At 41.6% G+C, this 120226-nt stretch overlaps 1 protein-coding gene across 1 annotated transcript; it reads left to right on the top strand.

The window, feature by feature from the left end:
* The first annotated feature begins 711 nt into the window (after positions 1 to 711).
* On the top strand, positions 712 to 119912 carry GREM2 (gremlin 2, DAN family BMP antagonist). The gene is made up of 2 exons (XM_045818315.1): positions 712 to 1160; positions 117060 to 119912. The coding sequence occupies exon 2, from the start codon at positions 117061 to 117063 to the stop codon at positions 117565 to 117567; it is 507 nt and encodes a 168-aa protein (XP_045674271.1). The 5' UTR covers positions 712 to 1160; position 117060; the 3' UTR covers positions 117568 to 119912.
* Positions 119913 to 120226: the final 314 nt, after the last annotated feature.

The following is a 120226-nucleotide window of genomic DNA, read 5'->3' as shown; positions in this document are numbered from 1 at the left end:
GGGAAACGTTATTTTATTCCCAATTTTCCCAGCCAAGTTTGTAGGATGAAAGATTTTTCTCGGGCTCTTTCTTTGAGGGGCCAATATGTCTCTATTGACATATACAGACTCAAATTTTTAACCCAGGAAACTTTATCAGTCTTTTTTGGCTAGTGAATCACACTAAGAGAGTCTCAGTGCTCAGACTACGAATGGGGAGAAGACCCCAAAAAATGATGAAAAGAGGAAGCTCGCAGGCACCGCGGGAGCCTTCTGATATTAACACCCTGAGCCCACACAGCCCAAGGATTGGTCTGACGTCATTGTTCCCCGGTTCTCTGGATGCTGGAGTCTGAATTGCATTAGAGACCTCTGCATTCAATAAACAAAAATAGGAATATGACGACCAAAGCGCTGTTTGGAACAGAAAACAAACTCAGGCAATGAGTGTTTTCCACTGAATTCATTCAAGCTTTTATTAGTTGAGCTCTAACTTAGGTTATAAGGCTCAGCTTGCTTTTAATTTCACTGGCCTCAGTTATTCAAAACAATAGGAGCAGAGGGAGGGGGATAGACGGAGACAGAGAGAGAGTGCAGACTATCACACACATGCTTGGTGCATTCTTCACATTGCAAACCCATCAACAAAAGAAGGAAGAAGATCTGAGGCAAATGAGTGGTTTTTGCGGATTGAGGGGATGGAGAATTTCTCTACATAAACAAGAAGCTTTGGATTGGAAGTCTGCTTAAAAAAAAAAAAGGTTACAGCTGACCACAAGGTTGTAAATCCACAGACTGGAAGGAGGAAAAGAGAAACATTGCAAGCGACTGAAGTGTGTGTGGCTGCAATGTTTGTGGGTTAGATGAGAAACAAGCGCTGAGTGAAACGGAGAAGGGGGGTGGCTGGTGTGATTTGTTTGGTGTTCAGAGCCAATAGAAATCCCAGACTGTGATAATATCCCCGTGCAGCGCCGAGAGAGGAGTCACAGCTGAGTCTGCGGCTGGGTTCCTTGTGCAAGCGCTGCCGCCGCCGACCGCCCGGGGCTGCACACGCCAGCGCGCGGCGCTTCTGCGCTTCTGCTGGGGTCCGGCTGTCGCGGACTGTAGCACCCAGAGAAGGAGGGACAGGGAGAGACAGAGAGAAGGGACCCGAGGAGGCGGCTTCCATCACGTCATTGCAGGTACGAGCTTGCCGCGGCTAATCTGACACGGGCACGGCTGCTGATTTCTACCTTCACGAGACACTTACAAGTAATTGACATTGTTCCCTTGCCGGTCCGAATGGGAAGTGCTCAGTGAATGTGTCGCCAGAGTGCGAAAATTCAGGCTGTTTGCCTTGCGTTTTGAGACTACAAGGTTTATTCACCTTTTGAATTATCCGTGGGTGAAAAGCAAGGACCTTCAAACTTGACCGTGCCCTCTTTGGTTTTCCTTTTTCTTTTTTAAATAACCTCAGTACCTGCATGCTGTCATGCTCTCCATTTATACCTCCTGGTGACCTCTTTTATCGTTAGGACCTACAGCAAGGCAAACACCACGAGATTGTTAGAAAGCAGCTTTGAACATTTCCCACCCACCTACCAGGTGAATATCCTCCCCGTAAGCATGGGAACGACGGGGGATTTGGGCATGGCTTTGATCTTTAAAGCTTAAGGCCAGGGTGGAGGAGGCTTATGAGTGACATATCACTGTATTGCTATGCTCTCTATGCTTAAAGCAGAAGAGGAAAAACAGAGAGAGATTTTTTTTAATGTAATTGTCAGGGACCCTGGCTGTGTACCTGGTTTATTTTCACATTGCCCTAGGAGCTGAAAATGCAGTTGTAATTCTGCACCGGCAGGCTGGGTGAGTTTCAGGACCTCATGTGTAACTACACTGGAAAGTCATGAATTGGAATCCTGTCATAAATATACCTGTAAGGAAATGGTAGTTCGGGGGTTGATTTTTGTTTGATCCTAAACTTGGTAGACATCTGGCCATTTCTTTCTTTTCCTTCCTTGATTCCTTTTATTTTTGAGACACTGTTTTTATTATTTTTTTAATCTATCTCCTGAGATTTTACCATGTTTGGTTTTGAATTTTGAAGATGCTTATATAACTTTTTGTTCCCCCCGTTGACTACTTGTGATTAAATTAACATTGCTTAATGAGTTCAGTTTTTCCCTTGGAAAAGCCAGAGGGGACTGAGTGAAGGCTCCGTTCAAAGATTAGTCTTGCTTTGGGCCATCCTCAAGTGCTGGTGTGTAACTGCTCCGAATTTCTATAGGACGATCTTTCCCTGCAGTGAAGAACAGACACAGATCGGGACTCCAGTTAACCACAGCACGACACCGCAGCAGGTGCAGGCACAATAGAATATGTTATTTTAAGTCTAAATAGCATCCTGTCAGTGGATTCGTAGTAGGTGGTATCCAAACCATCCCCGATAACTCACAATTAGTCCCGCAGTCATGCCGGTTTACTGGGCGGTGCTTATCCCAAGGCACGTGCCTCGTCAGGAAAGATAAGGAAGTTCTAAGAAAGGTATTTGTTTTCCATATCACACTGGGGAATATTTACATTGCTCTGGTTTTAATCCGATGAACACATTCTTCTATCACTAAGGGGAATTCATGCTTAGCTATACCGTGGAGGAATAATATACACAGTATAAACTACATTTTTGCCCGTTCCCAGATTTGAATGATTTAACAAGGTGATTTAGGAAGCATCTCAAAGAGTAGATATGGCAACTAAATACTATATTTAGGAGAGAGCATTTTGGTTTTGTAGATGAATATTTTTCTCTTTTTACACCACAATGAACTTTAGGTAAAGAATTTACCTATTCACATAAGTACATATTAATTGAACCAACTAAATCTATTTGTAGTTAATAGGGTAGCTTTGTATCACTGTAATCATTCATCAGTTTTCTATTAATATAATACCTGAAGTAAATGGAGACCCACTTTCCTCTTACCGTTCAAACTCTAAAACGATGTTGGGCGTGTTGGTAGCAACTGAGTGAATGAGAGGCTGAATACACAGACTTTGTCTGGACTGAGAGCCATCAATGGATTCTTAAAGATAAATTCCAACAACGCTTTGATTACTCATTGCTTTGTGCTATCATTCTTCACTGAGAGAGGAAATCAAACATTCTTGCCCCGTGATCCTGGTATAAGCCAACCAGAGCTTTGGACACCCTCAAGCTATAAGTCTGCTAATGTCTGAACAAGGTACATGCTCTTAAGTCTCTTTAAAGCAAGCGCCTCTCCCTTAGCCCTCTTCTTCTAAGGCAAAGGAATGGAATTAGACTTTGAGTTGTCATTGATATGGAGAGGACGGGCCTGCCTGCGTCAAGGACACACAGGGAGAAACTGCAGAGACACAGGCAGGCACAGGAAAAGGTTAGACCAGCCTCCTGTTGGACTTGGGTGTGGCCACAGCTAGCATGCCAGGTGGCAGGCGTTTGCTCAGTGTCAGGGACCTTTAAGTACTTAGGAGAAAAGTATTTAAACTGGGGAAATGTGGCCCTATAGCTCAGGGGTGAGAGCACTGGTCTTGTAACCTGGGGAAACGTGCCGAGTATGGGACTTGGAACAAGTCACACAAGGAACTGATAACAGAGACGTGTTGGTTTGAAGGGGAAAGTGTGCAATTATAAGTTAAGCCTCTGGTGCCGGCCGCTTCTGTAGCTGTGTAGGTATTTCCACCACAGCATTCTGGGGTTTGCTTGCTTGTTTGTTTGTTTGTTTGTTTTTATAAATTGGACATGCTGACCCATGGTGGGTAGAATCAATTATGATCCTGTGTCAGGCTCAAACAGGGTCCTCAAACCATGAACCTAAATGCAGGTATTCCCTATCGATACCACTTCTAGTTGGGAGAACGTCTTTGATTGGCCTGCTCAGCCGCGGGCCCGGCTGGGGTGGAGCACCCTGCGCTGCGGAGCAGAGCCCCAGAGCCACGTGACAGTGAGGAAATCAGCAGTGACAGGATAAAATGACAGGTCTATGAAGTGAGAGGGTACAAAGATCAGCATCCTTTAACATACATCCAGGAGCCAAAGGGATAAAAGTTTATTTCCTCAAATAAAGTCCGAGTATAAACTTACGGTAGGATTTTCTGAGAACTGGCATTTACGGTAAGAGTTGGCATTGGAAACCAAGTCTCATGCGCACACACGTATCTCATGCAGGTGTGGGGTGCAAATGAATTCGCTCGCCGTGCAGGGAACAGTCCTATATATACACAGGCCAGGAGAGGGCAGTATGCAGACTCTGAAAAAACCATGCCTCCTCCTGACCAGCGGGAGACTTCAGTCTCCCAATGGCTACAAAAATACGTCCCTAACTGTATGCGCCTTCCTCCCTCTGGAAGCAGAGTCTGGAGTTATTAAAGAATCCACCACTCAGAAACGTTTGTTTTCATTTTCTACCTCCAGACGTGGTTTCGCCTGGCAAAATAAGGAAATCAGTCTTTTTAACCGAGAACTCAACTTCCCTTTCTTTAATTTAGCTTCACTCTTTGAAGCTACTCAAGCAGTCTTTTTTAAAAATTTTTAAATGTATTTTACAGAGGAGAGGAACGGGGAAGGGAGAGAGAGAGAGACAGAGGGACTGAGAGACAGACGGAAACATCAGTTTGTTGGTTCATTCATTTACGCATTCATTGATTGACTATTGTGAGTGTCCCAACTGGAAATTAAACCCACAGCCTTGGTGTATTGGGATGATGCTCCTAACCACTGAGCTACCCGGGCAGGGCCCCTCAGCCATCTTCATCGTTACTCTGTCAGGAACTGGGTGGGAGAAGGGGAAGCAGGATTCAGAGAAAAGAGGGAAAGAGAGTGGGGTTTCTTGAGTTCGTTCTCCAGGGAAAATGTTTATGAGCTATTTCATGACTAGACCTAGTTTTCATTTTTGGCATGTCTTAAACATAAGTTCTGGGCCACACGGATACATGTGGAGCACTGACAGTCAATAGGACCTCCAGCATCCGAGCAGAAGAGCTGGGATAGCGTCTCTTCGTGGTATCAAGGACCTAACACATGCGCTCACAAATAAGAACTATACGTCTACCTCCCAGAGGCTGAGAGGTGGTCAGAGCTAGTCCATCATAAACGTAGCCCAACCTTTTTTTGAATAAGGTGTCTCCTTGCACTGCTGGTACTGTTACAGATCCATCCTATTCTAAAGTCATACTATAAACGTGACTAGAGGAAAGAAATAATCACTCTTGAAGTGGGCTGTGACTGGCAGTGGTATTTCTGTGTGACTAATCCTGATTTAGCTAGGTTGGCAATTTTACTTTGAGGACACCCTGTCTCTTTGCCACCTTTGATTTGAATGTCACACAAGTCACTACTAGTCAGGAGGGCCCGAGGAGAAAGCTCAGAGAGCGTCTTTGAAAACGCCTGAGTGCTGAAGTTAAAAGCATCCTGGGTGACAAGCTAAGAAGCAGAAGGGATACCGTCTGGGGATAAGCGCCTTGGGGAGGGGGAGGCATGGCAGCTGTGTCAAGAAAGACTGATTGTACCTGGCTGGCGTAGCTCACTGGATTGAGCGCGGGCTGCAAACCAAAGCATCGCAGGTTCGATTCCCAGTCAGGGCACATGCCTGGGTTGCAGGCCACAGCCCCCAGCAACCGCACATTGATGTTTCTCTCTCTATCTATCTCACTCCTTTCAATGTTTCTCTCTCTCTCTCTATCTCCCTCCCTTCCCTCTCTAAAAAGAAATAAATTAAATTAAAAAAAAAAGGAAAGAAAGACTGGGCTCCTGGAGCTGTGGATCCTGGAAGGACCCCGGCCTGCCCACAAGGGGCTCAGGAGTCTGCGCGCATGCGTGAGGCCTAGGATACTGGGATCGCCACTGCTCTGCGGTGCCACTGTACTCTGCTAGGGGATGTGACGTCCTTGAATCTAAGCGAAGAGTTTTCTCAGGGACAAAGTAAATATTTCCTAGTGTTGGGAGAGAAGGGAGGTTATTGTGTTGTCTTCCCCATTCTCGGCCAGATTAGCCTCCGCTGCTCTCTGTTGACTGGCTCTTTGTAGTGCTGGGGGGCTGGGAAGCTTGGGTGCAAGGGGAGGATTCATCCAGGGTCACTAACTGCAGTAGCAAGGTGTCCGCTAATAAGAAAGGGAGAAATAAATCCCGGAGGGTGAGATGGGGGGCTGGTAATAAGATTGATCCCCAAAGTCTAAGACCAAGAATCTCCACCGTTGTGTTTCAGATTTCAGTGTGGCACTTCCCAGATGCGCTCTAGGTCCCATCTCTCTTTTCTAGATTACTTTCCAATAAAGAAATCTCATGGCCGATGGGGAATTCTCTTTGAAGGCCTTAACCTGTTGAGAGGCAAAGCACAATAAGTAAATCACGGTATTCAGCAGATATGATGACCTTCCCAGGAAGACATACTTGAGGAGATGTTACACTAAGAAAACCTTTCTGAGTTATGAACACAAGGGCACTGGAAACAAAGGAAATGTATGATTTATGACTCCAAGAACACAAATATTCCCAAACATGACTTTCATCTGATGGATTAGAAGCAGTTCTGTGCTAAAATTATTTTCTCCTATAACTTATTTAAACAGTGGGAGAGGGTAAAAAAAAAAGAATGCGTTGAGCAGAGGCACGTTTGACTAGCTCATGTGCGATGCCGAGTTGACTTTGTCTAGTACAAACATTGTCTGCATTAAAAATATTATTCAACCTGGCCCTACAGCCGTGGCTCCAAAGGCTGGGGGAGGCTAATCTTATCATCTATGGAAACAGGCCACCTCGCTCTGCTTTTATGCAATAATATCACAAACCCTGGGTAATGCAGTACACTTGCTAATTATAGCAGCGGCATTTGGGGAAAGTTGATAGATAGGCGACATCGTCCCTACAGTTAATAAAAATCAAGCAGCTCTCTAATAAGATTCCCTGCCAAGTGCTTTCGCTGGGAATCGCAATTTCATCGGGTTTTCAAGCAATATTTCATTTTTCCCTTTTTAATTACTTTAAAAATTAAGACTCATTTAACATTTTTTGAATCCTCAACAAGTGCTAGGTTATACTAGACGTGTGCATGCATATTATCTACTTTAAAGTTCACCCCAATCCTGGGAGTTTATCTTCTGCAAGTTTTACTGTTTAAGAGAATTGGTTGTACCCATAACATCTTATATCAATTGATTCATTCGGGCCTGCATTCAGCAGATACCTAGTGGGCTTCTTCCTATAACCACAGCAGCAACAACAACAATAATATATTATGGTTGTTATTACTAGTATGGCTCTTTATATCATATTTTCATGCACATAGTTGCTTTTAACTCCCCTATAAGTTAGTTACACGTGCAAAAATTAAAAAAAGAAAACATCTTTCCATGGCACTGTCTTGTCACTGAATGATTGAGATCACGTGTATGGAAATAATCTTGATTGGTTATCGCTTGACTTAGGTTCAGACGCACAGGAATATCTCACTTGGCAGGGTATACACAGATGGAAAACATTCACCCCCAAGCCCACTGCCTGCGAGGAGAGCAGACCTGTGTCAGTCCAGTGCTGGGCTAAGGCCACGCTCACGTCACGGGGCCGTGTTGTCTAGCCTGCGGGACATCCCTCCCCTCCATCGCCCTTCACGGACTATTTGGAGCAATGCAGCAATGGGGAGCTCCAGACATGCATCTCCAAGACTTCGAACTGACAAGTGACATGGAAAAAATACTTAAGAATCTCACTTCTGTGAACTCAGAGAGTGTAAACTTTGGAGGGAGCAGACTTTTTTTGACCTAGGGTTATCTGGTGTAACGAAAACTTACTAACCTAAGAGGTTAATGGATCTGGGCTTGCACCTGTTCCTGTTTTTCACACTTGAAGCGTGACCTCAGGGACAGGCTACCATCCCTGGGGTTCACTGTCTACCATGAGCAGGCGGAAGTAGCTCATTGTATTTCATTCCAGCCTTAACCATCGGTCCTACATCTTTCCTTCTGTGGCGATAGCTGACGTGGCTTGAAGGATGACTATTTGCTAAATACTTTGTAGGCATCATCTAATTTTATAAAAATCCTAATATTACTATTATCATCCCCATTTGAGGGATACCAAAGGCTTAGAGAGATTAAGAGCTTTCAAAACTTCACCCAGCCAAGCAAGCTGTAGAACGGTGTTTCAAACCCTCCTTCCACGTTTCCCATAGTATGTGGTGCCTTCATCCGCTTATTCAGAAATATGAATTGAGAAGATACTGTGTTCAAGGCGCTGTGCCAGGTTATAGGGTATAATAGTGAAGAGCTCAAAACTAGTGAGAAGGATCAAGAGTACCTTAGTAATAGAAGGGTGTTTGCTGAGTGTTATAACACAGGGTGCCCTGGGAATCTGTGTTGTTTTTGTCTTGTTGACAGAGCCATTTCACAATATAAGTCACGACAACAGCATAGATCCATTCTTTCCATCATTTCAGGTATTTTTCCCCTCTAGTGTAGCATGGTTTTAGTTTTCCTTGTATGATTATTTTTGTAATATATCTTTCACAAAATTTTAGCTCTTTAGGAAAGAGTCCATTTCTTTTTTTTTTAAAGGTTTTATTTATTTATTTTTAGACAGAGGGGAAGGGAGGGAGAAAGAGAGGGAGAGAAACATCAGTGGTGGTTGCCTCTTGTGCGCCCCCTACTGGGAATCTGGCCCACAACCGGGTATGTGCCCTGACTATTGGTTTGCAGGCCAGTACTCAATCCACTGAGCCACACCTGTCAGGGCGAGTCCATTTCTTTTTCACCTAAAAAATACTCCCAGCATAGAATTGGTGCTTAATTAATGGCAGGTCTATTGAGATCCAACTACATCTCATTTAGATACAGCTAATTTAGAGCTAAGATCAGACACCATCCTTACCTGCTGGAAGGCATGTGTCTTGTGTAAATTAGATGAGATGCTCAGTCATTTGTCCTGGAAAATGCTTTTCTCTTAGCCTTGTATTACTGATCCCTTGTGTTACCCATCCCTGTTTAAAACAACAACTTCAGTAAGAAAACGAACTGTCATTTTTAAAAAATCAAATAAATTGTCTCTTTTTTAAAAAATTATTTATTTATAGAGAGAGGAGAATGGAGGAGGGGGGAGAAACATCAATGTGCAAGGGATACATCGACTGGCTCCCCCCCAACTGGGGACCTGCATGTGCCCCGACCAGGAATCAAACTGGTGACCTTCAGTCTGTGGGAGGGTGCCCAACTCACTGAGCCACACCCGTCAGGGCGATAATAATAATCATCATTGACCTCTTTTCCCTTAGATTGTCAAATTAAAAATAAATGACAATAGCCAACACAATAGCCATCCGGTGTGCATGAATCAAAATTATACCTATTTTTCTTGTGAGATTGGCAAAAATATATTTCTTGGTGTGCTGCAGAATTTTAGTAATTAGTTTATGTGTGCCATGCGATGAAAAAAGGTTGAAAATCACAGCTCAATGGGTTGTAGAAAGCAGATTAAAAACAATCTCTATAATGGAAGTTTTTGCTTGTTTGTTTGTTTTTAACCTTGGAAGAGTCTATGAGAATTCATAGGAATCTATCAATGTATATGGGAAAAATAATTGCATCTTTACTTTGATGACTTTGTAATGGAAACATCACATTCCCTTTAGTTGTGAATGTGAGCAACAAACCACGGTAATCTTAGCAGAATTGTGGCTTTGTCACCAATAGAAACCAGAGCTACTTCTCTATCCCATTACAGTAGATACAGATGTCTCACCATATCCCTTACAGGGATCACTACTCCAAACTTATGGTAGTTGTCATACCTGCTTCTAGATCTTACTATTATTATGTTATAGAGAAGACCATGTAATGCCATATTATACTTTTGTTTTCAACTGTATTGATATATTTACCTATTTCTGTGTAATATATATATATATATATATATATATATACACACATAGTGTATGTAGTTTCCTATGTAATGTTATGTATTACTGAATTTAGAAACATTTTTTCTGAGAATAAGATCTTTGGCTTCATTAGACCCAAAGGGGTATATGGGAATGTAAAAAACAAAAAATGTAAAATGTGGAAAAAAAGCACTCTATACAGTTGTAAATTTGGCTTATGAGGTCCGTCTAGAAAAAGTCCAACCATTGTTAATATAACTAGACAGGTTTGTGCAACATTGGTGCAACCTGGCAGCCAAGGATAGTGGACTGGAGTACACATGCGTGAACAATGACGACTTCACTGTACTAGTCAGTGGGGGTGGTAGACATCCCTGAGTGAGCATGTGTACTGTGTGGCTGTCGCATTCAAAATGACTGAGTCGGTAGGACAATGAATCTGTGTCAAATTTTGTGTTAAGCTTGAACGTTGCTCCACGGAAACTATCCAAACAATTCAGAAGGCTGCAGCTGTGGGCCACTGGTGATTGGCAGCTTCATCAGGACAATGCGCCCGCCCAGGCATCGTGTTTTGTGCAGAGTTTTCTGGTAAAACATCACATCACCCAGGTGACCCAGTCCCCCTAGGGCCCAGATTTGGTGCCCTGCGACTTCTGGCTTTTCCCAAAACTAAAATCACCTTTGAAAGGGAAGAGATTTCAGACTGTGGATGAGGCAGCTGATGGCAATTGAGAGACCTGTGTGAGGTCCTAAGGTGCCTACTTGGAAGGGGACTGAGGTGTCATCGTCCTGTGTACCATGTTTCTTGTCTTTTGTATCTTCTTCAACAAATGCCTCTATTTTCTATAGTACACAGCTGGGTACTTTCTGGACAGACCTCGTATCAGATGGTGACCTTTCTATCACCTGAAGTTGCCTCAACTGAAATTGCCCACTGTGTGAGCCAAGAGAACTTGAGCTGGCGGGGGTGGGGGTGTGCGAGCTGGATAGAATTCAATCGAGGGGAGTCGTACATCAGATGTGGAGCCGGGCCTTGATGATACCACGTAATGCCAAGGCTTACCACGGTTGAGACAAAGAGATGAGGAAAAGTCCATCTCTTTCCTCAACTTGAATATGTTAGGGTCTCAGGCACCTGGTTCCCTTCCAAAGGGAAGAGCTCCCAAGGGCGTAATTCGTGCTGCGTATCTTTGTGTTTGTAACCGGGATGGTCTCAGACACCAGTGATTACTTGTTAGATGAACAAATCGGATGGCCAAGGGTCAGAGTTGATGATGAGATGAGTCTGGGACCTTGAAAATTCAGAGCTTCATGGGGTTCCTAATCATAGTTGCATGCTGCACTGGAGTGTTCTTCCCCTGTTCTTTTTTCCTCTGCTGTACTTCACAGAATCGAGGGGCCACGATTATTTCCGTCATGTTTCTTGTATCAGATGCTTCATGTTGGGCAAAGGAATGAACCAATGAACAAATACTGCTGTAGAGTCATTATTGCTGCAGAACTGATGTTGCATTTTTAAAATAAATTAAGGAAGAAAATGAGAACAAATACTTCCGATTGTATTCTGTGTTAGCGCCTTTGCAGGATGGGCTCAGGGAGAACCTTAACCCTATGTCCTACAGTTAAGTCCTTGGCCACAGAGGAAACAAACGAAAACCTCAGAAAGAATCCTGTTAACGGTAAAGCGAGCAACCTCTTCCCCAACTCCATGGAAGTGTTGACAGCCAATAGCTTTCAGGATTTCGGGGACCTTGGCAGGCTCTGGTAGTTTCTAGGGAGGTAACGTGTTTTATTTGGGGCTTAGCGGAGGAGGAGTGAAGGTCTCCTTGTTAGAGGATGCCGAGGGTTCCTGCAAGGGTGTGCTTCACCCCCCTCTGGTTACGAAACTTGTTCTGGGGGGTGTTGCGCATGCTGGGAGGGAGAGTTTGGAGGGGGACCCTGAAGGATTTAGTGTGTGCTTACTGTGCATTTCCGGAGAGCTGAACCTCCAAGGTTTCACTGAGTTCTTACAACAGCTTCTTGAGGTGAGTGCTGTTGTGCACCTTTTACCAACCAAGAACGAAGGCACATTGAACTTCAGTGAATTTCCTAAGTTCACAGAGCCGCAAAATCATTAATTAAGTAAGCCTTAACCCTGGGGTTTAAGAATGCAAAATAAAGTTCCCTACCTTTTCACTACCACAGAGTTCTAAAACACTGCCTTTTCCTTCAATAAGTTTGATTCTATTGCCTCACATGATTTAGGGTTCATATCAGAGACTCATAGAGATAAGAATGCAAGTGGACTGTGTTGGTTGAATAATAAAACAGAGAAGCGGTGTGCACTAGGTTTTGAGCATAAACTCTGGAGTCCATTAAGTCTGGCTCCATTCTGAACTACGTGGGACTATACTTCGCATCAGTCCTAATCTAAATTTGTATGATATTGTGATAAGGATTACATACTATGATGCTTTTTAACCCAGGCACAAAAATATTATTATTACTACTTTTTTGCAGAAGTTTGATAGCAGATTTGGGCAAAAAAACAAAGGTCTTTGGAATGAGTATCTGTGAACGTTTGGTAAAGGAACAGCTCATTATTGTGTATACTTTGGAATTGGGAGTTCACATCCAATTGTGCAAACTGAGATACATCAATGAAGGGGTTTGGATTTTCACTTTATTTTTTTAAAGAAAATAATAATTATTTGGAGGAAGAGCTGAACACTCGACAGAGCCATTGATTCCTTTGACAAATATTTATGGAGCTAGAGCTAGAAATGGCAGACTACCAAAAGATAGGTTGTATTTTCAAGGATCTCGTAGCTCTTGGGGAAGACAAGGCATGCATGTCAACAATAGGGACACAAGGTAGAACCTTGCAGAACTGGTAAAGATCTGGACGAATGGGCTGCCATTGGTGCTGGAGGAGTGAGATGACACTTCTGATGAAGAATTCTCAACATTCCAATGAGGCCTGGGCAAACCACACCATGTCACCTTTCATCATATCCTTTCTGTTTTCTCTACCCCATGACATCTGTCTTATATTTAATGCCTCCTAACTCACAGAGTTTTAGGGACCACAAGCTGGTGGGTTGTGGAAGGGGACCTGGAACCCAGGTTTCCTGGTTTCCTGCCTGTTCCTCTTTCTACTGCAGCGTGTTCTCCAATGACCCTCCAGAATTAGGCTGAGTCAACAGTACACGACGTGTTGTAAGACAGATTTCACAAAAGTCCAAGGTACAGCCTACAGGCTATGAGCAAAGGTTGGGGAGAAGTCATTTCACTTTGGGGACCAACAGTGGAAGGATTTTGTAGAAATGCAGTTGAGTTTGTTATCGTTGTGCAATTTGAATGAATTTTTCTCCTGCTCTCTGCACTACTAAATATTTGACCTCCAGAGTCTCAGCTCCCCAGGGCTGAGACCCATTAAAATAGTCCCAAACATTATAGAAGTTCAGCAATGCCTTCAGCTCAAGTGATGAATGAGTGGAAAATGACATGAAGTCAGAGGAATGGAAAAGTAGCCTTGGATGCTCCTTCCCAGGTACCCGAGTGCTGTTATGCATTTGGTCTTCCTGAAGCAACAGCAGGGACAGTAACTTCCCTCTGTTTGGACTAAGGGTGGATCTTCTTTGTGATATATATATCACTGTATTTTTCTAGGTTTTTCTCCATCCTCAACACTAGTACCTTTACTAGTCCAAATTCCCCCGTTGCACAGGTTTATTTGGTCATGCTTAGAATTACTTTAATGAACAAATGCACCCTCTAGACAAGGCCAGTGAAGGAAGGGGGGTTGTGTTGGAGTCTGTCCAGAATTGTTACCCTTCTACCCATCAGGGGAAAACTCCCCGCCCTTCTGTAGCCAGGCCCCATTAGCTCTGTGCTCCTCTGCCTTCATGCACTTTTATTTCTGGAACCAGACATGCACACACCCAGACATCCACGTGGGGCAGACTCGCCAATAAATAGTAAGCGCCTCTCTCACTCACTCTGAATGGAATGAATGAATGAATGAATGAATGAGTAAGGTGCAGCAGTTCTTCTGCATAGTGTTCCTGTGCAACAATGAGCGTCAGCAACAGATGGACTGTTGTCGCGGTGGAAGGATTGTTCCTTGCAAAGTCAAGCAGACGTTTGTCTCCAGGAGTGACAGCAGCAGGGAGCAGGACAGAGATCAAGCAGAGTGTGACCAAGACAGAAAAGCCACGACCCATGCGTGTCCCACTTACATTTGCCGTCCTACTCCAGTTGAGTTTACGTGCCATTGACCTCGAGTAATTGAACTTCGGAAGATATAACAGCTAACCCCTAATAAAAAAGTTCTTTTCATCCAAATTTGGAGCAAAGCTTGTGAACTCTGTTCTTGGGGTCAAATGAGACGGCATTACCGAGGACTGAAATCTGAATAGGCATCATGTGGATTTGTACAACGGGGAGAAAATAATCCTCAACGGTAAAAAATACCTTTGATCTTCCTACAGGTGTTATGCACACACATGTTCCTGTTGGGTGGTTTTGCGATGATGATTATTCTTAGGCTAATGGAAAAATTTCCTTTTATAGCGATGGTACATTTCCCCAGATTATCAGTGTAGCATGTAAAATGCCACAACTTGGGAAACTCACAAAGATCAAAGGCACAGAGGCCGGTGGAGACTTCAGGCTCCCCACAGCAGAACGATAGCTTGGCTGCCAGGAAGCCCCCTGACTGGCGACAAAACATCGAACGTTCGTGACGACCAAACCGCACTGTGAAAATGGATAGGCGGCCCTGATCCTTGCATTAGATCTTCCTGTTGCTTCTTGATGGCAGTGAAAGTCAAATTGTCTCCATATGATTAAAACATGGGCCAATTGAGGTTTGGAGCTGTTTAGTCCATATGAACTGCTATGGTGTTTAACTGATTGGCTGTTTCAAGTGACAGCCAGAACTATCAAATAAACCCAAAAATATTTATTAGGGAGGCTTCTGAATATATAGGCTGTGGCTCATTACACAGGCTCAATAATCTCACTAAAGGAGGAGAAAAAAAATTTTTTTCCATCAGCGTAAACCCTCCCAGTAGCTGGCATAGAAGAAGTGCCTGTGAAATGTTTTGGGAGTGCATTAATAAAGAAGAACTCAGGGCATGCGGATTTGAAAGTAAGGATCTGTAATTGTTTAAATATAACAAAGTCACAGATCATGCTAGCCAGTTGGCCATCAGCTTGGATGTTTAGCTTTATTTTGTCAGAATTTTTATTTATCTATATTCAACGGATACTTACTCAGCATGGACACTGTGCCCACATCGGAAATATGAATAAAGACTAAGTTATGGTCCCGTCCACCAGCAGCTAGCTCCCAGTCCACTCGAAGGAGCAATAGAATTCAACAGCAAGGGCTACCTCTGAGCAAAGTCAAGTGGGAACAGGGCTACATGAATCACTAGTTTTGCTTAGGAGGGGTTGTTAGGCATGCACTGGACTGGAAGAGATGGGGTGCTTGTTATACTCAGCACAGTGCAGCTTTCGCACATCATCTGCGTAGCGGTTTTGGCTTTGTTTTGTTTTTTGCCCTTGTGACAATACAATAAGTCGTCTGTGCACCTTTTTCCTGGTTCCTTCAAGTATGAATAAATGCATAGGGTCTGTGGCATCCGAACTATCCAGCTGGTTTTCCCGCCTGTGGTTCAGGAGTCTCCTTTGGCACGCTGCCCTCTGAATGCTCTGGCTTCTGGGTTTTGCTGCACACCAGAGGCAGTGGTCTCATTCCTGGCTTTTTCCGAAAGGATCGTAACCATAACCATAAAACAAGGATTACTGGAATCCGAGGAAGCCACCGTCAGGTGTAGCCCTTTGGAAAAACATGGCCCGAAGAAGGCGGTGGGCCCCAGCGGAGTAGTAACCCTCTTTGTTTCTGGTTCCCTATCTGCCGTTGGCTGAGTGTCAGTGCGTGAGCGGGAACAGCAGACAGGCTGGCAGCTTCCAGCCCGTATTTACTTGTGCACTGGCCAGAACACAGGACGGAGAAAGTGCACATCAAAAGGTCAGATATTTTTCTGTTTTCTTTGTTTTTTCTTCTCCCCCAAGTACGCACAAGGAGATAACCAAATGTTTGTTTTTCTATCGGATCCTAAGTTTGGGTACAGCTACGTGACTAGAGGCAGCTAACCTGGAATCCCATTTCATAACAGAGGCTTACCTGGACTGTGTTGTCATCAACTGTTCTCCACAGCTGAGATGACATTAAAAATAGACCCAGTCACCATGTGACATCAGGTGCATGCACACCAATGACCTGTGTTAAGCAGTAATTGGGGAAAGAAAAGGCTAAGTGACTTTTCTACAGCTTTGTATTGCCTTGGCTTTCCCCTGGAAAAAATAGAATGGATCACTCCAATGTGGACTGAGTGTTCCCTGTGAAATAACTATCATTATATAAAATAATAAGGATAATAATAATAATAATAAGGATTCTACCTTATGTTTGAACAGAAAGGCTTTCCCTCTCCCAAATGAAATCAGCATGTCAATGTCACAATCAGAATGACAGCAAGAATAATGTCTGTCACTCACCAAGCCCACACCGTGACAGAACAACCTAATTATATCTGTTATGCATGGGAGGTTGTGTTGCAAGGTCGCCAGTGGATGCCTGAAAGCACAGATAGTACCAGAACCTCTCTGTATACTATTGTTTCCTATACACTTATACCTATGGTAGAGTTGAATTTATAAACTAAGCAAAGTAAGAGATTAGCAACAACTAATAATGAAATACAATAATTAAGATACTGCCCTGCAATAAAAGTTGGGTGAATATGATCTCTCTGTCACTCGACATACCTCACTGGACTGCACTGCGGGGCACGGCTACGCCAGTCACAGGGATGATTCACACCCCAGGCGGGACGGAGGGGGGATGGTTTGAGCTGTCATCTTGCTACTCAGAATGACACATGATTTAAAACTTACGAAATGTTTATTTCTGGAATTTTCCATGAGATATGTTCAGACTGTGGCCGACCACAGATAACTGAAACTGCGTAAAGCAAAGCCGCAGAGGAGGGGGATCTATTGCGTTAGTGGCCACGCCTTATGGAGGACTTCCTGTATTCCAGATCCCGGAGTGCGTCTCTTCTGTGCATTTCAAGCCTCAGTCACAGTCCTGAGAAAGCTCTGCTATGTCTGTTCTGCAGAAGCCTGAGAGTCAAGGTATTGCCCCTTGAGCACAGGTTAGCCCTTCTATCCACTGCCAAAGCCCTAACTCATCATCTTCATGCTCAGCTGTGACCCAGGCGCGTTGTTAGGTGTTTGACAAAAACAATCATGTTTGATTTTTAAAGCAACTTAAGAGTCAGGTCCCATTATCCCTTTCGTACAAACGGACACCCCGAGCCACACTGCCAAAGCGAGAAGTCAGGGTTCCTGCCCGGCTCGGCCTGGCTCCAGAGCCGGTGTTGTCCATCCAGCGCCGTGTTGCCTCTGGACGTGTGTGCTCTAAGACTCTCTCCTCGCCTCCAGGTCGCCTTCCCTCCCAGTGGGCTCTCTGGTGCCTGAAATTCCCTTCGTGGGGAGTAACACCTCCTATTGCACAATTTGGAATATGAGTTGGAAAGAAAAATATTGATGGGATCCTTGAAGACTTCCCCGAAGCGCCCTGGGTCCGTACCGAGGCTGGCGCACAGGTGCACAGGGCGTGGGGCGCCAGAAGAGAGGGCACATGGGGGGGGTGGGGACAGGGGCAGGGTCCCGGAGAGCCAGACAAGCTCAGAAAAGGAGCCTGAGGGTTCATGAAGAAAACACGCACTCTATCATTTTGCTAAGGGCTAGATCAGTGCCCTGCATTGTCTGCTACTGGAAGGAGAGGGGGAAGGGGAGGACCAAGAAAAGGAAGAAAAAGACTCTGAACTAGGGTTTCTCTTTAAATTTCACTAAAAGATTTCCTGAAAATATTACTTGTAAGTAGATACGAGGTCAAAGAGCTTATATACCCTTCACTTGGGTTGTTTTTTTTTTAAGTCTTGTCCTTAAATTTTGTGTTGGGTTTATTAATACATTCTCCAATGTTCTGCCCACATGGGCTTGTCCCACCTGTCATTCCACACAGCAGCAAGTTTCTCGGTTTCATTTTTCTGTCCTCGTAGGCTCACATCTAATATGTACCCCTACTTCATTTCAAGAAAATAAAAGAGCAAAGAAATGACCCAAATTTCACCCATTGAATCCCTTTTGTCAGTGATTAGTTGCACATGTTCTGTGTGTGAACGGCTTCCGACTCCACGCAGCAGCGGACTGACGGCCCCACGTCACGTCGACTGGGGTATTATTGCCTTGCAGGATGAGCAATGTCATTTCTGGGAATACGGCTGATGAGACTCCTCTAAAAGCTAAGATGGCCATAAAATTTATGGTCCCAAACAGGATGTTTTTCAGAGTGAAGGAGGGTGCTGTTAATAAGGATGCTTGGACAACAGGCGGAAGCCGGCCGTTGCTCGACAAACAGGGCCTGAGAAAGAGTGTCCTGGTCTCTACGGGAGTATGCTGAGCTTTTAGGACACCACAGCCCTGTGCGAAGCACGTATGTCATCTGACACTGAGCACAACCACAGCCATTTATTTCCAAGCATTGAGGACCTACTGTGTGCCAGGACTAAGCTGGGCACTACTAAGGATTCACTCTTACAGTCCAGTGGGGGAAAAAAGAACGTAGATGACTTATGTCAGTAGTACTAACTACGCTAACCTACATGTACTGAGAACTTGCCATACGACACACACTGCTGCTTGATTTTTGCTCATCATCTCCTTGAACCGTCTCCAAATCCTATGAACTGGGTCATATAAATACGCTGGGTTTTCAGATCAGGATACGGAGACTCAGCGAGGTGAACGTGTCCAAGAACTCTCAATATATAACGGGTGGAAATAGGGTTCAGGCCTCAGTGTGTTCGAGTTCCAAGCCTGAGCTCCCGGCCACCATACTTGCCTGCTTTCCGGCACGGGACGCTAAGACTTAGGTCATGGTAGAGATCACAGCCAAGTGATGGTGGGCCACAAAGAAGCGGCTTACCTTTTCCGGGGGTGCATGGGGAGCACAAAAGGAGGGGAGACTTCACGAAAGAGGTGACCCTTGAGCTGGGCCTGGAAGAATAACTAGAATTTCATCAAGGAGCGGAGGGGTGGGATGGAAAGTTCTCGGGCAAAGTGCTTGGCTAGGGAGCAAGTTTCTCCGCAAACAACAGTGTGCAAAGGGCAGCCAGCACCTGTGCCGTGAAAGTGCTTGTGTCTGCCATGCAGGGCGGGAGAGGGCCCAAAGCCACAGCCTTTGGGAGGCACCTCAGTCTCTGATTGCACGCAGAGCTGTTTTAGGTTCACGGTCACGGCCAGACCTGGATGCAGAACCTCAGCCTACACCCTGCCCTGGGCTCCTCTGTTCACGTGGTAAATTGACTCTGAAGACAGTGCTGTCCATAAGAAGTAGTTTGTACCACACAGGAGAAGTTTGATAAACTCTGCATGTTCAGCACTAAGTCAAGAACAGAAAGACTTGAGCAGACTCTGTCAGATGACATCCAAGGTCTGAAGTCCTCCCAAAGTGAATTTTGGCAATAATGAAAATGTGCTGTTTTCACTGCTACTTTTTTTAAGTTTCAACTTTGGTTCTTTGGGGAAAAGATAATAAAATTTCCAAAAGCAGTACTTCTTTTCCTGCCCTATGAAACACGGCGGACTGAAGGTACTGAAGCTCTCCTTCGTAAAATCAGTTATCCCAAAGAACATCAATTACCTTCCTCTAAGTTCTCGTGTTTTTATTGAGACACAAACTTATTTACATTTATTTAATAAACGTCCATGAAGTGCTTGCCTTGGGCCAGCTCCTATTACAGATACTTCCCGACGGACTACGTCATCCTCGGGAGGCATCTCTCACCCACGTGCTCTGTGTCCAGTCCCGTGAGGGCACCATGCCCTTCTTCCCTGCCGGGCTGCTGTTTCTCCCTCCTTGCCCTTGCCGTGGGGAACTTGCTTCACGAGCAGTGGCAAACCAAATAACTGAGGGTAAGAAAATTAAGTGCAAAATAAAAACAAGTACACAAGTTTGTGGGGAGGGTGTAGAGGAGGATCTTCTGGAAAAAAAATGCATGGGGTTTTGTGCATGGACTTTGCACCACCTGTTTGGGGTATTCAGAGATCCTCGTGGCTTGGTTTGCAGTTCTTGACTGCGTCCAAACATGTCAGATCAATGATGATTAGGTAAATGAGGAGCTACGTTAATGGTACAAGAAATACAGGCTTTTAACGTCCATTCAGAGCCTGGTATGCCGATAGTCTATAGAGCCCTGGACAATTAATTTAGATATGTTCTCTGGGTTATTCTAACTTTGAAGTGGGGAGGATGAGTTGTAATATGTTATGGAGCTACGATAGCAAATAAGATGCTTGAGGTTGAAGTTCAACATGGTAAAAAAAATAGAACTTCCAAAAGTATATCCAAAAGGCTGCATTGGGTATCTCTTTGTGTCTACTGGCCCCATAAAAATGGTTGTAAGACAAATAATTTCTTTCCAATATGAACTGGGCTTAAGAATCCACTGTGTCTCCCAGTTCTAATTGTGTTTCACTCTAGAGATCATGAGATGTGTTGATTGGCATTCTTTTATTTGCCTTCCATGTGAAACGTAACTTTAGAAGTGCTTTCAAATCAAAACTACTTAGTTTTACACATGAACTCTTTAGTTCCATGTACTTTTGGTTCCAAAGCCAGAAAGGAGTATCTCTCAGCTGTAGCCCCAGCCTTTATAATTCTTGCACTTTCTGCCTGGAGTAGAGACTCCAAACACAGACTTTTATATCCTTGGAACAAGCCTGTAACATTTTATAGCCAATTGTAGACCCGTGGTCTGAAAAAGCTATTCGAACATTTTTAAATATGAACTTTACCATACGGTAGAATTAAGAGTCATTTATTTTCTATCAAAAGCATCATAAACAGCTCCATACCTCGTAGTAAATCAGGAAACCAGATTGCCAGGGAAGGTCCTGGGCCTACTAGTTTGGCTGCTGGAGCTGTTTCAAAAGCTGCTGGATGACCTCCAAAGGCCCCTTCCACTTCAAAAAACTCCCTCTCTTTTCAGCACGTCATGACTTATGGCCAGGTCTTGGGCAACTCAATCCATGGCCATCTGTGAAAGAGCAATCCATTTCCAGATCATTAGGAAAATTACCAAGCCTAGCACTTAGTTGAAATAATGGCCAGAAAACTGCTGGAGGTGGGAGATGTGGGGAAGAAGGAACAAATGTCCCGAGAGGAAATTCCACCTAGAAACAATGCACCAACTAGCCGAAGTGAGGAAGGAACGGCCGAATTGTAAGATACTCCGCACGCTTGAACCAGTGGTTCCTGAGTTCCCAGTACACGCCCCCGTGCTCGGATGCTGGGTAACGGAGTTAGGTGTGTCTTTTACCAGCATTAATCCAGTTTTCTAACATCATTGATTCTACTGCATTCAACTTACTCGTTCAGTAAGTATTTCTGAGCTTCTTACATGTGCTAGTCTCTCTGCCAGGCTCTGGGTATACCTTGAAGGACCATGACTATATGAACTGTGCCCTCACTTCCAGGGGCAGAGAGTGAAAAGTAAAGAAATAAATAATAAAGAACTGTGTTAGTTTCCAGGTGGGAACTAGCATGAGTGTTGCTTTAGATTGGGTGGGCAGGGCAATTTCCCTTGAGGAAATGTGGGTTAAGAAGAAGACAGTTCTAGGAGGCTGGGAGAAGAGGAAGAGCAAAATCTCTGGGGCAGGGAAGAGCAGGACCAGTGTTTTCTAGAAAGTTCTAGAGGCACCTGTGCTCAGAGTTGAGTATGAAAGTGACAGTGGCACAATTGAAGGTGTAAAAGCAGGCAGGGGCCACATGCTGTTCAGTGCCATAACCTTAGTGAGAGCTCTGATGTTATTCGATGTGAGTTTTATTCTGTATTAAAAGAGTGGCAGATTTTGTCACAATGAAGGGTACCTAATGACAAAGGAAAGTATCTTCAGATAAATTTTCTTAAAATACTGATGCAGTTTGGACATGTTCCTGCTCACAGATCCACTGTCTACCAAATAAGTAGTAAAAAGTAAATAAAAATTACCAAATAAAAATAAGTAGTTTTGATTTGAGAGCACTTCTAAAATGGAAACTCCCAGGTGTCAAGGGGAGGGTCCTTCCTCGTGCAACTTCAAACGCATCTCTTCCGTCTCCCACCGTGTGCCCTGAGAGCCAATCACCCCGCTCCGCTCGGCACGGCCTGAGCATGGGTTGCATGCTTCTTCGCTCTGCTGCTCCTTCCTCCTCCCCCGACTCCCGCCCTGACATCCACCTGTTGAAATCCTACCCATCCTTCCAGACCCAGCTTACGGGCCACCTGTTCCACGAAGCCTTCCCTTTGCCCTCTGCCAGAACTTATCTTTCCTCCCTCCATCCCCCCAGAGGACTTTTCCCCCTCTCTTCGAGGGCTTACTACGCCCTGCCGTGACCCTGTGTACGCGCGCCACTCTTCCTCACGAGTCCAGCCTGCTAAAGTGCAGCTGCATGCCAGTTATAAGTTGTTGACCCTTTGTAGTGCCTAGTAGAGACAATTCACCCTTAGGTGACAAAGGAAGTGGAAGAGATGTTGGGCAAGTGACACAAAGCCAAAAAGTGGAGACTAAGATTGAGAAAGAAACACAGTTATTAAGTAATTATTCTTTCAAAGTACTTCCAGTATACTATATGTTATGACTTGGGTTTCCGAAAATCAATTCAGGTAATGTATTCATCCCATATCAACCTCATGTTTGACACATGAGTGCTGTTTTGTAGAGGGGCAGTTGTCTGGTATGAAAACATAGGTCTGCTACTGGTTCTTCTTTTTTTTAAGATTTTATTTATTTATTTTTAGAGAGGGAAGGGAGGGAGAAAGAGAGAAAGGGAGAAAGATCAATGTGCAGTTGCTGGGGGCTGTGGCCTGCAACCTAGGCATGTGCCTTGACTGGGAATCGAACCTGCGACACTTTGGTTCGCAGCCTGCACTCAATCCACTGAGCTTCGCCAGCCAGGGAGTCAGGTTCTTCTTCTGATTTGTTGTGTGACCTTGTACAAAAATGGCTTAACCTCAAAGGGTCTACAATTTTTCTATATGAAAAATAAATGTGGCCTTATTTTTCTGCTCTGCTTTCAAGTGTTCTGCTTTTCTGCGAATGCATAAAACACCATATGGATACAAAGGGAGAACAGTACTCTCATTTGGTGAGCAGGTGAATTCCTCACATGACCTCTGCAACAACACATAGGCCACGCCTTCAGAAGCTCTGCTGTTGAGGTGACCCTAACAGGTGCTTAACTTTGGGTATCCCCAGATGCAGACACCGAGCCAAGGATTCAAGGGCAACCCGTGTCTTGAGAAGTGGAAGGAACAAGGGTGTGACTGAAGTAATGGGGAAGAGAAGGCAGTCAGTAAAAGGTGTGTTCTAAGCCAGAAACCACAATGGGCAAGCGGCTCTTAATCCAGTAGGGCAACGTGGAAAAATGATGTAATACACACACCTCAGAATCATCCCTGCCTATAAGTGAAAGAGCTGAGATCTTGTATTAATACCCCCACGCCTGTCCGTCACTGGTTAAGGATTCCTGTGGGTAGTGAAGTCCACATGGCAGTTGGACAGTAGTCTTCCATTATAAAGGGAAGTGCTTGCCCCTGAGAGCAAGCTGGGGTGCACGGAAATGTTAGGGGGACTGGGAGAATATGGTGGAGCTCTGACAGGTGCTCCTGCAACAGGCCCCGTGTCAGGTTAAGGATTAGAATTATAGCCCTGGCTGGCATAGCTCAGGGGATTGAGCACGGGCTGCGAACCAAAGCATCGCAGGTTCAATTCCCAGTCAGGGCACATGCCTGGGTTGCAGGCCATGACCCCCAGCAACCGCACATTGATGTTTCTCTCTCTCTCTCTTTCTCCCTCCCTTCCCTCTCTCTAAAAAATGAATAAATAAAATCTTTTAAAAAAAGAGTAAAACATGGAACTAATGGGGAAGAGTAATTAAAAAAAAAAAAAGAATTATACGACCAAAGTAGTTTCAAAATGAAGATCATATCCAGCATAGGTAAGGTATTTTTTACACAATAAAAAAAGAAAATTAGGCATTTTGCCATCTAGCTAGACTCTTTATATTTGTTATATTATATAACATATATAATATAATGAAATGCCACTCACTATAATATATTTCAATGTAATCTAACTTTAGCATCTATAAATTATATTACATCTATGCAATGCAGCATTTTGCAGCTAAAAATAATGTGTTAAAGCTGACTTATTTCTATGGAAAGATGCTCATGAAAGTGAAAACACAAGGTGTAAAAACTGTGAAAAAAGTATATATATATAAGTATGCAGAGAAGTCTATTAGGAAGTATTTATATATACTATGTAAATTTTATCAGTGGTTATCTTTGGGTGATGGGTTTCTCATTGATTTTAATTTCTGATTATCTCTATTTTCTCATTTTTCTCTAATGTGTATGGCTTAGGAAGACTTAACTTCAGAATAGGGAAAAATAATCAGACCCAAGAGAAGGATCAGTCAAATAATTAAACAGACTACAGAGTACAAGCAATTTAATCATGATATATCTATAATACAGGTCATACACATTTCCAGAATTCTCCACTGATTGCTTTGGTAATTGAGGTATATTATGACTTTTCTTCACTTTGCTCTCTGATTTCCCAATTTAATCTGCTTTCACTGCAAGAATAGGATAGGTTAGAATTCTACTTTGAAACATAGTATCTTTACTAGAGGCATCTTATGTGGAGGTTGGGTAACGCCCTGAAATCAACACTGTTAAGCTTCACTTTCGAGAGACATCTTATTTATCATGAGATCAATGTTCCCTCAGATCTCTTTGAAGGGAACAAGCGAAATAGCAGGGTGAAAGCTGACTGGCCCCAATTCTGCATCCTCTGGAAAGTCGCCGTGAGTGTGTGGACTCTGGGTATTTGTTGTTGTCTTTTGGGATTGGGAGCCTGGCTCCTATGTTTCTCCTCCTTCCTTCCACACCAGCCATTTGCACGGGGAATCACCTCTGCTGACAAGCCTAGTCCTGGACGATTCCTGCGCTCGGAGAATTCACTGAACACAGAAAGGGCTTGTTGAAGAGGGAGAACTATGCTTTAAGGCCAGCTGGGGAGTCCTGGCCAGGTTGCTCAGTAGGTTGGAGCATTGTCTCTATACCAAAGGGTTCGATCATGGGTATGATCCCTGGTCAGGGCATATACCTAGGTCATGGGTTCGATCCCAGTGGGGAGGTGACCTATCAATGTCTCTCTCTCTCTCTCTCTCTCTCTCTCTCTCTCTCTCTCTCTCTCTCTCTCTCAAAATCAATAAGGACATATCTTTGTGAGGATTTAAAAAAAATTAAGTCAGCCAGTGAAGAAGTCTCTATTCTTCACAGAGAAGAAGTCAGGATCCATTTCTGTTCAGCAGTGATCAGGAGAACCTCAGATTAATGACCTAAAATAAAAATGGACTTGGACTTTTGCTAGTAATGGATTTCTAGTCCAAAGAGCTTCACGGGTATTAATAGCACACCAGTTCTTGGCAGATGATAATCATTAGCGAGCAGGGATCTCTCTCCTCCCGAGATGACTTAGCTTTGTCACTATGTAGTCATCTTTGTGTTAGTGTTATGTTGGGGCAGGCAGAAATTTTCCTGAAGTCTGCTCATGAAGTGGAACCGTTTCCAGGGGAAGCCACAGAGAGGGCTTTTCTCCGCCAACTGTGCATGGTTTTTTTTTGTTTTGTTTGTTTGTTTCTTTGTTTTTAATGTGGGTTCTGAATTAAATATAGTCAAATTCTTTCAAAGCTTATTTTTAGGGCCCAAGTGGGAAAACTGTTCTGAGAAGGAGCTCATTAGCTGCAAAAACTTTGTAAAATTCAATGGATTGTGGTGACATGGGTTAATAAAATTATATAGGCTTCAAGCATAGAATTCTACGATACATCATCCGCATAGTACATTGTGTGTTCACCACCCAAAGTCAGAGCTCCTGACCCTATGTATTTGACCTCCCTTACCCTTGACTACTTCCTTCCTTCTGCTAACCACCATACCGCTGTCTGTCTAGAGTTGTTTGTTTTTCTTGTGTGTTCACTTGTTGCTTTCCGTTTCTTTATCCCCCATATGCAATTCTTTTCAAAAGTGCAAGCTTCCTCCCTGCTAGCCCTCTCAGATTCAGTCTTCTTCAGACCAAGGACTGGCCTTATTCATGGGTAGATTAGGTTACCATGTATCCGTTGCAAACTTTTAAGGGACCTCCACCAGCTAGGAACTTCATTCTTTTTCTTTAATCCCTAAACTGCAGTCTCTGTTAAGTACATTTCCCCTGGCTGAAAGAAGAGTATTAGTCTGTCTAATGCCAGCCACGCACCTAAGATTTTAACCCTTTGCTCACAGCTGAGTTGCAGATGACAACAACAGTTAAGGGTGAAACACGGAAGGCGGACCTCACGCCCTGCAAGGGGAATGAGTGCCCCCTTAAGCTTGGCACCCAGGCAACACACTTGCTTCACCGTAGTCATGGCCCTGACATAGAGCATGTTGACATAGCAGACAAAGACCTTTCACCTAGACAGTCCGATTTCATTCTCACTGTAACCGTAGGAATTCAAGCAGGTGTGATGACTTCGCCCCAAAGTAGTAAGGGACCTGCATTTTCAGGTAAAAGTCTTGCAGGTGATAGATGGACTGCAGCCTCGAGCTTGTTTTCATGCCATACTCTCTACTAACCCATGTTCTTTTTTTCTACCCCATGGAAGGGACGCTACAAAAACGGGAGGGGTTGGAAAGACAGGAGCAGGGCGGGCATGAGGAGTCACACAGGAATTAGCACTGATCCTCATTCCAGTCCCCTGTGGCCAGGGGACAGCCACGCCTCTAAAGCACTCGACTGGCAGAGAGCAGCTTCCGAAAGAGACGTGACACAGAAGAATCCAACGGAGATGAGCAAGGGGGAGGGAGGAGGAGGAAGGAAAGGAAGGGAAGAAGGTGGTTTAGAAACTAGACTTGATGCAGAGCCTATTTGGCCACCGGAGCAAAAATATAGAAGGCAAATCAAGCCCTATTGTACGAACAGAGTGCTTGCCTCAGCGAAGGCGCTGATTTCAGATGCACCTGGGACCAGCACACGCCCGAGTGCCCGTCGCAGCAAGGCTTGACAAAACAGGAAAACTGGCAATTTCTCGTTCATTCTTTGTCACATCTTTTGCTTTTTCCTGAATCATGTCTGCATAGTTATATGGTCGGATACTTCGGCTGAACGTATCCCTATTTTTCTTTTGCCTCATTTCCTGCATGAGAGGAACGAACACATCCTACATCCTATGCCAGATAAGCGACTTTTTCTTCAATTAAGGATTATTTCCAAAGTTTCGCATTCCAGAAATTGTGCTTTCAGACGCTTATTCAAAGTAATTATAGATTACGAGGCAGTGTGCAAGTAGATACAGGAAATTATATTTTTTTAGGGCTCAGCCAGGCAAACGAAATCCTAAAATCCCATAAATGAAGATTGTCATCACTGTCGAAATAAGAAGGTGTGGTGAGGAGGAAAAATAAAATACAAGAGGTTTTAATGGAGCAAATCTAATGGGAAAAAAATATCAGCACTGGAATCCAGAGACAGTTATCTGAGAATTAGATTTTCCTAGATTTTATTAGCCCTGTGGAATTCAAGACCTGCATACTTTAAAGTATATAGTTCTTGAATTCCAGGGCAAAAAAAAAAATATATATATATGCATGTATGCGCATGTGTGTGTGTATTTGGTCTTTGGATCAAAGAGAAGAAAAATGTGTAGAACAGATTTCTTAATAAAGTTTTATTCGAATCAGACAGTAAGAATCTAATATTTTTAATTGTTGCGATGAATTATACCAGTGGTTTTCAAGTGTGGTTCCCTGACCAGCATCATCAGCACTTCCTGAAAACTGGTTACAATAGAAAGGCAAACTCTCGGCTTCTGGCCCCCACCTGTTGAATCAGAGATTCTGTGGGTGGGACTCAGAAATCTGTGCTTTAAAAATTTTTTTTATCCTTACCAGAGGACGTTTGTTTTATGGCTTTTTAGAAAGAGAAGAAGGGAGAGGGAGAGAGAGACATGAATGTGAAAGAGAAACATTGATTGGTTGCCTCTTGTGGGTTCCCAACCAGGGACCAAACCTGCAGCCTAGATATGTGCCTTGACCTGGAATAGAACCGGCAGCCTTTTGGTGTACGGGATAGTGCTCAACCAACTGAGCCACACTGGCCAGGGCAGTGATCTGTGCTTTCATGAACTCCGGATGATTCTGTAGCTTGAGAACCACCACACGAAAGAATCTCCTTGTGAACTCCAAATAGAAATCTGCTGAAGAGTACTAAATTATTAATATCAATACTTTAGCTTTGGAGAAACACCAACATCAAATATCTGTTCTTAGTAGTGTATTCTGCAATTAACCATTTCTTTACAAATCAAAGGGAGAAAGCTGTGTATTGAAAATTTGAACCTTTATTCAGAAAACAGCTACTTTTACATCTAAATTGATAGAAATACCAGAGCTAAATTCCAACAGCAGAGGACGTTTAATTTTTAGATGAAAGAATACTTTACACTAAGAAAAGTTTTCCTGAATTCTAAAGCAATTAAATCCAGAAAATATTGTATTTGGGGTAAAATACAAATTAATAATACAGTTGTTATTTATTACATAAATATCACTTATAAATTCAAACCATTTTTTAGTATCAGTATACTCAGAACAAAAAATTAACAAAATCATAATTTATTCATGTTCCATTCTTGTGGACATATCACTGCGAAATATTTTAACATCGATGTGGACTTTCTGTAGCGGTGCTGTCAGCGTCCTGGAGAGAACGCTGCATTTCCGGAGGTGCGCTCCGCTGGGCTGTCTTTGGGTGTCACGGAGGGCATTGCACACGGGCGGTTGCCTCTAGCCAACTGCGCTTACAGCTGCTCGCTCACACCGCCACAGGTGAGGGGGTGGTCTCAAGATGGAGACGGACTTGGGGGCCAAGTGACGTCTGTATCATTTCCCAAGCACATCTCCCATCCTTGAAGTTCTGTGTTATTGCTCACGTCCTCCCCTTCCCCAGTAATGGTCTTCGGGTTTACTTGTCACTTGGCTTTACTTGTCAATTGAGAGCCTAACCACACTTTAAAGTCCACGTGATATGCCATCACGCTATGTGCTGACTGTTTTTTGCTGGCCCAAACAAAATGATTTGGAATGCCCTTCGCATTTCATCCACGCATATGATACGCATCTTATAGTTGCTCAGGTAGAGATGTCTACACTCTTATGACACTTTGATTTCTTTGAGGGACATGTCTGAGCTATTTCTGCATTCCCCTACCTGTCACAGTGTCTTGCACGTGAAAATAAGAATGCTCGCTCACCCGTTCCAGTATACAACCTACTTTCACTATAAATCTCGTTTCATCCTCATGCTTGCCCTGTGAAGTAGCCGTAATTATTTTCTTGTTCTACATAAAGAACTTGAGAGAAAGATCGAGAGAGTGTTTTTGTTTGATGTCGTTCTGGGTCTTCTGATTCCAAATCTGTACTCCTTCTGAGACACATCTGGCTTCAAAACTTTTGTCAAATAAATTGACAAATTACAAAAATAAATTAATCCATCTCCAAGGGAGTCAGGGACCCTACTGCCAAGTTGACATTATGGCCTTCCACTGCTTCTCCACAACTTTCTAGACTTGTCTACAAATCTCCAAGCTGCTCCTAGACAGCGGTGGTGACAGGAGGAGTGAGTATGGGATCCCGGCCACCACGTGGCATCTACACCTGTGGCCTGGACCGCTCACCTCCACTCCCCTAAAAGTGTCTGAAGGGAAAGGACAAGAATCTTCTCGTCTAGAAAGTCCCAAATAGCAGGTGAATCCCTACTGCGTGTAAATATTTTCCCCTTCCAATCCCAGTCCTTCTCATGATACTAAATACGTTATTTTTTATAGTCTGGAGGTCATTACCCCTGTCATCAATGACCAATCATTCCATTCAAATAATGGGACTTGGGGATCTCAGCTGAGAACTGTAAACTAACTAGCTATCCAACTAAGACAGGAAGGAGCTGAGAAGAGTATACAGGCGGATGGATACAGAAAGTTCTCACGTGAAATACACCCCCGCCCCCACCCCCGCCCCACCTCATGTTGAGCTGGTTTGGAAACACAGATGCCGGATCTCTGCCCTGGGGTTTCTGATTCATTCAGGTCCACAGAAGAGTCTTGAAGTCTGCTTTTTAAGTAAACTCACAGGCGATTCTAATAAAAATGATTCATAGATCACCGTTTGAATCAAAAAGAGATACAGTGTGCCTCTGTGAGTCTGGCCTGGGGGCTGTTTGTGTGATCCTTCTACCCTGCTGTTTCCTCCCGAGACCCTTTTATAGATGATGAGCTTATTAACTCTCATCAGCGCCCTTCCAGTCTGCCGTGCGCTTGGCTGGGGCCCATCAGAATTTATGGTGCAGCATCTGTTAAGAATTCCAGTTTCATTTATTTTATCATCAGTGACATTGAGGCCTCAGAGCCTGGGTGGAGGCAGGTTGGAAACAAATCAAAACAAAATAATTGACTGAGAATTGACCTACTAATTAGAAGCATTGTTCAGAAAGCTTCTAGGAGGCCGAGCCGTGGAGTAGCAGGTGCTTTTATACCCATGCTTTTGATGAGCAAACTAAGGAAGGAGAATTCCCTTGCCAACGGGCATGGGGTGTAGAAGCCTCAAAGACAAGAGTAAGTCAGTCTTCTTCACCCCGAGTCTTCAGACAACACCTCTGGCTTCCTACTCTTTGCATTTAATGCCCCATACCTGTAAAGTTTACTGATTTTCTCTGAAGGAATGTTGCCCTTGAATTCTTGAATATTTTTTTTCTTTAGAAAGGAGCTGATTTACTTAGTTGGATTATTCTAAAAATGTAAATTTGCTCACATGTAATTAGTCTGTGCCCGATTCATTGTCATTGCGAATTCCCATAAATCTACTGGCTAACGTTGTAAAATACGTCACACAGAATATATACATAGGTAACCCTAAGTGTATGATTTTAAAACTGCTAATATTGTTAATGAGTCAACTTCACCATTTGTGAATTGGTCCAATTTGACATTAAGACTAATATCCCAAACTGTAATTTCTCCAAGAAACATGTTGGACGCTCTGGTTTTCAAGTTAGGACCAAAACTCTATTCAAGATCATCCAGGTAAATGGTAGACCCATTCCCCATCATCACTTGTGTTTGTTCACATAAAAACTCCGTTTTTTAAATGCAGTGTCCAAGTGGCGGGAACCAAAGCTGAAAAAAAAAAAAGCCTTCGCTACTCAAGGGTGGCACGACATGTTTGTGTGTGTCATTGTTGGAGAAAGTTGTGTTTATAGTCAAGAGGAGGAATCTAAATTAGGAACACACTAAGATTTCCTCTTTTTTTTCTTTTTTTTCTGGTATGACATATGACAGAAGAAACATGTTTTTAATTTTAGAACCTCTCTTTGTTGAAACAAGTTGCGACAACATCACTTTCATAGCCAACTCAATTCCATGTTCGTTTTCTGGAAGGGAAATTCTATTGGTTTTGATATTGACACTGCCAGGAATGTCTTTTTTTTTTCTTTTTAAGATGTTATTTATTTGTTTTTAGAGAGAGCAGAAGGGAGGGAGAAAGGAGGGAGAGAAACATCAGTGTGTGGTTGCCTCTTGTGCACCCCCTACTGGGGACCTGGCCACAACCCAGGCCTGTGGCCTGACTGGGAATTGAACTGGCAACCCTTTTGTTTACAGCCTGGCACTTAATCCACTGAGCCACACCAGCCAGGGCTTGAATGTTATTAAAGTGAAGTTAAAGAAGAGATCTTGGCTTTGCATAACTTTATAAAGGAAAATAAGAAAGATCTACTCTAAACTAAAGACTTATTTGTGGTGCTTACTGTAAATATGGAAAAAGAATAATTCATCTGGAAAATTTGTGTACATGTTTCAAATATGAATCTCATTGGTCTGCTTATTAGTTAAGTACTGAAACTGAGCAAAGAGAACCATGTGGCATTTCACTAAGAAATATACATCAGAAACAAAAAAAAAAGTCTTTCCAAGTAAATTCTTATTTATGTATTATTTTCAGCAATACTGTGTGTTTTAAAAATAAAAATATATTGTAAATGAATGTAAAAGGAAATGGCAGAGCTTAATAACCCCAATTCATAAAGTTTAATTTAAACTCAGAGTGTAAAATCATTTAGTCTAACTTAATTCCAAATGGGGTACCTGAAATTTAAAGAAGACATTGTAATAATTTTTGAGACATTGTCCCTTGGGTCCATATATTTAGTTGTTTATACTTCAAAGAGTTAAGTTAAAAAAAATTTTAAAGGCTTCTGAATATTTTCATTCGAGTTCTATCTTTGGCTCCCCCCATCCCCAACTCCCGTTCCCACTACAATACGAACTAGGTCAACCAGGGATGTTTGGCAGCCTGTGGGACTATGGGTTCATTGTGTGGTTTCATGGTTTCTTTAAAAAAAAGTTTTGTGACCAAAGCAAACCAAACCAAATCAAAACTGTGGTCCTCCAGGGTTTGCGGCTTGCCTGAAACCTGGACAGGATATGTGGACTGGGGAGGCGGTCACGTGACCAGCCGTCCTAAAGGCTTCATTACCTCCACCAACAGGAACCAGAAAGCTCCCTTGAGAAAGGGAAGACAGATCCGTTTGCGAGTCTAGGAAGAGACTGCATTTGGGAGGAAGGAGGTGGAGGGGCAAACTAAGATGCAGTGAGAACTTAGCCAATTCTGTTGTTGTCCCCAGTAAATCAAACTGAGTTACCGAGGGATTTAAATCTCTGGTTCAGCTTTCATGACGCCTTGATGAATTAGCCGGTGAACATCATTGAGCTCACGTGTTTTCTTTTTCTTTTTTTTAAAAAAAATCTTTTTTTTTAAGATTTTATTTATTTATTTTTTAGATAGGGAAAGGAGAGAGAAAGAGAGAGAGAGAAAGAGAAACATCAATGTGCAGTTGCTGGGGGCCATGGCCTGCAACCCAGGCATGTGCCCTGACTGGAAATTGAACCTGCGACACTTTGGTTTGCAGCCCGAGCTCAATCCACTGAGCTACTCCAGCCAGGGCACTCACATGTTTTCTTTATTGCCTGTGCTCTGCAGAGAATTCACTTCCTAAGCTGTGTGGTGGTTTGCCATTGGAAAAATAGGAAAACGTTAAAATATTACTTCCATTGGACACTTAGCAATTTGATTCACCTTTCTTCTTACTTCGGGCAGATATATTTTCTTTCTTGGGTTTCACCACTGATAATGTTCTGTGGTTTTACAGAAATGATTTTGACCTTGCTTCTTTTTCCCCTCAACATAGCATACATTACCCAAGCTCAGATGTTGTGATTGAAACAACACAGTAAACATGAGACAAGAGTTATCCTTTTGAAATTCCCAACAAAAGTTATTGTATACTAAGTTGTTATGAAGTAAACCTTAGGTTCATATTCCCTTCTACTGTGTAATCTCAGGTTTGCTTCCATTTGGGTATGACCTTGTAGATTTAGATTTTGTGGGAAAGGAAAGAGAGAGAGGGAGAGAATAAACACAGGAGGTTCTAAGCATTATACTTTGGCCAACAGAAACATTCCCCACCCAGCAGCAGATCTGAAAAAAATTAGGTCTGTTCTTCTCCATTTTCTGGTCATTGGTGGACAGCTTTCACTAGGCCAACAGATTTCCAGTTCATCACAGTGACCCCCAACCTGCCTAACTTTACCTTCCGGAGAGTTGGGACTATTTGGCTTTGCAACCTCCACTTTAGAAACCAAAGGAACTAAACTTGTGGCTAACTTTAGCTGTGAAAGATTAAAGTAGGAAATAGAACCAATATCTACCCTGAGGCTGCTAGCTAAGTAAAGGGGAGAATGTTGGTATAGTTAAATAAAACAAAGAAGACAGGTCAAGGAACATGTTACAGAGTTGAATTGCAGCATAATCATCAAAGCAGAAGTTTAATTTTGGACTCTTTTTTGTATTTTATTTATTTAATTTTTAGAGAGGGAAGGGAGGGAGAAAGAGAGAGAGAAACATCAATGTGTGGTTGCTGGGGGTCATGGCCTGCAACCCAGGCATGTACCCTAACTGGGAATCGAACCTGCGACACTTTGGTTTGCAGCCCGCGCTCAATCAACTGAGCTACGCCAGACAGAGCTAATTTTGGACTCTTATATCAACAGCTCTTGTTGTATTTTAGAGAACCCCCATCTCTATTTGTATCTTGTTGACTATAGGACATACCACAAAGATTATTCCAGAACTGTCCACTCATCTTTGCCCTCTCTTTCCATACCCTCACCACCTGTACCACCCCCCCACCCCCCGCCACCAGTAGTTCCGGGGTCCTACTTCTCTAAGTTCTAAGCTAACTGCCATGAGCTCCTTATCGTTATGAGCTCTACTTCCATAAACCTGATAGCCCTCTTCTTTTCTGCACATAAACATTTCCCCTTATTTTTACCCATTAACTCCTCCATCTGTCCTGTCTCAGACAGTAAGTACATCTTCCTCTTCAAAAGGCTCCAGCTGTGTCCCCAAAGTCTTGATTGCATCACAACAATAAATAAGTGAAGTAATGTCAGAAAAGCACCGTGACTATGTTCCGTTGTCAGGTTAGATAGGACCAGGCTCTTCTCTGAGCACTTACTGGTTAGATGACAGTGTTTGACATTACCAGTTTCTTTTTCTCTCTCTTTAACATTGAACCCTAGCCAACAATAAAACAATTTAATATTTCTCCTATTTGTGATGATTAGCTCATTCCTGGATTCCTGTTAAAGTTCATTCTCAGATCTAAGATCTCTAGCACGGGATTCACCATCTCCTATGCCCAGCTCACCCAGTGGGAGTTCCCAGACTTGAAAAAGACAAAGCTGGTTCTTCCAGACTCCACAGCCACTCTAGGAAGCATACAAGTACAGTCCTTGAAGGAAGGTCTGGTGAGGTCTGGTACTGAATCCAGACTTCACCACTTATTGACTGTATGACCGTGAACTTCGATACCTTACCTTTGGCACCAAGACTGAAGAAAGCCAGGGCTGGGAAGAGGAGCTGATGGGAATGCTGCTGGTAGGACATTTAAGAGGGTACAACATCAAATATCTAAGTAATCATGAAAAATAGTATTTTAACACAATATTTTAAATAATCAAGATTAACACAGAAACCCATGATGAACAAAATATACAAAATTGAAATAGAGATGGTGTCATCATTGTTCGCCTACCACTCAAGGTCAAATCTTCTTCCCTTAATGGATCTTGAGAATATCATGTTAAGTCAAGAACCATATAATTTCACTCATATGTGGGATTGAGGTCTGTCTGGAAAGTGTCCAGCCATTGTTACTATAACAAGAAGGGTCTGTGCGACATCAGTGTAACCTGGCAGCCAAGGAGAATGGACTGGAATGCACATGCGTGAACAATGATGACAACTTCACTGTACTTGTCAGTGAGGGTGGTACATGCCTTTGAGTGAGCATGTGCACTGTATGGCCATCACATTCAGAACGCCTGAGCAAGTGGAGCAACAAATCTGCATCAAATTTTGCATTAAGCTTGAACATTCCTCTGGAAACTATTCAGATGATTCAGAAGGCAGCAGCTATGGGCAACTGGTGATTGGCAGCTTCATCACAAGAATGCGCACTCTTGTGCATCACATCTCATGCAGTTTTTTGGTGAAACATCAAATCACCCAGGTGACTCAGCCGCCTACAGCCCAGATTTGGTGCCCTTCGACTGCTGGCTTTTCTAAAATGACCTTGGAAAGGGAGGGGATTTCAGACCATCGATGAGATTCAGGAAAATATGTTGAAACAGCTGATGGTGATTGGGAGAACTGTGGGAGGTCCCGAGGTCCTACTTTGAAGGGGACTGAGGAGTCGTTGTCCTTTGTACAATGTTTCTTGTATCCATATCTTCTTCAATAAATGCCTCTAATTTTCATAATACATGGCTAGATACCTTCTGGACAGATGGCATAACACTGAAAGCAACAAATCACCAAACAAGACAACCAAACAAAAACTCCAGAGACACAGAAAATAATGATCTTATCTTTACTTAAAATGTTGGATGTTTTTATCCACTGTGGATTTTTCTTCACACTGATGTGGGGTTTTTGTTTGGTGTTTCAAAAATTTCCTTTTAGCATTTCACTGGAGTATTATGTGTCGTAATTACTTAGTTGTTTTTGCTTGCATTACAATTTGGGGTTTAGGAAATGGCCTTACTTGCCTCACCCTAGGCCAGCGCTGCACTCCTTGGAGCACTGTGGTGATAGATTCATTTCCAAAGGCCAGTGGCCACTTCTAATAGAAGAACAAAGTTGATGATTCAGGTAAGAGAAACCTCGTTTTATTTCACCTGTGAAACGAGTTGAGGATTAGTTCCAGTCCTGTTTTCGTGAATGTTTCTCTGCATACGCCTCACCGTGGGGTGCCAGTCTAGACGGATGCCCATCCAGACGTGTGAGTAAAACAAATGCCTGATTCAGTGACTCTATCCAATTCAGCGCTTCAGTCAATGGCTTGCCTAAAATTCTGAGGCTATTCAGTCGGCATTGTTGAGCTGATGATGGTTTGCCATACAATGGACACGCTAAGGAAAACAGGATCTCATCTATGAAGCACAAGAATTCGGAGCGATGACAGCCTCGTGACTGGAAGAAATAGTTTTAGTTTTAACTCCGCATAGTCATTAGTTGGGACATAAAGTCCAGCAGGAGAAAGCCTGGGCCAGATACTGGGAACGATTCTCCTTTGTTGGCAAAGGGACAGTTTGCCAGCCGATGGGGGAAGGCGTGGTCTCTAAGGTCATTTAGTTAGCAGTTGTGGGTCTAATGACACAGGATGCAGAAAAATCAGATCTAGAAAAGGCTTTCTATATTGTATCTGTCAAGTAGTATGAGCAATAGTGGGAGTAGTTAATTTTCGTGATCGTTCTAGTGCTGTGGATCCACCGCATCAATTTTCGCAGGCAGTTAAAGTGGGGCAGGGGTTGGGGGTCAGAATGCACACGTGGGACCAACCCAGTTCCCTCATTAGTCACTGCTGGCAATGCCTCTACAAACCGTGTGCGATGCAAAGGATGTGTCTGGGTATACTGGAACACAAGCTCGTCTTTTATTAACATTAAAAAACACTGCTGGGTTTTCTTCGATCCTAATACATCTATCGAAATATTCCAGCTATAATTAAAGCTAGAGAAGACAACAAGGGAAAGGAAAGGATAAGCTAATTTCTCATTAGTTCAGGGTCAGTGACATCTTGGATTGAGAGGTGCCAAAGTCCTCAGGGGCCCGGAGGGTGTAATAGGACTCCTATCTGGAGTAAGCCAATTCTGAGTGGTGATGCTGACGTAGGTGCCTGGTCCTGGCAGTCAGAATGTCTTGGGAACTGGAGAGTGGATGGTGAACTCAACGTTTGCACTTGGCTTCATTATTTCCTCTGTGCTCAAGCAAAATCAGTAATACTAAGTCTTAGATTTGAAAACTGAGAAGTGATTGGTAGCGCCATTGGCCGGCCCACCTCTGAAAGATTGTCACAGGGCAGGAATTACTACATAGGCCAGGTAGTAAATGGACCTGAATATTTCTCTGTGGATTAGTTTGAATCAGACATTTTAGCATTGGGAAGAATCTTAGAAATCAGACAATTCAAGCAGCTCGCATTGTACAGATAATGAAACTTGTTTCAGTTCAGCCAACCACTTAGAATAGAACTCCAATATATAGACCACTTTCTCCAGTGTTCTTTCTACTACTTAATTCTGCCTATTTATAGGGAATGCTCTTTGCTAAGCTGAATATAGATAAGAATATCATGGAATATTTTTCACACAAAGTAGAAAGAATATTTGCATAGATTGTCGATAAAGAGAGTCTGAATATTTCTGTTATAGACATGCTGGTTCTATATTAAAATCATACTTATGGATTTAAAATGTTTTCATATGTTGAGATATGGCATGATTCAACTTGGTAATATATAGGTATTTCGCCTATATATGCCAGGTCTCTCCTGTACATACCATTTCCTGCCTAAATCACAGAGTCAGCTTTGGTTAATTTCATGCCTACAGGGTGTGGAGCACTGAGCTCAGTACAGTGATGATTAACATCGAAAGGGAGCCAGGAATTCAGTATCATATTTGTATGCAGGTGATGACATCAATGCACATTTTACTAATGTGCTCATTCAAATGGGTGTGTGACATGACCTACACACACACGATTCCTCAGATCACCTAACACCCTCATTTTTGGAGGGCCTGTATTGGGGTTAATGAATGAAGAAGTGAAAGTGTGAAACAGAATTGTCAGTACCAAATCATCTTCTCCAGGAAGACACTTTAAAGATCCTCTGTATAGAACACAGTTCCGTCAACAGAATATTTGTTGTTGGTGGCCAGTATGTGTTTTGGACCTTTATTCAAACAAGGTGTATTTGTCCTTTGTCAGAGTTTCTTCAACTTTCTGAAACTTGTTCACAAAACCTTGATATATTAATTAATTTAGTTTTAGAATGACAATATAATGGACATAACAACACCAAGGTTTCCAGTGAACGCATTTCAAAGTCTAGGAAAATCTAATAAGTATCTTTGCTTGTCCATCTGTGACTTGAAGCATCCAACGACTACAAGAGATTTTCAATGAAATCGTAAGAACACTGAGATCAGAAAAGTTGATGTAACAGCCAGGAAAACAGCAGGAGTGGAGTGACTGAATCACACAATGGTCACATATTTACCTTTATTTTTTAATTTTTGAATTGCCAAACCATTTTCCAAACTGGCTGTACCATTTTACATTTGCAGCAGCCATTATAGTTCCTATTTCAACACATATTTGCCAACACTTGATATGGTCAGCATTTGAAATTTTAGCCATTCTAATAGGTATGAAGTGGTATCATTGTGATTTTCATTTGTTTCCCGGATGACTAATGATGCTGAGAATCTTTTTATGGGCTTCTTTGCCATTTTTATATATTTTTAGTGAAGTGGTGATTTAAATCTTTTACCCATGTGTCGGGTTGTTTTCTTCATGACTTGTGAGTTATTAGGACATAGTCTGGATATAAATCTTTTATCTGACATGTGCTCTGCAAATGTTCCCTCCTAGTCTGTGGCTTGTAATAATAAGTATTATATTTGTAATAATACTTATTAGTACTTATAATTATAATATGCTATTATGTATAATACATTACACAGACACTATTCTTGTTTAAATCATCCCTTATCTCTTAAAGTGATTCAAATAATAAGAAAAAGTCATGTATTTATTCATTTCATTACCATTTCTGGTGCTGTACATTTTTGTATAGGTGCATATTCCCATTTAGTATCATTTCCCTTCTTGAAAATTCTCAAAGAAAATCCTTAATTTTCTTTAACATTTCTTATAGTGTGGGTCTGTGGTGATGAATTCTTTCATCTATACAATTGTATATCTAAAGAAGTCTTTACTTTGTTTTAGTTCTGAAAAGCCATTTTGCTGGGTATAGAATTCTAGGTTGATGGGTTTTTCTTCTTTCAGTTCTTTAAAGATGCTGCTCCACTATTTTGTCATTTGTGTTCTTTCCAAAGAGAAATATGCTCTCATCCTGTAGTTCTCGATTAGTTGTATCATTCGTGTCAGCTCTTAGTTGGTTTCAACTGACTGCTGCTTTTCTTCATTGTGGTTCATATTTTCTCACTCCTTTGCATGCCTAGCAATTGATTGGTTGCCAGACTGTAAATTTTACTCTGTTGAGCTCTGGATCATTCTGTAAGCCTGTAAAAATTCTTGAGATTTGTTTTGGGGAGCAGTTAAGTTACATGGAAGCTAATCCATTTGGATAATTCTTTTCCTTGCCCTGTGTAAGGCAAAGGAAAAGCCTTTCCACGAATTATCTGATCTGTACTCAGCTGAGCACTTAGAAGGTGACCCTGTGAAGATGTCTGGAGTTCTCTTTCTGCGATACTCTCCCCTCTTAGGGGCTGTGGTTTGAGCGCTCTGGGCTTGATCTCCCCAGACTCTCAGCTTTATTTCCTCAAATTGTAAAGTCCCTGGGGTGCTACCTGTGTTCCTTCTCCCTGTGGTGCAACCTAGAACTCTCAAAGTGGTGATCTGGAGTGATCAGAGGTTCACATTGTTTGTTTTCCATGTCTCAACGATCACAGTCTTTTATTTCTTCGTGCTCAATGTTTTGAAAACCATGTTTCAAATAGTTTTGTCTTGTTTCAGTTTGGTTTTAGTTTTGGTTTAGGTTTAGGTTTAGGTTTAGGTTTAGGTTTAGGTTTAGGTTTAGGTTTTAGGTTTTAGGTTCAGGCAGGAACATTATTAATTCCGTCCTTTTGTCTCCTCTATTTTGGCCAGAAGTAGAGACCCTCAATTTAATGTATAACCTATTATTAAACTAGCCTATGTTTTTTTGAGAAGATATTATGTATTTGTATTTCTCAGCATCTTTAACCAATAATTTAAAGCTTCATGCTAAAGTATCAAGAAAAATATCCCCGGCTCCAAGAAAAAACACAAAAACTAAAAGATTAAATGATTTCATGTCCATCTGTGGCTTTAATGCAAACTACTGCAAAAAAAAGATCCCATGTGAGCATACAGAAGTCTCTTCTATTAGGCTAGGATGACTATTTCCTATAACTATAAACTATAGAATAGTTTAGTGATATTAAGTTTATAGAGGAAACAATAAATAAGGACAACATCTTAGTATACTTATTTGAAGTGACTATACCTAACAGTTAAAATAATGAACTCCCTAAAGCATTGCTTTAATTAATGAGCCTTTTTGCAATTGCTAGAAACATAGCTCATAGAACCACCTACTTCTCAAGCCTCCCTTATATGAATTTATAAAGTACAATGAAAATATACAAATGAAAATTTGGGCAAATAGAAGGTACCTCTGATTAGATGATTCATATTACTAATTTGACATTGCTGTTTCATAAGTAAATGGTAATCTAACATTAATACATATAGAGACTATACATAACTCCGGAAGAAGGATTTAACAATTATATGTTCAACAACAGGGTACCCTCTGTCCATGTAGAATAAAATCTTAACATATGGCACACACCAAAGGGGACTCAGGGGCCTAAAAACTTATAAATCTAATTTGGGGAACTTTTTAAGGAACAAAATTCAAAATTATGAATATGGAACTCTTAAAAAAAAAATCAATACAGGATTCCTTAAACGTATTGCATTATTGAAGGCCCATTCACTCATGTACCAGAGTGAGTGTGAACCACATCAACATAGCCTACCCAGCCCAAACCGAATGCATCTCCAATTCCACTTCCTCTAGAGACGAGAAGTACACAGGCGCCTGCCCATGGCCAGGACAGCACAACCCGACACAAGGGAAAGCATGCAGAGGGCAAGTTGCGATAGGAAGATGTTCAGTACTAGTCAACTGCAGCTTGGCGAATGTTACAGTGTCTTTGGACCACGTGAAAATATTGCTAGCCCCTAAAGAGTCCTGAGGTCAAACTTAATTAGCTTTTTCTAAATTCCCCTCCATGGGAAGGAAGGGCAGAAGTACAGACTAATATGGCTTAAAATTGTCACCCCTCCACCTCTCTCCACATAGGTTAGCTGAGAAGCATCAACGCTGGGTACTCATAGGGGTCTTGCCTTTATATATGTCCCTAAACAGGGAAAGTTTAAAGGCCACTGGAGACAAGTCTGCCTACATCTTTTATTTAACCAGGAACAAGAAAAGGAAAGATTAGAAGAAACACATGGGTGAGGGGGGGAGGCAGGCTAGACAAGGCCATTTAGACATATGGTCCTGGAGCACAGAGATTTACAGAATGACCTGGGACTCCAGGTCTACCTGGTCATGCTAGCTCCGCCCACTAACTCAGTCACCGAGCTCCTCAGCAGTTGCTATGGAGACTGCCCAAGGTTCCCATGAGTCCCCTTGACTAACGTGGGTCCTGGGAAACTCAGACAAAAGGTAGCAATCCTATCCCATACTTGGATTAATGGCTGGGCACAGAACATTTTTCCATGCTCAGCTATTCTGTTCTTGTCTAAATCAATTTGTTACGCCATTATGTCACAGAATATATTCATCAGCAATTTTTGCTAACCTACTTCTTCCTCTTTAATAAGCAGTAACAGACGGAAGTCCATCCACCCTGAATTTAGCCCAAGGAGCCCTGGGTTCTCCAGTCCCAGGTCTTTGAATTTTTTTTAGCACACTGCTAAAAAATGGGTGTGTAAAGAGATGTTGAATTAAAAAGAAACGTGCCTGCACACGCACACACTCACACACACACACTACAACCCCGTCGCTCTCCAAATGTCTATGTAGGGAATCCTAAAGGGAAAGCCCTACATCAGATATAAATAACTTCCTCTAGAGACACTGGAAATCCCAGGACATTTCTCCAGTATCCTGTCTCTTGGTGTCTTTCCCACAGAGAAATATTAAACTAATGGCATGGATTACACCTACAGTGAAAGGCGAAACCGGACACCCAGGCAGCCCCTGGGGGATTAGGTTTTGCTTTCCGACACCACCTGTTGGAGGAAGAATCCAGATCTCTGGAGCACAGACCGACTGCATCTCAGAGGCGGGGCCGCTTCCAAAGCATACAAGTGGCCCTGTCATTTTTCAGTTTCAGTCACTTCATCAGGTTGACAAGGTGAAAGGACATCCAGCGCCACAACTGTAGATTTGTTGAGCTAGGGTCATGTAGTTTACAAAAAAAAAATAAGTTAGGGCTTTGGGACCATCCATTTATATTGACCGTCGTTCTGCATCTCTGGGTCAGCAACATGTGAACGATGCACCTCCTCCCCTCTCAACAGCCAGAATAGCCCCAAATACCCTCTCCCTCCAAAAAGTTTTGGCTTTTCTCCTTTCTGTACAGAATCTTTGAATTAGCAAAAAGAAGCATAGTACTGCATTTAATATTCACAAAGTAGCTTGCCGTATATTTAATTAGTCTATTTTTCATTCATTTGACATTTTATTAAAACAAGAACTCACTTTACAAGGTGGAGAGGAAAGAACATAACTTCTGAGTTTAGACAACAATCGTTCCCAGTGAGGGACCACAACTTAGACAGTCTGTGATGTTGGATGAGTTTCTTATTCTTTCTAAATATTGGTTATTATTTCTCTAAAGGAAGATACTAAAACCTATTTTGAAGATTTGCTGGGAAGACTACATAGGTGACATAATCTATGTATCTGATAAATAATAGGTATATAATATATATTTATATTTCTTATAGTAATTTTTTAAAGTGCAGGATTATTTTATGTGATTGATGAGAAAAATCCTCTGAATTTTCACCAAGTGCCTCAATGAAGTCTTTCAGCAAAAGACTTTATCAGGGCTTTACAATGATTGTGAGAAAATTTAATTTTATTATTATTAAAAGAGCAATGTAATGTGAAATACTTCTATATGGAACCAAAAGTCTTATTCTTTTTATAACTGCATTCCCCATTTCCATTCCTGCCCGGGCCTGTTAAGGTGACAAAATGTCATGGAAATCAATTGGAAAATTGGAATTGTGCACATTTTACTTGGCTTGGCTTTGTTCAGCCTCCCCACATATAAGCTTTCAAGTCTTTTAACTCCCTTGTGGGTAATGGTTCTCCCAAATAACAGCCCTTGCTTTCTGCCTTCAGTGAATCCACAGTGTTTACTGAAGACCTCAGTGAGCCCCTACCATATGGGGTCTGTAGGAAATGGTATGGGGTCTGGAAGTAAAAAACAAATGATGGCAAATGATGTGGTAATTATTGGTTCACAAGCCACACACAGAACGTGTCTCCTCCTTCTTGGTCTCACCTTGAAAGAGATGTTTTCTACACTTCAAGCACTTGGTATTTAGGGAGCTAAGGTTTATACACACAATTAGCAAGCAATTGGTGATTACCTACTTGTAAAATAAATCATGTGACTGAAACTTTCCCAAGTAGTTGGACAGGGATGGGATACAGCAGTAGGGTCAGGTCACCAGGAAATACATGATGGAAGTGTCTGGGTTTTAGATAGGCAGACAATAGTGGGGTGATCGCCAGAGGGAAAGGGGGTGGGAGTAGGTGGAGAAAGGCAAAGTGGGGGATGGAGACGGAAAGAGCCTTCGCCTGGAGCACTGTGCGCCATGCAGTGAGCAGAGGACATCCTATTGAGTTGTACACTTGGAACATGTATGGTTTTGCAAACCCATGTCACCCCAATAAATTCAATGTTAAAAAAACACAAAGAAAAAAATAGAGGCTGGGAAACAGCACAAGTTTATTACGTACAGGGGACTGAACCATCAGCTATTTGAGAAGAGCCAGATGATTATTTTGAGTTCAAGGAGAAGTTACAAATAGAGACATTGGTTTTAGCTTGGTGGAGAAGGCTTGAATGCAAAGCGTGGCTTTAGTTTATTTTGTTTTACAGGCCAATAGAGTGCCAGTTTGCGGGGGCAGGGATGGGGAGGAGCAGCAGGAGGCTGGGGGTGAATTGGAAGAAGAGTTTCAAGAATAGTAAACATGGTAATATCATAGAAATTTTATTTTTCAAGGGTCCACCTCTTTAACGTTCTCCCATTAACTTACCTTCTATTTTTCTATATGAATAACTATTTTATTTGACTATCCTCTTCATTCACTTCAGTTCAAGTCATTATATTTGCTGACCACCTATTATGTGCTAAACACAGTTCTAGAGAAACAATGTCAAGCAAGAGCCAGTCACCACGCTCAGGGAGCTTATGGTTTAACCTAGAAGGAGTTCCTGAGGCAGTTCCTGGCAGTCCAAAAGGTCATGGTCGCCCTAAGACATTATTTGTCTTTTCAACCGTACTGACATTGGCACTCATAGTACCAATGGTACTGACATTGGCACTCATGGTACAGAGCAGTGGTGGGTAAAACTGTTGGTGTCTCTTCTCCAGTTAGCTGGGGCAGTGGCTGCAAGCTATTGGGAATCGTATTTTGCCATGCACTCACTGAAAAAAGTAGTCAACTTCACATAAGACTATTCTTGATACAGTGGTACAATTACTAATTTCATTGAAGCTCAGTCACAGGAAGTACTCCTGCTGTGCACTGAAACTCCTGATTCAAGGTAAAGCACGTGTGCAGCTGTGCCACTGAGCGCCATTCAACACCACGTGCATGGAACACATTCATACAAGATGGTGAGGCAAGCGAGGGTCAGTCCAACACCAGTGTTTGGAAGGAAATTTTTCAAAGTTTGACAAAATCACCTATTATTGCAAAGAAAGCAATTGACAGTATTTATTGCCAATGGATTAAATTTGAGCTTTCAACCAAGTAGTAGAATTTTGGAAAATTCTATCTACAACCAGTTCCTTGACAGAGTTTCAAAGCCTCTCCCAATGAGATTGGTGGTGATGTAGTGGCTGATTTCTTTCATATTGTATAATAAAAGTGTCAACATTTTGAAGATCTGAGCAATTTACTGTGCCAATGTGTGGTATTCATAAAATCATATGTGAGTGAAAGTAATGGTATCATTCAAAGTAATAGTAGACTAATGAATTTTTTAAATTTGTATTTTAATTTTATTTTTAAATTACAGTTGACATGCCATATTATATTAGATCCAGGTGTACAACAAATGATGCATTTATATACCTATGAAGTGATCACCTTGGTAAATCTAGTGTCCATCTGACACCATACATACTAGTTACAATATTATTGACTATGTTCTTTGTGCTGTACTTTACATCTCTGTGACTTTTTTAATAACTGGACATTTGTACTTCTTAATCCCCTTCATCATTTCCACACATTCCTGAGCCTCCTTCCCATCTGACTACCACCCAGTTGTTCTCTTTATTTGTTTGTTTCTGGTTTGTTTATTTACTGATTACATATATAAGTGAAATCTTATGGTGTTTGTCTTTCTCTGTCTGACTTATTTCATTTAGCATAATACCCTCTAGATCCATCTATGTTCTAGCAACTGGCAAGATTTTGTTATTTTAATAACTGAGTGATATTCTATTGCATATATGCACCATTTCTTTTTTATCCATTTGTTTAAAAGTAGACACTTAGGTTGCTACCGTATCTTGGTTATTGTGAATAATATTGCATTGAACATAGGGTGTATGTCTTTTTTTATTAATCTTTTAGATTTCTTTAGCTATCTACCCAGAAGTGGGATTGTTGGGCGATAAGGTAGTTCTGTTTCTAATTTTTTGAGGAAATGACCTACTGTTTTCCATAGTGGATGCACCAATCTGCATGCCCACCAGCAGTGCACGAGGGTTCCCTTTTCTCCACATCCTCACCAGCACTTTTTATTGGTGATAGCCATCCTGACCAGTGTAAGGTGATATGTCATGGTGGTTTTAATTTGCACATCCTGATGATTAGTGATGATGAGCATCTTTTCATATATCTGTTGGACATCTGCATGTCCTCTTTGGAGAAATGTCTATTCAGGTCTTCTTCTTGTTTATTATTTGGATTGTTTGTTATTTTGGGATTAAGTCATATGGGTTCTTTAAGTATTATGGATAGTAACCACTTATTGGATGCATCAGTGCCAAATAACTTTTTCCATTTAGTAGGGTGCCTATTCATTTTGTTGATGGTTTTATTCAGTGTGCAAGAACTTTTTAGTGTGATATCATCCCATTTGTTTATTTTTTTCTTTTGTTTTACTAGTCTAAGGAGACATCATAGAAAAAATATTGCTAAGAGCAGTATTAAGAGTTGACTGCCTATGTTTTCTTTCTAGGGAGTTTATGGCTTCAGGTCTTACATTTATGTTTTTAATCTATTTTGATTTTGTTTTTGTATGTGGCATAAGAAAGTGGTCTAGTTTTACTTTCTGCATGTGTCTGTCCAGCATTCCCAAACTGTTTATCGAAGGAACTGTCTTTACCCAATTGTATGTTCTTGCCTGCTTATTCATAGACTAATTGACCATATAGGTATGGGTTTATTTCTGGGCCTCTATTTTGGTCTGTTGATGAATGTGTCTGTTTTTATGCTAGTACCATGCTGCTTTGACTATTATTATTTTGCATTATAGTCTTATACCTGGTAGCTTGATACCTCTTTTTTCTCAAGATTACTTTGGCTATTCAAAGTTTTTTGTGGTTCCATATATATTTTATGATTATTTTTTTCTAGGTCTGTGAAAAGTCCTGTTGGAATTTTCATAGGGATTGCATTAAATCTGTAGATTGCTTCGGGTAATATGAAGATTTTAGTGATGTTAATTATTCCAATCAATTATTCCAATATTTTCCCATTTACTTATGTCCTCTTCTATGTCTTCAATGTCTTACAGTTTCTGAATATAGTTCTTTTCCCTCTTTGGTTACATATATTCCTAGATATTTTATTCTTTTTGTTGCAGTTGTTAAGTGGGATTGTTTTCTTAATTTCTTTTTCTGGTGGTTTGTTATTGGTGCATAAGAATGCATCTGATAACTGAGCTACATAGAACACTATTATTAATTTGTCTTTCTTGCACAATTTTTAAAAAATTTCCTGTGTTAATGTCATTTTCATTTTCTTTCTATTCACTGCCTTTCAAGTTTAAAACTTTCCATTAGTTGCATAATTTCTGTTGCTATTTTAACCACATTAGGTATTCTCTGATTTTCCTCTCCCTGACACGGCGTCTCTGAGCGCCCTGACCTGCTCTGCGGTGGGAGACTGCTCCCCAGGCCAGCTCCCCACTACCCTGCAGCCATCTTCGGGATCTCTCTCCCAAGCACAGCTCGCCACACACTGCCTCTGTTTCTCACCCATGTCTTTCGCTTTCCTGGTTTCTTCCTTGGTTTGATGCAGCACACTCTGGTAGCTTCGCCAGAGGAAGCACGTGGGAGATTAAATTTCCTAGATTATGTCTGAAAGTAGGTGTATTAATAAATTATAAATTAATAAATAGACTTATTGATTTGAAAGAGCATTTCAGTTCGAAAATCACTTCGCCTCAGGATTGTGAAGCCCTTCCTCTATGACCTTCTGCTTTCAGTAGAGTTTGTTGAGACGTCCCAGTACTGTCTTTACCCTTGGTTCTTGGTGTAAAAACAATTCTTATTTGTTTCTTTGTGTTTCCTTGCTGTAAGAATTTGACATTTTTCACCCTTTCTACTTTTAAAAATTCTTAACAATGTGCTTCAGGGACGTATTCTTCATTCATTATGTTAAATATTGGTGAATTCCAATGTGTGTAAATGTTTTCTTCAGAGGGTTTCCCCCCTTCTACTCTTTCTGTGACTTTTTTTCAGCTATTGGACCTCTTGGGTTGGTCCTTTTATTTATTTATTTACTTAATTATTTGTCATTTGTTTTCTATCTGTTGTTATTTTGTTTTCAGTTTGTGAAGATTCCCTTAAAATTATCTTCCCATTTTTACTCCTTTCCTTTTTTTTTTGCTATAGTGCTTTTAATTTCCAAGAGTTCTCTTCTATTTTCCAAAGAGTCCTTTCTTGGTGGAGTGTTCTCCCCCATAGACTCTTACCTGAGAGCAACTTTTCTTACCTGAGGATTTTGAACTTTTTTTTTAATGTTAACATCTTTATTACTGACGGTTCTTTACTTGATTTGACAATCATACCTCATTTCATTATCTTTTATTTATTTTTAGAGAGGGAAGGGAAGGAGGGGGAAGAGAGAGAGAGAGAGAGAAATATCAATGTGGTTGCTGGGGGCCATGGTCTGCAACCTAGGCATGTGCCCTGACTGGGAATCAAACCCGTGATGCCTGGTTCACAGCCCGCGCTCAATCCACTGAGCTATGCCAGCCAAGTCAGGATTTTGAAGTTTTTTGCTCCCTGAATGGTTCTTTTTTTCCTCTGAATTGTTTTGCCCATCAGTCGGCTTGTTTGGGACTTAGTCTTTAATGTCAGAGGCTTTCCTCAAATGCTGGGCAGTTAGTGGTACAAGCACTAAAATCAAGCACTAAAAAATTGATTCGCAGCACAATACCCATCAGTAGGCTTGTTGATTCTAGAATATGCATCCGAGTGCTCTAATTTAGTTCTTTATTTGGGGAGACCCCCAAACCAGCATCTTTAGGCCTTTTTAAAATCCCCAGTGAGTTGGCAGATTCCCTAGGAAAGGCTCTTCCGTCCTGGCTGGGGGAGTAATGCCCCGGGCTGCCACACACAGTTCTGGGGGCTGCTGGAATGGGGAAGAGGCCTGGAGATTTCTGTATTCAAACGTTCACTCATAAAGCCCTCTTTACAGCACATGTCCTCACTTTTAAGTGGTGTCCTGTAATCCAAAGGCCCCCTGCTTTGACCCTCTCTGTAGAATGAATGTGTGTGTATGTGTGTGTGTGTGTGTGTGTGCATGTTCAGAACATAAATACATATCACACTCTGGGGTAGGACTGTCTCTATATGGAGATGTAAGGGTGCTGGAAGCCTGCTTCCTTCCTAAACGGACCCTCAATCAACTTCCTATGTTCAGGCCCAAATCCTCCCCTGTTTGCAAGATTCCCTATGCATGCAGCTGCTCTGTAGCTGCCTCCCTGCTGGCTTACACTCTTTAGAGAATTGCCAACTTGGTTCCTGGCAGCCTACAAAATATTGTTGCTATCATCTATTCTCCTGTTTGGATGTATACCCATTTTGGTTAACATCTCTTTTTTTAACCTAATAAATTTCTCCTTCTCTTAATATCTTAACTGTCATTTAAGTGACTTTCTGGGAAGCAGCGGCAGATTTTGCTCACGTTCAATTTGCCATCTTTCAATAAAGGCCCACTTTAATTTTATTGCAAGATTTCCAGAAAGTGTCAAGTATTTTCTATCCCAGCATTCACAAAGAATAAGAAGAATTTTAAAGATTTTATTAAAATGTGACCTGATTTTTGACATTACCTGAATACTTATTTAATTTTCAAGCATCCAAGATAACTTTTTTCTTAAGATTGTATTTATTATTAGAGGGGAAGGGAAGCAGAAAGAGAAGGAGAGAAACATCAATGTGTGATTGCCCTTCACGTGTCCACAAATGGGGACCTAGCCTACAACCCAGGCATGTGCCCTGAATGGGAATCAAACAGGCAACCCTTTGGTTTTCAGGTCTGTGCTCAATCCACTGAGCTATCCCAGCCAGGGCTCAAACATAATTTAAATGAATACATTATATAAAGCTACATATGGATAATGGCATCTAAAGACGGAAAAAAATGAACTTGATTAATAAATCATAGCCAAAGTCAATCTTTCATTATTTATAACAAGATTTTATTGGATATGCACTATTAGGATATGCTCTAGTAGAAGGAGGTGTCCCAAAGCTAATGTTTACCACAACCTAGAAGAACAAATTTGACAGGGTAAAGAAAAGCCAAGGGCTCTTAAATTGAATGTGACTAAAGTATCCCGGCAACTAAAATCTATCTACTCTGTGGAAGTTGTGAATTAACTGCAATTATTTGCATCTGTTTTGAACATTTTTTTCTCCAGAGATAGGGGTAAGTAGTTAATGAATAAACTACTTTAAATATCTCCCCAGTACAAGTTTTAGAAACTCTCAAATCATTAAAGGGCTATTTTATACCTATCTACTGATCCATTGATAAACTCCCTCTAAATATATCATCAGCATCCAAAACATGGGTAAGGTCAACGTTCCCTGGGGTACACACTCAACTCTCGTTCGTGGACAACCTTCGTTTCCGTCCTCCGAGGTGGTAGGTGGGGCACACCAACCACGGCTACAGTTTCCTCTCACATGACTCAGCTCTGATTCATCTTGGTCTTAAACATCTCTATTTATTTTTTACAAATACTTAAATTATGTACACCACTTTATGAACCAACACTTCCTCATCGTCACTGTCAATGACCATAGATAGTTCTAAGACTTCTTAGCCTTGTACTCTGTGGCAGGCCCCCATGTAAGTGTTTTGCATACATCGGTTATATCCAGTCCTTTATAACAACCCACGTTGGAGATGTGCAACCGAGGCAGAAAGAAGCCAGGACCTGAACCCAGTTCTGCTCTGCCCCGAAATTCTGTGTTTTTAACACTGCAAAATATGAGCTCCCAGTATAGGATCATAATTGCTAGCCCATGATCGATTCTTATCATTAACATAACGCATGTGGGGTGTGGGAGGAAGGGGGACGAGATAGACCAGCTTCAATTCCAAAATGAAACAAAACCTTCCTGTGATTATTGGGAGGAGATATGACTGTTAAGAATATGTGAAATCCCCTGTGCAAATTGTGAAACTTAATTCCCAGTCCTTTCGTGTATGTGTATGTGTATAAAAATTCCATGTTTTATAACAATTTAATGATGGCTGGTACTCTGCCTATGAAAATGTGTTTTTGCCAACATTTAGTCATGAAAATTACTGCTTACTTGGATAAGTTCAGCCAGGGTTGGGAGCTACCACTATTACAACCAAATACTGTAGACTCTACAAAAAAGAAAGCCTAGCATACTGCACCTCTGTCTCTGGAGGTAGCATTCTGAAATAAACTTCTCTACTTTGAACTGATTCAACATTTGTCTGTTTAACAACGTTTCTGCCTAGGATTCCTGGGCTGAGATCTGAAAATTCTTAGGAATAGACTGAAGGGACTGTCAGAATTAAACTCAGAAACTATGTCATATCTGAAAATTAGAGAACATGGTAACTTTTTAAAAGCTCATTCAGTGATCACCTACAGTCCTACATTTCTTTTGAAGTTAACTAGGGATTTTCAAAATCTGAATTTTGAGTTTAGCTACTGAAAGCTTCCAAATTAAAAATATGATTGTTCTGATGACCATAAATGCAAAACTCCTGGACAAAATATTAGCAAAACAAATTCAACAGAATATTAAAAGGATTATGTACCATGATCAAGTAGAACTCATTTCACCACATAAAAATCAATAAATGTGGTACAACATGTTAACAAAAGGAAGGGTAAAAATCATATCATCTGAATAGACACATAGAAAGCATTTACAACAAAACAACGTATTTTATGATTAAAAAATGAGCCCACTGCTAACATCATACTCAGAGGCTGAAAGCTTTTTCTTTTAGATCAGCAACAAGACAAACATGCCCACTTTCTTTTCTTTTAAACTTAATCTTTATTGTGTTTTTTTCTATTACCATTTAGTCCCTTTATCCCCCCTCCCCCCAGAAATCACCACATTGTTGTCCATGTCCACGAGTCCTTTTTCATTTTTTGCTCAGGCCTTCTACCACATTAACCACCCCCAAGTTGTCATCTTGCTCTCCATCTCTGAGTCTGTCCCATTTTCCTTACTAGTGCAGTTTGTTCATTAGATTCTACATAGAAGTGAAGTCATGGTACTTGCTTCTCTCTGACTGGCTTGTTTCACTCAGCATAATATTTCTCCACATCCATCCATACCACTGCAAAGGGTAAAATTTTCTTTTTTATGGCCAAGTAGTATTCCATTATGTAATTGTCCCATAGTTGTTTCATCCACTTATCTACTCATGGGCTCTTGGGCTGCTTTCATATCTTGTCAATTGTAAATAATGCTGCAATGAACATAGGGGTGCTTATGTTCTTTCAAATTAGTGTTTTGGGGTTCCTTCGGATATATTCCCAGTAGTGGGATAGCTGGGTTGAAAATTAGATAGATCCATTTTTTAATTTTTTGAGGTATATTCATACTACTTTCCACAGTGGCTGCACCGATCTGCATTCCCACCAACAGTGCAAATGGGATCTACTTTCTCCACACCCTCTCCAGCACTTGTTGTTTGTTGATTTATTGATGGCAGCCATTCTGACAAGTGTGAGATGAAATCTCATTGTGGTTGTAACTTGCATTTCCCTGATGATTATTGATGTTGAGCATCTTTTCATATGTCTTTTGGTCATCTGTATGTCCTCTTTGGAGAAGTGTTTATTCCGGTCCTTTGCCCATTTTTTTAATTGGGTTGTTTGTTTTTTTTTGGTATTGAGTTTTATAAGTTCTTTATAAATTTTGGATATTAACTCCTTATCAGATGTATCAGTGAACATGTTCTCCCATTCTGTGGGTTGTCTTTTTATTTTGTTGATGATTTTGTTTGCTGTGCAAAAACTTTTTAGTTTAATGTAGGTCCATTTATTTTTTTTCTTTTATTTCCCTTGCCTGGGGAGATACATCTAATAAAATATTGCTACAAGCAATGTCCGAGATTTTTCTGCCTATGTTTTCTTCTACAATTTTTATGGTTCTGGGTCTAACATTTAAGTCTCTGATCATTTTGAATTTATTCTTGTGTGTAGTGATGCCCACTTTCACCACTCTCATTCAACACAGTGCCAGAAGTCTTAGCCAGAGCAATTAGGTAAGAAATAGAAATAAAATCTATGTAAATCATTGAAAGTGTCACTATTTGCAGATGACATGATTTTATATATAGAAAACCCTAGAGTCCACCAAAAAACTTAGAACCAAAAAACAAATTTACTAAGATTTCAGGATACAAAATCAATATACAAAATTTAGTTGCATTTGTATATACTAACATTGAACTATCAGAAAGAGAAATTAAGAAAACAATGCTATTTACAACAGCATCAAAAAATAAAATATTTAAGAATAAAATTGACTAAGAAGGCAAAAATCAGTCCACTGACAACATAAGACATTGATGAAAAAAACTGAGGGAGACACATACAAATGGGAAGATAGCCCATGCTTGTGGATTGGAAGAATCACTATTGTCACAATACCTACATCATCCAAAGAAATCTACAGATTCAGTGCAACCCTTATCAAAATTCCAATGGCATTTGTTTATAGAAATAGGAAAAACAATTTTAAAATTTGTATAGAACACAAAATACCCCAAATAGCCAAAACAATATTGATAAAGAAGAAGGCTGGAGGTATCACACTTAATTATTTCCAACTATATTATAAAGGCACAGCAATCAAAAACAGTATGATATTGAATAAAAACAGGCATATAGATCAATGGAACAGAATAGAGAGCCCAGAAATAAACCCTCACATATATGGTCAATTAATTTTCCAAAAAGGAGATGAGAATATACAGTGGGGAAATGACAGTCTCTTCAATAAGTGGCATTGGTAAAACTGCATAGCCACATGAAAAGGAATGAAACAGGACCTCATTCTTACACCATATATAAAAATCAAATCAAAATGGGTTAGACTTGAATGTAAGACCTGCAACTATAAAACTCCTGGAAGGAAACATAAAGGGTGAGTTCCTTCACAATTGGCATTGGTCTTGGGAATGATGTCTTAGGTTTGACACCAAAAGCAAGGTCAACAAAAGCTAAAATCAAATTAAAAAGTTTCTTCACAGGAAAGGTAGTCATCAACAAAATGAAAAGGCAACCCATGAATTGGGAGAAAATGTTTGCAAACCACATATCTAGTAAGAGGTTAATATTTAAAGTATATAAGAAACTCACACAATTCAGTGGCAAAATAATAATGATAATAAATAATAATAATAAACCAATTAAAAAATGAACAAAGGATCTAAAAAACATTTTTATCAAAGGAGACATAAAGATGAACAACAGGTATATGAAAAGATGCTCAACATCACTAATCATCAGCAAAATGTAAATTAAAACCACAATGCAACATCACTGTACACCTGTTAGGACATCTATTATCAAAAAGACAAAAAATAACAAGGCTTTTGAGGATGTAGAGAAAAAGATAGGCATGCAAACTGCTACAGCCACTATGGAAAACAATATGGTGTTTCCCCGAGAAATTAAAATAGAACTACCATATGAGACAGCAATTCCACTTCTGGGTGTGTATCCAAAAAAAGTGACATTTTGTCTTGAAGGGTCTCTGTAGTCCCATGTACACTGATGCATTATTCTCAGTAGTAGAGGGAAGCAACATGTTGTTCAACAGAGGAGTAGAAAAAGAAAAAATATATAATTTCCTTAAAAAATAAGGAAATCCTGCTATTTCTGACAATATAGATGAACCCCAAAAGCATTATGCTAGTGAAATAAACCAGACAGAGAAAAACAAATACTTCATGGTGTCACTTATATGTGGAATCTTTAAAAAAAAGTGAAACTCATAGAAAAAGCTGGGTGGTAGGGGAAATGGGAAGAAGTTGGTTAAAGGAATCAAACTTTCAGTTATAAGATGATCGCATGTATGACATGGTGACTTAGTTGACAGGGATGTCAGGTATAGGTGAAATCTGTTGACAGTAGAATTTGTGTTCTTACCAAAAGTTTTAAAAAAGAACTAAAGAAGGTTTTCTTTTTGTTTTTTAAAAAGCCTTCTCTTTTTTTATGGCTTAGTAGCATTTCATTGTGTAGATGTACCGCAGCTTTTTTATCCACTCATCTACGGATGGGCACTTGGCCTGCTTCCAAATCTTGGTGACTGTAAATAACACTGCAGTGAACATAAGGGTGCATATATTCTTTCCAATCAGTGTTTCAGGTTTCTTTGGATATATTCCCAGAATCGGAGTCACTGTGTCATAAAGCAAGTCCATTTTTAATTTCTTGAGGAAACTCTGTACTTTTTTCCGCAGTGGCTGCACCAATCTACATTCCCACCAACAGTGCGTAAGAGTTCCCTGTTTTCTACATCCTCGCCAACACTTGTCATTTGTGGGTTTATTGATGATAGCCAATCTGAGAGGTGTGAGGTGATAGTAGAAGAAGGTAAATATTGTATAAATGGTGATGGAAGGAGACTAGACTTGAGATGGTGAACACTCAATATAATACACAGATAATATAGAATTGTACACTTGAAACCCATACAAATTTATTTACCAGTGTAATCCCAATCAATTCAATAAAAAAAGCTTTCCTGCCTTCTACTTCTTGTTCTTGACCCAGAAAGGGGAAAAATGCACATTAAATTAAAAAAAAAAAAGGTCCTGTGGAACTATTTGTAAAACATTTTGAAAATTCTAAGAAATATAAAAACCAATCAGATCCAGTTTATGCTCTAAAATGAAGCTTAAATTAAACGAAAGAAAGATTGGGCGGACAAGGGAGAAAATATGTCTATATATTATTATAATAAAAGGCAAAGGTGATCAATTTTGAATGAGATGCACAGCACAAGAGAATCACTCTGTCACTGGGCAAAGGAGGCAGTTGACTCCACTGTCTTTGGGTTAGTCCAGACAGAGAAGTTGTTTGCCTGTCCTGGTACTATTTGTCTTTCATAGACTATATTCACGAAGGCATGAACCATACATGCCTGTTTTTTTCCTTTTGGGTAGTTTCAGTGTCTGACATAATTTTGGTACAGAGAAGGTGATCAATATTTTTTTGAATGAACAAATTCATTCTTTTAATATTTTATTCAACCTTTTATATCTTCCCCACTGCTCTTCCAGCGTCACTAAATCCTTGTTAGTTGTTTCTTATTGTCTCAGAGTTATTTCTAAAATCTAAATGAGTTAACAGGAAGGGGAAACACACTCATCTAAGGACACTCGTAGCAGAGAGGAAGGATGTAACCCAATAGATCTGGGCTGGTTCATGCTTACTTGCACAAGGATAGGTAATAGCAGAATCAGATAGAAGTTCAGCCGTTGGTTTGTTTGTTGTTGTTTATCAAAGGTTTAAGTGTCCAGTAAGTTACACTTTTTGGAAAGGAGAAGTCCAGACAGGGACTTCAAAGGGAAACAGGAAAACACCTACAACATAGCTTTCTTAGTACGTCATTTTACTTTATATTGTTCCCATGTATGAGTTTACGCCCAGTTCTGTAACTCATGTATTGTGTCTTTGAACCCTCAGTTTAGAGCAAGTTGACAAGGAAAAGTGTCCTAACTTCCCCATTTGCAAAATAAGGATCAGGTGAACACATTCCTTCTCTCTTTAATTTGAAGCAGAAGAAAGGAATTTCAAAACTTCCAACTCCATTTTGTGGCATTAGGTGGCATCCCTGAATCTGTGGACAGAATGCCACGGGTTCAAAGTAGTTCTTTTTGCATAAGGCAGCCATCGTCCCTGCTCTGGAAGCCACTCCAAACAAGTTGCAAAAAACATGTTTCCTCCTGGAACCACCAGTGGTATTTGATGGAGAGGTGCTGACTTAGCTACTGGCCCAAAAGACCTAGAAAGTGATAGATTACAAGTCATTGCTTTCTTTGGGCTCAAGAAAAAAGAAATGATGCAGAGAGGGAGATATTAATGCATTTAAGCATCCGAGTCGAGTTCATGATTCAGGTACTCATGCTGCCGGTTATTGTCTGGGCTAAGAGTTCATCCATCTATATCTGGAATTTGGATTTTATGGTCACTTTTTTCTTCTAGGTGAGTGTATTCTAAACCAGGTTCACATTCTCTATAGATCAGTGGGGTGTTTTCCATGGAATTGTTTCAGGAGAAGGAAGAACATAAGAGTTCGGATGTTATTCATTGAAGCATATGAACTCAGCTTTAGGTTATGTATAGACACATGCACAGGGATTTCTTTGTGTTTCTCCATATACAGTTTATTTCAAGAGGCCTCAGAAATGTTCACTGGGCAAGTAAACAGTGGCTAGCCTGAGACGTCACATTGCCTTAACCTGAAGTAGTAACTGTCTAAATTCTGTGAGTGTGCTTATGGTGGCTAAATGGGAATTTTTGACTGACTATGGAGCCCTGTCTGATTGTGTCAACATCTGTATTTCATGTTGAGCTTATGAGATTTTTAGACATCTGACAAGTTGTCAAGGATGTAGGGGGCCCCAGTGAAGACATCAAAAGAAAATCATATAACTTAACTCCCAGGGAGTAGGAAAATGGCAATAAAAATGGCACGTGTCATGTGCCCTGAGATCTTGAGAGCCACACATATCCCAGTTGCAAGAGAATTCGAGAATAGCTTAGCCTTCCTTCCACACTCAGGCTGGCCCCCCATTCGAAGCAATAGCATGGTCAAGTTAGAAAATATTTTTACTTTTATCTGTGCAATACTCTGACTAAGACCCATTGAATTGGTCTAGATTTACATGACTCCTGAAAAAGCCACCTGTCTCACTTCTTTTTTTCAATATTATTGAGAAATAATTGACATAACATTATATAGATTTAAGGTGTTTGCAATACACCTTAAGTATACAGATGCTGTGTACAGTATACAGATGATGTGTTGTAGAATTGTGCCCCCGAAGTCTGTACAATTTTGTTAACTAGTATCAACCCAATAAATTTAACAAAATGGAAAAATAATAAATGTAAGGTATTCAACGTAATGATTGATGTACATATTGCAAAATTATTACCACACTAAATTTAGTTAACATCTATCACTTCACAGAGCTACATTTTTCTCCTTGTGATGAGAACTTTTAAGATCTACTCTCTTAGAAATTTTCAAATGTACAATACATTGTTAACTGTAGTCACTGTGCTGTACGTCACATCCTCAGAATTTAATTATCTTATAACTGGAAGTTTGTACCTTTTGACCTTTTTTACCCAATTCCCCCACCTGTGGAAACCGCAAATCTTATGTTTCCATAAATTTGATTTTTTTAAATACTTCACATATAAGTGTTATCATACAGTATTTGTCTTTGTGTGATTTACTGTACTTAGCATAATGCCCTCAAGGTCAATCTACGTTGTCACAAATGATAAGATTTTGATTCAGTGGTCAGGGCACACTTCAAAGACTTTGTGATTTTCTGTAGACTTATAGTACTCTTTGGTAACAAAGCATGCTGAGATCAGGATGCTGTATATAATTTCTAATACCTAGCATCTGAAAGAAATACTACTAAATATCTGTCTTAAAAGATACTGTCCTGGTACTTAAGATAAGATATACAAAAAAGGGAAGAAATATTTAAAATGAGCTTTAAAATATTCAAATATAGAGAATGTGGTCACCAAGTACCCTTAATAGCCATGGGACACTACACAAGTGAAGAAGAGCTTAATAAGTAGGAAAGGGTGTGTTATAGCATTTTGCATATGCAATTTTTGAGATCATGCCTATACAACATCTCATAAGAGGCACCTCCACACCAAGGTAGGCTAGGACTTTGTCATTCTGCATTTACAGCCTGTGGATCTGAGGTTCCGGAGGCCTGGCCTTGAATCCTATGGCCTGTATACAGTAGGTCCACAAGACCTACTCCACTGATACCAGCGCTAAAACGCATGATGATCCACCACAAGCTGCCTTTCTACATAGAGAAATACATTAAAAAAAACTGATGCCACCACCAAAAAAGATATACAGATGGCAAATAAGCAAGCGAAAAAGATGTTCCACCTCATATGTCATCAGGAAAATGCAAATTAAAACAACAGTGAGATACCACTGCATACCTATTAGAATAGCCAACACCTAAAACAATGACAACACCAAATGCTGGAGGGAGTGTGGGGTGACAGAAACTCTCTCTCATTCACTGCTGGTGGGAATGCAAAACGGTGCGGTCACTTTGGAAGACAGTCTGACAGTTTCTTCCCAAACTAAGTACACACTCTTACCATGGAATCCAGCAATTACATTCCTTGGTATTTAACCAAAGAATGTGAAATTTTGTATCTACGCAAAAATCTGTACAAGAATGTTTATAACAGCTTTATTCACAATTGCAAAAATCTCAGAAGCCACCAAGATGTCCTCCAATAGGTGAGTGGATAAACTGGGATACATCAGACAATGGAATATTATTCAGCATGAAAAAGAAATGATCTATCAAGCCATGAAAAGACATAGAGGAACCTTCAATGCATATCCTGAAGTGAAAGAAGCCCATCTGAAACGGCTGTATACTGTATGGTTCCAACCATATGACATTCTGAAAAAAGCAAAACTATGGAAACAATAAAAAAGAGAACTGGTTTCCAGGGGTGGGTGGATGAACAGGCAGAGCGCAGAGGACTTTTAGGTATTTCAGTAGTGAAAATACTGTGTATGATACTATCATGATGGATACACGTTATTATACACTTGGTCCAAACACAGAGAAAGTACACCACCACGGATGAACCCTAAGCTAAACTATGGACTCTGGGTGATTGTGATGTGTCAATGTGGGTTCATCCTTGGTTTAAAAATGGAGTATCACTCTGGCGAGGGGTATTGGTGATGCGGGAGACCGTGCTAGTATGGAGACAGGGGATATATGGGACTCTGCATTTTTCTCTCAATTTTGTTGGAAACCTAAAACCGCTCAAAAAAAAAAAGATGTCTTTAAAGAAGTGAAGACTACTGCCCTGGCTGGGGTAGCTCAGTGGACTGAGTGCAAGCCTGCCAACCAAAAGGTAGCTGGTTCAATTCCCAGGCAGGGCACGTGCCTGGGTTGTAGGCCAGGTCTCCAGTAGGAGGCACACAACAGGTGACCACACAATGTTTCTCTCCCTTTCTCCCTCCCTTCCCCTCTCTCTAAAAATAAGTAAATAAAATCTTTAAAAAAAGTGAAGGCTACTAAAACTAGAATCACTTTCAAAGATAACTATTAGATATAGTTCATCCAGTGGAGCACCTCATATGCCGCTGATTCCTGAAGTCAGGGAACTAAATTAGATATCACCCAGATCCTTATGCTCTTGAACAGCGATTTTCAACCGGTGTGCCACAAGAATCTTAAAAACATGCAACACCTGAATATTTAATTAGGGGCACTGACCTTCTCTCCCTTAGATTGTCAGGTTAAAAAATGACAACAACCAACACAACCATAGCCCTCTGGTGTGAATGCCCTGTCTTGAACCATAAATATATAGGTCACATAATAGAGCTGCATCTTATTGGTCATGTCACATAATAAGGTTGCCTCTGATTGGTTAATCCTTGGTAACAGAAGTCCTTATACACAAGCGTAGGCAAAACTCACTTTGAAGCAAAAGCTTAGGCAATTACTATTATTATTTTCTTGGTAAATCAATTAAAACTATATCTATTTTTGTCAGATTGGCAAAATATATATTTTTGGTGTGCCGCACCATTTTAGTCATTAGTGTACGTGTGCCATGAGATGAGAAAGGTTGAAAATGGCTGCCCTAGGATTCTAATGCTATTGCTACCGGCAAAATCTATGCTCTCTATGGAAAGTCATTCGGTTAGTTAGGTGGGTTTAGAAACACTTATGAGAGGCAGCCTGGTGCAGTGGAAGGTGCTGACTAAACCACACACTCTGGCTTAATGTTTTGATTATTCTCCAATTAGGTGTGGGAGCTTAGATACATCACGCAATTTTTGACGTCACAATTTTCCTGACTTACAAAATTTGTAGGGAAGGATGACATAATCTTCAGGAGCCCTTCTGATGTTAAGAAGGTATGATTTCCAGGAGTGATTTTTCCTCCTCTCTCCATTATTCAATGAATATTTGCTATCAGTATTTTACCTAATGCCAGATTCAGCATTTAAGGAGAGAAAAAGAAAGAAACAGATCTTATTTTGTGGGTTTTTAAAACATTTACCTGTGCTTAAAATTTAAGTGTACCTCATTCAATCGTTCATTTAAAAAATATGTTTAGTGATGATTAAACCTCACGACTCAAAATATACATTCTTCACTGGACTCAGATTTCAACACAAATCCACCAGATTTTTCTTCAGAAGTTGAGGATTTAAGATCCACCATCATTTCATTCCCAAGACCGAGGCTTTTCTAACTGTGACCCCTTGTGGAGAAGACCCAAATGCAAAGTCTCTCTCAGTGTGAAAGACGGCTCTGTGCTTGGATGAGCCCGATGGCTGGACACAGGCGGATGATGAAAACCAGCCCAGTTTCAGAACGCCACAGAGTAAATCAAATGGAAGAACATCTCGAAATTTTCAGTCCATCATAGGACACTTTTAGTAGGTTCTTTTGGCCATGGAAGTAATTTTTCTTCAAAATTATTATTCTTTTGAAAATTTAAGTTTCCATTCTCATTGATTTTCCTGGTCTTGCTATCATAATTGCAATATGTCCACATGTATGAAGGACATGATTTGGACATGTCCACGTATTGCATATGTCAGTGCAATATTTGCTTTTGATCATTCAAAGCATTGCAACATACAACGAAAGCCATTTTGAATGAGTAAGCATTAGCAAAAATATCATTAAAATCTTTTTGGTATGATCAAAGAGATAGATCTACAATGTAAGTATGAAAAAAAGTGTCATTGAAAGCAAGAAATCAAACAGTAGAAACTGGATATTGAAGATTTTGATGTTGTTTCTTTATTTTTAACAGCGAGCAGCCCTTTCTAGCTTTGGATGTGACATCTCTTGTCTCATGCTCATTACTCTCCCAAGTTTTCAGGAGTGTCCAGGCTTTTGGTGTCTCTGAGCCACACTGGAAGAAGAAGAGTTGTTTTGGGCCACATATTAAATACACTGCAGCATATAATCATAAAAAAAATCTCATAATGTTTTAAGTAATTTATGATTTTATGTTGGGCTGCATTCACAGTCGCCCTGGGCCGTGGGTTGGACACCCCTGCAAACCAACCCCCTGTGCAGACGCACAGCACATCTCATCATTCGGCCTTTGCTCATGTTCCCAGTCCCGAGTCACACCTGCATTGACCCCGTATTTTCCTAAGTATTTATTTTTAATTTATTTAAAATAGCTACAGTAAGTTTTAGGTATACAACAAAGTGACTCAGCATTTATGTATCTTACAGTATAATCGCCACACTAAGGCTGCTAACTGTTCCTGCAAAGCCATCACTCTACTATTAACTGTGTTCCCCTCACCTTTTTCAGCCATTGCTCCACTCCCCGCCCCTCTGGCCACCATCCGTTCTTTGTTTCGATAAGTCTGTTTTTGTTTTCTTTTGATTTTTTTTAATTTTACATATAAATGAAGCCATTAGATGCATTTGTCTTTTTCTAATTTCACTTAGGAAAAATGTGAAAATACCCTCTAGGTCCATCTATATCATCAGAAATCGCAGAATCCCATTTTTTAGAATACGTATTTCTGCCCTGGCTGGCGTAGCTCAGTGGATTGAGCATGGACTTGCAAACCAAAGTGTCCCAGGTTCGATTCCCAGCCAGAATACATTCCTGGGTTGCAGGCCACGGCCCCCAGCAACCGCACATTGATGTTTCTCTCTCTTTCTCTATCTCCCTCCTTTCCCTCTCCAAAAATAAACAAATAAAATCTTTAAAAAAAATACATATTTCTTTTTTAAATTAATTTTATTTTTCTTTATATAAGTATAGTTAGTATATACTGTTCTATTAGTGTCAAGCATATCAAATAGTGATTTGACACTTATGCCCTACAATGTGATCGCCACGCTACTTCTGGAGGCCATCTGTCCCTGTGCAAATTGTCATTCTATTATTACTGACCATACAGGATGGGGCAAAAGTAGGTTTACCATCATCCATATGGACAATAATACAATAATTAATAAATAATAATATAATAGTAAACATTGTGTTTTATGTACTAACAACAGTAAACATACTTTTGTCTGCCCTGTGTCTCTCTTTGCCTTTCTCGCCCGTTCCTCCCACCCGCACCCCTCTGGCAACCATTAGTTAATCTCTGTTTCTATGAGTCTGTTTTTGTTTTGCTTTGATTGTTCATTTGTTTTGTTTTATAGACTCCACATATAAATGAAGCCATGTGGTATTTGTCTTTCTCTGTCTGACTTATTTAACTTAGAATAATGCCCTCTAGCCCCATCCATGCTGTAGCAAGTGCCAAGATTTCATTCTTTTTATTGATGAGTAATATTCCTTTGCATATACATGCCACGTCTTCTTTATCCACTCATATATTGATGGACACCTAGGGTGTTCCTGCAGCTTGCCTCTTGTAAACTATGCTGCAATAAACACAGGGGTGTATATATCTTTTCACATTAAGGTTTTCATTTTCCATGAGAGTGGGGCTGTTGAGTCATGTGGTAGTTCTATCTTTAGTTTTTTGAGGAGTCTCTGTGCTGTTTTCCACAGTGGCTTCACTAGTTTACAATCCCCCCAACAGTGCACAGGGTTCCCTTTTCTCCACGTCTTCTTCAATGCTTGCCAGTTCTTGCCTATTTGTTAATAGTTGTTCAGACTGGTGTGAGGTGGTAGCTCATTGTGGTTTTGATTTACATTTCCCTGATGATTGTCTTTTCACATGTCTGTTGGCCGTCTCTATGTGTTCTTTAGAAAAATGTCTTTGTGTCCTCTGCCCTTTCTTTAATCAGATTCTTTGTTGTTATTGAGCTTTATGAGTTCTTTATATATTTTTGATATCAACTTCGTATTGGATATATCATTTGTGAATATAATCTCCCATTTAATAGGTTGCCTTTTCATTGTGTCGGTAGTTTCCCTCACTGTACAGAAGTTTTTTAGTTTGATGACATCTCATTTGTTTATTTTTGCTTTTATTTCCCTTGCTTCAAGGAAATGTATCTAAAAAGATATTACTAAGACTGATGTCAAAGTGGTTCCTACACATGTTTTCTTCTACAAGTTTTTATCATTTCAGATCTTACATTTAAGTGCTTTTAAAATATTGTTTGAGTTTATTTTAGATATGGTATAAGAAAGTGGTCTAGTTTCTCTCTCTTTTTTTTAATGTATCAGTCCATTGTCCCAACACTACTTGTTAAAGAGACTGTCATCTCTCCATTGTATATTCTTTCTTTCTTTATGGAAGATTAATTGACCATGCAGGCAAGGGTTTATTTCTGGCCTCTCTATTTTGTTCCACTGATCTATGGGTCTATGTTTGTGCCAGTACCATACTGTTTTATTACAGATAGCTTTGTCATATAGTTTGAAATCAGGGAGCATGATACCTCTAACTTCATTCTTCCTTCTCTAGATTGCTGTGGCTATTTATAGTCTTTTGTGATTCCATATATATTTGAGGATTATGTTTCTAGTTCTGAGAACAATGCCACAGGTATTTTGATAGGGATGCATCAAATCTGTAAATGCCATGGGTTAGTATGGACATTTTAATGTTAGTAATCTTTCCAATCAATGAACACACTATATCCTTCCATTTATTTGTGTCCTCTTCAGTTTCTTGCTTCAGTGTCTTACAGTTTTCAGAGAACAGGTATTTTACCTCCTTGGTTAAACCTACTTCTAGATATTTTATTCTTTTTGCCATTGGACCTGTTGCTACTCAGTCTTCCAAGCATTGCTGGAGGAAGACAAGAAATTGTGCCATGAGTTTCTTTACAACTTAATTTGTAAGCTCACCTGAGTTGCCATGGTTTTACTTTGTCTCTTGGTCATGTTTTATCTTGCCTACAGAGTGTTCTCACAATTCTATTCCTCTAATGGCCTCACTTCTTTCTGTACATGGAACTCTCTACCATTTTTACTTTGCTTCCTCTGTGTGACTCAGAGCCGCATCTTTCTCATGGTCTAAAACAGGGGTGCCAAACTCATTTTCACTTGAGGCCACATCAGCCTCACGGTTGCCTTCAAAGGGCCGAATGTAATTTTAGGACTCTATAAATGTAACTACTCCTTAACAGTTAAGTGAAAGTTTGGTGCTGCCACAGGGTAGAAACAAGGTGCTGGGCTGGATAAAACAAGGTGGAGGGCCAGATTCAGCCCGTGGGCCTTGTGTTTGCCACCTGTGGTCTAAAACCATATATACAGAGCTTCCTGGACCTCTCCTTCTTGCATCCCATCTTAGAGAAGGAGCAAGTCCCTCTTTCATAAGGCAAATCCCTTTCCTAGTCATCTCAACCCTAAAAATCTCCGCGTGCTCTTGCATTCTACACTCTGTGATGCTCGAATGCGCACTGCTTTTGTCGTGTCTTTAACCTTTTACTGCTCTGGTTTTTCACCTTGCGAGTCTGCTCCAGTTTCCTACTAAAAGCCACACACATAGAGACACTGACTTTTACCCTATTGTGATTTATCTCTTTTTCAGTTTGACTGAGTAGTTCACATACTATCCTCAGTCTGGTTCCCATCTCTGTCTGTACACTCCTTGCTCTATTTCTTCATAGTCTGATCTGACTTTGGGTGCTTCTTTGATTGGATCTCCCTGCTGCCCCCCTCCCCTTACCAGTGGTTACCAATGACTTCTTAAATACCAAGCTCAGAGGCCTTTCTTTCAGTCACTTTTTTTCTCCTAGATTTCTATGTATCTTCTTCTAAAACACTATTTTAAATTTAGTTTCGATGACTCTCTGTGGAGAGTTTTTGTTTTACCTTTGAAGTTTCCATTTAAATGAAAAGTACTAGCTTCACTTCTTCCCCTCATTCCCCTTTCAAGATTCCTTTTTTTGAACCAAACTTTTTGCTTTTCTTTTGGGAAGCTTATCCATTCTCATGGCTTAAAATGACACCTCTCTCAAATTTTCAGTCTTGTACTCACTCTTCATCTTTATCAGTTAGGTACATCTTACTAAAAGTCCTGCAATTACTTCAAATGCTTAATATCTTAAACTAGATTTGTGTATTTTTGGCCAAAAATAGTTTATGCTTTGTGTATGTGTTATTGGAAAGGACATTTTTCCATCCATTGAAGCCTAAAGCTTTAGCACCTTGTACAAAAATAATATAGACCAGAGTATAGGACCTTTAAGAAAACTACATACAACAGTCTAAAAATACTATGAGTAATAAATTAAGTATGAGCAATTAGGAAAAATTGAGGAGATTCAGAGGAAAATCTCAGATATTTTATAAGATTGAAGGGCCAAAATCTTTTCTGGTGTCTCTCACATAAACATAAATAAAAATGTGTAAATAATCCCTTCCCTTAAAAAAAACCAAGTTTATTACTAAATAAATCCTGTTGAGATTTTCTTTACAATGATTTAGCATTTTTTACTTTCCTTCTCTTTCTTTTGTCAGATAACTTTTATTATTTGCTGATCTGTTTACTCGTTTATTCAATAACTGGTCATTTGGCATCTGCTATGCTGAATTCTCCTTGGTGTTTTCTTATATAATAAGTAGGCGATTACAGTTTCCTCCCAAAGATGTTTCCATTCCCAGAATTTTCCATTAAGGACCATACCTTATTAGTCCTAAAACACCTCTTCATGCCCACATGGCTCTGTTACAAAACTTCTCATTTTTCAAGGTCAAATCTGATTTCATTTGTTTGGCATCTGAGGTTCCCCAAAGTCTGAATGCCCACTTCCACCCCTACCCTCTCCCCACGTAAACTTTTTGCACCTTCAGTCTTTTACGTTAAAACAATCCTCGCCCATCTCCTCCTTGGTCTGTAACCATGCTACACGTCATAGTTCAGCTTCCAAAGCATTCTTTCACACTTGTCACCAAGAAGACCTTTCACCGCAGCCTCCCTCTAACCCCTCTCTTCCTCGCAAGGCCAGGCCACTTCCCACATGCCTCGTTAGGCTGTCTGCAATAACCTCGGTATTCAGTGTATTGTTTCTCGTCTGACTTTTTGTGGCACTAATCACCCATTCCCTTCCTCCAACAGCAGTTTCCACACAATGTCCTGTACTGCAAGGTATTTTTACACATGTACGTGTGCATCCTCTCCTCCTACCCGTATTATAAGCCCATAAAAGATGAGTACTTCGTTGTATCGCCAACATCTAAGGCGGTACTTAAAAACATTCATCAGACAAGGCAGGTGGTTGGTAATTCTGTGTTAACAACTACTTCTTTCCATCACATCAAGACTTCATTTACTTTTTCATCCCCCCAAAGATACCATGGACAGTGCCAACATACTGCGTTATGTTTTTAAAATCTATACTAAGGATGTACAGCTCCGAAACACGGATACAAGTTGTATCATTTGTGAGCTTCTCTATAGTTTGTACCTGTGCTGAATTTAGTGAATTGTGTGTACAAGTCTCTGGCGAGGACTGTGGGATGGGTGAGACAAAGATGAGAGCCCCGCCCTTAAGCAGCTACAGTCTCGGAAAGACGCATGTATATGTTCGTACCTTCTGGAGCTGGCAATGAGCGGTCACGACAGACACGCACACAGCGGGCAGTGCGAGTGATGCGGTGACAAATTCCACTTACAGAAACTGAAGGTATCTGTCTAGGTATCGGGGAGGAAATGAACAGTTTTTGATGAATGGGTTCTGTTTTAGACATTATTTCTTGAGGCTTAAAATCATAACTGATTAATAAGTATTATTTGGTTACCTGAACAACTTTGTCAATGGTTCTCTGTTTAGTTTTATGCCGCACAGGCAAGTTCTGAAAGCACTATATTTTAGTTTATTTTTAAATATATATTGTACATCTTATTTGTAATTACAGTTTACATTCAGTATTATTTTGTATTAGTTTCAGGTGTACAGTGCAGTGGTTAAATAGTCATATCCTTTACAAAGTGATCCCCTGATATTTCAAGCACCCACTTAGCACCATGAATAGTTATTACAATATTATGAACTGTATTCCCTGTGCTGTCCTTTATGTCCCCGTGACTGTTTTATAACTACCTATTTGTACTCCAGAGTCCCTTTACCTTGTTTGCTGAGCCCCCTAAAATCCCACCTCTAGCAATCACCAGCCTGTTCTCTGTATAGATGTCTTTTTCTATTTTGTTGGTTTGTTTATTTTGTTCTTCAGATTCCACATACAAGTGAAATCATGGTATTTGTCTTTCTCTGCCTGACTTGCTTCATTTAACATAATAATATTCCATCTTACTTTCTCTTTATGAAATGAATTAGTACGGGTCATGTTAGCTCTGAACTTTGAGAATTGAATAACTTTTTATAAGGCTGAAGGAGTAGAAGAGCCAGAGATGTCCGACAGCTTTGTTCTTTCCAACACATGCGGGGATCATCCATGAAGCAACACTGGCGATTTAGGTAAGAAAAAGAACAGAGTAGTAGCATTTAGGATGTTAAAAACACATATTTTCAAACTCCAAAGATCACGAAACAGTGAAAGAGATGTAGGAAGGGGTATAGACAAACTTGAAAATGGTTGAAAATACAGGAATGCAATCATTTTCCTTCTAATTCTAGAAGCCACATAGCACTGATTGATATAAAAGGGTTTCTAAGTCATGGTTGGAGAAGTTTGAATATATAAACCACCTTTAGTTCTGTTGTTTCCATAGAAAAGCATATAACATTCTTCTAAAGTTATAATAGTCTTAATTGTACGTGGTTTTTCTCTTAAGATATCGATTTTCAACAATAGTGCTAGGTGTGTTTATCAATCCCCCTTGAAATGTAATTACTTAGTTATTCCTATGAAAGATCAATATCAAGGTAGGTTTAATATTATACAATTTACCCTTGATGACATATCTTGTGTTTATGTCAAATAATTGTTTTTATGAAAAGTGCACTCTGTCCCTAAAACTGACATGAACTATGTGCAGTAATTGCTGGACCGGTTGTCCAGTATGTCTCACAGTGTACTTTCTCCGCTCACTCCCCTGGGCTGTGGAGCCACCTTGAGGTACAGCAAGCCTGTTCCAGCCTCAAGTAATTCTTTGGTCTGGTAGGGGAGGTAAGTTGCAAATAATCATGATACAATCATCCAGAAAAGGCTCTTGAACCCCTGGCAGAAACCAGTCTAGGACATTTTGGGGGGCTCCCCAGAGGAACTGATGTTCTACCGTGAGCTGGAGAACGTACAGGCCGGAAAAGAAGAGTCTTCATAAAGAAGGCGGGTTTTGGGTTGGACCTTGTAGAATTTGTAAGAGTGGAGGGAGCTCTTTCTCTCCTCAGAGATGATGAATAATTTGGCAGGAACCTTCAATTTGCTAGAGCGCACATAAAGATAAGAACTTACAAAGCATCACGAATTACAATGCCTTGGCCCTAATCAAAAGCATAAACAAAGTGTTCTTGCAGATTAACTTGTTCATAATCTTCTTATGCCAAAGCTTCAGATGATTCCAATTCCGACAAACCTGAGTAAGAATAACGCATAGTCATCCATCACTACAAGAAAAAGGCACTCCTGAGAAATCAAAATGCTGAACGGATTGCTACAGAGTGGACAGGACAGCTCTGAATGCCACGCATGTGGAGAGATGTGAGTGAGAGGCCCATGAGTCCACTCAATCCATGGTTTCTCAGTCCCGACGCTGCCAATGTCAGGGACAAGATAATCCTTTGTTGTGGCAGACCGTTTAGTGCATGTTTCGTGTCATCCCTGGACTCGACCCTCTCGATTCTACCAGCACTTCCAGCAGTGACAACTAAGAAATGGCTTCAGATATTGCCAAATGTCCCCTGTGGAGCAAAGCCATGCCGAAAACCACTGATCTAAACAATGCATAATTTCCTCTCCCAGAAATGGGGCCCAGAATAGGAACATGGCGAAATGAGCACCAAAGATAGTGTCAGATCTGCGCCCAGCCCAGGGCCAGTGACGCAAAACACATGGTGAGCCCTTCATGACCTTGATCTCAATGAATCGTTAGAAACAGAAACTCAAGTCGTTTCCGTGTCCTGCTGGGAAGAAGACAGTGGCACTTCTTTCATTCACACCCAGTTGAAGGATTTGTCAGTATATCCAATTCGAGAAAACTGTCTTTACTGTGCACAATTTATAAAGAGGTGAGGGAGGCGGGACCTTCCTGCCTTTGGCCCACGGAAGTCAGTTTGAACAAACTTAAAGTCAGATCCGTCAAAGGAAACGTAATGGAGACAAAAGGCGGCAGTGAAGGGAAACACCCTCTCGTATCCCAGGAAAACAGTAAGTCTTTGACCGTGGCCGGTGGGGAAGAAAACGCAGAGAAGAAGTGGGAAGGGAGTTAACCAGCAGGGACTTGAGAAGTTGGCCGAAGAGAATGTCTCACAGGAAGAGAGAGCTTCTGGGACTCCCAGCCAGGACCTGACATCCTCAAGGCTGTGGCTTGCTGGCCACCAAGGGCGCAGTTCCAGCCCGGGAGGGGCCAGCCTCACCCTATGGTCTTTCACTCCACGGTGGCAATCCGTGGGCCCTTTGGGTTAGCCTCCCTAGCCTTCAGGCCGTGCTATCGGGAGATATCAACGGCAGGCTTTTAAGAATGGTGAAAATGCAACCTTCTGTTCTTTCAGCTGACCCCACCCTTTTATCCAAGGAAAATTTTCAAAACGGATCATGGTTTAGGTATTCAATTTCCCTTTCTATTCATCCCAAGCACGAGCCAGCGAGAAGCCAGGACATTCCACATGAGTCCATTTTCTTTCGTTCTGAAAAGACACACTGGGGAGATTTGCACCAAACAGGAGATGTCTCACTTTTGCTGGTAATGTAGGAAGTAAACTGACCAGAGCCATTTTCCTCCTTAGTAACTGTCTCCTCTTAGTACCTCTCGTCTCTAGGTTTATGTGTTGAACGCATTCTCTGCTATTGTATTAATGGTAGCGATTCCAGTCCCACTAAAACACAGACTCCCCAGATGAGCTGCCACCAGCATGTGCTCTAGGAAACAGCCTGTTCAAGGGCAAATCTCCTGGTTCTGTTTTGTTTGTTTTCTTGGTTCTATTCTTGTTTTTCTCTCCTTTCCACTTGGCAGGAATTGAAGGACTCACAATGCCCTGCTCTCCGTGCCCCCGCTCCCCCCCACCTTAGAGAAGGAGCTCTTCAATGCAATAAGTTAGTCTAGACAAAGAAAATTAATGTAATTAGTAGAAAGCTTGCAAATGTGCTGTGTAGGAGGCCCTTGTCATTACAGACCCTCGCCCAGGCTCCTGTGGTTTGGTGTGTGTACAGAATGATAGTTCTGGGTTTCCTCTCTGTAGCGAGGAATAAAATAATACTGGGTTTCAATTAGAGACATAACTGCAGTTTAGTCAGGGGCATAGAACCGGGTGGCTGACAGCATGCCAGGCTCTTGTCATAAGACATGAAATCCCAGCACATAGCAAGGGATCCTGAGGCAGTGGAGTGACCACAGCCTTCATACTCAATAAGACACCCAGCACTAGCAATTAGAATGCAGACAGAGCAAATATTTACATTTCGAGAAAACAAAAGAGGAGGCATCCACAACAGAATGAATCAAAAGCCACAGGACCTCAGATGTGGGCAGGCAAAGTGTCCCCGTCAGTGTGAAGCAGGAAGGCAGAAGGAGTTTCCAGTATGTGCAATTCGGAGATCTAGATTACTGGAAAATTCACAATAACACTGCAGTTTAAAATCCCCACTTCATTCATGTTACGCGGAGTTTAATGTGACAAGTCAATTGCCCTTTTCCTCCATCCGTCCTCAAAGCCTGCTATTAGCTCCAAGGCATTCCTCGCCGTGTGCATGTGAGTTCTGCGTTCCAGAGAGTCTGACTCGATTATTGCAGGAAGGTCTTCCAAGGTCCTAGAAGTGCTTACGCATATTTTGAAACCATGCATCAATTCATAAATCCATTTTGTTCAAGAGCCTGTGTTCTGGATGATCGGAGAATGACATAAGATCTAAAAATAGAAGACAGGAGGGCTTTGGGTAGGGGTCCGGGAAAGGAGAGAGGTGTTTGGCAACTCTCTCTTCTAGAAGTAGTAGGTAGATGCGTTTTTCTTCTTTTCTTTTTTTTTTCCTGAGTTATTTTAGAAGGCTCACCCATGCAAGCTCAGAGAACTGGTCTGCAGAAGGGGAGGAAGTCCTGGCGGGTCAGGCACGTATAAAAGAGACTTGTCAGTGACAGAAAGAGCCCAAGTCAGCCTTTGTGAGTGGGCTGAGGCGTTCAGTTTTGACCAGTGTGGCATTGCAAGAAACCCAGAGGGAGTGGTAAAGAGGATGGGATGACTGGGGCCCCGAGTGAGGAAAGGCAGGCTCTGGCTTTCACAGGGCAAATGATGCTAACTTTTCCCTTCCAAGTGTCTCTAATTCTGAAATTCTATAAGCATGAGATGGTGTCTCAGCCCCTTTTGATCTCCATCAACTCCTCATGGATGTCTGCCATGCGCTTGGCATCGGCACTTGGGAAAATGACTTTGCTGCCAATTATCTGATACTGTTATTTCATTTCTAAAATGCAATATCTAAAAATTGTTCGTTCGAGAGATGTTTCAGAGCATTTTTGGCCGGGCTGCCAAGTTTCAGATTCAGTTTTGGAGAGACACATACACATAGTCTTTCACTCAATTTAATATCTTTTTTAAAAAGGTAATGTTGAGTACATGCTGCCTACCTAACTCCATTCTGAGAGGTCTTTACATGTCTCCAGTACAGATGCTGGCGGGGGGAGGGGGGGCAGGAAACCAAAGATCCCATGTTCTCATAAACATTTCCCAGGTACTGAGGCTAAGGAAGGTACCTACCCTTGTTCCACTTAAACAGGTTGACATTGTTAACGAAATAATCTATCAATAAACAACTAAGAAGAAGCGTTCTCAAGAGAGTAAAATGCTTGAGAGCCCAGACAGAGCCACAGACCTTAGTAATTGGGGGCAGATCTGAGCTGAACTCCTGACCTTTTTAGGTTAGAAATAAGAGTAACTAAGTTTAGGCTCAGTGTGGCCAGGGAATTTTACTTTCTAGACAATTCCCCTTCCAATTGTTGTTCTCTCTGCTTATTGAATTTAAAATTCCATTGTTTCAAACACATGAAATCTGTTGAGGTTTAATGTTTTCTTAGTTTAATAAAGCAGAACCCGGTCTTTTCATTGGGGTGATGCAGCCTGTCCATCATTTCAGGATTTGATGTCTGAAGCAAACTTCTGTAGAGAAACATAGTTATTGCATAAACTAGGTGTATTCTACAGAATTTATATTATTTCTTTTGATCGTCACCCGAGGATATGTTGTTATTGCTTTGACGAGGGGGGGTGGAGGGGAGAGAGAGAGAGAGAGAGAGAGAGAGAGAGAGAGAGAGAGAGGGAGAGAAAGAGAGAGAGAGAGAGAGAGAGAGAGAGAGTGAGAGAGATGTGAAAAACATCTATTGGTTGCCTCCCATACATGCCCAACAGGGACCCACAGCCTTTTGGCGTGTGTGACGCTCCAACCAACGGAGCCACTCAGCCAGGGACAGCATTTATTTTATTGATGTTTTTCCATGTTGATAATAGAATAGTCCACCCTCGCTTTTTGTAGAGGTTACTGAACTCTGTTGTTTCCTGGGACATAAGATCCCTTTCCTTTTCCTACAGCGTTGTTTCCTGTGCTTACGGGGCTCCTTCAACTCCTCTCCCTACCCGTGTTCTCACTGACAGCACCGGAGGACAGGGCAGCAGGCGGGCGTGGAATCCCTCATGCTCAGAATTTGTGTCCCTCCACAGCTAACAATTCTCCTTACTTCCCACCTCAGAACCGAGACGTCCTCTAGTTTCATACTTACCCTATTTTTTGCTCTCAATTTTATTTTTTAAAATTTTTAAAGATTTATTTATTTATTTTTAGAGAAGGAAGGGAGGGAGAAAGAGAGAGAGAGAGAGAAACATGAATGTGCGGTTGCTGGGGGCCGTGGCCTGCAACCCAGGCATATGCCCTGGCTGGGAATCGAATCTGCGATACTTTGGTTCGCAGCCCGAGCTCAATCCACTGAGCTACGCCAGCCAGGGCTCAATTTTAAATATATTCAAATAGCTTCCATTTAATTTTACCATGTGAAAGAGGTAAAGAAAGGAAGGAAGGAGGAAGGGAGGCTGGCTGTGATGTCCAAGGTCTGTCCTAGATTCCTGGTCTGGGGGGAAGGCGGGGACCTGTATTTGTTTTTTCTCCCACGGCATAACCAAAACTGCTTTCATTCAGGTATCTAATTTGTTAGGAATTGACTGGTCATGCCAATTCTGTCTTCTTCAACATGTGGCAATATAGTTTGTTCAGCCCTCTGCTCCTTGGTACTTCTGCTTGTCTTGGATTCCGGGTACCACTCCTTCCAAACTTCTCTGTCTCCTTTGAGGGAATTTTGTCTTCTCATCCCGGACACCAGTTCTCTCCAAGGTTCAATGTTCGCGTCTTTGAAACCCACTTTGCTCCTGGGGATTTTATCCTCGTGTACATGACTACAGACGGCTTCCAGCTCTAGCGCCAGCTGGGACTTTCTCTTCAACTCCAAACCCATCTTTTCGATATGTTACCTCTCTATTCTGGGAGAAATCACCATGGCCCCTACTAGATTGAACACTGAATTGCTCAGACACAACGGTTAACTTCTGCCTGCTCTTCCTACCAGCGTACCAATGTATTCTTCCACCCTTACACACTTTCTCTAGGGTCAAAGGCAAATTAACCATGGACCAGTCCAAGGACAGCACACCCGCCTGTGTGCGCTTGGCTGCGTGCCCCTCCTTCCCACGTCTTTACAAATCCTTGTTTTTTACAAACCTTGCATGTGCTCAGTTCCTTATATTTTCTCACTTATAGGATTTAAACCTCATGTGTTCTGCTAGTTTCCCCTTACGGTTTAAAAAAATATATGTGTATATAAGTCCCATTCAAATTAATAAATGGATGAGTAATATAGTATCTTCCTTAGAGCCGCCTTTCTTTCAACCACTCAAACTCAGGTCTGAGTTTTTGCTTTCCATTCCTAATCCGCGTTCTTGAAAGACTAGCCTGGACTTCATTGCCAATTCCTCACATCCTTTTCAATCTTCAGTCTCTTGAAATGTGGCCTCTGTGACACCTGCCACTCTGACAAGGATTACTCATTATCCCAACTCAAAGGACTAACTTGAGTCCTCATCTTACTCCTCCTGGCCACAGCTGACACTGTAGGTCCCCCACTACTTCTCAAAATTTTCCTTGGATTCTGTGAGATCCTTGGCTGAGCTTTGCTTTCTCTCATTTTACCCTGAGTCTCCTGTACAAATGCTTCTTTTGCACAGTTGTCCCTTCAACATTGATTTCCCAAGAGCGTCCTTGTCCCTGAGTTCTTTTTTTATGACCTCTCCTTTTTACAATCATTCATCTTTACAAACTCTCAGAAGCATCGCGGTTAACAAACAAAAATAGACAGAAGACTGGTTTTGAAGACTAAAACAAACTTGAGTTTGAATCTCAGCTCTTACACTTACTTTTACTAACAACATAACCCAGGGTAAATGACATAAGCTGTTAGTTACAACCTCTGTAAAAGGGAAATGTTCATATCAAACTGGTGTCTGGGTATTAATGGAGATAATGTATGTACAAATGTGAAGTATGTATAGTATAACTCAACGCCTGTACATAGCAAGTGCTTAAAATTACACTTGTATTAATAGTATTGCTGTTGTAATTATTTTTAAGAATGCCTATAGTTATGGACTTCAAAATCTCTCACCTTTGGCCTGGTGCTCTCCACTGGGTTCAGTTTTATCTCACAGCAACTGGACGTCTCTACTGAGATATACCTCGAAGACACAACATAGAGAAGCAGACATATCACTGTCCCATTTATCTCAAGGCTCGCTTGACCTGCTGTATTCTTTCTCTTTCTCAGTTGATAGTTGTATGTCTGGCTTCCCCAAGGGCCCCATACCCGAAGTCCCTGCCTTTCTAAGCACAATTTCTTCCCATTTTTTCCCATCTGGGTGATTGCGATAGACTCCTAACTGCTGTCTGTAATTTGAGTTTCCCCCACTCCAGTCCATGTTTCAAACTGCTGCTGCTCTCTTAGCTGCAGATGGGTGTCTCTCACTTCTCAGAGCATAGCCCTTCCATAGTTCCTCAGCATCTGCAGACAGTCCAAGCTCTTGATGCTGTATTTGGCTTCCTCCATGACCTGGTCCCTGTCTTCCTTTGTGTATTTCAGTGAAGACCAATAGTTTTATTCTCCTCTGACCCCAATCTCTTGGCTCATGCTCTCCCTCTGCTGAGAGGCCTCTGTCCTCTCTTCCTGAGTGTTCTTCCTTCTGTGCGTTCTCCAAGATCTTGCTCAGGTTTGCTCCTGTTTCCCCAATGCAACGTCTCACGGTTGAATTCATTGAAGCTCCTCACAGTGTTTGGACTAACCTATGGAGAACTATTTTCATGGATTTTCCACCTAGCTCAAGTTATCTGTTTATGAATCTGTTACCCCAACCAATGTAGATCACCCAAGAGGAGCACCGTGTCTTATTTGACATAAAACAGGGACATTTATCTCCCTGAATGAAACTTCATAAGCAACTCAAGAGTGACATCCTCTAGACCAAACTGAGTATCTCTTTAAGAGTCTCCTCCTTCTGTAGCTTACATTCTCAAGAATGGAGCCAGTTACCACCCAAGCCAGAAACTCTGGAGTCATAGCTGATACTATCTCCTTCTCTCTTATCTCTAATATCTATTCAGCCACCAAAATTCTTTGTCTGCCCGCCAACCTCCCCAAACATTTCTCAGATCCATTTCCTTCTCTATATTGCAATCACTGATGCTTTCTTTGACTTTGAGGAGTCAAATGTGGGGCTGCGTATACTGCAGCAGACTGCAATCTCTTCTGCCTTCCTCTGGACAGGGGAGTCACAGCTGTGTCTTCTCACAGCTTCCGACAGGACTTCCCTAATACACAAATATATGGTTCAAATTCTGAAGGGGCTCCCCCGTGTCTTCAGGATATAGTTCCATGCCTTTAGCATGAGATACCAAAGTCTTCCCAATTACAAAATTTCCAGATTCATCTCCAAGTGCTTATCATGCACCTTGTACTCCAGTTCTGGGGTCTACTCTCAGTCCTCAGGAAATGCAGCACCCTCACATGCCCTGACTCACCTGTGCTCTTTGCCTGGGATGCCTTTCCTTTTCCCCACCTTTTCAACTAGCTCATTCCTACTGGTTCTTGAAGTACCAATTCAGATATTTCTCATTGTTCTCTGAGGACCTATTTTTATTTCTCTGACCTCTACCCCCAGCTACCCTTATGCATCATGCAAACATGTCTCCTATATCTTACAATGCCTACTGTATTGTACTATAAGTACCATCTTTCTTGCCCAACTCCTTAATAAAACTGTGAGTTATTTCTGGTAGGTTCTATGTCATCATCAACTCTGTGTTATAATATTGATCATAGGATCTACCATACATAAGCAATTGATTGCTGCTGGTTGAATAAGTGAATTCATGAATGAATGAATGAATGAATACAAATTAAGTTTTAAAAAGTTAAATGGCTTGAGAAGTATGAGGAAACCACTGTACATGACAAAGAATAATGCTGAAGACAGTAAAGTGCATTGGTTTGGAGCATAAGTTTGGAGGAGAAAGAATGTGGATTGAATTCTACCTTGGGTATTCACTAGTTATTTATATTTCGGTAGGTACTTAACTTCTCTGAGCATTTCTTCCTTATCTGTAAAATGGTAAGGATGATGATGATGATGATGATGATGATTACTGGAGATGGTTCTTGCAAGGATCAATTAATATAACTTTCATAATATGGTTATTACAGTACTTCACACTAGATTGGCCCTCAGTAAAGGTCACTTGTTATTTTATTACCTTGTGTTTGGCAGATTCTTTTAAATTGTACTTTTTTACTTATTAGTCTTTTAATTAAAAAAATTAGTGTGACTATCAATTGTATAACTTTGGTTAATTTTGGAAAATTGCCAGTATATATATATATATATATGGCTTCTACTTAGAAGCCTCATTAATGTATAGAGATGGACAAGGTAATAAAGATCGTGTAGTTCAAAACCCTCATTTTTTATATTGGGAAATGGTCTAAAAAGATTAAGATCTAGTGCAGGTAGCTTGTTAGAGGTTAGTTAGTGAAGATCTAGGACTAGAACCAACGTATCTATCAAAGCCTATTCTTTCCACTTGCTTGGATTGCCGAAACTCACGTGACTATCAGATTTTAAGAAGACGGAGAACACCTAGAGACTCTTGAGTCCATGGCAGGGAGAAGGAAGGTGCCAAGTGGGCGGAGAAGTGGCCTTGTGGTCTGTGCCATTATTTCATTTGTTTGGGAGGCCTTTCTTTTCCAAGGAAAGGAAGGAGAACTGACTGTTGGGAAAATTGTGGACTAGTACTACACATAAACCTGATTAAGAGTACTATGACTATAAGCTCTGAGTTCAGACGGACATGTTTCCCCGGGCTTTCATGAAGCTTTGATTGGGTTTCATTCCACCATTTCTGTCTAGCTTTAGCTATGTTGCCTTTTCCCTACTAAGGTATCTTCCAGGAAAATCCCATTTTTAATTATATTACCAATTTTTTAGATACTCCAGTAGAGTCCTAAGGTAAAGAAAGAAACCCTCCATCAATAGACATGGAGACAGCTACGAGAACATGAAAAAAAAAAAAAACCAGTTTGTGCCAGAAAAAGGAAAAAAAAGTGCTATATGACTGAAAATATTTTTCCTTCTTACAGGAATCCAAAAGGGAGCTTCTAAATGAATCTTCCTTGGTTAAGGGAGTTTCCTAATTTCATGAGTTTCTCGGTAATAAGTTCAATTATCCCAATTATTTGTCGCCACATCTGATTGAAGACTTAATAGAATGAAATAAAGCCCTTAATAACACAGGCTCCTGGATGTCTGTCATCATTTCAAAGCTTATAGGATCGTCTGGTTGTGCTCTGAAATTTCTGTAAAAGAGCAGAGTTAGCTCTCGAAAGCATTGTGTTTATCCATGTGGTTCATTTGTTCACTCTGCATGCTTGTTCACAAGCATCCAATTGCTAGGCAAAATGAATGATTCTCTCCAACTGCAGGGCCCACTTTTTGTTGTTGATATTCAAGGGAAAGTATGACAGAAAGAAAAGCACTGGACTTGGAGTCTTTTGTGCATGGGTACTGCAGAAAGAATCTCTAGGCGTTTTGGTGGTAGCTGCACTCTATAGAGATTATCATTGCATTGCCTATGTGCTTCTATTCACTGTTGTTCCACATCAGAGTCATTAGTGATGATAGCTATCATTTCAAATGGTGTATAACATTCCTCTTGAATTTTATGTTTTTTATGCAACACAATTTCAAGATACCTCCCCCACCCCCCGGAAGCCACATGTGATCCTTACGCACATAAAGGAGTCATATATTTTATAAAGGAATGTTGAGAGCTAGGTGTATAGGAAGTATCTGGAGAATAGCTTGGTTTTTCATGTGAACCAAAGATTATCAGAGAATTTAGGACAAGGAAGAGTCTTAGAAATCATTTTGTCTGAAAGGTCCCAAGACATATCCCTTGCTTGTAACACCAGTCCAGTGAGATACTTCTCCGAAGTTTCCGTCATCCTAGAAGTGAGGAAATCCCACACATTATAACTCTCTTTTAGAGACTCACATATCACATTAATCACAGTGAAGTCATCAGAAAAGAGGGTGCTATAGCTACTTTAACCCTGCTTGTTGTAACTTATTTGGTCACAGAACTCGAGTATCCCATGGAACTCATGTTCAGAAGTTCATGTTTTAGGAAACACTGAGCTATGCCCTTTTCTTGAGAAACTTGGGGCCCATTGAGGTTGGCAAATGGTCAAATAGTATCTAAAGCTAGAACCTTGGAATTGAAACATGAACCAGCATTTGGGGATAAGCTGTGCCCTGAGAATACCTTGTCAAAGTCCTCGTGTAGTGAATGGAAGGGCTGACTCTGTGTTTGCTTTTAAGTTGTTTTTATCAGCCTGGTAATGTCAGCGTCTTCAAGGGGAGGCAAGTAAACCGGGGAGAGACAAACCTAGAAGGGATTGGTAGGACAGCGACACCACACAGGAAGTGCATTACGAAGGCGCCTACTCTGCAAGTTGAGAGAAATTCACAGAACTGATACAGAGCTCTTTCCAGGGCTGTTTTTGCTGAATCATTAAATATATTTGTAGGGCTTTTTGATAATCCTGTAATTTAGTGATTAGCAGAGTGTCAACCAGATTTAAGTTGTTTTTGTTTTTCTGTTTAACTTTCTATGTACCTAATATATTCATTTATTCACTGCTGTGTACTTTAGATATAGCGGGTGGGTATTTATACTATCTTGCTGTAGAGTAGAAGCCCTCGGAGGTTAGTCTGCTGAAAAGTCATTTCACAATGAGGGGATTCCTTAGTGGGAGCCGTGAGTATGGGGACAGGAAGGGATCTGCTATTTTGGTAAATGAGCTATCATTTTCTGCATTTATTCTGGTTCTGAATGTCCTTGCCTTGTTGTCCTTTTCCTAAATTCTTCAATGTAAATATACAATTGGCAGCTTGACAAACTATAAGAAAAGATGTAGGTGATTTTTAATAAGAGAAAGGTCTATCCAGTAATTCAAGTGAATCAGTCAAGAAGGCACAAGACAGGTGTCTGTGGCATCACTGGATCACGACTCTGTGAGACCCCATCAGTTTGACCTCCCTCACCTCACAGCAAGTCCTTCGGAAATAAAATTTCCCCACCACCCTCACGGACCTCCTGAACTAAGGCTACACGTTTCATGTCCTTGTCAGAAGTGGTCAGATAATGAAACTGAATCCAGACCATTCTGACCCTGTTCACCTTAGCACAACTTTGGCTGATGAACATGGGGATTCCCCAGTGCTTCCTTTAAGAAAGGCCCAAGAGCCCATTCGTGGGGCTGGAGGAGACAGAAATGGAAGACTATTCAGGTGAAAGGACTCTCCTTAACGTGGCTCTGGTCAAGCTTGTGCTAAATCCAAAGCTCTTCTTGAAGATAAAGGGTTATTGTAAGGCTAGAAAGTCATAAAATCCAAGCAGGCTGTTTGTCCTTTCCCCACCAAGGCCCCAGGTCCTGCTGGAGCTGACAGCCTGACACTGAGGATGTACATGCATGAAGGGGGTGACTGAGATATGCTTCCAACTCAGACTGGTCCCAGCTGCTCACTGAACCAAGAGGATGGGCTTGGTGTTAATTATGTAATTAATTTATTTCAACAATGACATAGTGGTTTTGTGGCTCTTAGAGTTATCCAGAAAAAAACAGTATATTCCATTTTAAATGTATTTCCTTTTTAATCCAGATTTCCTTTTTCTCCTTGTGGCCAACGATGTTCAGGAAATATCAGAGATTGGAGACAGGTGAATAAAGAAAAGAGTGAGTGGCTAGTGAGAGTCATGGTCATGTAGGGTTTTGAATGTACAATTTAACAAATACCTTTGAGCACCTACTTCCACTAAATTCACATAGTAAAATCCAATCCCAGAAATTTCAAAATTCCATAAGGAATCTCATTGTTGAATAGATAATCGTATCCTTTGTATCCCTCTGAGTAAAACTTTGATATTCAGATATTTAGAGTTCAAACTTCCGTGAGCTCTGTTTCCTTGGATATAACACAGGAATAAGACCCTGACTGTACTTCCGAAGGTCCCTGTAGGGACAAAATGAGATGATGTTCTGTAAAGGTGTTGGCACTGTACCAGGCACAGAGCACTGAAAATTAGCAAGCGTTGTAGAGTTTCCAGTCAAGATGGCGGCATGGGCAGACATGGCTCACCTCTTCGCACAACCACATCAAAATCACAGCTAAAATATAGAACAACTGGCACTCAGAAACATCAGAAATTGAGTTCAGTGGAAGTCTGACACTATGGGATTAAAGAAACCACATCAATCTAGACTGGTAGGAGGGGCATGGACATGGTACTGGGTGGTTTCACCCAAGTGTGCTGGATAAAAATTCAGGAGGGATATCTCGGGACTGAGGAGTCCCAGCCCCACACCAGTCCCCCCAGTCTAGCGTTCCACTGACAGAAAGATAAGTCCCCACAATTTCTGGCTGCAAAAACCAGTGGGGATTGAGTTGGTGGAAGAAGCTTCTGGATCCCCAAGCAGTTCCTCTTAAAAAACACACACACAGACTCACCTACTCAGACTCACTCCCTCTGAGCTCCAGCTTTAAGAGCACCAGTAGCATGCTGGGTGAGGCCAAAGTGCCTGGCATCAGGGCGAGCATTGGACATTGTCCCTTTTCTGAGTTCTCATCCAACAGAGCCACAGAGCCAGCAGGCTGGTGCCATATTTGAGACTCCATCAACCTGGATAGCACTGTTTGCCCCACCCTGGAGATCCCCAGAGACTCTGCCCCACCCAATTTATGGGCCCACCCACGCTGCCTTTCCATATGAATAACTGGTCTTGGCTCACAATTCACAGCTTCCTAAATCCTCTCAAACAAGCAATAGCTGGCCTTAGTGAGCTCCAGGCTGGGCACTAGCAGCAGCCAGATTAGTTACACAACTTGGCTTTACCTGGGAAGCCCCAAGCCTGGCACACGTAGCAGCCTTCTCAGATTGCTTTATAGCTCAGGCAGGGTACCCTGGACAAAACACAGATGGGGGCTGACCTTGACTTACACCACCTGGGAAACCCTAGGGCCAGCACACCCAGTGGATAGCTACAGCCCATTTCGGAGCATCTCCACCCTGCCCCTGAACATCTGATCCTCCACAGAGGGAAAAGTGGTCAGTGGTCACAGCCAATCCTTGTAGTTGATTGGCCTAGGTAAATTCCTCCCATTGACCTGCCAACAGCAATCAAGGCTCAACTACAAGAGGAGGGTGCATACTCAGCCCACAGGAAGGGTACACCTCAAATATCCAGCTTCGGTAATAGGGGAGGCTGCACCCCTGGACCCCACAGGACACCAACTACATTAGGCCACACTACCAAGACACGGCATCAAAGCAGCTCTACCTAATACATAGAAACAAACATGGGGAGGCTGCCAAAATGAAGAGACAAAGAAACATGATCCTAATGAAAGAACAGATCAAAACTCCAGGAAAGAAGCTAAACGAACTGGAGATAAGAAATCTATCAGATGCAGAGTTCAAAACACTGGTTATGAACTTAGTGAGGACCTCAGCAGCATAAAAAAGATCCAGTCAGAAATGAAGGATTGACCAATTGAAATAAAGAATAATTTACAGAGAAACAACAATAGAGTGGATGAAGCCAAGAATCAAATCAATGATTTGGAACATAAGGAAGCAAAAAACAACCAATCAGAACAAGAAGAAAAAAGAATCCAAAAAAATTAGGGTAGTATAAGGAACTTCTGGGACAACTTCCAGAGGTCCAATATTTGCATCATAGGGGTACCAGAAGGAGAAGAGAAAAAGCAAGAAATTTGGAATCTATTTGAAAAATAATGAAAAAAAAACTTGCCTATTTTGGTGAAAGAAATAGACATGCAAGTCCAGAAAGCACAGAGAGTCCCAAGCAAGTTGGACCTAAAAAGGCCCACACCAAGCCACATCATAATTAAAGTGACAAAGTTTAAAGATAAAGAGACAATCTTATAAGCAGCAAGAGAAGAGCAAAGAGTTACTTACAAAGGAGTTCCCATAAGACTGTCAGCTGATTCCTCAAAAGAAACTTTCCAGACAAGAAGGGGCTGGCAGGAAGTATTCAAAGTGATGAAAAGCAAGGACCTACAATCAAGATTACTCTATCCAGCAAAGCTATCATTTAGAATGGAAGGGCAGATAAAGCACTTCCCAGACAAGGTGAAGATAAAAGAATTCATCATCACCAAGCCATTACTACATGAAATGTTAAAGGGACTTATTTAAGAAAAAGAAGAACTATGAACTGTGAACATTGAAATGACAACAAACTCACAACTCTGAACAACTGAAGCTAAAACCAAAAACAAAAACAAACTAAGCAAACAACCAGAACAAAAACAGAATCACAGAAATGGGGATCACATGGAGGGTTATCAGTGGGGAGGGGGAGGGGAAGAATGGGGAAAAAGGTACAGGGAATAAGAAGCATAATTAGTAGGTACAAAATAGACAGAGAGATATTATGAATAGTATAGGAAAGGGAGAAGCCAAAGAACTTCCATGCACAACCCATGGACATGAACTAAGGGAGGGGATTATAGGAGGGAAGGGGGTACCAGGTGGAGAAGGGCAAAGGGGAAAATAAGTTGGACAACTTTTAAGAGCATAGTCCATAAAACATACTTGAAAAAAGAAAATCAGCTATTACAAGTGCTATATTAGCTAGTACCTAATTTTTCCTGTATCTCTTAAAATTATTTTTAGGATTCTCTACAGGAACATTTTTTTCTTCTATAATTTCATATTCTTCTGGTGCTGAGAAACCAGAAAATGTCTGTGGGCGGTTCAGCAATTGTACACATTGCACGGTGGCATAAGCCAAGACTTAGAATTTGGACACCTTTGGACCTGACTTTTGTCTCCTCATCTTACTGGCTGTGTAATCTTGGACAAGTGCTTAAAGCTGAGTTTTCTTATCTCTGAGGCAGGAATAACAGTATCACATTTGCAGGGTCAGGGTGAGAGACGATGACATTTTATTCCAGCTGTGCCCCAGGCATTAAATAGATGACAGTTTGGTGATGGGGATCCCTCCGTCTCCCCCTCCACTGCCGAACCTTCCTCCCTTTCCTCTCTCCTTCTAAACATATCTCCTCAACCCACCAACACGCCCATTCAAAATGCTCTCTACCATGAACAGGAGAAGTGGCGTTATGGAATATTTTTTATTTTCTCCCTTGTTCTCTTTGGTTGTATTCAACAAAGCATTTTCTGTAAAATCTGAGTGTACCTTAAGAAGCTGGTCCAAAAGCAAAGACACTAAATCAATACTAATCTTCTTTAATGATATAAAATTGCCCCAATTATCTGTATGCGGTATTATTTTAAAGACTCTCCGTGAGATCTATAAATGGTTTCAAGTTACGCATAGAGAGTGATAGATGAAGATAAACAACTGTACATCTTGTTAAACCTATCGAGATTAAATGTCCCTTTCTTTCATAAAAATGAATGGCATTTCATATCTGGGTTATGGAGATGAGTTGAAGAAAATGTCAACAGACTTGGAAGAAGATTAATCAGCATGACGTGGATGCAGATGAGAGACGCTGAAGACGTACCCTCTCCCCCAGGGGGACTTCATTCCCGCGTCCTGCTCCCCAGCTCCCCGTCGGCTTTCCTGCCTTGACTTCTCAACCCTGTCCCCGTCCCACTAGACTGGGCTTGGAGGATTGCTCTTAGTATTGCTTACCTAGTGGAACATCAGCTAACAGGGTGAAGAGGTAACAAGATAACTGACCCCATTCTAGGGGCTCGAATTCCTCCCCAGCCCGGGCACTGAGGCCATCTCTTCGTATGCCCAGAAAAGCAGGTTTGGAGTGCAATTTTTAACCTGGCAACATCCACATCTTTTTTTTAAGCTCTGTGCCAATATAGAGAGACTTTCACTAGAGCTCAGATTTTTTTTCTTGAAGCAGGGGAAGAACAATGTGCATCTGTCCATTAGATGCTCTTACGGGGGCTTCCATGTAAGCACAGAGATTTGGAATTGCCCCAAAGACAGACAGGGGTCAGGGAGTGCCTGGTAGATCAGTAATAGAATATTTAAATCAAAGTAGGTCTTGGGAGAGAGCCAAGTTAGAGTAGAAGGCCTGGGTAACCTGAGCCGGGCCGCGGCAGGATGATAGCCCGAGCAGCTGTACCCAGGGCCCTTAGGGTTGCTCGGCTGAATGGCCAAGCAAGCCGGGGAGAACACGGGTTTAAATGCGTGCTGGATTAGTGATAGAGGCGGAGAGGAGATTGAGTTGCTTTGGTTTCTTCAGAAACCAGCATATTGAACTCCTGTGCTGGTTATAACAAGGGCCTTAATTTTGACAAAATAATCACGCCAAACCACCTACCCAATGCATTTGCTCTGATGGTACTATGTATAAAATAGGACTCCTAACATCCCAAGGGTGATCTCTTCAGTACCTGGATCTTGGAATCATCGTTGAAGAGGTGTGGTAGACAAAATAATGTCCTCCCGAGGATGTCTTGTGAACTTGTGAATGTGTTCACCTAATGAAATGGCAAAAGGGACTTGGCAGTGGTGATAAGTGAAGGACCTTGGGATGGGGAGATTATCCTGGATAATTCGGGTGGGCCCAACGTAAATATCAATACGTGAGTCCTTAAAGGTGAACCTTCCCTGGCTGCGGTCAGGGAGATGCAACATTGCTGGCTTTCAAGACGGCAAGATGGAGAAAAGGCGCCCTGAGCCATGACTGAGAGGGGCCTCTAGAATCTGGAAAGCAGAAGGAAATGGACTCTCTCCCAGAGCCTCCAGAAGGGAACGTGTTCTGGAAGACACCTTGGTTCCAGCTCGGTGAGGCCCATGTCACACTTCTGCAGAACCTAGAGAATAAACCTGTGTTGACTGAAGCCACTAAATTGGTCACAATTTGCGAGGACAGCACTAGAGAAAGAGTACATGGCCCTCGCCCTGGCCCTTCATTCCAGAAAAGTCTCTCACAGTCCCAGGCTGAGAGCGTGGAGGGCCTTCAGAACCATCCTGGGGCTTGCTGCTCTTCTCTCCAAAGGATGGACTCCAGAGAGAAGGCAAGGAACCGTAGTCCTACCTGCCACACCATCCCTGACCTCAGCAAGCCTGAGGTGAGGAATCATGCCATTTCCTGCCCAGTCAGTAGATCACTGGAGATGACGTGGGAAATAGGGAGTTTGTGGAGAGCCCAGCCTACAGGGGGAAGGGAGAGTAGGAAAGTGGGCACAAGTCATTTAGAGACCCCACCCACTAGGTTCCTCACATCTAATTTAACTGAGATTCCTGAGAAAGTGGAGAAAACCAAGACTCAGAGCGGTCATGTGAATTGCCCAAGGTCATAGGCTCTCTTAGTAGCTGTGACCCTGGGTGAGAGCCGGGCCCTCCCTGCACTGCTGCTCTGGGTAGAGTGAACCCCCATCTCTTCACACCGTGACCGTGACCGTGATCATGATAAGGGCTCCTTGGGCTCCTCCTGCTCAAGGAGCTGAGACCCTGCTGGGCTGCCTCCTTTGATCTTAGAACTAGTTCAGAGCCTCATGGTAGGATAAACAAGGGCACCAGGAAGGTCATCAAAAAGGAAACATGTTTCAACCTAGTCTTTTTATTTTCTGCCGTGCTTGGGAAGGTTTTCTCCAAACCTAGACTATTGAAAATTCTTTCTCTGTGACTTGTTCTGATACTTTTCCCTCTTTGTTAAACCTTGTACTTGAGCCTTTTTTTTGCAAACTTCCTATTCTGTCCCATAAACAAATCAAAAGACAATGAACTGGATTTAAAAAAAATCAGTAGTTGCAACACATAGTACAAAGAGTATACTATATAAAGAGCTCCTAAAAATCAATTAATATAAATAAACGATATGAACAGACATTTCTTAAAAGGGGATATATAAATAGGCTTTAAACAAATAAAAAGTTACTTAACCTCTATCTCGCTGTGGGAATGAAATAAAAACAACAGTGAGACACCATTTTTAACCCATGAGATTGGCAGAAATCCAAATGCTAATGGCCAAATGCTTCCACTATGTTGGCACAAATGCATAGTCACTGAGAATATAAATTTGTGCGGCCTCTAAAGGCGGCTGTTTACAAATGCCCATTAAAATTACACACACACATAGCATTTGACCCAGCCGTTTCTATGAAGAATTTCCATTAAAGGGAAAATTATTACTTGTATTGAAATGGCATAGTCTCATATGTCATTTTTAATTGGCACCCTGCCAGGAACTGCAACTAATACAGGAAAAAAGTCTCAAGGATCATCAATAAGGGATTGGTTAAATAAATGTTCACAATCCATGCAGTGAATTATGATGCAGCTCTCCCAAATAGTGAGAACTCTCTGTAAGCACCGGTATGACGTTTTTCTAGATTTATTGTTCAATCTCTCCCCAAAGAACATTTGGGGATGTCTGGGGAACATTTTGGGTGTCACATCTGGGAGGGGGAGAAGGGATGCTACTGGTCTCTAGTGGGTGGAAGCCAGGCGAGCTACGAATCACCCTATAACGTACAGGACAGCCCCCCACCCCGCGCACACTCATTGTCTACAGAATTATTGAAGTCTAGGATGTCATCAGTGCCAAGGCTGAGAAACTCCAGACTAGTGACCAGAAACTAATTATATTACATGCCTGTTGGGCTCAGGATGGGTATGGGTAGGAACTTTGCAGGGTTAGGTATCCTATTTAGTAATTGTGGATTTATGTACCTGTATTTATTTTTTAAAAATAACATTCTTTAATCTTCCAAAAACAGGTCTTTGGTGGGTGCGAGGAAAAAAATCTTTGATTTTACCTGTTCGTTTTGTTTTTTTTTTCCTTGTGGCTCCTTGACCTTTTGAAAAGGTCAAGGGCATATATATTGACTGTTTCAATGTACACAGAGTGCTCCCTCCTGGAAAGGTAGTCCAAACAATGGAGTAAAATAGAAGAATGAAGTTGCAATATGCTCTATCTGACCTGTTAGCTTTGCTGTTAGCAAACACCAGAGAAAGTGGTCACCTAAATTACTAGCAGTCACAAATAATGTAAGTCAATGTTTTCCGGAGGCAAGGACAAACACCCCTATAAAAGGGAACTGATAGTACAGAGGTGCCTTTTGATTGGAACTCCTGACAGCGGTGACTTCAGAAGTCTAAGGACCTCTAAAGATCTCTCTGGAATCATATCATAAATCTACTGTAAATTTTCATGATTAGCAATGCCTGTTCCATGTTGCCAGTGGTTATTGGCAGAAAGGTAGCAAAACTATATTGCTCATTTAATCTCTACCCTCCCTCTTGATTGCCACGGTTCCAAAGTGACTTGACCAAGGGAAAGCATTCAGCAGAGCCTTGAATAAAAGCCAGGTTCATTGTGGACAAGACCAGACTCTATCCCGTCTTAGTGATGGTTTTCCCTGAGAAGGTGTTCAAGAATCTTTGCTGTATTTACTCTTTTAATTTAGTTTCAACCCTTTCTCAATCCCTCTCTCCATTTCAAAATTTTCTGTGACATTTAAGTTATTGTTTTAGATTTAAAATTACATTTAGTCCTGGCTGGCGTAGCTCAGTGGATTGAGCGCAGGCTGCGAACCGAAGTGTCGCAGGTTTGATTCCCAGTCAGGGCACATGCCTGGGTTGCAGGCCACAGCTCCCAGCAACCACACATTGATGTTTCTCTCTCTCTCTCTTTCTCCCCCTCCTTTCCCTCTCTAAAAATAAATAAATAAAATCTTTTTAAAAAATTACATTTAAAAACACACATTACTGAAAAAACACATCACCTATGTGAGCATCAACATGTACTAAATTTGGGGGCCTCCCCGGTAGAAGCAGTCAGCCATTGTAAGCATGATATGAGAAAACTGAAGGGACCTCTCCAATATCAATAGATAATATTCTAACAGATGTCATTAATACATGATATCCCACCAGTTGCACTTCCTTTGGGACACTTACTGCCTTTTACTGTTTAAAATATATAAAAAAAAAACAAGAAATCACAGGCAAGAGGATACAAGTGTGTCCATGTGTGAACGTTCATAAGCTTTTTCTATCACTCCCAAGACAGACAGGAAAATATGAAGCGTTTGTAACTTAGGGCAAAGGAATTAGAAGAGAGTAGAGGACTCAATGGTGGAATTTAATGGGATTGAAAGCAAAATTTGCACAAAATGCAGTTGTGTTAGATGTTGATTTTGGTATCTTATTCTGCGTTTTTTGCTTTCCAAAAGATACGAAGGACAATACGGAACCAGATTGTTGGTTCCACGTTCCACTTGGTTAAAAGAAAGAGACTTTTTTGTCCACCAGTACAAAATATTAGACAAAAAAATGTAAAGATAAACATATATGAAAAACCATCATTTGTGTCCTGAGTGCATTCATCATCTAGCTGGGGTGGGGGAACACTCTCACGGGACGTGTGCTCTGTGGCTGCTCCTGAGAGCAGCCTGGCTGCAAGTGTCCACACTCCCCACTGCCCCGGGGTCTCATCCGGCTGGCACTGTGAGACCAGAGTCAAGATCAAGGGGGGCATCTGATCTGCTGTATCCTGCAGCTTGGGTCCTTGTGTTTGAAGGAGAATGCAGGAGAACCACTGGGGCCCCTGCCCACTCTGAGATATGATTCCTGTACTTAGACTTTAAGAGGTGGGTAGGGCAATGGAGTCTAAGGGAAATGCAGAAAGAGTGATGAGTTGCCCCTACTCAATAAAGAGAAAGAGGAGGAAGCATAAGCTTGAGGTGTTCACCAAAAATGTTTCCTGGCCCTGGCCAAGTGGCCTAGTTGGTTGGAGCATTGTCGCGTATACCAACAAGGTTATGGGTTCGATTCCTGGTCAGGACACACACCTGGGTTGCAGGTTCAATCCCCAGTCAAATGCTATTCTCTCACTTTGATGTTTCTCTCTCTCTTTCCCTTCCTGGCTTTCATAAGTAGAGAGCAACTTCTGACAAGTTCTGAATGGTTCTGACCTTTTCACACACCATTTTTAAGTGTTATTCATGTTGCTTTAAGTTTATTTTGTGAAAAATGGACCTAACTTGACTATGCCATTGAGAACAAGAATTGCGTCTTTCTACTCCCAGAACATATTAAACAAACACCTAGGACTGATTTCTGGAGACCAAGAGAAAAAGACAGAGGAAAATCTTAATCTCTTATCAATCCAAGTATGGCTTCATGTTTTAAAAATATAAGTATATTAGCCCTGGCTGGCATAGCTCAGTGGATTGAGCACCGGCTGTGAACCAAAGTGTCACAGGTTCGATTCCCAGTCAGGGCACATGCCTGGGTTGCAGGCCACGACCCCCAGCAACTGCACATTGATGTTTCTCTCTCTCTCTCTCTCCCTCCCTTCCCTCTTTAAAAAATAAATAAATAAAATCTTTAAAATATATATATATAAGTATTAAGTGAATACCATATATACTAATATCCAATTTACTTTCACCTAGAGTTCAAAAACAGATACAGAAATTTAGTATGATTGGTAGGTTTGCCGATGAGAATCAAGCAATTTTATTTTTGGAAATGATGGTCATAAAAGCTAGGTTCTGGTACCAGAAAAAAATAAGCACGAGAAAGTACAGATGGTAAGTAAGAGAGAAGAAGAAAGAAAAGAAAAAATGAAGAAGCTAAAAGAAATTGGTGATAGAAAAAATCAGTCCAAACAATGACATTAGCAAAAAGCGATTATCATGGGCAAGGCGAGAAAAATACCCATTAAAAGGATACCTCCTAATTCATTTGGTGTATGAGGAAACGGCTCTATCCATATCCCTAGCCTCTGGTTTTCCTTAAACTAGTGTGTGAAATGTACATTTGGAAAACTTAAGGGTTGATTTTTTTTTCAGCTTCCAAAAATAACTGCTTTTTAAAAGAATCCATCATGATTCCTTCACATAGTTATGAGCTTTTAGCCGAATACATTGAAAATAAATCAATTCCTAAAAGTTGGCTTCCATCAACACTATTATCTCTTGAACCTGCCAATCAGCTCTTGTCCTCTCCAAAACTCAGGAAAGGTTGTAAAAGCAACACAACATCAACAACGATTTATTGCCTGCTGAAAACCTACAGGAACACTGGTCTTTAGAATTAACTGAAATTCTGTCAAGAAGTAAATTCATCAAGAAATAAAAACATGCTGTCTTTCAGAAAGACAGGCTGTACTTTCCGAGTTTTTGTTTCCCAAGTGGTGGAGCTCAGCAGTGCCAAGCCACGCACGCAGCTCTTCACCCAAAGCCTCTTTTGACCAAAAGCAGACATTTGGGGACAGAGGTGACATGAAATTTGTTGCTCTAGAGAAGCACGTTTCTCTTTCTAAGGTGAATGTTTCTGAATGACATCTAATCCTTTGATCAAAACATAATTTTCAGCCCAGGCTAGCGTGGCTCGGTGGATTGAATACCAGCCTGTGAACTGAAAAGTTGCTGGTTCGATTCCCAGTCAGGGCACATGCCTGGGTTGAGGGCCAGGTCCCCAGTTAGGGGATGTACGAGAGGCAACCCATTTGAAGTTTCTCTCACACATCAGTGTTTCTCTCGCTCTCTCTCTCCCTCCCTTCCATCTTTCTAAAACTAAATAAAATAAAATCTTTTAAAAAGCCATCATTTTCAAATGGAGTTATCTTTTCTAATGAGTTCATCTAGATGGCAAATCCAGAAATTCTTACTCTTCCATTGTGAACTCTGCCCTTCAGACATCAGAAGAATTAGTAGTTAAAAAAGTGAAAAAAGGAGAGAACACATTTCTCTCCACATAATATAAACTAAGGGTATATTTTCTGTTCAGGATTTTTGCCCCAAAAAGCAAGAACATTTAGCAAGAAAATTATTGATTTTGCCTCTTACACATGACTTAATTAGCCCCATCTCTCCACTGATCGTGGATTTCATAGATAATAGCATTTCAAAATTTTAGTTTTCATTTCTGTACCAGCATCTCTCTGTTCCCTTGCTCTTCCAAGAACATAAATTTTTTTGCAAAGCACAAGCTAGTCAATTACAGCCTGGATTAATTGAGAAAATCTGACATCTTTATATATATGAAAATCAACTCTTTGGATTCCATGAAAGGAATTTAATAACCATGATTTGCAGGAATTATGAAATTCTGTTCTTACTGTCAACGTGAATAGAAGTAACTTCAATGACAAGACCTGCTATTTCCTAAGATGCTACTTTTACTAACTTGGCATCTTTGAACTGTCATTGACTAATGCTACATAAGAGTTGGGTTTTTGAAAGGGAGGGAGTTACATAGTGGGGATGTAGTATATGGCACCACACTTAATGGAAAACCCTATGAAAGATATTTTTCCCCAGGTAACCTTAAAATGTATTTTAAGTTCTCCTTATAGATGCTGTTCTGATATTACCCATTAAAAAAAAAGTAACAAAATCCCCAAGGAAGGTAAGTTTAGGGAATAACAGAATAATAATAAAATCACCAGTGTCCATTTCATGCCTTGTTTTGATAAAAAGGCAACAGACTGGATTTTCATGATCAAACTTATTCATTGATCCTGCAGTTGCTGATAATTGCAGATCTGACCTGGGAATACTTTGCAGTTTCTAAAGGACTGCTATTAAGATCCAGGGTTGGAGAGAACTCCGTGACCTTGATTCCAAACCAAACTTCTCAGAAGTCCACGGAGCACACTGGGGGCAGGAAAGGGGGAGGCTGCATGGGAGGTCTACCAGAAAGGCTTAGATCTTTCTTATTAGAAGAAAGATCCATGATTTCGGTGACTGAGATCTAGAAACCTTTAGGAGCCAGAAGAGTCATCACCTAGTAATTTAGCATCAACTCTGCGGTTTAGTGGTGTGGTTCTTTTCATGTTTAGGGGGAATTGTTCAAACAATATAGTTGGTTTGAAATCCATCCAGGACCAATGCAAACACCAAGTGGGCTGCCTAGAAACCACACATTGTTTCCTTCAGACAAAAGATAATGATGCACTAATGAGTTTTACCCTTTATTGCCCTCTCTGGGACACAGCCTCAGGAAGAAAACCCACAAAACAAAATTGTTAGTCCCAACATTTACAATATTTTGCAATGACCCCTATCCCTTTTGCTTTAAGTGCTAGTACTAGTGTTGTTAAGTATTTCTGTTGTTTAACTCATAAATTCCAACCTCATATAATCTCAGAAGTGCCCTCCCAGAGAGAGAAAGGAAATGAGTAAATGAGGAAAAATAATAAAAGCCTTGCTGATATAGAGTACCTCCAAGAAACTTAAAGCACTTCTGAGATATTTTCTAATTCTAATGTATTCTGACCTCATTAAAGGGGGGAAGTAACAGAGATTAATATTTTAAGTTACGGAGAAGGAAAATGAGGAGAAAGAAATGGGACTAGTAGACCCCTTTAACAAAAAAAAAACATTTAATAAATCAGAAGTGAGTGGAGGAAAAGATAAAATTCAGTTGATTGGACTCATCAGAGTGGGATATGCGTGGGGGACTTGTCCAACCGTTTGGCATCTCTGGGCCACACTGGAAGAGGAAGAGTTGTCTTGGGCCACACATTAAATATACAAACACTAACGAAAACTGACAAGCCAAAAAAAAAGGTCTTAAGTAAATTTACGATGTTGTGTGGGGCCACATTCATAGGCAGGCTACACCACACTCGGCCTGTGGACCATGGGTTGGCCACCCGTTTTAGAGGATTTGCTGGGATCGTTTATTTTTGCCTTTTCACTGAAGAACAGGCTGAATGGCACAACTGCACATCGCTTCCACGGAAACTATCCACAACCCCTATAAATTCACAGTCTGCACCCTGCCCTATTCCAGCTCCCAACTGCTTCCTATGCATTCATGCACAGCAGTCTCCAAGAATGTTTCTCCTTCCTCACCTCTCACTGTCTCCTTGTCGCTGCTGAATGGGGCTCCCTTTATAAATGTCTCCATTGAAATGGCTCTTATTAAGCTGACAGTGGCTTCCATGTTACCAAATCTATGCACCCCCTGTTCTCCCCCATCACCTGGTTGGTCTCAATAGCATTCCAAGGAGTTGATGACTCCATCCTTGCAACACCGCATCTCTTGATTTATGTGACAACAGTCCCTCCTTACTTGCCTTATTCACCTCTGGCTGTCAATCTTCTCTGCTGGCTCCGCCTTCTCTGCGTGACTCTGTAAGGCTGGAGGGCCCCAGAGCTGTTTTCCTAGTTCTTGCTCTTCTCTAGCGTCTGTCTAAATACGCTCATTTATGCCCCTGGCCTTAAACACCGCCTTTCACGCAGTGTGCGCATTTCCCTGTCACCTCTCACCTGTATGCTCACAGTAGCAACTGACCTTTTCCACTTGGATACCTAACAGACTTCTCACATGCCACAATCAAATCTTTGAGTTCTGCCCCCCAAATGCTCTTGCCTTAGTCTAGAAATTCTCATTTCAAAAACGTTGCTTCCCCCTCACATTGAATGGGATAAATGCCATGCTGTTTGAATCCTCAAAACACGTCTTAAAGTCATTTCCTTCCCTTCTTCTCCACCACGACCACACTAGCCCAAATAGCTACATTTGTCATCTAGATTATTCCGATCACGTCCTATATAATCTTCCACACTCGTTCTCCCCCACATTGCCTCCTTCTGCAGAGAGCAGTAAGAATTCTAAGTTTTTAAGACGTAGTATCCTATCATATCATTTAGCTACTTTAAACCATGTGCTGGTTTCTCACGAACATACAGTCAAGCCCAAATACTGCATCACAGTTCGTAAGGTCATAATGATCTGGCCCCTCTCTACTTCGTGCCCTTTCCTTGATTCTGTCCTTCGAGCTCACTCAGCTCTAGCCACACGGTACTTTATCCTTTAAGAACATGACAACCTGTCTTCATCCCAGTTCATTCGCACCCTACCTATTCCCTCTTCCCGGGAATCAGAGTATCACTCCTTGTAATTCACGTCTCAGGTTGTACATCCTCCACAGAGAGGCCCAGCTGAACCACTCAACCTAATGACCCCCAAGTCCAGAGCCCTCTCTCCTCCATCGTCCTGTTATCTCCTTCATACACGTTCTTACTATCTGAAAATATCTTAGTTTTAAATCACGTATTAGTTTATTATCTGTGTGCCCTCACTGGAATGTAACTTCCTGGGAAAGCAGGACCATGTCTCATGGGTCTGTGGATCCCGGTGTCCGCAGCGGTGCCTGACATGGGGGAGGCTCTCGGGGGTCAGTGCTGAGAAGGAACGAATGTGTGTCCAGGTGAAAATGCTGCAGGGCGTCCCTTTAATGGAGATCTCAGGGACAGTAATTGGGGTTATAAAGCCTATTAGATTGTTACTAATATCTTATTAATATTAATGCTATCTTATTAATATTCTATCAGGGCCTTAGCTTTTTTTTTTAAGATTTTATTTATTTATTTTTAGAGAGGGAAGGGAGGGAGATAGAGAGAGAGAGAAACATCCATGTGCGGTTGCTGGGGGTCATGGCCTGCAACCCAGGCATGTACCCTGGCTGGGAATCGAACCTGCGACACTTTGGTTCACAGTCCGTGCTCAATCCACTGAGCTATGCCAGCCAGGGCAGCTTTTTAAATAATAACTTAAAAATTCACCCTGGCTGGTGTGGCTCAGTGGACTGAGTGCCAGCTTGTGAACTCAAAGATCACAGGTTCAATTGCTGGCCAGGGCACATGCCTGAGTTTTGGGACAGGTCCCTGGTTGGGAGCATGTGAAAGGCAACTGATTGGTGCTTCTTTCTCTCCCTTTCTCCCTCTCTTCCCCTCTGTCTAAAAAATAAATAATATCTTAAAACAAAAAAATAGAAAAAATTTTATAACAAGTGATATCAATAAAATGAACTATGAATCTGAGTATTTTATGTGAAAATTTCACATGGGATGATTCTTAAGATATCTCTTTGTACCCAGTGCTTAAAATGTGTAGGAGCTCAGATGTGGTACTGCTCTTTAAATCAGTGTGTCAGAGAAGTGAGAGCTGTATTGCAATTAGCAAGGTGCAAAGTAATTGCATTCAGTTATTAAAAATTCTTGCCATTAAAACTTTCTGCCTATACATTATGTTAACAGAAAGCTCAGGTACCAAAACACCAGACTCGTTTAGAGTGTGAAGAGTTTCTGACTCGGTAGATCTGTGGGTGGGAGAGGGGTGTGAACATTTGCATTTCTAGTAAAGTCCCCAGTGATACTGATGCTGCTGGTCAGGGAACCCTATTTTAAGAATCTCCAATCAAAATTAATCAGCAATCGATTGTGAATAGAGGGAAATGGCCTTAATAGTAGAAAAATCGGAGAAAATTTCAATCATAACCCCCAGAATTATTCCACCAGCCTGATACTAAGTTATTTGGAAAAATCACTTTTATACTTTATATAAATATATGTTTATTGTTCTGTTTGATATTAAAATTTCTCTTTACTTCTGAGTATCTATTAAGCACACACAAATGTTTCATACTGATGCCGTAGTCACAAATTTCCTTCATTCATCACTAAAATTGGTCTCCTGTGTTTGTGTAGAGAAGAACCTTCCCTCACTAGTGTTTGCCCCTCGTTATTTCCAAGCATCGAACCAGTAACTGCGTCTTCCAAAAAGTCCATTGTATTTAAAAATCATTCACCAGCGCAAACACAAATGACAATGAAGAGTTTCGCATAGTGAACTGAGAAGATGTGAAGCTGATCAGTTTCCTCCTGCTGCTTTTGCTCCACCCTCGTCTCCGCTGCGGGCTCCCAGGCCTAGTCCCTGGTCGGGAGCTCCGCGCGGTCGGTCTCGCTCATTCTCATCACAGCTGCCGCAGGAACCTCATCCCTCTTCCCTTGGAGCAAGGACGCCTGATTTCTGAAACAAATACTCAGACCCAAAGGTCTCTTAGTGACAAAGTAATGTTATTTCTGGAGCTCTGTTTTAATATTATACTTCACAATGAACGTACACATGTTCATATCAGTATTACTTATAAAGTTGACAATTAGTCACAACCTAGATGGAAGAATATTTACATCCAGCGAACACACATAGGTGTTAGAAGATTATATAGTCACTGAAAATCATTTCTGTTTCTCTTTAATGCCTTCTGAATCTCCAAGTTTTTGACAAATAGCGAACAGAAATTTTTTTTATTTTTTATTTTTAGAGAGGGAAGGGAGGGAGGTAGAGAGAGAGAGAAACATCAATGTGCGGTTGCTGGGGGTCATGGCCTGCAACCCAGGCATGTACCCTGGCTGGGAATCGAACCTGTGACACTTTGGTTCGCAGCCCGCGCTCAGTCCACTGAGCTACACCAGCCAGGGATCATTAAATGATCATTTGAATGATAAAAAGGTTAAATGTTTAAAAGAAAAGCGAGTTCACTTGGACACAGTGCCACCTGCCACCGAAGACAGATGTCATCTTAACCACATCCTTGAAGCATAATCAGAAAACCTTCATTCATGTATTTTCTCCTCTGAAAAGGACTTAATGTGTTATGAGTCAATCCACACACTTTTTTTTTGTTTTTCAGAACAAATATTTGATTTTTCTTGATATGTAGATCTTAACCATAAACTGAATTTGTTCATAATAGTTTTATATTAATCTCTCTGCCAGCTTTTTTTTTAATGGACACAAAATTCACCTAACATAAAACTATCCATTTTTTATGGGCATATTTCACAGAGTGTGCAACCACCAGCTCAATGTAGTTCCGAAACATTTTTGTTACCCCAACAGGAAGTCCTGGACTCGGGAAAGAGTAGTTCCCCGCTTCTCCCTCGGCGCGGTGCCCAGCCTCTGGCAACCTCCAGTCTGGCCCTGGCTCTGGGGATGTATTTATTCTAGATACCATTCACTTCGTATTAAATACGTAGTGAGGAATAGTACCTCGCCCTGGCCTACCTGCTCCCCGGCTCCCGCCTGCTCCAGAGTAGCCCAGCAGGGGCTTACCTGTGACTTCCACGGCAACCCTGAACACCACGCCACTCCTACTGAGTGCCTTTGCCCAGCACCTGTGATTTTTCTTCTTATTAAACATACAGAATTCCTTTTCTGGCTCCTTTCATCCTAACGGATACCCTCTGTGGATCGACTTCAACTTTGTAAGCTGCCACTGAACGTGTGTTTCCCGAAAGAGACCCGACCCCTCTGTGAAGAGGAAGGAGAGAGGGGGTTGGGATCTCGCTTCTGAGCGTCTACGCCAGCGCCCCGGGTTCAAGCGCTGTCCCCCTGGACTCTAAGTAGGGCTCCCCCCCACCCCAACACTGCTCTCCTCTGAGCTGCAGGAGCCGCAGCACGCGGGCCTGAGAAGAAAGGCATCCTAACTGGAAACACGCACTGCAAGTCCTTGCCAATCAGCTTCCGCGCATCGTACTGTCACAAACAGTTCAAGGAAGCCTCTCTTCTAAACACGGGGAAATTGCTCCAAGAGAGAAGAGTCGAGTCTCCTCCGGCCCTTATTCATGAGGATGTAATTAACGGAGCTGGCCCTTGGCAGTGGACCAGAGCCCAGATTATTCTATTTTACACAAATAATTTAGGCTGTGCTTTGGAGAATGTGAAGTGCTTATTAAAAAATGCCATCTCCCAGGTTTTTTGCCCAGATCTCAAAATCAGAATTCCCGAAGCACGCAGCCCTGGGATCTTCGGTTTCACCCCACTTCCAGGTGTGCCTCATTTCTGCTGAAGTTCGAGGGTAACTTCTTAACGAGCAAGAGTCCTGTATGGAATTGGTTTTGAATACAAATAATAGATATTGTGCAGAGAACTTGCTCTATGGAAGAAAAAAAAAAACGTGCCGTGCTTGTGTTTGGAAATAATATATCAGAAAATATTTGATAAGCTTGACTTAAGGTATAACCAGTTCTGTTTGATGTTAACAAGAAACATTCCCTACAGATACTTCAAAAGTTCAGGGGAAGTCCTTTTTATTTACATTATTGATAATTAGGCTGATCCGAGGAAAGATCTAAACAGAGAGTTATAAAAAGCAGAATGGACACCAAACATATCATGAGCACATGTGCTCTCAGTAAATATTTGCTGCATGAATGGCACACTTAAATTTGCTCTGTTTCCCAAATAAAAGGCAAAGGAATGATTTTTAACCTCCTAGGCTTTTCCCTTCTCAAATACCAGTTGTATTCTAGCTATTGAAATCCCAGCAACTACGACATCTGCAATGCTTTTTAAAATATTAGAGATTCATGAATTTATTCAATAAATATGTATTAGTCACCTACTACGTGCAGGGATCTAAGTAAAGTCACGGGGACATGGTGATGATCAGAACAGACTCGGTCTCCACTCAGAGTTTCCTGTTGTAGAGGACTGGTCAGTTAGTATTTTGGCAGATGAACTATTTGAAACCCAAGGGACATCTCAGGAAAAAAAGGATAGGGAAGTTCAAACCCAGGCATCCACTTGCCACTTGCCGCATGTTGAGCTCCCCAGGGGGATGTTGCTTGGTTACTGATGTTGTGGCTCAGAAAGTAATTTGTACCCTCTGCAGTTACTCCATTTATCTTCCTCAGAGTGAATCCTCACTCATTGAGAAGGCCTGCTGAATGATGGTTTACCCTCACTCATTGAGAAGGCCTGCTGAATGATGGTTTACCAGCAAAATATAAGAGCATCATGAATATGATTCATTGCACAGTATCTTCACTTCCGTTGAAGTGACTCTACATCTGTTGGCGTGTTCTAAGTCTTCTGGTTGACTCTGGTCATGTTCGATTTTTTGGTCAAGAGTCTTCCATTTTCCCTCTAATTTGTCTGAATTCAGCATCAATTGTCAATAGTACCTAACCTGAGAAAGCCAGAGTACATAACATTTAACATTCACTGAACCAGACTCCTTGTTCCAATTAAATTACTTAATATGGAACTTTCCAGATTTCTATGGAGCCATTAGCCAACAGTGTTTTGAAAAACTGTCAGGAGAGAAAGTCTGCAGAATTCGAGAGACATGAGTGTGTAAGTAGGAAAAGAAGAACACCCAAGTTATTATTTCATAACATTTACTTGTGGTCATAGAATTTTCATGAATAAAAGAATTCAAGGATGAATTATTCTCCTTGCCCAGTATCACATACAAAGTGGTTGTGCTTAGAAATAATATAACAGCATACTTCAATATTTTACTGTGCTACTCTCTAAACATTTTTGTTCTAAATCTATATAACTGCTCAAAAACTTTTTAATTGACATCTAAAGTTGGTCATAGATGCCATTCAAAGAATGTCGCAATGCTGATATTTTGAAATACAATGGTTTCAATGCTCTTTAATGTTGCCAGAGGAATCTAAATTCCATAATATCAATACCTAAAATTTTATGGTCACTGTTACACATTTTAAACAATACATGTAGAAATAATTCTTTAAATAAAAACCAGATTATTTTACTTTCAATTCATACTTCACTATAATCCTTCCCACAGAATTTTTCCTAACATAATAGGATTCACACTTGAAAGTCTTTATTTATGACCCTTTGCTGTGACAAAAAGTATGTATATAAATTTTATTTTTAATTCTGTCACTATAAACCTTTAAGTATTTAAATTTCTCCTATGGATTGACTGCCTATTAGAGTGAAAATAGTATTTGATCAAAATACGATAAATATGTCACAAGTTTAGAAAATAATTATTAAGTACAAAAAGGTAAATTTCAATTATTGACTTCTCTTGAAGAGATGTCCCATAGAGAGTTTGGTTTTTGTTTATGTTTCCATAAACGAATACTACTTGTTGCCAGAAAGAGATAAGATTCAGCAGAAATTTTCTACTGTATAAATAAAAGATACACATGTATATAGGTATATAATATATGTGTGTATGTAATATATATGTATATATGTAATATATGTGTATATATGTAAAGAAATATGTTCTTTGTCATTTCTCACCTCAAGTACTCTAGCAAATCTTCTTGGTAAATGGCCTTCAAACTGGCATAGGTGCAGTCCTGTTATTTACAGAAAACTTTCCAAGGATTAAATCTTCAAGGGTAGTTTTAGAGGAATCAATGTTCAAATCCTCAGCCTCCATTTGTTCCTTTTCTTCTAAAAAAATCTGCCTGGGAGCCCTGGCTGGCATAGCTCAGTGGATTGAGCACAGGCTGCGAACCAAAGTGTCGCAGGTTCGATTCCCAGTCAGGACACATGCCTGGGCTGCAGGCCATGACCCCCAGCAACCGCACATTGATTTCTCTCTCTCTCTCCCTTTCTCCCTCCCTTCCCTCTCTAAAAATAAATAAATAAAATCTTTAAAAAAAATCTGCCTGGGAAGGTGTCTACCGTGGACTAGGAAGTCTCTCCATTCCTGACACTTTCAGTTTCCCTTCTTCCTCTGGACAAGAGAAAAAGATGCCCCACCCAGTCTCCCCTCCCTGGGGTGCACTGTCTGAGGTGTAACAAAGGCTGTAGGGCACCAAAAAAAGACAATCCTAAATATTGCTGTTCTCACTGAAAAGCAAATGACTCATCAACGAATCCCTTTTCAAATTGGATTGCTTTTCAGAATTTGCTTTAAATCTAAGTTGAAAGAGGATCTAATTAAACTAGCAGCTGATATACGACCAAAAATAATTTTTATGATGATCCCCATGTGATTTTTCACATTAGTAAGTCTGAATTTAAAAAAAAATGAAGACATTTGTTTCTATTAAAAACGCATTTTCATTAAATTTTATTTCTGTGAATGTATTTCTTTAATATATGGTTCATGCAATGGTTATGTCTTGAGAACGCAATCAAGCCTTCAGTTGCTTTTCATATTGTGCTCTATACGGCAAAGATTTTACTTTCATCTCTCATTTATACCCTCATGGCAGTGGCCATAGCCTTCGTCATCAAATCCTTGCATAACCACAACCAAAAGCCAGAACGATACTTTCTCCTGGCATGTCTTCTTCTGCCCCTTGTATCTTAGTGGTCACGGTGCACCCTTGCCCATACCTAAATCAGTCGCTTGCCAAGAGTGGAGTTAACCAATTGTCTTGGACCAATCAGCTTTTTACTGCATGACATGTAGAAGAGATGATGAAGAAATTGGACTCAGATACCTGAATAAAATTATGGTTTTTTTAGTTTTTTTTATTGTGTTTACTGGGGTGGCATTGATTAAATAAAATTATATAGGTTTCAGGTGTACAATTCTATAATATATCATCTGTGTGTTGTACATTTACACAATGGAATGCTACTTGGCCATAAAAAAGAAGGAAAAATCATGCTTCTTTAGCAAGGGGTAATGAGGATACTGGCTCTTAGGGAGTAAATGAACAGGATTTGCCTGAACTCTCAGCCCTCTGGTTTGGGTGAAAAGATAAAGGCTGTGATGTTCATTGGGGTAGAAACTGTCAGAACAGGGGGTGGGTGAGAAAACTGGGTGAGACTGGAGCATAGTGACTTTGGAGGGCCTACAGGACATCCAGGAAATGTTTAGTAGGCAGTGAAGTACCGGGCCTTGGAGTCCTGGGCAGAGAGAGCTGGTGGCTGAAGTCATAGGCACAAATAACATTCTTAGTCGGAATGCGAGGAATGAGAAAACAAGGTTTTCTTGTTTCCCCAAGGAAAAACCCTTGGGGAACACCAATCTTTTGGAGAATGCCAGGAAAAGAAAAATCAGGAAAAGAAATGGAAAGAGTAAAGAGAAAAAGGAAAAATAATAGTTTTGTCATGGACTTCAGAGGAAGAAACAAGGGGGTACACAGTTTCATCAGGTTTTGCTAGAGCTCTGTCCCCATTCCTACGCCTACTGGACAAGCAAAACCAAGCGGCCGGAAGTAGAGAATGAACAGGAAAATGGAGCGCTTGGGCAGGATGTTTTTGATTTCACTCAAAGCATTTTAGACAAGCCTCTCTAATTTGTATGTATACATAGGGGGGAAATCTATTCCCTGCACTCTGCAAAGCGCGAGCCTGTCGTTTTAGGACAGCTGTCCCCGCACACACAGGGCTGACCCAGGAAAAGATGAAGAAGGGGACATCCTTGAGCAACAGCCCGAGGTCCTTGTTTGCAAACTAAACAAAAGGCTCTGCCTAACGACTGCAGACAACATCCCTGGCTATAAAATCCTTAATGGATCGTTCATAATTTCTTCCTTCTTTCAAATAAAACTCATGGTCCTTTTCACTGAGACGCCTTAGACGATGCCTTAATCTCAGAGTTACACTCCTTGTAATAGCAATGCGGGATGAGGGTGGCAAGGGCCCTTAACGACCTTTCCGAGGGGGCACCTGGCGGGACCTGGAGGTGAGTCACATGAGGGTATGAGATGGGCAGCCCTGGGCCCGCAAACCATGTTCTCACTCCTCCTCCTAAGTGGCCCTGCTCTAGAAAAGTAACCACCCCTGCACAATCCTACAGATTTCCAGGAGCTTTTCTGTCCATTTTCTTTTTTTTTTTAATTTGTATTGTATTTTTTCCATTACCATTTATCTCCCTTAAACCCCCACCCACAATCACCACACTGCTGTCCATGCCCATGAGTCCTTTTTCCTTTTGTTCCATCCTTTCACCCCTAAACCCTCACGCCCCAGAGCTGTCAGCCTGCTCTCTATCCATGAGTCTGTCTCTTAACCTGCTTATTTGTGTAGTTTGTTCATTAGATTCCACACATGAGTGAAAACATATGGTATTTGCCTGTCTCTGACTGGCTTGTTTCACTAAGCATAATGGTCTCCAGGTTCATCCATTTCGTTGCAAAGGGTAAAATTTTCTTCTTTTTTACGGTCAAGTAGTATTCCATTGTGTAAATGCCCCATAGTTGTTTAATTCACTCACCTACTGATAGACACTTGGGCTGCTTCCGTATCTTGGTGGTTGTAAATAACGCTGCAATGAACACAGAAGTGCCTATCATCTTTCAAATTAGTGTTTTGGGTTTCTTCAGATAAATTCCTAGAAATGGAATCGCTGGGTCATAAGGCAAACCCATTTTTAATTTTTGAGGTATTTCCACACTGCTTTCCACAGTGGCTGCACCAATCTGTGTTCCCACCGACAGTGCAAAAGGGCTCCCCTCTCTCCACACCCTCACCAGCTCTTGTTGTTTGTTGATTTATTGATGACAGCCATTCTGACATTTGTGAGGTGAAATCTCATTGTGGTTTTAATTTGTATTTCTCTGATGATTAGTGACATTGAGCATCTTTTCATATGTCTGCTGGCCATCTGTCTGTCCTCTTTGGAGAAGTGTCTATTTAGGTCCTTTGCCCATTTTGTAATTGGATTTGTTTTTTGGCATTGAGTTTTATAAGTTCTTTATAAATTTTGGATGTTAACCTTTTATCAGATGTATTGAAGAATATGTTCTCCCATTTAGTGGGCTGTCTTTTTATTTTATTGATCATTTCTGTTGTTTTGCAAAACCTTTCTAGTTCGATGTGGTGTCATTTGTTTATTTTTTATTTTATTTCCCTTGCCTGGGAAGATATATCTAATAAAATATTGCTACAAGCAATGACCAAGATTTTACTGCCTATGTTTTTTTGCAGGATTTTTATGGTTTTGGTTCAAACATTTAAGTCTTTAATATGTTTTGAATTTACTCTTGGGTGTGGCATAAGAAGGTGATCTAGTTTAATTTTTTCTGCACATATCTGTCCAATTTTCCCTACAGTACTTCCTGAATAAACTATCTTTAGCTCATTGTATGTGCTTGTTTCCTCTGTCAAATATTAATTGACTAAAAATGTGTGGGTTTACTTCTGAACTCTCTATTCTGTTCCATTGATTTATGTGTCTGATTTTACGCCAGTGCCATGCTGTTTTGATTATTACAGTCTTATAGGATATTTTGATATCAGGTAGCATGATTCTTCCAACCTTGTTCTTCTTTCTCAAGATTGCTGTTGTTATTTGGGGCCTTTTGTGGTTCCATACAAATTTTTGAAATATTTGTTCTAGTTCTTTGAAGTACATCATTGGTATCCTGACAGGAATTGCATTGAATCTATAGATTGCTTTGGGTAGTATGGACATTTTAATGATGTTAATTCTTCCTGTCCATGAACACAGTATGTGCTTCCACTTACAGGCATGTTCTTCAGTTTCTCTCTTCAGTGACTTATGATTTTCTGAGTACAGGTCTTTTACATGCGTGGATAGATTTATTCCAAGGTACGGTATTCTTTTTGAAGTAATTAAGAATGGGATGGCTTTTTAAATTTCTGTTTCCGGTAGTTCATTATTGACATATAAAAATGCTACTCATTTCTGGATATTAATTTTGTATCCTGCTACATTATTGAATTCATTTATCAGTTCTAGTAGTTTCTTGGTGGAATCTTTAGGGTTCTTATGTACAGTATCATGTCATCCACAAATAAAGACAGTTTTACTTCTTCCTTTCCAACTTGGATGCCTTTTATTTCTTCTTCTTGTCTGATTGTTATGGCTAGGACTTCCAGTATTGTGTTGAATAAAACAAGTGAAAGCAGACATCGCTGTCTTGTTTATGATCTCAAGGGGAACACTGGTAGTTTTTGGCCATTGAGTGTGATCCTGGCAGTGGGTTTGTCGCATACGACCTTTATTATGTTTAGGTATGTTCCCTTCATTGCCACTTTACCGAAAGTTTTTATCATAAATGGGTGCTGGATTTTATCAAATGCTTTTTCCACATCTCTTGATATGATCATTGGTATTTAACCCTCATTTTGTTTATGTGGAGTATCACATTTATGTATTTGTGAATGTTGGGCCACCCTTGCATTCCCAGAATAAATCCCACTTGATCATGGTGTATAAGTCTTTATGTTTAATGATTCAGTTTGCTAATGTTTTGTTGAGGATTTTAGCATCTATGTTCATCAGGGATATTGGCCTATAATTTTCTTTTCTTTCTTTCTTTTTTTTTTTTTTTTGAAGCATCTTTATCTGGTTTTGGAATTAGGATAATACTGGCCCTGGAAAATGAGACTGGGAGTCTTCCCTCCTCTTGAATTTTTTGGAATAGCTGGAGAAGAAGAAGTGTTCATTCTTTTTGGAATGTTTGGTGAAATTCACCTGTGAAGGCATCCGGTCCAGGGTTTTTGTTTGTTGGGATTTTTTTTTATTACTGCTTCTGTTTCACTGGTATAATCTGTCTATTCAGGTTTTCTTATTCTTCCTGATTTAGTTTTGGAAGATAGTATGTTTCTAGGAATTTATCCATTTCATTCAGGTTGCCCAATTTATTAGCATATAGTTGTTCATAATATTTTACAATCCTTTGTATAATAAAGGATATTTCTCTTTTTTCATTTCTGATTTTATTTATTTGGGTCATCTCTCTCTTTTTTTGTGATGAGTCTGGTTAAAGCTTTGTTAATCTTGTTTGTCTTTTCAAAGAACCGGCTCTTGCATTCATTGATCTTTTTTTTTTTTTAAGAATTTTTATTTATTTATTTTTAGAGAGTGGGAAAGGGAAAGAGAAAGAGAGGGAGAGAAATATCAATATGTGGTTGCCTCTCACATGCCCCCTACTGGGGATCAGGCCTGCAACCCAGGAATGTGCCCTAACTGGGAATCAAACCAGTGACTCGTTCCCAGTCTGGCATTCAATCCACTGAGCCACACCAACATGGGTGCATTCATTGATCTTTTGTGTCATTTCTTAAAATTCTATCTTTTTTATTTCTGCTCTAATCTTCATTATTTCCTTCCTTCAACTCACTTTAGGCTTTGTTCGTTGTTCTTTTTCAAGTCCCTTTAAGTGTAAAGTTAGATTATTTATTTGAGCTTTTTCTTGTTTCTTGAGGTAGACTTGTAATGCTATGAATTTCCCTCTTAGGATTGCTTTACCTGCATCCCACAGATTTGGGGTTGTTGTGTCTTCATTTTCATTTGTTTCAAAGTATCTTTTGACTTCTTCCTAGATGTCATTGTTGATCTATTATTGCTTAATAACATGTTATTTGGTTTCCATGTCTTTGGGTACTTTTTCAGTTTTCTTCTTGTGACTAATTTCTTGTTTCATAACATTTGGGACAGAAAAGATGCTTGATATGATTTCAGTCTTCTTCAATTTATTGAGACTTGTTTTGTGTCCTAACGTTAATGTGTGTTCTGAACTAGAAAACATCCCATGTACACTTGAAAGGTATGTATACTCTGCTGCTTTGGGGTAAAATGCTCTGTAGATATCAATTAAATCCATTTGATTGGTGTGTCATTTAAGGTCACTGTCTCCTTGTTGATTTTCTGTCTGGATGATCTATTCATTGAAGTAAATGGGGTGTTAATATCCCCTACTAAGACTCTTTCTGTTGATCTCCTCCTTAATGTCCATCAGGATTTGCTTTACATATCCTGGTACTCCTATTTTGGGTGCACAAATATTTACTAGGGTTATATCCTCTTGTTATGTCCTAGGGTTATATCTTTGATCATTATGTAGTATCCCTCTTTGTCTCTTTTTATAGCCTTGGTTTTAAAGTCTATTTTGTCTGATATAAGTATTGCTGCAACAGCCTTTTTTTTCCCTTTCCATTTGCATGCAATATCTTTTTCCATCCCTTTAGTTTTAGTCTGTGTGTATCTTTTGTTCTGAAGTAGGTGTCTTGGAGACCGCATGTATATGGGACTTGTTTGCTTATCCATTCAGCTACCCTTTGTCTTTTGATTGAAGCATTTAAGCCATTTACACTTACCATGATTATTGATAGATACATATTTATTGCCATTTTATTTTTAACTATTTTCCTCTGTTTCTTCTCCTTCTCCTTTTCCTTCACCTTCTTCTTCTTCTAACCCTTCTTCTTCTTCAAGCAAGCTCTTTAACATTTGCTGGAATACTCATTTGGTGGTAACAAACTCCTTTAGTTTTTCCTTGTCTGGAAAGCTCTTTATTTTTCCTTCATTTCCTTCTGGAAATGCCAGTCTTACTGGGTAAAGTAGCTTTGGTTGTAGGTCCTTGCTTTTCATCACTTTGAGTATTTCGTAGCAATCCCGTGTGGTCTGAAATGTTTCTGTTGAGAAATCAGATGACAATCTAATAAGAGCTCCCTTGTAATTAACTAACTGCTTTTCTCCTGCTGCTTTTAAGATTTTCTTCTTGTCTTTAAGCTTTGCCATTTTAATTATGATGTGTTTTGGTTTGGGTCTCTTTGTGTCCTTCTAGTTTGGGACGCTGTGTCTCCCAGACTTGCGTCTTTTTCCTTCCTCAGGTTAGGGAAGATTTTGGTCATTGTTTCTTCAAATATGTTTTTAATTCCTTGCTCACTCTCTCCTCCTTCTGGTATTCCCATCATGTGGATGTTGGTATGCTTCATGTTGTCACAAAGTTTTTTTTTAACTCTCCTCATTTTTTTTTATTCTTTTTTTCTTTCTGCTGCTCTGCTTGGGTGTTTTTTTCTACCTTGTCTTCCAAATCACTGGTTTGATCCTCTGCTTCATCTAACCCACTGTTTATTCTTTCCAGTGTATTATTTATTTCAGATATGGCATTCTTTATTTCTGACAGGTTCTTTTTTATGGTTTCAGTGGCTTTTTTCATGCTGTTGAGCATCCTTATAATCGTTACTCTAAACTCTATATCTGATACATTGCTTGCCTCCATTTCATTTAGTTCTTCTGGACAATTCTCTTGTTCTTATATTTGGGGCCTATTTCTTTGTCTTCTCATTTTGGCTGCCTCTTTGCGTTTGTTTCTATGTATCAGGTAGACATGCAAAGACTCCGGTGCGGCCCATGTCAGATGCTGCCAGTGACTGGCCCTGAACAACCTCTTCGGAGCTATCAGTGTTCCACAGCTTTTGGCTTCCTCTGCTGGGCCTGGGTGTGTGCAGAAAGGACAATGCTGTGCACCAACACTGGCTTTACCAGCACCGGGCCCAAGGGAGGGTCAACTAAAATCTCAAAGCTCCTAGAGATCCGCCTTCTCTTACAGGCTTTACCATTGACATAGCCCTAGCTGTGTTCCTCAGCAGCAAACCTGAGCTGCACAGGGCTGAGTGAGAGGCATTCCTGTGGGTGGGGTTATTGCTTCTCCTGGGGGTGATGCTGCATGGAGGGGAGTGCAATGCTCGAGTAAGATGGCTTCTCCACTATGGGAAATGACTGAGCACAGGGATCCTGGCGGCTGACCCTTCAGCTCTCTCTCCAGAGCCAGCAACCCCAGACTCTCCTCACATATCTCTAGTCTGCTCTGCGCTTCCTCTACTGGAACCCAGAGTAAGTGGTTGCAAATGAAATTTTGTGTTGGCCCTTTAAGAGTCCCTCTGTATCTCTAGCTATCTTTCCCTGGACAGAAACTTCGCTGCTTCTCACAGCTGGGTGTTCCTTGGGTTCTTTTCCCCAGGCTAAGGAACTACTCCAACCCCAGCCACTGGAATATCCCTCTGGAACTTCAGCTGCCACCCATGGGACCCCAGCCAGCCTTCTCACACCTCTGCAATTCCTAACAGTCTTGCTGTGGTGATGTGGTCTCTTCCATAACACCTCAGTGATAAGGCTTCTCTCCAGCTACTGTTCAGTTGATTATTCAGGGTGATTTTTTTTTCTATAATTTAGTTGTAATTCCAGTTTGGTCCTGGGAAGAGGTTAGTGTAGCTTCTACCTACTCTGCCACTATCTTGCATCCCTGATTTTCTTATTTAACTTAATGCTTCACTGCCATCTTGCTTCAGTGTTACATTTCCCAGACTGAGTTTATCCCAACAATCTCTCCAAAGATCAAGAACTCTGACTACAAATTTCCAAATGATACACTTGCTATCCAGAAGTCGAAGTAAGCAATGATAGCATCATGTCTTCTTTGGTTGAAAACCTTTTTAGAAAAATATAATTTTTCCAGATGAAAATAAACTTCTGGAACAAAATGATAGTCAATGTTCCACTCAGGCATGCCCCTTGGAAAAGTAAACGAATCCCTTTGCATTTCAAACTTCTGAGTCACGTGGAATGCCCTGATTATTCCGCTTTGAAGTTGCAGGCTGCTTCCTACCCTTCTCATGACAGTTCAGAAGATTTATGGTTAGTACTTCTTATTTTCCCTTTCCTAATATTTTAATTTCTCTTTTTAACTTCAAATATGTTACAAGCATTTCTTCTCAGCATACAACTCCTGCATTTGAGCTTGGTGATCAACTCCCTTGTAGCCAAAGAGCTACAAATTAAAATAATAAGAAGATGCCATTAAAAATGTTTCACATAGGCAATATATATGTGTGTTTGTGTGTGTGTGTGGGGGGGGTAACACCAACTGTGAGCGAGCATGTGCAGCAGTGGGCACTCGGATACCACCCAGGGGAGAGGATACTGGTATAAACACTTGGAAAGTAACTTGGCGAAGCTTAGCCAGGCTCAAGTTGTACATACCCTATGACTCAGCATTCCGCTTCTTTGGGTCTCCTCTAGAAAAACTCTTAACAGAGGGGCATAAACATAAATAAAACTTCAGTGCAGTACCACTGGCAATAGTGAAAATGTAGAAGCAATCAACGGTCCCTCAGTATGGTAAATGCATAATCTGTGCTTTAATGTTCAGCAGTGGAGATGAATAGACTTCTAAAAACATCCACATGTATAAAACCTCAAACACCTATTACTGAATTAAAAATCTGCAGAAGAAGAATATGGGACTGTTTATCTGAAGGGCAAATATGCTCACACACACATCCTCACACACAACATGTAAGCAGCAAGAGTGGACAAGCATGCACAGGCATGACATTTACCAATGTCAGGATGCTGGTCATCCCTTCAGGGTTAGGGCAATGATGGAAGAGAATGAAACCCTTAGCCTTACCTGCATTGTGCTATTTCTTTCAAAACAGAAGGAGATTGCAAAATGAAGATGTGAAATAATAATATATTTTTTAATCTTGGTGGTGGGTACATAGGGTCTGTTGTATGTTCTGTCTTGCTCTATGTTTGAAATGTTTCATTGTTAGAGAGGTTAAAACTCAAAGCTCCTTTTTGAGCAAAAGAGCTCAAAGTGAAAGGGATTGGATTGGAAACATGACTAGATTGGATAGGAATAGTTGGGACCAGGATTTGGCAAAATTTTTCTGTAAAAGGCCAGGTACTACATATTTTTCACTTGGTATGCAATATGGTCTCTGTCCCCACGAGTCACTGTATAGACAAAATGTAAGTGAGTGGGCGTGTCTATGCTAAATACGTTATCTACAAAAACAGACCTGGGGTTGGTGTTAGCCTGTGGGTCATAGTTTGCAATAGTTTGCCGTAGCTAAAGGTAAGTGGCTTCAGCAGACAAGCAATCTTAGGCTAAAAGGGTGATCCAGGGGCTCAGGAACATTCACATGTTGACCAGGAGCTAACCTGCCACCCTCCAAGAATCCCCGTCATGAATGAAGTACCTCTAGTTGTTGAGGATCTAGTAGTACAATTATAATACATATATAATCTCTGAATTCTAACACTGTTGGGGGTTTTGTTTGGGGATTTTTACTCGATTTTGACTCTGTTTTCCCTTGGGTTGTGGGAACCGGTTACCCCAGGTGTGTCTGCCAATCATTAGCCCTGGGAGTTTCCCTTCAGCCTTCCAAGGATGCCCTACAATTCTCAGATCACAGAACACCTTGGAGCCCCAATCACCCTTCACCCCTCCCAATCACCACTCATGCATGCCCAGTACTGCCTTGACCTGACCTCTACAACTCAACAAGGTCCCTCTGGAGCGAGTCCATCAGTTTGGCTGTACCCCTGGCCTTTGCTTGCCTACATAGATCTTTTGGCCAGGGTGGTTCGGCACTGCCACACCCTTTCCAAGAAATGAGACCCCACCCCTTGACACTTCTCAGAAGAGACAGAAGAGGAGGGTTATTCTATAGCTGCCTAAATACTAGGCTTCTGTGGCCCGTGCAGCCCTTGCTCCGGTACCCACAAAGGCATAGGGCGTTCAGTTAAGAGGAAAGTGCTTCCACTACCTCTCTCTGTGCACGTCCAACTTTGACCAACCCCGTCTGCTTAGCCCATCAGCTTTTACAGCCCTGGCAGCCCTCACAAATTCACAACATTGTTAGGCCATAAAGATATTTAATAAAACCAACAGGACTTACTGACAAGTTTCTTCTGATACAACCCAAGCACAAGATAGGAGGGTAACGTGAAGCGTCTATCTGCTGTCATTACTGGAAGTGGTGACAGTGTCCGTGAGGGGTTCATTGTCTGTCATCTGTTTCTCTGAGGAGCAGCGTGATTCCTGTGGGGCCGCTGACGTGTGTATGGGTGATGGGTGAATGGAAGAAAGAGGCGTGGGCCTTCTCTCCTTAGGCGAACCCCACACAACTGAGGGCTCAATAGCCTTAGCGTCCTGGAAGAGGATACGCCCTAACTGTCACCGCGGGGAAATACCTCTTGCCTACGTACCTTTCCTGACACTGAGATGCCTGACCCTTGGCAACCTTACTGTCGCTGTGTATGAGAGAGAGAAGAAACAGGAGGTAGGGAAGGAAAGAGAGAAAGCCTCCCTTGTCCCCATTCATCTAGTTTCCATGAGCCTCCTTCTGGGCCCTGAAAATAGGAAGTTCACTTTTCTTCTTAGGTTCTTACAAGGCATGACTTCTAAGGGTGATTGCCAGATGTTTTGAAATTGTTTTAAAGCGTTCAGGGAATGCGTGTCGTTAATCACCACATCTAAGACGGTTGACTCCAAGAGTTTTTGCCCCAAATCGATCCGAACATGTTTCAGCTCTGCTCTCCCTGACAACACCTAGGGACCGCTGAGTGAAGGCATGCATTTTTGAACCTATCAAAGATGCATGGGAAGCCGTTACTGGAACTGGGAGTTGAAGAACAGCCTGACTCTGTAAATCTTTCCTGGCGGGGACTTGCAAATTTTTTGGTTGTGTTTACTCAGGACGTTAATAATCTCGGAAATTACTAAAATGGAACCAACATACTTTCTTTTTAAGAGGCTATTGAGATCACAAATCATTCTGCAAATATAATAAGCCATGTAAACCGAGCAGGTCCAATACCCGATGCTTGCCATGAGCCGGCTGGAAGCGTGGCCATTTTTTATGTGACACTTCATGTGTGGAACTGAGGAGGCATGAGAACAGCCCTTTAAAAACTCAGCCTTAACATTTCAATAATTGTGTTGGACAAAATGTTTCTGAAAAAGAAAAGCTTCCCTTGTTTTTTCTTTTTTTTTTCCTCTACTGCTCTCAGTTGTCTGGCTTCCCTTGGCCACGTCACCTCCATTTACCTAACCCCTAAGCTTTCCCCTACAGGACTCCTCTTTGGACTTCAAGAGATGCTTCTTAGGCATCTCCTCCTCCCTCTCCAGGAAGAGCTGATGCTCTTTCTCTGTATCCTCACTGACCCCTGGAGCCACTGGTACCCATGGAAATCACCGGAAGCATTTCTTTAAAATATAGACATCAAACTTCATCCCAACGTTCTTGATTCAGAATGTTGCGGGGCGGAGCTCAGGAATCTACGTTCTAAAACACCCCAAGTGAGGCAGATGTTACTGGTTCCGGGGTCACCATCAGAACTGTCACACTGCCCTTGCATGCCTTCCTCTCTGTTCTTAATCGCAAGCTTGTTGAAGGCCATGAACACGTGGCATTCATATTTCATTCAACTCGCATTTGCCGAGTTCCTACTATGTACCAAGGGCTGTTCCAAAAGCAGGGGCTACAGCAATGAATAAAACAGGCTGTCTTCTCTGTTGGGTCTTAGGTTCCAGGAAGTGGGGGAAGTCAAACAATACAAAAAGAAAAACATAAAAGATCGTTAAATTAAAAAAAAGGTAAAAAAGCAGGGAAGGAGTCAGTGAATGTCAGGGTCGTGGTGAGGTTACCCACTCAGGCCTCCCTACTGGGTGATAACTAAACAGAGACTTGAAGACTGTGTGGGAGGTGGCCATACCTGGGGGGCGGGGCACACACTTCTGGGGGAAAGGCAACGAAAGGCTCTGGAGCAGAAGAATGCTGAGCACCCTCAGTGGGAGCAAGGAGGCGGAGTGGGTGAGAAGGCCCCAGGAGAGGAGGGTGGGGAGGGCGGATCCTGGAAAGGCTCATCTGACCCTGGAAGAACTTTGCCTCTGAGGGAGGTACTGGAATTCATGAGGCTTATCACAGTGCTTGCTCTAGATTAAATATCAACAAATACTAGATGAAGGAATTATCTGCTGGTGACATGCAAAAGCCTCTTGTGTCTTAGAGGACTAACAGTGACACAGGGAAATATTTTAGCTTAGCTGTTCTTACAATGCACATTACATCCCCAGAACTTACTTATCTTACAACTGGAAGTGTATACCTTTTTGCCATCTATCTATCAGGCTATCTATCTAGCTTAGATATTTTAAGACAAATATTTTTAACCAAGGAGCAACTAACTATACTCACCTGGAACCAGGACGCATGGACTCAGATTTACTGGCTGTGTGATCTTAGAACGTTATGTAGCTTCTCACCCCCTTGGTTTCTTCACCCATAAAATAAAGGAAATAATAATACCTATGCCATAAAACACTGATAATTATTTTTATTCTTGAAAGGAAACTGCCACAGTGTCTGATGCATGTCAAGCACCAGTGCACATTAACTATGATCATTAGCATGAATGTGTTTAAGACATCTCTAATAATGTAAGGAGGTTAATATATTCAATATTAAATTCTAGCCATTATATATGCTTATGCCTGCTATGTCTATTATACTTAATCTACATTTTATAACCATATAATGCTTTTCACATGTAACATTATATTCACATGCCACTCCGCATGTACAGGTTAGAGTCCCATGTGTTCTCATAGAGTCCCATGAGCGGTAAAATACACAGAGAGGGAATGACCGAATGCAAATATGATGGCGACCAGGATTACAAGGATGCACATGAGAGATCTACTTGTAAAGGAGACAGAAATTGTGTCTGCTGAGGGTATTGTGGTCCCTTCAGGGTATTAATGAAAATAGTATAACTATGAAAACTGCTCATTAAACTTTGAAGTCCATGTGTCGGTCAGACTGGTTTGCTTCCCACAAGACATGGTTCACAGTAGGAATAGTTTTGCTCTAGTTCCCACGGTCAAGTATTTGCCGAACTTGTGTCCTGGTCCCCAAATGCACAGACGAAGAATCATCCACTCGCGTGGGTCCGCACTGCCTGGGCCCAAGTTAGTGCTCAGACAGCCGTGGGCATTTCTTCCCTCCCAGCTGGGAGGCGGTTTCCACTGCAAGAATCTAATTCATGACTCATTTGAGTTGCCCAACTATCTTTTTGCAGATGCTGAATGCTATTTATTATTTGTAATTATTTATAACAGAGCCCCAATGTGCAAATATTAATTTCCCTAAGCTATGTCCTTTGTAACTTTTATACTCATTTTTAGGCACTTGTGAACCATGCTTACCTTGCCTTCGCATTTCATTAAACGCAAACATCCGTGTGTAGCGGTTAATGTGGATGGCTCTGGAAGCGGATGCCTGGCTCCAAATCCTGGGCCATTACTTAGGTGATTGTACGACCTTGGGCAAAGTCCTCAACTTCTACGGGTCTGTTTCCTTCACAGTAAAATGGGGATAAAAAACGTCCCCTTCCACGGAAGGCTGCTCTGAGGATTTGATGAGATAGGCCTGCAGTGCATTTGGAACGACATTCTGAAACGCAGTGCATGTTGGGTACGAACTGTCGCTGGTCCTTGGGCAAACTGGCTCGAGCTAATTTGGACAGACTTTGCTTTGCAGTTCTCCGTAGGTGTTCAACGAGTGTGTGTTTTCCAAGTGTGGTACTAGTTTGTCCGCATCCTTGCCTTCCGAGCAGTATCTCGGATCTCTTCGTTGCTGTCGGTGTGTACTACCAACCACTTCCCACCTCCGCCTGCCCCTGGGCACCCAGCGGCCAGCCTCACCCCACCTGGCTGCAGCGCCTCCTAATAAAACCATGAAACATTGAAAAGGAAAACGACGTGCACCAGTCCAGTGGGGGGCTGGGTTGGCTGGTTGGAGCAGTTATACTAAAGGGCTGTGGGTTCCATCCCAGCTGGAGCATATAACAGTACATAAGCTGTGGTCCGATGCCTGGTGGGGCGCGTGTGGGAGGCGACCGATGGATGTTTCTCTGTCTCTCTAAAATCAATAAACATATCCTTTGGGGAGGATTAAAAAGTAAAAAAAAAAAAAAAAGGAAAACGGTGCCTCACGCTATCAGCTGTCCCAACCAACCCGTCTAACTCTTTTCTCTTTGCAGGATGTTCTGGAAGCTTTCCCTGTCCTTGTTCCTGGTGGCCGCACTGGTAAAAGCCGGGGACGCCAGGAAGAACCGGCCGGCGGGAGCCATCCCCTCGCCGTACAAGGACGGCAGCAGCAACAACTCCGAGCGATGGCAGCACCAAATCAAGGAGGTGCTGGCCTCCAGCCAGGAGGCCCTGGTGGTCACCGAGCGCAAGTACCTGAAGAGTGACTGGTGCAAGACGCAGCCGCTGCGGCAGACGGTGAGCGAGGAGGGCTGTCGCAGCCGCACGGTCCTCAACCGCTTCTGCTACGGCCAGTGCAACTCCTTCTACATCCCGCGCCACGTGAGGAAGGAGGAGGAGTCCTTCCAGTCCTGCGCCTTCTGCAAGCCCCAGCGTGTCACCTCGGTCCTCGTGGAGCTCGAGTGTCCTGGGCTGGACCCTCCCTTCCGACTCAAAAAAATCCAGAAGGTCAAGCAGTGCCGGTGCATGTCCGTGAACCTGAGCGACTCAGACAAGCACTGAGCGCCCCGGGCCGGACGCAGCCCCGCACCGCGCGCCTGTCCGCTGGGTCGCGCCGCAGCCGCCTTTGTCCCTGTCCTCAGAACTCACTCACGCTGCCTGGTGGACCCTCTCAGCAGCAAGCACGTTTCTTGGGGCTGATGGTGTCCTTGGCATAAGCGCGGGCCGCAAGTGGAGCTTTGCTGATGTGTTCTCCCATCGACCCCGGGCCTCCTGTGCGCCTCGCCAACCAGGCTGTTTCAGGCCCGAGGTCAGATGCTGGAAAACCACCACCCAGCAGTCGGAGAGGCATGGGCGTTTCCACCGTGTGGAACGGGGAGTACTTCCCCGGCCTTGCCCTACACTCCAGCTGCCCACTGCCTCCCTAAAGCGAAGGATGCGGAGCAGCCCCGCCAACCTCTGCTGCTGGTCCCCCTCCGCCCCGTCCCCCTGGCTGGGAGCTTTCCTTAGCGATTCTAGGGCTGTCTTCTTGCTGCTGAGCTGTGGATCTGGAGAAGGGCGGCAAAGGAGCTGCCCACAGACGGGAGGTTCTCTTAACCTGGTACCAAGAAGACGACTTGAGCCACTTGAGTGGCAAAACGGGCTTCCCTGGGGACCTTGCTCACAGCAGGCCACGCTCTCCCCACCCCCAGCCGCCACCCTCTTCCTCACTCCCCCCACCCCCTTCTACAGACTAAAGACGAACTCTGGTGTGCATGCTATTATCGCTGCAATTAGAATATTATTACACACAAAGGTTTCCATATTAATGCTGGTTTTATAATTGACCTATATTGTAAAGAGCTCTTAAAAAGTATTATACACCTATCCTTGTATTGTGTCACGGGTTTTGACTCTGGCTTTGCAGGGGCATCCTGAGTACCGACCAGAGCAGAGGACGGCCTGCCCGGAAGGTGTTTGACTCAGAAGTAGTGCCTGGCTGCAGTCCGAGGCCAGGCGCCTATTCTTAGATTAGGAAGGGCGAGGATGGGAGGAGTTGTGATTTCACATTGAATAGTGTTTCACTGAAGCTGGGAAGGCATCGCAGCACAATGTAGGAACTGTGTTGGGATGGATGGGTACAGGGATGAAGTGGATCCATTGGGAAGATTTTAACCTGCAACTCGAAAGCCCCTATAATATTTAATATACATATGTGGGATGAGCAGCTATACTATTTCACGGCCATGGCACTAAGCAAAAGCAATTTCCTGTTAAAAGAGAGAAATATTTAAAACTATAAGGATTCGGGTCGCTTTGTGGGAGAGGAGGAAATAAAGGAGACCATACATCAAATGGAAATCTAGTTGAACTTGTCCTACAGAAAGCCACTAGCTTCCTTTTCAAGGAGTGGACTTTAACAAAAAAAAAAGATGGGCACCATTAGGTCAGCTTTCATTTTTATAATGAATTGTTGAGGTTTTCATGTTGTGGTCTCCTGATAGAAGGAAGCTGACATAATTTAATATCCTGCAAAATTATTCTTACTTTGCTAAATTGCCCCACGGAAAGGTTCGCTGTGATGGATGCTTATGGCATCTGATGAATGTGGAGGAGAGTCCGAGCTGATCGGTGGGAATAAGCCCACGCGGCAAAGTTTTCCCTGATAATTCCCAAGCACTCAATCTTAAGTGCTCTCTGTCCCGGGGGCTCAGGAAGGCGTGATGTCCGGGCGTGTGAGAAACCCTCTACAAGCCTCTCTGGGAACGGAGGCTTCCTGACGTTGGGCAGTGATGGAGGATCTAGAGACACCCACTGAGGGAGCAAGGAGGCAGGCGGGTTGTGGCGAGTGGGGGGATCCATTTACAACCCTCGCTCTGCGGGTTTCATTCCTGTCGCACCTGTGGCGCCGTGAGACCTGAGCAGAACGTGCCGTTGTAAAGGAGGCCTCGGCGTCAGAAGTGGGCGTCGACAGCCCTAAGTCAGGAAATTCGCATTTAGTGGGAAACCTCAAGTCAGACTCAGGCAGAACTCGCAGCAGCAAGGCTGTGAGCGAAGGAGGGCCACGTGATTGCGAGGGAGGCCAAGGGAGAGGAGTGGCCGGCCGACTGCAAAGCCAACCCCTGTCATTCATTCTATGAACACGGAACCCCGATAGGGGAGGGACGACGCTATGAACTTACAGAATACAGACACGAGCTCACTCCGTGAACCCAGCCATGGGTAGAGCGACGGAAGCAATATGATGATATGCTGCAGTGGGAAGCTCCTTCCGGGGTCCTTGTATGTACGTTTACCTTATAATGGCTCAAATTGTATTTAATTGTCTTTTGTGTGTGTTTATAAATGAAGAAAAGCTATAAGTATAATGTAATTATTTTATAGGTGTACTATTAAATTATAGAACAAATAAAGCTACTCTAGGATTATACGTGATCCCGGTGTGATGTGCCATGAAAGTGGAATTTGAACTTGACCCAGTGGGCAGCGCAGGAACACTGTGCGTGAGGAGGATGTTTGTCCAGACATGGTGAGTTGAGCCCCTAGCCTACAGGACACGATGGATCGCCTTTGGGGCCTGGCGTCTCAAAGAGAATCAACAGCAGGCATCCCAGGAAAGGGCAGAGGTGGTGGGGATAGCTCTCAACCCTGGTCTTGGGGGTTTCCAAGAGTCATACAGATTCCCAGCAGCTGGAGACAGAATCCTTAACCCGTTCTCGCTGTGTTGTCTGAGGAAGGAACC

Source organism: Phyllostomus hastatus, unplaced genomic scaffold (assembly GCF_019186645.2).
Source record: "Phyllostomus hastatus isolate PE091 unplaced genomic scaffold, TTU_PhHast_1.1 phas_contig_148, whole genome shotgun sequence".
Taxonomy (NCBI): Eukaryota; Metazoa; Chordata; class Mammalia; order Chiroptera; family Phyllostomidae; genus Phyllostomus; species Phyllostomus hastatus.
Note: the sequence above shows the minus strand (reverse complement) of the source record. Positions and strands in the feature narration are given on the sequence as shown.

What these genes read in the sequence shown, in the direction of transcription:
- GREM2 (XM_045818315.1), top strand. Translation starts at nt 117,061, where the DNA reads ATGTTCTGGAAGCTTTCCCTGTCCTTGTTCCTGGTGGCCGCACTGGTA.